The 121,896-nt window shown below is 51.6% G+C and overlaps 2 protein-coding genes across 2 annotated transcripts; both read left to right on the top strand.

Annotated features, from left to right (window-relative positions):
* The first annotated feature begins 6,025 nt into the window (after nt 1–6,025).
* Nucleotides 6,026–57,158, top strand: GALNT13 (polypeptide N-acetylgalactosaminyltransferase 13). Its single transcript, XM_059852448.1, is given in 14 exon segments — nt 6,026–6,352; nt 13,745–13,844; nt 14,554–14,795; nt 15,387–15,555; nt 20,762–20,928; nt 22,198–22,405; nt 24,012–24,126; nt 24,128–24,183; nt 29,719–29,836; nt 34,410–34,590; nt 39,766–39,905; nt 42,520–42,618; nt 45,460–45,594; nt 55,021–57,158. Coding segments are annotated over 12 exon segments (1,671 nt in total). The 5' UTR covers nt 6,026–6,352; nt 13,745–13,844; nt 14,554–14,653; the 3' UTR covers nt 55,162–57,158.
* A 3,916-nt stretch (nt 57,159–61,074) lies between these two features.
* KCNJ3 (potassium inwardly rectifying channel subfamily J member 3) lies at nt 61,075–92,089 on the top strand. Its single transcript, XM_059852447.1, has 3 exons — nt 61,075–61,823; nt 66,034–66,250; nt 91,462–92,089. Exons 1-3 carry the CDS (start codon nt 61,146–61,148, stop codon nt 92,046–92,048), a joined length of 1,482 nt encoding a protein of 493 aa, XP_059708430.1. The 5' UTR covers nt 61,075–61,145; the 3' UTR covers nt 92,049–92,089.
* The last annotated feature ends 29,807 nt before the right edge of the window (nt 92,090–121,896 follow it).

The raw sequence follows: 121,896 nt of genomic DNA, 5'->3' as shown, positions 1-121,896 counted from the left end.
GGATATAAAAATTCCCTGCTTGCTTCTGCTCCAGTTATAGAAGTGGGATAAGCAGGAATGAAAGGGTGGGAAACAATCCCATGGATGGGTGGGATGAGGAGCTGCTGAGTGACCCCAGAGGCCTTGGAGATATTCCAAGGGCTGGGAGAGCTGGGAATGTTCCCCTGGATGAGGGAAGGCTCCAGGCAGAGCTCAGAGCCCCTGGCAGGGCCTGGAGGGGCTCCAGAAGAGCTGGAGAGGGACTGGGGACAAGGATGGAGGGACAGGAGCCAGGGAATGGCTCCCAGTGCCAGAGGGCAGGGATGGGTGGGAGATTGGGAACTGGGAATTCCTGGCTGGGCTGGGATTGCCAGAGCAGCTCTGTGCCCTTTGCAGTTCCAGGCAAGATCCTTGGGAATGCAATCCTGGTCTGAAGCCAACGTTATCAGTTCGCTACCAACAAATTCCCATTCGTATCAGAAATCCAACCAATATGGATTTTTTAAACCTCCCAAAAATTTGGGATTATGGGATAATGCAGGAAACTCCAGTCACAATCCCAGAGCAGCAGTGACAGTGTTTTATACAAAGAACAGCTGCAATTCCAATTAAATTCCAATTAAACAACAATTAAATGAATATGCTGGAGCCATCCTAGCCTTTTCCCAGGGAATGAAGAGCTTTCCCAGGAATGGAACAGCTTTCCCAGGGAATGGTGCTCATCCACATTTGCCATGGATAAGGAATGGGGGAGTGGCTTTATTGGAATATTTGAAGAGGATGGAGTGGTCTCTTTCTTTGGGATTTGGGAATGAAATCCCAACTGCAGGTGCAGGCATCAGCCCTTCCCAGCCCTGGATATCAGATCCAGGTGTCCTGGGTTGGGAAGAGCCTTGGGAAAAGGGGAAAACGAGGCTGGGGGGTTGAGCCTGGCTTAGATAAAACAGAGCTCTGAGCAAGGCCTGGCTTTGCTGCCTGGCCCAGGAGATCCTGGAGCTGAATTCCTCCTCCTGGAAGTGTAACAGGGAAAGGAAAGGTGGGATCCATGGATTTTAAATGAATTTAATGGTGGAATGGGAAGGGAGAGGCTCCTCAGGAGGAGCTCCCAGGGCCTGATCCAGGCTCTTCTCCAGGAGGGAACTGGGATGAGCCCAAGGAGCTGCTGGTGCTTCCCAAATCCAGCAAAACCTCCTGGGGTTTTTTGGGAACAGCTGGATTTTCAGCTCTTTGAGCTGGGAATTCCACAAATCCTCTGGAGCGTGCTGGGGACTTTCCCCATCTCCTGCCTTTATTCCCATAGTTTCTTCCATTTCTTGGAAACTTGGAAAAAGGGAAATGGTGACTCCAGAGGGAAATCAGGGAATGCAGGAACCCCCTTGAGTGCAAACCTGGCTCTTTTCCACCTGTTTTCCTCTCACTTGCAGCATTTAAATGAAAGTTAATTTTATTTTTCCTGTAATTTTATTTTTCCTGTAATTTTATTTTTCCGGTAATTTTATTTTTCCGGTAATTTTATTTTTCCGGTAATTTTATTTTTCCTGTAAAATTTTTTTTCCCTGTAAAATTTTTTTTCCCTGTAAAATTTTTTTTTCCCCTGTAATTTTTTTCCCCTGTAATTTTTTTCCCCTGTAATTTTTTTCCCCTGTAATTTTTTTCCCCCTGTAATTTTTTTCCCCCTGTAATTTTTTTCCCCCTGTAATTTTTTTCCCCCTGTAATTTTTTTCCCCCTGTAATTTTTTTCCCCCTGTAATTTTTTTCCCCCTGTAATTTTTTTCCCCCTGTAATTTTTTTCCCCCTGTAATTTTTTTCCCCTGTAATTTTTTTCCCCTGTAATTTTTTTCCCCTGTAATTTTTTTCCCCTGTAAATTTTTTTCCTGTAAATTTTTTTCCTGTGATTTTTAAAATTTTTCCTATAATTATTTTTCCAATTTTCCCCCTTTGTTAAATTTTAATTTTTCCTTTTCTGTGTTTTCATTTTAAAAATTTTTCAGGCCTCCAGCTGGGATGGGAAGCTCTCTTTGGGAGAGAGGAGGAAAACTTCCAAGGGAATATGAGGGAAAGGGGAGGAATCTTTCCAGGGTTTGGGCATCTCCTTCCCTCTCCCGATTTTCTCCAGGTTTCCTCTGTTGTGGATTGGCCAGGGATTCACTGAGATCTGAAAATTGAATGAATCCTAAATCCTGGAATTATGCTGGAGCCTGGCACGAGGGAATCTGGAATGAGAGGAAAAGTTCTGGGACTGCCAGGCTTAAAATGCAGCATTTCTAATTAGCATTTTTAATTAGCATTTTCCAGCTAATTTCAGAGTTTGTTGTTCTCTCCTTGCTGCTTCCAAAGGCTCCGTGGAATTTTGTTGCACACAGTTTAAAGGGAGTTTTTTGGGGAATATTTAATTTTTTTGCTGTTTCCTGGAAGTTTTTAATTCCAGCAGAACTTGGATTTTTGGTTTCTGCACAAAACCCTTCCCCTGTCTCCAACGATCCAAGGCTTTTTTAGGAGGGAATTTCTTTTCCCAACTAAAAATTTTCTTTTTCCTTGCTGGACAACCCAGGAATTTCAAGATCCCTTTGTTTCCAGGCACAGGAGTGGTGTCCTGGTCCTCACCTCCCAAAATCCCGGAATGCTCTGGAAGGGCCCTCCCAGCTCAGCCATTCCAGGATTTTGCTGTGAGTAAAAGGGAAGGAATTTCCTGCAGGGTTTGGGATGAAATCCACCATCCCATCATGGAATTCTGCAGGGCAAAAACTCGGAGGAATTTTTCAGGATGTGCTGGGGAGAGAAAGAGGCCCCGAAATAATTTATTAAATATTTTAATTAGTGAAAAAAAATCCTTTATTGCTTATTTTATAAGGGAAAAAAGCTTTTATGAGTTACCTTATGAAGAAAAAAAAAGGATTTATTCCTTATTTTATTGAGGAAAAAATGCTTTTATTCCCTGTTTTATAAAGGAAAAATGCATTTATTGCTGACTTTGTAAAGGTAAAAATCCTTTATGACTAATTTTATAAGGAAAAAATCATTTTATGACTTGTTTTAGAAGGAGAAAAATCCTTTTATTACTTATTTTTTAAGGAAAAATGCTTTTATTGCTTACTTTATAAGGAAGAAAGGGTTTTCATTACTTAATCTTTAAGGGGAAAATGTTTTTATTGCTTATTTCTTATGGTGGAAATGTTTTAAATAATTTTTTTTTAAGGAGGGAAATTTTTTTTTATCGCTTCTGTTTTTGGACGAGGAACAAAATCCAAAGTGCCAGGGGGTTTTTGGTGTAAAAGCAGCTCTGCTTGTGTGTTTGATGTTCATTAAAAAAAATTAATTTCTTAATTATAAAATAATAATAATAATAATGTTATTATATATGTTATTATTTAATTCCCAACAACCAAACACAGGGAGTCCAGAGTTTGTGGCACTGCTGGACAGATGGGAGAGGGAGAGGAGGGCAGGGATCCCTGGAAAACCCCTCTGGAGCCAGGCTGGAGAGCTGGGAATGTTCCCCTGGATGAGGGAAGGCTCCAGGCAGAGCTCAGAGCCCCTGGCAGGGCCTGGAGGGGCTCCAGGAGAGCTGGAGAGGGACTGGGGACAAGGATGGAGGGACAGGAGCCAGGGAATGGCTCCCAGTGCCAGAGGGCAGGGATGGGTGGGAGATTGGGAACTGGGAACTCCTGGCTGGGCTGGGATTGCCAGAGCAGCTGGGGCTGCCCCTGGATCCCTGGCAGTGCCCAAGGTCAGGCTGGAGCAATCTGGGATGGGGAAGGTGTCCCTGCCTTGGGATGGGATGGGATTTAGGGTCCCTTCCAACCCAAGCCATTCCAGGATTCTGGGATTTATCCAGGAATCCCTGACAGAAACGCTCCAGTCTGGGCAGGCTTTGCCCCGCTCCTCCTGCTCAGAGGGATGAGCAGCTTTTACCCGTTGGTTTTCTTTCCCTGAGAGCGAATTTCCCTGCAGAAAAAGTCAGGAAATCCCACGCCGATGGCGGCACGAGAGCTGGAGGGGCTGGGCCTGAGGGGTGGGAGTCTGGAATGGCCCTCGGGATGGAAACCTGTCCTGGAATCGACCGATGGGCTCCAGAGCCTGTGCCTGCTCCCTCGGCATTCCCTGGGCTCCCTCGGCCCCTCCAGCCTTCCCCTGCTCCCTCAGCACCCCATCCCACATTCCCAATCCCCTCACCATCCCAGCCTTCCCCTGCTCCCTCAGCACCCCATCCCCCATTCCCAATCCCCTCACCATCCCAGCCTTTCCCTGACCTCATCCCCCATTCCCAATCCCCTCACCATCCCAGCCTTCTCCTGCTCCCTCAGCACCCCATCCCACATTCCCAAATCCCCTCACCATCCCAGCCTTTCCCTGACCTCATCCCACATTCCCAATCCCCTCACCATCCCAGCCTTCCCCTGCTCCCTCAGCACTCCATCCCACATTCCCAATCCCCTCACCATCCCAGCCTTTCCCTGACCTCATCCCCCATTTCCAATCCCCTCACCATCCCAGCCTTCCCCTGCTCCCTCAGCACTCCATCCCACATTCCCAATCCCCTCACCATCCCAACCTTCCCCTGACCTCATCCCCCATTCCCAAATCCCCTCACCATCCCAGCCTTCCCCATCTCTCCTCAGCACCCCATCCCCCATTCCCAAATCCCTCACCATCCCAGCCTTTCCCTGACCTCATCCCCCATTCCCAATCCCCTCACCATCCCAGCCTTCTCCTGCTCCCTCAGCACCCCATCCCACATTCCCAAATCCCCTCACCATCCCAGCCTTTCCCTGACCTCATCCCACATTCCCAATCCCCTCACCATCCCAGCCTTCCCCTGCTCCCTCAGCACTCCATCCCACATTCCCAATCCCCTCACCATCCCAGCCTTTCCCTGACCTCATCCCCCATTTCCAATCCCCTCACCATCCCAGCCTTCCCCTGCTCCCTCAGCACTCCATCCCACATTCCCAATCCCCTCACCATCCCAACCTTCCCCTGACCTCATCCCCCATTCCCAATCCCCTCACCATCCCAGCCTTCCCCATCTCTCCTCAGCACCCCACTCCACGTCCTCCCGTCCCCTGTTCTTCTCGCCTTTCCCTCCCGCATCCCTCTGCTCTCCTCCTCACCGGGTCCCACACTGTCCCACCCCCCTCAGCATCCCGGCCTTCCCCCGCTCCCCTCGGCCCCCATCCCAAACCCCGATCCCCTCTCCATCCCCGCTCCCTCCTCTCCCCATCCCCGCCTCTCCCTCCCGCGCCGCCTCCGCCCCTTCCCTCCGTGCGCGATTCGTGAGGCCGGAGCCGCCCCCGGCACCTGCCCGGCCCTCCCTCCCCATCCTCTCCCCTCGCTCCCTCCCCATCCTCCGCTCCCTCCCCATCCTCTCCCATCGCTCCCCGCTGCCCCCGGGCCCAGCCGCAGCATCGCGGGAGCCGCGGCCATTGCGGCCGAGGCGGGGCCGCTCCCGGGGCCGCTGCCGCTCTGCCCCGGCCATGAGGAGGAGGAGGAGGGCGGCGGCTCCGCGCTGAGCCCCCGCCAGAGGCCGAGACCCCCTGGATGCCGCTGAGACCCCCTGGATGCCGCTGAGCCCTCTCAGGACGGGCGGGGCTGAACCCCCGGACCCTGCTGAGCCCTCGGACTGACGGGGCTGAGCCCCCCCGGACCCTGCTGACCCCTCGGACTGACGGGGCTGAGCCCCCCCGGACCCTGCTGAGCCCCCGGACTGACGGGGCTGAGCCCCCCCGGACCCTGCTGAGCCCCCCCGGACCCTGCTGAGCCCTCGGACTGGAGCTGCTGAACGTCCCCGGCCACTGCTGAGACCCCGCGGACGCTGCTGAACGCCGGGACTGGAGGTGCTGGATCCCTCAGGACAGGGCTGAGACCCCTCGGACTGACGGGGCTGAGCCCCCCAGGATCCTGCTGAGCCCCCTCGGATCCTGCTGACCCCTCGGACTGACGGGCTGAGCCCCCCCGGGCCCTGCTGAGCCCCCCGGGCCGGTTCTGAGCTCGGGGCTCCGCCGCAGGTGAGGCCGGAGGGGTCCGTGCCGGGCTCCCCTCGCTCCTTCAGCCCCGGCTCCGTTATCCCGAGGGATCCCCCGGCTCCCGGCTCCGTTATCCCGAGGGATCCCCCGGCTCCCGGCTCCGTTATCCCGAGGGATCCTCTGGCTCCCGGCTCCGTTATCCCGAGGGATCTCCCGGCTCCGCTCCCCCCGCTGTCCCCGATCCCGCCTTTCCCGGGAGCTTTGGTTAATCCGGGCTCAGCCGGGCTGGGCCCGCGGTGTGTGACCGGCTCTGACCCAGCCCCGGCGCCGGGCTCTGCTCGGGAGCTCCCCAGGGAAGCTCCGCTGGGCCGCGAGGGAGCATCCCAATATCCCTGGAAAACCGCGCGGAGGTATGGAGCGGCGGGTTGTCCTTTTCATCCGCGGGTGTTCCTGGAACAGCGCTTAGGGATGTCAGGATTCCCTGCAATGACCTTTAGGGTTCCGGATTTCACCCCTAGGTTTTCCGGGAATTCTTCTTTGGGCTGCCAGGATTCCCTGGAATCGCGTTTGGGGCTGCCGGGATTCCGTGGAATAGCGCTCAGGGCTGTGGATTTCAGCTGTAGGTTTCCCTGGAATGATGTTTTGGACCGTCAGGTTTCCCTGGAATAGCAATTTGGGCTGTCGGTTTCAGCTGTCAGGATTCCCTGGAATCGCGTTGGGGGCTGCCAGGATTGCCTGGAATGATGTTTGGGGCTGCCAGGATTCCCTGGAATCGCGGCTGGGGCTCTTCCCAGCCGCAGGTTTCCCTGGAAGTGCCTCAGCTCGGCTGCTTCCCGGTTTTCCCGGTGCTTTCTCCCAGTGCTCGCACAGAGCGAGATGCACCGGGATGATTCCACTTAAATTCCACTTAAATTCCATTTAAATTCCACTTCAATTCCTCCCGCGTGGAAATAAGGATCGAAACAGCCCACACTGCTGGAAATGGGGTTTGGCTCGGCTGTTAAAAGCTGGGATTTTCCCAGAAAATCCTAAAGTTGGGATGCCAGCTGCTTTCCCAGGAATCGGGAAAAGCCCCTTCCGAGCTGACAGGAAATCGAGTTTATTTTCCCTTTTTTCGTTAGAAATTGTCTGGGTCTGAAAGGATCAAGAGAAAAGAACTGGTAAAAGATGTTGTGTGTTGGAAAATAAGGGCTGGAATTTACTTGGACGCTGGGAATAGGGGGAGGAAAGATTAACGGGAGATTAAGGCACGCTGGGAATGATGGAGGCAAAGATTATTTTAACTCTTGGTGGCTGCTGGGCTTTGAGGGGGACATGAGGCTGTAAAACTTGAGGTTTTAAGGTGTTTTTAGAAGTTTTAAGGTTATATTTAGGGGGGGTTTGTGTGGTTTTTGGTATTTTTAAAATTTTTCTCCTGTGCTGCACATTTGGTGTTTTGTGTTATCAATGAAACCATGCTTTAGGAAGATACCAGCATAAAAATCTGTTTCTCTTGTGTAAAAATCTAATTTTCTTGAGTAAAACCCTCCTTTTCTGGGTAAAAATCTGTTTTTCTTGTGTAAAACCTCATTTTTTAAAGTTAAAACCCTCCTTTTATTGTGTTTTTAAACTGCTTTTCTTGTGCAGAAAAAAAGAGAAGTGTTTTTCTTGTCTGAAAATCTGCTTTACTTGTGCAGAAAAAAGTGATATTATTGCTTAAAAATCTGGAGGGTTTTGGGTCAAAATCTGCTTTTCTTATGTAAAAAGCAGCTTTTTTGAAAGAAAAATCTGCCTTTTTTTTTTTTTCTTCCCCCAATTGAAGCCGGGAGGGGAGGGGCACGATCCCACACGGTTCTGGGGTTTTCTGGCTGTTCCCACCTTCTTCCCACCTGCTCCAGAAACAGCTCCTGGTTTTTAGGAACGAGAGGTGCCAGAGCTCTCCCCACCATCTGCACCCCCAACACCTCATTCCTTAGGAAAATTGGGCTGCTTTAAATGTGGGAATGTGTGGAATGGGATGGGGCTCCTTCCTCCTCGTGTTTAATGGGATTTTGGCTTTGCAGGGTGTGGGGATGCAGGAATCAAACCCCGCTGGTTTGGAAACTGACAGGGAAATCGTGGCTCATGGAGGAGAAGTGGAATTGCCTGGAAAGGAGGGATTGGGAATCTCTCCATTTTTTTTATGTTAGAAAATTCCAGAGGGTTTTGTCTGGCAGGGGAATTCCAGAGGGTTTTGTCTGTCAGGGGAATTCCAGAGGGTTTTGTCTGGCAGGTGAATCCAAGGAAAACTGCCTGGGAATGTGGGAGGATTGAGCTCCACGTGCCTGCACCTTTATGGACACGAGGAAATAGGTTTGGGGTTTTTTGTGCTTCATTTTGAAATCCCACAGAGTGAGAGCTGGTCAATCCCAACAAATCTGCTTCCCTCCAAGAGCGGGAGATGAGGCAGGGATAACCCAGGGATGGACAGAGGAGATTCCAGTCCTTCTGTGAGGAGGAGTTTGGAGTGGGAGCCAGCAGGATTTGGGCAGTTCCTTGGGTTGTCACGGGGGCTTTTGGTGCTCAGGGATTTGGCTTCTCTCCTGAGCTGTTGGATGGGAAGAAGGGAGGGAATTCTGCTTGGACACAGCTCCGTGGGGCCATCCTGTGCTCCATGGCTTCCTCAGATCCCAGAATGCTGGAATGTCAGGGCTGGAAGGGACCCCCAGGATCCCTGATCCACCACCACAGTCCCACCCTGGCCCTAACACTCCTGGAGCCTCAGGAATGGGCCATTCCCTGATTCCCTGCTCCTTGGGCCACTTGGGCTCTCTGCAGCGTTTCCTTGGGTTGGAGGAGCTGGAAAACTCCTGCAGGGGGGATGTGCCTGATGCAGAATTCCCAGCTTTCCCCTCTGATAAATTAAAGGATTATTTCTCACAGCTGTCCTGGGATTCACCACAAAAAAATGTGGGTTCCCAGTGGGGTGTGAATTCCTGGCAAACAGGAGATCCTTGTGTTGGAGGAGCTGGAAAACTCCTGCAGGGGGGATGTGCCGAGCTGTCAGTGCCACTCAGTGCTCTGCATTTCCCTGGAATGTGGGAGCTCTCCCAGCTCTGCAGTGGGAACAAACAGAGGCAGCTGATCAGCCTTGATCAGCTCCTGCAAGGGAGAAATCCTGGGAGAGGTGGAGGTTTGGGAGTGGGAGATGCCAGGACTGCCTGGGAACGAGGGATTTGGGAAGCTGCTGAGCAAAGTGCTGCAGTTTGCTTTTCTAGGTGGGCTGTGTTTGAGGGAAAAATCTGGAAACAGCAGTGGGAGCAGGATTTTGAGCTTTTAACATAGGAAAAGGGGTTGTCCTGCAATAATTGGGAGTTAATTCCCAAAATTTTGGTTGTTCCAGAGGATCTGTGGCTGCTCCATCCCTGCAAGGGTCCAGGGCTGGGTTGGATGGGGCTTGGAGCACCCAGGGATGGAGGAAGGTGTCCCTGCCCATGGATTAATATCCCTTCCCATCCAGACCATTCCATGGTTCTACAATATTCCATTAAGATTTAGGGGTTTTCAAATCTTCATTTGAATTATCTGCAGCTTTTCAGTGCTTTGCACCAGCACAGCCCCAGGACTTTAAAGGAGGCAATCAACCCAGGTCAGCTCTTCCCAAATTTCCCACATTTCCCAGGCTGAGTGGCTCTGGAGCTGCTGGGAGGATGGAACTGGGGGAGCCTGGAATTGTGTGGCTGTGCCTGAGCCAAGCCCCCCCAAACCCAGGGCACGTTTTCCTCCCGAGGTCTGGGATGAGAGGAATTAATGAGGCTTTTCCACTTCAATTCCTGAGTCACAGGAATTAATTCCCAAGGGAAGAATGGGGCTATTAATAAATTTCAGGAGAGGAGAGAGGCAGAAAAAACTGAATTCTTAAAACACAAAACACTGCGTGGCTCTGACTGAAGGTACCTGATTGCTTTTTTTCCCCTTTCCCCCCCCAGTTTTATTCCTTGCTAAATGTGCAAGAGCTTTCCTGGATTGATCTTGGAGTTTGACAGTTCTGGCATTCAAAGTTCTTCCTTATCCATGAATTAATGAACTGCTCGTGTAATTAAATGATTTTTGCAGGAAGTGTTTTACATTCAGGTTTGCTTAGATCAGTGTAGCCCTAAAATCCAATTTTAAATTGGAAAGGGGGAGTTTCAAACTTCCCTGGCCAAATTTTTTTTGTGGTGAATCCCAGGATGGCTGTGAGAAATATTCCTTTAATTTATCAGAGGGGAAAGCTGGGAATTCTTCATCAGGATTGTGCCTTTCTTAGGTGGAAAAATGTATTTGTGAGTGATTTAATTCCTGCTAGGGAATTTTTCCTGGTGAGCTTCCCGAGCCCTGTGTGCCTCTGCCTGACATGGGGAGTCCTGGAAGCCTCAAACCCTTCTTGCTGTGGGGTTTGGGGAGGTGTTCCCCCCAGATTTCCTAAAAATTCTGTGAAAATTCCAATTCTGCTGCTGTGGGCTGGGTGCTCAGGAGCAGGGGCGTCCCTGAGTGTCGGGCACTGCTTTAGATTTGCCAGCAGGGATTGGAGCCTGGGTCAGCTGCTCCCAAACCTCTGGAGTTCTGCTCTCTGGGATCCATGGCAGAGCAGTGTCTGAGGCCATCCCAGGGATCCAATTCCTGCTTCCAGCCCAGATCCTTTTGGTGGGAGAGGAGCTGTGGGTGAGGTGAGAGGTGCTGGGTTTGGGCTCTCAGTGGGGTGTGGAGGCCCCTCATGGCAAAGGAGATTCCCTGGAAAACTGGCAGTGGAAGGGCAGGAATTCACCTCTGCAGTGGGAGCAGGAGGTGGTTCCATCCATTCCCCATCCCTGGGATGTCTCTGAAGGCTCACAGGGAAAATAAAACTCAGCCAAGGCACCTTCCCACCCCCTCCTTGGGTGATTTCCCCCTGCACGCTTCCAGAGGGATGTCAGGAGAGGAGCAGGAGTTCTGCTCTCCAGGGGCATTGGGGATCATCCTGGTGTGCCTGCAGCTGAGGTTTGATTCTGTGTTTCACCAAAGCAGCAGCACAAACAGGAGCAGATTCCCAGGGATGTTTTGGATTCCATTTCCATGGCTGAGCTGCAGAGAGAGCCCTGCTGAGCTCTCATCCCCTGGGAGGGCCAGGCTGGACTTTGGGATCATTTTATTTCTCTTTCTCCATCCTTTTGCTGTGAGCAGGGGACAAGAGGTGTCCTTATAATTCTCCTGTGGGAATGGGTTCCTGGAAGAGCTGGGAGCCCCTTGGAGCAGGGAAACCAAATCCCTGAGAGTGATCCCAAAGCTCCTGCAGCCTGGGAAGCTGGGCTGGGCTCCCCAGCTGCCCATCCTGGATCTGCTTGGGCAGACCCTGGTACCCAGGGCAGCATCCTCTCTGTTGCCAGGCAACTGCTGGGATGTGCAGCTGGCTGGGGCTGCTGCAGATGTGGCCACATCTGGCAGGGGAGCAGGGAGATCCCTGTCCCATCCTGAGCCTGCTCCTGTCCCACACCTCAGGTTAAGCTGAGCTTTACCAGGCCCAGCTCATGGAATCCCTCCTTAGGGCTTAGGGTGGCATTAAAAGCAGTTTTGACTGGTAAAGTGTTCAGCTCTGGTTTGGGTTTCATTCCATGAAAATGGGAATATGCAGGTTGGGAACAACGCTGCCCTGGTAATCATTTGGGTTTTGTATCCTTCCTTACCCAAGCACAGCCATGTGGGCAGTCAGGTTTGGTTTTCCTGGGAATGCAGGTGGCCAAGAAAAGTTGGAGACTTGCAGGTTTGTGAGGTCACACTGGGGTCAGAGGAGTTCTGATATTAATTAGGAAGATTTAATCACGTGCCCGGGATGCAGCTGAACTCTGGAATTCCAACTCTGCTGAATCAGTCAAGGAGCTGGGTGAGAAGCTGGCCAGCTCCTCTGCCTTTCTTTGGGATTTTCTGTGGGAATTTCCATGCCCAGGTTATTCCTGTCCTGCTGAGGATTAGGACACTTCATCCGTGATGAGCCTGAGGAGTGCCAGAGGATTAAGGAGCAGCTCAGGGCTCAGCTGAGCCGGATTTACAGCAAGTGCCCATTTGGGAATGAAGGGCTTTGACCTCCTGGAATGAGGCCAGAAGGGCTGGGAGAGCTGGGAATGTTCCCCTGGATGAGGGAAGGCTCCAGGCAGAGTCAGAGCCCCTGGCAGGGCCTGAAGGGGCTCCAGGAGAGCTGGAGAGGGACTGGGGACAAGGATGGAGGGACAGGAGCCAGGGAATGGCTCCCAGTGCCAGAGGGCAGGGATGGGTGGGAGATTGGGAACTGGGAATTGCTGGCTGGGCTGGGATTGCCAGAGCAGCTGGGGCTGCCCCTGGATCCCTGGCAGTGCCCAAGGCCAGGCTGGAGCACCCTGGGATGGTGGGAGTGTCCCTGGGGGTGGAATGGGATAATCCTTAATGTCCCTTCCCAGCCAAACCAGTCTGGAATTCTGTGATTCCCCAAAATTCTGCTGAGTTCCTTCTGAACACCCTTTTATTTCCTAGCCCCACCCTGTGCTGCTGCAATTTCCACACTTTCAGCCCATGAAGGAGTCAGAAATTACCCCAAGTTTCACTATAGAATTAAATTCCCAGCACTGGTGGAAAAATACAGCTCAAGAATTGGGACTTTGCTGTATCCGTGTCTGTTTTACCTTCCAGGGGTGTTGGGAAAGGGAATGAAGAGGTTTTCAGGGAGCAGGGATGGATTCTGTGTCTCTGAGCCTCAAAAATTCCCTGTTGGTCATTCTGGGCATGGCCTGGCTGTGGGAATATCCAGGGCCTGGGGGGTTACAGGAGGAAATCCTGAACAATTGGTTTATATCCACAGAACACTGAGATTTTTAATCCAGGGAAAAGGCAAATCAAGGATTGGAGTCTGGAATTGTCATCCACTTGGATTTGCAGCCTCCCTAGTTCCCCCCAGCATTGTGTGGGGTCAGTCCCAGGAAATGTTGGCAGGTTCCTCAGTTTGCCTCCTGTTTCCTGCTTTTCCTGCTCCCAGCCCTGCAGGGGCAGGAATTTCCTCCTGCCTTGCTGCAGGATAATGGGGTAAAATTGGGTTTATTCCAGGAAGAGGCAGCTCAGAACTTTTGGATTTTTCCCTTCTTCCTCTTCCTGCAAACCTTGTTAGGCTGAATTTCAGTTAAAATAAATCTTATTTTGGGGAACATTCTTCCTTTTGGAGCTTTGGAGGAGGGCATTTTATGGAATCACAGAATCCTGGGATGTTTTTGGGTAGAAGTGACCTTAAAGTGACCTCATCCCATTCCATGGGCAGAGAATCCTTCCCCTATCCCAGATTGCTTCAGCCCCTTCCAGCCTTGGTCACTTCCAGGACGGAGCATCCACAATTTTCTTGGGAAATTTGGTTTTTTTCTTCCTCATTTTTTTTCCAGTGATGAAACTGTTCCCTGTGACCGCTGTGGAAATGGATTGTGTTACCCTGGAACAGCAATTCCTGGAACTTTAAATCAGTGTCCTGGGAATCCCTCAGCAGGAAGAGCCATTGGTTGATATTTAGGGCAGATGGAAATTGTTATTAATGAGGAGTTCATGCAGAAATGCTGCAAGAATAATTAAATAAATAATTTATTTAAATGATCTAAATCATTCCAGCTCTTCCATCCCTTTGGCTCAGATGAAAATGAATTACAATGGGATGGAAAATGGAAAGATCCCACTTGGGAATGAGGAGCTGAGGTGGGGAGGATAAGGAAGTTAAAACGTGCATAAAACTGTGGAGGGATTTTTAATTCTAAGGAATTTCTTTATGTTTTAGGAAATATGGAAAAGTCATGGGATTTTCTTCTCTTTTTCTATTCCAGGCACTTGGAGAATTATCCAGGGGGTCAGTGCTGAGGGAATTCTGTGGGAGCATGGCTGGAGCAGGACACGGAGTCTGGGCACAGAATGCAGGCAGTGATGGTGAGTGGGGGTCGTTAATTACAGAGCTCTAATTGCTGATGGCAGCCATGGGGGGGAGAGCATGGCATTCTGGAATGCTTTGGGTGGGAAGGGACCTTCAATCCCACTTATCCCATCCACCCAGGGACACTCCCACTGTCCCAGTGTCCAGCCTGGCCTGGGGCACTGCCAGGGATCCAGGGGCAGCCCCAGCTGCTCTGGCAATCCCAGCCCAGCCAGGAATTCCCAGTTCCCAATCTCCCACCCATCCCTGCCCTCTGGCACTGGGAGCCATTCCCTGGCTCCTGTCCCTCCATCCTTGTCCCCAGTCCCTCTCCAGCTCTCCTGGAGCCCCTTCAGGCCCTGCCAGGGGCTCTGAGCTCTGCCTGGAGCCTTCCCTCATCCAGGGGAACATTCCCAGCTCTCCCAGGCTGGCTCCACCCTTTGGAGACCTGGCTGTGGAGGCCTCACCTTTAGCTTTGTTTTCCAAAGTCCCAAATTCAGGCAGGAGCCCAAACCCTGCATCAGTGACTCTGGTGCCTTTTCCAAGGAATCTCTGGTACACACCAGGTGGAGTCCGAAATATTTTGGCGGGGTAAAAATTCAATGCTGAGAAACCTAAAATCATTACTTGAGGAAAATGAACATTTCAGTGTCAAGCAATGGTCAGTATAAGGAGGAATATCTATGAATCCATGAGAATCTCCTGCTGCTTTTCCTCTGCCTGCAGTGGGCTGCTGCTCCCAGCCTGCCTGGTGGCTCTGTGCCGTGGGACTGTGACCCCGTGGTGCTCCTGCTGTGGCCGGGCTCTGGAGCAGGTGCCAGGAGCCATGAGGAGGTTTGGCTACTGCCGGGTGGTGCTGGCCACCTCTCTGCTCTGGGTGCTGCTGGACGTGTTCCTGCTGCTCTACTTCAGCGAGTGCAACAAGTGTGATGACAGCAAGGAGCGGTCCCTGCTGCCCGCCCTGCGCGGTGAGTGCGGCTGCCAGCCCCTCCGGGCCATCCAGGCAGGCTTTGGGAGGCTTTGGCCTCCTCTTGGTGTCTCCAAATGGCTCTTCCCAGCAGAGGGAATCCCAGGAGCTGCAGGATTTAGCGTTGCTTTGGTGTTGTCTGAGTTGGTGTTGGTGTTTTATGGGATGGGTGGGGTTAAAACGGACCTTAAATCCCATTCCATGGGCAGGGACACCTCCCAGTAGCCCAGGCTGCTCCAGGCCTTGTCCAACCTGGTCTGGGACTTTGCAGGGATCCAGGGACAGCCACAGCTTCTTTGTGAAGGTGCCCAGAGGAGCTGAGGCTGCCCCTGGATCCGTGGAAGTGTCCCAGGCCAGGTTGGATGGGGCTTGGAGCAACTTGGGATAGTGGAAGGGAGCAAATCCAGGGGGTTCAATCATCTTGGAATATAAAACTGGATGTTCTTGGATGCAGAGAGGGATAAAAGCTCCCAGTGGAGCAGGGAGAATGGGGGTTGGATTTCCAGCATTCCTTGTGCAAAACCAGAAACTTCCCTAAGGATAAATCCAATTCCCAGGTGCTCAAAGCACCTTTTGCTGTTGGGTTTTCCAGCCGTGATTTCCCGGAACCAGGAGGGCCCGGGGGAGATGGGCAGGGCCGTGCTCATCCCCAAGGAGGAGCAGGAGAAGATGAAGGAGCTGTTCAAGATCAACCAGTTCAACCTGCTGGCCAGCGACCGCATCGCGCTGAACCGCAGCCTGCCCGACGTGCGGCTGGACGGGTGAGGGGCTGGGGGGAACAGGGGCTGGGAGCCCACCGTGGGGGGCAATGGGGGCTGGGAGCCCAGCCTGGGGGGGGACAGGGGGCTGGGAGCCCAGCCTGGGGGCAGTGGGGGCTGGGAGCCCAGCCTGGGGGGCAATGGGGGCTGGGAGCCCAGCCTGGGGGGGAACAGGGGGCTGGGAGCCCAGCCTGGGGGGCAATGGGGGCTGAGAGCCCAGCCTGGGGGGCAGTGGGGGCTGGGAGCCCAGCCTGGGGGGCAGTGGGGGCTGGGAGCCCAGCCTGGGGGGCAATGGGGGCTGGGAGCCCAGCCTGGGGGGGAATGGGGGCTGGGAGCCCAGCCTGGGGGGGAATGGGGGCTGGGAGCCCAGCCTGGGGGGGAATGGGGGCTGGGAGCCCAGCCTGGGGGGCAATGGGGGCTGGGAGCCCAGCCTGGGGGGGAACAGGGGGCTGGGAGCCCACCCTGGGGGGCAATGGGGGCTGGGAGCCCAGCCTGGGGGGGAATGGGGGCTGGGAGCCCAGCCTGGGGGGGAACAGGGGGCTGGGAGCCCAGCCTGGGGGGCAATGGGGCTGGGAGCCAAGCCTGGGAATGGGAGGGCTGGGGGCTGAAATCCCATCCAGGGAATGAGGGGACTGAGGTGGGCTGGGGGCTGAAATCCCATCCCTCCCAGCCCTGCCATGGCAGGGACACCTCTCACCATCCCAGGGTGCTCCAGCCTGGCCTGGGATACTTCCAGTGATCCAGGGGCAGCCCCAGCTGCTCTGGCAATCCCAGCCCAGCCAGGAATTCCCAGTTCCCAATCTCCCACCCATCCCTGCCCTCTGGCACTGGGAGCCATTCCCTGGCTCCTGTCCCTCCAGCCTTGTCCCCAGTCCCTCTCCAGCTCTCCTGGAGCCCCTCCAGGCCCTGCCAGGGGCTCTGAGCTCTCCCTGGAGCCTTCCCTTCTCCAGGGGAACATTCCTACCTCTCCCAGCCTGGCTCTAGGTTCGGTGGGATTCCTCATCAGGACCCCAGTAATTCCCTGTCCCAGTGCTGTATCCAAGCAGGACTGGCTCCCATTGCATGCCTGCCTGATGGTTTAATTCCAGCTGATCCCTGGGGTCTCTCCCACAGAGATTCATTTCATTCCTGTTCCATCCTGGGACTTCTGTCAGGGAATGTCCCTGGATTTCCAGGGTACTGTTGGAAATGGCCAAGCTGGAGATTTTAATCAGAGCCAGCTCTAATTAGGAGCTCTTGATAGACCTTAAACCCAGCTTAACTCACCAGGGAAATGCCTCATTTCATTCCCAAGGATTTTCTCCAGCGAGGGAAGAAATCCATCCTCAATCTTTTCTGGATGAGTGAGGCTGCAAGTGCCATTCCATGGATTGCTGGAGCATCCTAATGGGATTTTCTCCTGGAGGTTGCAGCTGGAATTGGCTCCTGGGTGTGTTCCAGTGCTTGGGAACATCCAGGGCTGAGCAGAAACATTGGGATTTCTGGAGCAGCTGCCAGGGTTAAACATGGAGCTGGAATTTTGTGGGGATTCTCCAAAGAAAAAAACATTGGGATGTGATCCTGGGTGGGGGATAGGGCTTGGGAAGGAGCAGTGCAGGGGTGGCAATGGATGTGTGGGAAAACTCCTTATAATTGGGAAAATCCTTCTCTCAGATCCATGTTTCAGGGCAGGAATTCTTGATTGGGTTTTGAGGTGAGACCAAAATTTGGTATTCCTGAAATTCATCCCTCAGGGGAGGGAACATTGGTTTGTTTTGGGATAGCCACCCCTGATGGATTTGTCCTTCACCAGGACCTGTTGGATTTGGTGTTTTTCCTGTTCTAAGTCTTGGTGGATAACAAATTCCTCTTTTAGAGGTTGGGAAGATGCTGGCACACATTCCCAGGGAAGCTGGGGCTGCCCCTGGATCCCTGGCAGTGCCCAAGGCCAGGCTGGAGCAGCCTGGGACAGAGGGAGGTGTCCCTGCCATCCCTGCAGGGCTGGGATGGGATTTCGGGTCCCTTCCATCCCAGCCCATCCCGGGATTCTCTGATCCCATGGATGAGTGGTGGCATTCCTGTCACTCCATGGAGTATCCCCAAGTACTGGAATGTTTTTCATGGGCATGGCCACCCTGGATTGTTGCAGTTCTCCTTTATTCTGAGAACATGTGAAAATTTCCCTTCCAGAAGCACAGTCCTTGCTCTCCCTTCCATGTTTTCCACGTGGGCTGCAGCTGCCTTTGGAGCAGCCGTTTGCAAGGGAGATATAATTGGAAAAGAGGAGCTGTCAGCTCCTTAATTAGTGTGAAAATCATGGAAAACAGATTTTCCTCCCTGGCAGCCTCGGAGGGGCCCCCAAGACATCCCTGGGTGGAGGAGAAAACAGATTTTATTTAAGGAAAATTGTTCCAAAGGGGATTTTTTATTTCCTTTATTCCTGGTTTCAAGGGGATTGGAATTGCAGGAAATGCTGGAGCAGTTTGGATAAAAGCCCAGATAAACTCGGGGTTATTTTGCAGGGATTTTTTTTTTTTCCCAAGGGTGAATTTTCAGGTTGCCTTGAAAGGGCCCTCACCTCCTTCCTGTGGTATCTTCTCCCAGAGAATCTGCAGGAAATCTGGGATCCCACATTTCCCACAGACCTCTGGAAATGGGGTTTGGGAGAGGGAGTTGAAGGCTTTGTTGTGCATGGATTAACTTTGAAAAATCCATGGCTATGTCCCATTTTTAAAGGATGTGCAGGTGCCCCACATTCCTGGTTTTCCCAGAAATTCCCTAAATAATGGAATGGTGCTTGGTTCAGCTGGCAGGGTTTGATCCTTGAGTGGGAGCTTTGGGAAAGCAGGCAGGATTTAAACATTCCTGGTGGATCAGTCCTGGCTCAGCTCTGCCTGTCCTTGGCAGCTCATCCCAGACCATTCCCCCTGGGAATGGCTGTACCTAGAATTCCTGATTAAACAGCTCAGGGCTGGAGTCTGATCCCTGGGGTTGAGCCAGGTCCTTGCTTGGACTGTCAGGAATGGGAGAGTGAGATCAGCTCAGCCCCTTCTCCAGCCTGTGTCATGCTCAGAGCAGCTGGAATTCCAGTCTCTGGGTCTCCAGTTTGTTCCTGAATTCATCCCACCAGCTTGAAATGTGGCAGGTTCCCCTTGGAGCAGGGCCATGGCTGCTTCCAGGCCCCTTTTCCATCCTGCCTCAGAGCCACTGGAATTCCAGTCTCTGGGTCTCCACTTTGCCCATTTAATTAATTTAATTCTTTTCTATAATTTTGAACCACATGAATGTGGAACCTCCCCCTTGGAGCAGGGCCATGGCTGCTTCCAGCCCCCTTTTCCATCCTGCCTCAGAGCCACTGGAATTCCAGGCTCTGGGTCTCCAGTTTGTTCCTGAATTCATCCCACCAGCTTAAAATGTGGCAGGTTCCCCTTGGAGCAGGGCCATGGCTGCTTCCAGCCCCCTTTTCCATCCTGCCTCAGAGCCATTGGAATTCCAGTCTCTGGGTCTCCACTTTGCCCATTTAATTAATTCCTGTAATTTTGAACCACGTGGATGTGGAAGCTCCCCCTTGGAGCAGGGCCATGGCTGCTTCCAGCCCCCTTTTCCATCCTGCCTCAGAGCCGCTGGAATTCCAGTCTCTGGGTCTCCACTTTGCCCATTTAATTAATTCTTGTAATTTTGAACCACATGGATGTGGAGCCTCCCCCTTGGAGCAGGGCCATGGCTGCTTCCAGGCCCCTTTTCCATCCTGCCTCAGGGCTGTTGGAATTCCAGTCTCTGGGTCTCCACTTTGCCCATTTAATTAATTTAATTAATTCTTGTAATTTTGAACCACGTGGATGTGGAAGCTCCCCATTGGAGCAGGGCCATGGCTGCTTCCAGGCCCCTTTTCCATCCTGCCTCAGAGCCACTGGAATTCCAAGCTCTGGGTCTCCACTTTGCCCATTTAATTAATTCCTGTAATTTTGAACCACGTGGATGTGGAAGCTCCCCCTTGGAGCAGGGCCATGGCTGCTTCCAGCCCCCTTTTCCATCCTGCCTCAGAGCCGCTGGAATTCCAGTCTCTGGATCTCCACTTTGCCCATTTAATTCATTTAATTCTTTTCTATAATTTTGAACCACATGGATGTGGAACCTCTCTCTTGGAGCAGAGCCATGGCTGCTTCCAGCCCCCTTTTCCATCCTGCCTCAGAGCAGCTGGAATTCCAGTCTCTGGGTCTCCAGTTTGTTCCTGAATTCATCCCACCAGCTTGAAATGTGGAACCTCCCCCTTGGAGCAGAGCCATGGCTGCTTCCAGCCCCCTTTTCCATCCTGCCTCAGAGCAGCTGGAATTCCAGTCTCTGGGTCTCCACTTTGCCCATTTAATTCATTCCTGTAATTTTGAACCACGTGGATGTGGAACCTCTCTCTTGGAGCAGAGCCATGGCTGCTTCCAGCCCCCTTTTCCATCCTGCCTCAGAGCTGTTGGAATTCCAGTCTCTGGGTCTCCACTTTGCCCATTTAATTCATTTAATTCTTTTCTATAATTTTGAACCACGTGGATGTGGAACCTCTCTCTTGGAGCAGGGCCATGGCTGCTTCCAGCCCCCTTTTCCATCCTGCCTCAGAGCTGTTGGAATTCCAGTCTCTGGGTCTCCACTTTGCCCATTTAATTAATTTAATTCTTTTCTATAATTTTGAACCACGTGGATGTGGAAGCTCCCCCTTGGAGCAGGGCCATGGCTGCTTCCAGCCCCCTTTTCCATCCTGCCTCAGAGCCACTGGAATTCCAAGCTCTGGGTCTCCACTTTGCCCATTTAATTAATTCCTGTAATTTTGAACCACATGGATGTGGAGCCTCCCCCTTGGAGCAGGGCCATGGCTGCTTCCAGGCCCCTTTTCCATCCTGCCTCAGCCTCAGAGCCACTGGAATTCCAGTCTCTGGGTCTCCACTTTGCCCATTTAATTCATTTAATTCTTTTCTATAATTTTGAACCACATGGATGTGGAACCTCTCTCTTGGAGCAGGGCCATGGCTGCTTCCAGCCCCCTTTTCCATCCTGCCTCAGAGCCACTGGGATTCCAGTCTCTGGGATTTTGCCTCCTGAATTCCTGCCCCATCCCTGGGAGCGGCAGCAGTGCCGTGGTGCCTCCCAAGCCCCTTTTCCGTGCTGAGGACACGGCTCTCCTCCGGGCTGTCCCTGCTGTGGCCTGAGCCCCTTTCCCTGTTGGCTGGCTGTTTCTGGGCAGGTGCAAGAGCAAGGTGTACCCGGAGGAGCTGCCCAACACCAGCGTGGTGATCGTGTTCCACAACGAGGCCTGGAGCACGCTGCTCAGGACCATCCACAGCGTGCTGGAGCGCTCCCCGCCGCGCCTGCTGGCCGAGATCCTCCTGGTGGACGATGCCAGCGAGAGAGGTGGGGCTGGAGCAGCAGCTCCCATCCCAGATCCCATCCCCTCCTCCTGCAGCTCAGGGAGGGCTGGCAGTGTGGTTCGCAGCCAGCTCATCCCGGCTGTGGTGGGATCCAGAGGGAGTGGGGAAAGGGGGGTGGAAAAAATTCATGGAATCCAGGATGGTTTGGCTTGGAGGAGACCTTTAAAGGGCTCCTATTCCAGCCCCTCACCATGGCAGGGACACCTCCCACCATCCCAGCTGTCCAGCCTGGCCTTGGGCACTGCCAGGGATCCAGGGGCAGCCCCAGCTGCTCTGGGAATTCCAGCCCGGCCAGCAATTCCCAGTTCCCAATCTCCCACCCATCCCTGCCCTCTGGCACTGGGAGCCATTCCCTGGCTCCTGTCCCTCCATCCTTGTCCCCAGTCCCTCTCCAGCTCTCCTGGAGCCCCTTCAGGCCCTGGATCTGATCCAGCTCAATAAATTTGACATTCCTGGAAAGGTCAATCCTTTCCTTCCTGTCTTTCCACCCTCCTCATTCCATGTTATTGCATTTCCTCAATATCCCCACCAAGTCATTTCCATGGAATTCTAGAATGGTTTGGCTTGGAAGGGACCATCTCATTTCAACTCTGCCTCTATTTCCCCTCTTTGTGCTTCATTTCCTTCATTCTTCACTTTTTTTTCTGCCTTTTCATTTCTGTTTTGACCCCAGACTTGAAAAAGCAAACTCTGCCTGTGGAACTGGGACTCCCTGAAAAAGGAATCCCATCAAGTTCCTTAAATGGAACCAATGGAATGAGAGAGGATCCTGGAGCAGCCCGAGGGGTACTGATGGCAGGCTCAACCCTGCAGCCACTCCATCCTTCAGTTCTGCCCCATGGAGCATTAATTGAACCCTAATTACTCCCTGGATTTCCTGCTCATTAAGTGGCTTAATGATTCCTTGTGCCAGAAGGTGGAGGAGGATTTGAGCCAAGTAATTCCCATTTTTCCTAGAAGCGTGCAGAGAGCTCCAATGGGGAAATCCATCAAAAAAAGCCATTTTTTTTTTTCTTAACTGAACCAGCAGCAGATTGCCCAAAGTGTCTTTGTTTTGTGGTTGCTCTTCATTCCAAGGAATCATTCCTGATTGTGCTTTATTTGAAATTCCCGAGATACCATCCTGGAATCAGGGAATGCTTTGGCTTGGAAGGGCCCTTAAAGCCCACCCCCACGAGATGCTCCAAGCAGGGAGGTTCTGTGACCACCTTGGAATAAAACCTCCCTAAAACTCCCGTGTTCCTTCTGGCAGAGTTTCTGAAGGCCTCCCTGGAGAACTACGTGAGGAAGCTGGAGGTGCCCGTCAGGATCCTGCGCATGGAGCAGAGGTCGGGGCTGATCCGGGCACGCCTCCGAGGGGCAGCAGCTGCCAAGGGCCAGGTCATCACCTTCCTGGATGCCCACTGCGAGTGCACCCTGGGCTGGCTGGAGCCTCTGCTGGCCAGGATCAAGGAGGACAGGTGAGGAGCTCCCAGCTCCAGAGGCAGGGAGCTGCTCCAGGCCCTTCCCTGGCTGCTGAACAATGGGCATTAAAAGGGTTCACTGAGCTGGAACGAGGACAGCATTGAATGTTTCTTGAATTCGCTGCTGTTTGTGTCAACATCTCATTCCTGAATAAATGTGGGAGCAGCTTTCCCAAGGTCTGGGTCTCTCCCATTCAAAGGAAGGTTTCTCCCTGTTTTTTACCAGGAGCAACTTCTCTCTCTGACCCCCTGAACTCATGGAAATTTGCACCCTTTTTATTCCTTCTCTTTTCTTGTTTTCCTTTTTTTTCACCCTTTTCCCCACCTTTTTTTCCTTTTTTCCTTCTTTTCCTCACCTTTTCCCTCCTTTTTTTCTTCTTCCCCTGCCTTCCCCCCTTTTTCCTCTTCCTTCTTTCCCTCCATTTCCCTCTTCCCTCTGATTTTCTGCATTATTCTCCTTTTCCTTTTTCCCCTTTCCTCCCTTTGCCTTCCTTCCCCTTTCCTCCCTTTCCCCCTTCTTCCTTTTCCTTCCTTTTTCTCCCTTTCCCCCCACTTTTCTCTCTCTTCCCCTTTACTCTGTTTTCCCTCTCCTTTCCCCCCTTTTCTTTCCCTTTCCCTCTTTTTCCCCTCCTGTTTCCCCCCTTTCTTCTCCCTCCTTCTTCCCCCTTTTTTCCCCTTCTCCCTCAGTTTATTCCCCCCTTTTTCTTCCCCTTTTTCTCCTTTTCTTCCCCCATCTTTTCCTCCCATTCTTCCCCCTTTCACACTTTTTTCCTTCTCTTTTCCCCTCCTATTTTCCCCCCTTTTTTTCCTCTTTTCCTCTTCTCCCTCATTTTATTCCCCCATTTTTCTCCCCCCTTTCCCCCCTCTTTTATTCCTATTCCTCCCCTTTTCCCACCTTTTTCCTTTTCTTTTTCCTCCTTTCTTCCCTGTCTTCCCTCCCTCTTTTCCCCTTTTCCCTCATTTCTTCCCCCCTTTTTCTCCCCCCTTTTCCCCCCATTTTCCTTCTTCTCTCCCCCTTTTCCTCCCATTCTTCCCCCTTTCACACTTTTTTCCTTCTCTTTTCCCCTCCTATTTTCCCCCTTTTTTTTCCCCTTTTCCTCTTCTCCCTCATTTTATTCCCCCATTTTTCTCCCCCCTTTCCCCCTCTTTTATTCCTATTCCTCCCCTTTTCCCACCTTTTTCCTTTTCTTTTTCTTCCTTTCTTCCCTGTCTTCCCTCCCTCTTTTCCCCTTTTCCCTCATTTCTTCCCCCCTTTTTCTCCCCTCTTTTCCCCCCATTTTCCTTCTTCTCTCCCCCTTTTCCTCCCATTCTTCCCCCTTTCACACTTCTTTCCTTCTCTTCTCCCCCTTTTTTTTCCTCTTTTCCCCTTCTCCCTCATTTTATTCCCCCCTTTTCCCCTCTCTTTTCTCTGTTTTTCCCTCTCTTTTCCTCCCATTCCTCCCCCTTTCCCACCTTATCCCTCCTCTTTTTCCTCCTTCCTTCCCCATCTTCCCTCCCTCTTTTCCCCTTCTCCCTCATTTTACTCCCCCTTCCCTCCCTCCCCTGCCCCTCCCACCGTGCCCAAACACCCCCATAACCCCCAGATTCCCATTTTTCCCCCCAGGAAAACCGTGGTGTGTCCCATCATCGACGTGATCAGCGACGACACCTTCGAGTACATGGCGGGCTCGGACATGACCTACGGGGGCTTCAACTGGAAGCTGAATTTCCGCTGGTACCCCCGTGCCCCAGAGGGAGATGGACCGCAGGAAAGGGGACAGGACCCTGCCCGTCAGGTCAGCGCCCCTCTTCTCCCAGAAATCCCCCCCCAGATCCCAAAATTCCACTGCAGGATCACCGCCAGAATGGCAGAGAGAGCCTGGCGTGTCCTCGGCGTGTCCTCGCTGCTGCAGCCTCGGGCCAGCCCCATCCCCTCCTCTTCCCAGTGAATTCCAAAGGATTTCAGAGATTTAGGAATTCCAAAGATTCCTGCCTGTTCAGTTCCCTCTGTTAATTCGATTTTTAGTCCCATTTTTTTGGGGATTTAAGGCAGATATTCCAAAGGATCTCGAGCATTTTTGAGCTTTGTCCCCCAGTGATTTGCACTTAACCCCATCCTGTCCTCTTCCCAGTGAATTCCAAAGGATTTCAGAGATTTAGGAATTCCAAAGATTCCTGCCTGTTCAGCTCCCTCTGTTAGTTAGATTTTTAGTCCCATTTTTTTGGAATTTAAGGCAGATATTCCAAAGGATCTCGAGCATTATCCAGCTTTGTCCCCCAGTGATTTGCACTTAACCCCATCCTGTCCTCTTCCCAGTGAATTCCAAAGGATGCTGAAGATTTAGGAATTCCAAAGATTCCTGCGTGTTCAGCTCCCTCTGTTAATTTGCTGCAAACAGATTTTTAGTCCCATTTTTTTGGAATTTAAGGCAGATATTCCAAAGGATTTCTGAGCTTTGTCCCCCAGTGATTTGCACTTAACCCCATCCCGTCCTCTTCCCAGTGAATTCCAAAGGATTCCGGAGATTCAGGAATTCCAAAGATTCCTGCCTGTTCAGCTCCCTCTGTTAATTAGATTTTTAGTCCCATTTTTTTTGGAATTTAAGGCAGATATTCCAAAGGATCTCGAGCATTATCCAGCTTTGTCCCCCAGTGATTTGCACTTAACCCCATCCTGTCCTCTTCCCAGTAAATTCCAAAGGATTCTGAAGATTTAGGAATTCCAAAGATTCCTGCCTGTTCAGCTCCCTCTGTTAATTTGCTGCAAACAGATTTTTAGTCCCATTTTTTTGGAATTTAAGGCAGATATTCCAAAGGATCTCGAGCATTATCCAGCTTTGTCCCCCAGTGATTTGCACTTAACCCCATCCCCTCCTCTTCCCAGTAAATTCCAAAGGATTCCGGAGATTTAGGAATTCCAAAGATTCCTGCCTGTTCAGCTCCCTCTGTTAATTAGATTTTTAGTCCCATTTTTTTGGAATTTATGGCAGATATTCCAAAGGATCTCGAGCATTATCCAGCTTTGTCCCCCAGTGATTTGCACTTAACCCCATCCTGTCCTCTTCCCAGTGAATTCCAAAGGATTCCGGAGATTTAGGAATTCCAAAGATTCCTGCCTGTTCAGCTCCCTCTGTTAATTCGATTTTTAGTCCCTTTTTTTTGGAATTTAAGGCAGATATTCCAAAGGATTTCTGAGCATTATGTCCCCCTGTGATTTGCACTTAACCCCATCCTGTCCTCTTCCAAGTATTCAGGAATTCCAAAGATTTCTGCCTGTTGATCTCCTTTTGTTAATTTGCTGTTAATGGATTTTTATTCCTTTTTTTGGGGGGATTTAAGGCAGATATTCCAAAGGATTTCTGAGCACTTTTGAGCTTTGAACCTCAGTGATCTGTGCTCAACCCCATCCCATCTTCTTCCACTTTGGAATTCCATCTTTGGGATTCCAAAGATTCCTGCCTGTTCAGCTCCCTCTGTTAATTTGCTGCAAGTGCATTTTATTCCTGGTTTTTTGGGATTTAAATTCCCATTTTTCAGAATTTAAGGCAGATATTCCAAAGGATTTCTGAGCATTTTTGAGCTTTGAACCCCAGTGATTTGCACTTAAATTCCTGGTTTATTGCTTGGAAAATGGGATTGATAACAGAGCCCCCTGAGGGAAAAATGATCCAAGAGCGTGTCCTGACCTCCTCCATTTAATTGCTGGAATCACAGAGTGGAACAAAACCTCTTCCAAAATTGCAAATGGAGCTGAAAAGGGAACAAATGGAATAAATTCCTGGCCATGGGATGTTTGCTCAGCTCCAAAGGCTGCTGGGGCTTCCTGCAAAATTCCAAAAGAGACCAAGAAAGGGTTCCTGAGTGGATGGAATGCATTTAGTTCTGGGAAGGGGGAGAATTCCAAGCCTGCAGGTGGAGGGAGGGACAGCTCAGGGATCAGTCCAGGCAAGGGAGGGGTGAAAGAGCAGGAAAAACCTTCCAAAATTGCTTTCAAAATTCCCATTTCTGTCCCTGATTGTCCTGGCAAGGCTGGAATTGGGGAAGGGCAGATTTGGGGTTTATTCCCAGGATTTGGGGTTTATTCCCAGGAAAACAAGCAGGCCCTGTCTGTCAGAGCCAAGGGAATTGTTTTCCACCTGATCCAACATTTCCTTTCCAGGCCAGCAGCTCTTGATTAAAGCTCAGGTGTGCATGGAAATTGGGAAAATGAATTATCCTGAGGAGCTGCAGGGCCTTGCTGAGCTCCATCCATCCATCCATCCATCCATCCTTATTTCCTTACCTTGAAATGGGGCTGGGCTCAAAATTAATCCCAGCTCAGACACTGAATTGCCTCTTTAAAATTGATAAAGCAAAATAAATGGAGTTTGTTGAATTCCTTTCTTTTTCCCATCAGTTTTTGGCTGGAATTTTGAGGGATTCTCTGGATAAAATGGGAGTTGGGAAGCAAAGGGGGCAGAGGGACAAATGTCACCTGTGCCACAGTTGTCACAAAGGGCTGAGAGTGAAGGGTTGGTGCTTTAGGTGGGATTAAAATCTCAGGTTTTAGTCCAAGAATTTCAGTCTTTGGTGTCAGAGAATCCCAAAATCCTGGGTGTTTCCAGGCTTGGCACAGCCCATTTTTGTGGATATTTCCATGCTTTTCCCTCAGTTTTTGAAGATGAAGGCACTCCAGGCTGGGATTAGAAATACTAAAAATATGGACTGTGGTCCAGGAAATGGTTTGTATAAATTAGGGATTGAGAGGGAAAATATGGGATCAAATCCTAGGAAAAAGGCAAGATGGAAAAATAGGGAAAAAGACAAGATTAAGTATCAGGAATGTCAGGATCATGGAGTTTCCTGGGCTGGAAGGCAGCCACAAGGACCATCAGTCCAACCCCTGGCCCTGCAAGACATCCCAAAAATCCCCCCCTGTGCCTGGGAACATTTTCCAAATGCTCCTGGAACTCTGGATATTATATTACTTATTATCTTGATACTATATTAATATCTTGATTAGGAATAATTGAACTTGGAGTTGATTGCAGTTAATTAACCCTGCCTGGGTGATGAACAGCAGGGACTGAGGTTGATCCTGGTGCCAGTCTTTTATCCCCAGGGGTCTGGTTTAGTGGGATTCCTTGGGAAGAGCAGGATGAGGTGATGCCATGGGGAGCCCCAGGGCTGGAATCCCTTTGCCAGTCCTCTTCCTCTCCCATCAGGAAACCCTGGCATGGGCTGGGGCTTGGCTGGGGTGCAGCAAAGCTGGGATTGCTCCCGTGTTGTCTGTGCAGGAATGGGAATGCTGAGTCAATCACAGCGATTCCAGGAGCTGCCAGGTGATTCCACAGGGAAGAGATGCAGAACTGAGGAAAAAATTTATTTTTACAATTAAAAACCACTTTAAAGCCTTTGATCTTCCTGATATTTTGGTGGAGGGGGTTTTGGTGGAGGGGATTTTCCAAGAAAAGCTCTGCAGGTCTGGTTGTGCCCCATGGAATTCCCATCCCAGGGAACAGTCCTGCCTGCTGCATTCCCCTGTCCCAGGAGCCAGGCTGGGGATCAGGGCACCAGTTACTGAATTTTCCAGAGTGGAGCTCAGCACTCCCAGGTTTGTTAGGGAGGCATTTGGGAAGTGTTGGGTTTCAGAAGGCAAAGGACACTTGGGGCCTTAGCCAGAACCCAGGGCTGTGTGCCCAGGTCAGGTTCATCCTTCTAAACTTGCTGAAGGCTCAGTCTTGGAAAAAATGGGGAATTTTCTATCAAGCAGAGAGTGTCTCCACCCAGGGGAAGGAAGAAGGAGGAATGAGAATGTTGGGATTGGGGAGGATCTTAAATCCCATCCCATTTCACCCAGGGACACTCCCACTGTCCCAGGCTGCTCCAGCCTGGCCTGGGACACTCCAGGGATCCAGGGGCAGCCCCAGCTGCTCTGGCAATCCCAGCCCAGCCAGGAATTCCCAGTTCCCAATCTCCCACCCATCCCTGCCCTCTGGCACTGGGAGCCATTCCCTGGCTCCTGTCCCTCCATCCTTGTCCCCAGTCCCTCTCCAGCTCTCCTGGAGCCCCTTCAGGCCCTGCCAGGGGCTCTGAGCTCTGCCTGGAGCCTTCCCTCTCCAGGGGAACATTCCCAGCTCTCTCAGCCTGGCTCCAGAGGGGCTCCAGCCCTGGAGCTGCTCCAGAGCCTCCTCCCAAGGGTCACTCCCCCAAATCCCACAGGTTTAGGGCTGCTGGGACCTCAGCAGAGGGGCTGGGATGAGCTGGGCCCCCAGACCCCTTTGGCTGTGCTGGGACATCTCAGAGGAAAGCTGGGATTGGGATTGGGTTGTTCCCTCCCAGCAGCTGGGCTGGCATTGCTGTGGCATTTCCATTTCCAGGGGAATTCAGCCATCCCCTGGGACTGCCTGTTTGCAAGGATTTCTAATCCTTTTAGCTGAGATTGTCCTGCTCCTTTGGTGCCGTTTTGGGCTCCCTCTGAGGCAAATCCCAGCCATGAAACTCCTCCCAAATCCATTCCCAATTGGATTTGAGCTGCTGCTCACTCGGGAGGCCCAAATCCCACCCAATTACCCTCAGAGTTCTCCTGAAATAATCCCTGGAAATGGGAGTGTGGCTGGGCCTGAGCTCCCTGGATTCTAGGGAAGAGCAGGAAAATCCAGTCAGAATTTTCTTTCTTTATTTCTCCCTGGAGTGTGACTGGGCCTGCACTCCATGAATTTTGGAAAAATCCAGCCAAAATTGTCTTTATTGTTCCTTGGAGTGTGGCTGAGCCCAAGGCTCTGTGGATTTTGGGGAAGAGCAGGGAAATCCAGTTAAAATTCTCTTTTCATAGCTCCTGTTTGTTTTCCATGGAATTGCTGTGTGGTGAAATGTGCTGTAAATTCCACAGTGTCCTTTAAAAAGCCTTTTTTTTCCCATTCAACTCCTCCCAAGCATTCCTGATTGGAGTTGAGCTGCTGCTCACTCAGGATGCCCAAATCCCACCCAATTTACCCTCAGAGTTCTCCTGAAATAATCCCTGGAAATGGGAGTGTGGCTGGGCCCAGCTCTGTGGATTTTGGGGAAGAGCAGAGAAATCCAGTTGAAATTGGCTTTATTTTTCCTTGGGGTGTGGCTGGGCCTGAGATCCATGGATTTTGGGGAAGAGCAGGGAAAATCCAGTTAAAAATCTCCTTTTCTAGTTGTTTTCCATAGAATTCCTGTGTGGTGAAATGTGCTGTAAATTCCAGAGTGTCCTTTAAAAGGTCTTTTTTTCTTTTTTCTTTTCTCTTTTCTTTCTCCCTTTTATTTTTTTTTTCCCCTTTTCTTTTCTGTTTTCCTGTGTTTTTTCCTGTTTGTTTCCCACCCAGGACCCCAACTATGGCTGGTGGCCTGTTTTCTATTGACAGGAACTACTTTGAAGAGATAGGAACTTACGATGCAGGAATGGATATCTGGGGTGGCGAGAATCTTGAAATGTCCTTTAGGGTAATTCCTGTTTTCCTTCCTTTTCTTCCCCCCCCCCCCCCCCACCAAAAAATATCCCCCTTTTTGTGCTGCCATTCCTTCAGGGAGCTCCTGCTTTAGCTGGCCTGCAAGTCATCTGTTAAATGGAATTTTTTGGAATTTGGGGGAGCCTCGTTGGGATTTTTTGCTACATGGAATATTTTGGTATTGAGGGGTTTATCCCTCCAGAATTCCATATATTTCAGTCATTCCTTCACGGAAGAAACAGGGTGCCCAGTGAAGGTTTGATAGGGATTTATGTTAAAAAATAAAAGGAAAAATCCGTTTTAAGACGTTTTGGGAATGGTGACATCGTGGGCTTGCAAGTTCCAGCTGGGATTCTGGGTCTGTGCCAGGGAAACTCCCATCCTGCAGAAAGTGCTGGTGTTCCTGCTGGGAGAGGGGTGAGCCACACCTCAGGGAGATGCATCCAGTCACTGCCCTTGGGGTAGAAAAGTGGGAAGTGGAGGCCTGGCTGAGGAGTGGTTGGAAGGGATGGTGGGAATGGCTTTGAACTCCTTGGCTGTGTCCCAGTTTCTGGGTTTAGTGATGGGAATAACCCCCAGGATCCCTCTGGTGCCCACAGCCCATCCTGGCAATGTCCTTTCCCCCCTTTTCCTGTCTTTTCCATTCAACCAGGACCATTTCCTTGCCAGGGACCCCTTGGAAGTTTTTTAGGGAACAGATTTTCCCAGGGAAGGTCAGCTGGGAATTTGAAAGCTTTTCCAGGCCGTTCCTCTGAACTTTAATTGTTCCCTTTGCAGGAAAAGCAAAGGGTTCAGTTCCCCTCCTGAGCCTGGATGCTTCCAGTGAGGAGATTCCCACATTTTTTTTTGCTGTTTAAATCCTAAAATTCCTCCTGGGGTGTGCCAAGGCCCCCGTGCAGGAATTCTTTTCTGTGGTTTTCCATGTTCCACAGGAGATGCCTGGAGCAGGGAGTGCCAGGCACTGTTAGAGCATTCCAAATGTGCCTTTCCACCCTGAACCAGAGAATGGATGGGGTCAGGGAGAGGAATAAACGCAGGTTCTGCCATGGGAGGGCCAGGGAATCACCTGGTGCTGATTATTGGGATTAATTGGAGCCTCTGGAAGGAAAACCAACTGGAAATCCGGGGATGTTTTGTGTGACTGTATCAGGGACACCAGAGGGTTCAAATCCCAGCTGAGGAAACAAATCCATGGGGAGCCAGGAAGCTGAGGGGTCAGGGAGGTTCCTCCAGCTCCAAAGCTGCCCTGTCCAGTGGGATTTGGGAATTTCTCCTGTCAGGAAAGCTCTGGGACAGGGCTGGGGTTGGAGTGAGGCACAGGGATGTTCCTGGAGCTGTCCTTATACCCAGGACTGGGTCACCAAAGGGAGGGAGGAGATTTGGGATTGGTTCAGAATAATCAAAATTAATCCCAAAAATGGAATAAACCCGGCCTGCCCCCCCATATTTTGTGAATTCCTGAATCCTCATAAATGTTATCCAGTGCTTTTGCTTTCCCTGGATCATGTCTGTCTCATCTGCATCCAGCTCCAGCATTATCCCAAAGAATAATTGAAAGGATTTCCAGCTTTTTTGCTCTCAGGGGCATTTCCAGGAGGAGCCTCCATGGGGTATAATTTGATTATTTTGGGAAAATCCATGTTTTTTCTTTTAGCTGCTTCTTGTTGCTGATGGGTCTTTAATGACTCCTTTTAGGAATGTCTTTTAATTGGGGGAAAATAATGACAATTCCTGGCAGGAATCTCTTACAGCTCCAAGGGTTTGCTTTAGTCAAGGAAAACCTTATTTATTCCTAAACTTTGTTTTTATTTATGGAATTACTATTTTTTTTTTTCTGTTAAATTCTCCAGGTGGTTTTATCCCACTTGGAGATTGCCCCAAAAACTTGATGCTCTGAAAGGATTTCCTATGGGAATCAAAAATGATCTGTCCATCAGAAAAAAAAATTCCTGCGAGATTATTCCTTGGGATAATCCAGGCAGGGCTGGGAAAGAGAACGTGGGCTCTGGGCGGGGTAGGATGGGGTTTATTTGGGATTTCTGGCACTGCTGGAAGTGCAGGAAGGACAGGGGAAAGGGGATTTCCTCAGGGATGTGACAGTGGAGTTGTTCTGATCTCTGGAATTCCTGCTGGGCTGTTGTGGGAATTTTGACAGGAAAAGGTGAGGAGCAGGAAGGGTTAATTCCTTTAGATCCCAGTCAGAATCCTGGCTCTGGAGCCAGCCTGGAGAGCTGGGAATGTTCCCCTGGAGAAGGGAAGGCTCCAGGCAGAGCTCAGAGCCCCTGGCAGGGCCTGGAGGGGCTCCAGGAGAGCTGGAGAGGGACTGGGGACAAGGATGGAGGGACAGGAGCCAGGGAATGGCTCCCAGTGCCAGAGGGCAGGGATGGGTGGGAGACTGGGAACTGGGAATTCCTGGCTGGGCTGGGATTCCCAGAGCAGCTGGGGCTGCCCCTGGATCCCTGGAGTGCCCAAGGCCAGGCTGGAGCAGCCTGGGACAGTGGGAGTGTCCCTGGGTGAAATGGGATGGGATTGAAGGTCCCTTCCCACCCAAAGCATTCCAGAATTCCCTGACTCCCTGGGGTCACCACAGCGAGGGATGAGTGCACCCCATAGGGTGTGAGGAGCAGATCCCTGAAACCCCACAATTCTTAGCCAGGATGGGAACTTTTGGGAAGCAGTCCCGTTCCCAGGGAGTGTCCCTGAAGGTTGGTTTGTTTGGGATTTTTTTTTAAATGCTGAAAAATTCCTTTTCCTAAGAAGAGGGTGCAGGTTCCCCCACATCCCATCCCAGCTGGCACGGGGAGCAGATTGCTCCAAGGAGAGCCAAAAATGGGCTGGAAAAGTGTCCAGGAGCAGAGCTTTTTAAAAATGGTGGTGTGGGAGGAATTCCCTGCCAGCTGGAATGGGAAACCAGCAGGGGAATGCTGGGATTTGGGATGGAGGGTGCCTCAAACTGGGTGTCCTCCTTCCAGGCATGTCCAGTTATTCCCAGATTGCTCCAGGAGCACATCCATGGTGAATATTTGGGATTTACTCCCTGGTGTGTATTGGGGTTATTCCCAGATTTCTCCATGAACACATCCTTGGTGTGTATTTGGGATTTATTCCACACTCACAGGTTGCTCTGGGAATGCATCCCTGGAGTTTATTTGGGGTTAGTCCGTGGAGTCATTTGGGGTTATTCCCTGGAGTCATTTGGGGTTATTCCCTGGAATCCTTTGGGGTTATTCCCTGGAATCCTTTGGGGTTATTCCCTGGAGTCATTTGGGGTTATTCCCTGGAATCATTTGGGGTTATTCCCTGGAATCATTTGAGGTTATTCCATGGAATTATTTGGGGTTATTCCCTAAAATTATTTGCAGTTATTCCCTGGAATCCTTTGGGGTTATTCCCTGGAGTCATTTGGGGTTATTCCCTGGAATTATTTGGGTTTATTCCCTGGAGTCATTTGGGGTTATTCCCTGGAATCTGGAATCCTTTGGGCTTATTCCCTGGAATCCTTTGGGCTTATTCCCTGGAATCCTTTGGGGTTATTCCATGGAATCATTTGGGGTTATTCCCTGGAATTATTTGGGGTTATTCCCTGGAATTATTTGGGGTTATTCCTTGGAATTATTTGGGGTTATTCCCTGGAGTCATTTGGGGTTATTCCCTGGAATTATTTGGGGTTATTCCTTGGAAGTATTTGGGGTTATTCCCTGGAGTCATTTGGGGTTATTCCCTGGAGTCATTTGGGGTTATTCCCTGGAGTCATTTGGGGTTATTCCCTGGAGTTATTTGGGGTTATTCCCTGGAATCATTTGGGGTTATTCCCTGGAATTATTTGGGGTTATTCCATGCTCCCAGGTTGCTCCATGAGCACACACCAGGTGAATATTTGGGATTTTTCCATGTTCCCTCTGGAATTCCTCGGCACCCCTGATCCCGAAGTTGCCCCTGAGTCCCTGAGCAGTTAACACAGAGATGTTTCCCTGCTGATCCCACAGATCCCATCCCTCCTCATTCTGATGGAATTCTGGAGATGCAGGGAGCCCTAATTAACTAAATCTGCCTTGGTTGCCATGGGAACTCAGGTCCGTGTCAAGGAGCTTTAATTCCAAGATTCCACCAGAGCTCCTGTTTAAAACTCCCCAAAAACTCAGAGCTTTAACACCGGGAGGAGCCTGGAAGTAAAAGAATTGTAATAAAATAATTGAAGTGAAAAGTTGAAATGATTAAAATATTTGAATTCGAAATAAATAATTGAAATAAAAAACGGAGCTAAAATAATTGAAATAGATAATTGAAATACTGAAGTTGAATAAAATATTTAAATTAATTAAAATCAATAATTAAAAAATTTTGATCCTTCTGGCTCCTTTGGAGGGAACTAAAGCCCAGGCCAGAGGTTGCTTGTAACTCCTCAGACAGAGCTGGGAATTGTTCCCATGGGCTAAACCAAAGGCACAGGTGTCTGTGACCCCGTGCCAGGGTCTCTGAGCCCCTGCCAGGGTCTGGAGCCCTCCAGGCAGCCAGAGGATGTGCTGGCTCCTGGCAGTGCCCTGCAGGCTGCCCCGTTCCCCCTGCAGATCTGGCAGTGCGGGGGCTCCCTGGAGATCGTCACCTGCTCCCACGTGGGACACGTGTTCCGCAAGGCCACCCCCTACACCTTCCCGGGGGGCACCGGCCACGTCATCAACAAGAACAACCGCAGGCTGGCCGAGGTCTGGATGGACGAGTTCAAGGATTTCTTCTACATCATCTCCCCGGGTACGGCCGGCTCTGGGCTCAGCTCCTGGCTTTGGGGTCAGCTTTGGGGTCAGCTCCCGGCTCTGGGGTCAGCTCCCGGCTTTGGGGTCAGCTTTGGGGTCAGCTCCTGGCTTTGGGGTCAGCTTTGGGGTCAGCTCCCGGCTTTGGGGTCAGCTCCTCCCGGCTTTGGGGTCAGCTTTGGGGTCAGCTCCCGGCTTTGGGGTCAGCTCCCGGCTTTGGGGTCAGCTCCCGGCTTTGGGGTCAGCTTTGGGGTCAGCTCCCGGCTTTGGGGTCAGCTTTGGGGTCAGCTCCCGGCTTTGGGGTCAGCTTTGGGGTCAGCTCCCGGCTTTGGGGTCAGCTTTGGGGTCGGCTCCTCCCGGCTTTGGGGTCGGCTCCTCCCGGCTTTGGGGTCGGCTCCTCCCGGCTTTGGGGTCGGCTCCTCCCGGCTTTGGGGTCGGCTCCTCCCGGCTTTGGGGTCAGCTCCTCCCGGCTTTGGGGTCAGCTTTGGGGTCAGCTTTGGGGTCAGCTTTGGGGTCAGCTCCTGGCTTTGGGGTCGGCTCCCGGCTTTGGGGTCAGCTTTGGGCTCAGCTCCCGGCTTTGGGGTCAGCTCCTCCCGGCTTTGGGGTCAGCTTTGGGGTCAGCTCCTGGCTTTGGGGTCAGCTCCCAGCTTTGGGGTCAGCTTTGGGGTCAGCTCCCGGCTTTGGGGTCAGCTTTGGGGTCGGCTCCCGGCTTTGGGGTCGGCTCCCGGCTTTGGGGTCGGCTCCCGGCTTTGGGGTCAGCTCCCGGCTTTGGGGTCAGCTCCTCCCGGCTTTGGAGTCAGCTTTGGGGTCAGCTCCTGGCTTTGGGGTCAGCTCCTCCCGGCTTTGGGCTCAGCTCCCAGGCTGCAGAGCTGCCTGCAAAAGGGGAGCTGGGAATGGGAGGTGTCCTGTAGTTAGGGTTGAGTTGGAAAAGTTCTCTGAGGTCTTTGAGTCCAGCCACTCCCTCAGCACTGCCCCATGTCCCCAGTGCCACATCCACAGGGCTGGGAAATCCCTGCAGGGATGGGGACCCCACCTGAGCACCTTTTCCTGAAGGAATTGCCCCAAAATCCACCCTGAGCTGCCCTGGGCCAGCCTGAGGCCGTTCCCTCTGCTCCTGTCCCTGTCCCTGGGAGCAGAGCCCGACCCCCCCGGCTGTCCCCTCCTGGCAGGGAATTCCAGAGAGGGAAAAGATCCCTGGGGATCCTCCTTTGCTCCAGGCTGAGCCCATCCCAGCCCCCTCAGGGATTCTCCAGCCCCTTCCCAGCTCCCTCAGGGATTCTCCAGCCCCTTCCCAGCTCCCTCAGGAATTCTCCAGCCCCTTCCCAGCTCCCTCAGGGATTCTCCAGCCCCTTCCCAGCCCCCTCAGGGATTCTCCAGCCCCTTCCCAGCCCCCTCAGGGATTCTCCAGCCCCTTCCCAGCTCCCTCAGGAATTCTCCAGCCCCTTCCCAGCCCCCTCAGGGATTCTCCAGCCCCTTCCCAGCCCCCTCAGGGATTCTCCAGCCCCTTCCCAGCTCCCTCAGGAATTCTCCAGCCCCATCCCAGCTCCCTCAGGGATTCTCCAGCCCCATCCCAGCTCCCTCAGGGATTCTCCAGCCCCTTCCCAGCCCCCTCAGGGATTCTCCAGCCCCTTCCCAGCCCCCTCAGGGATTCTCCAGCCCCTTCCCAGCTCCCTCAGGAATTCTCCAGCCCCATCCCAGCTCCCTCAGGAATTCTCCAGCCCCATCCCAGCTCCCTCAGGAATTCTCCAGCCCCTTCCCAGCTCCCTCAGGGATTCTCCAGCCCCATCCCAGCTCCCTCAGGAATTCTCCAGCCCCTTCCCAGCTCCCTCAGGGATTCTCCAGCCCCTTCCCAGCTCCCTCAGGGATTCTCCAGCCCCTTCCCAGCTCCCTCAGGAATTCTCCAGCCCCTTCCCAGCTCCCTCAGGAATTCTCCAGCCCCTTCCCAGCTCCCTCAAGGATTCTCCAGCCCCTTCCCAGATCCCTCAGGAATTCTCCAGCCCCTTCCCAGCTCCCTCAGGGATTCTCCAGCCCCTTCCCAGCTCCCTCAGGAATTCTCCAGCCCCATCCCAGCTCCCTCAGGGATTCTCCAGCCCCATCCCAGCTCCCTCAGGGATTCTCCAGCCCCTTCCCAGCCCCCTCAGGGATTCTCCAGCCCCTTCCCAGCCCCCTCAGGGATTCTCCAGCCCCTTCCCAGCTCCCTCAGGAATTCTCCAGCCCCATCCCAGCTCCCTCAGGAATTCTCCAGCCCCATCCCAGCTCCCTCAGGAATTCTCCAGCCCCTTCCCAGCTCCCTCAGGGATTCTCCAGCCCCATCCCAGCTCCCTCAGGAATTCTCCAGCCCCTTCCCAGCTCCCTCAGGGATTCTCCAGCCCCTTCCCAGCTCCCTCAGGGATTCTCCAGCCCCTTCCCAGCTCCCTCAGGAATTCTCCAGCCCCTTCCCAGCTCCCTCAGGAATTCTCCAGCCCCTTCCCAGCTCCCTCAAGGATTCTCCAGCCCCTTCCCAGCTCCCTCAGGAATTCTCCAGCCCCTTCCCAGCTCTGTTCCCTTCCCTGGACGTGCTCCAGCCCCTGATCTCTTCCCAAGTTATTTATTAATATCTGTATTAATTAATAGATAAAATATAATGAGGTTGTTCCCCAGCATTGAGAAGCAAATGGAGGAGAAGGGGGAAATAAAATGAACATTTTCATGGAAATTCTCCATAAAAAGAAGTGGAAAATCATAGATTTTTTTTAATAGGGCATTCCTAAATATAAAAAGGTATTTTAAAATATTTTTAATCTGCTTTTTGATCCTTTTTCCTTCCTATTAATGAGGGAAATGGGGATCTCTGGATAATTCTCTGGGAGAACAAAGGAATTTGCCTGTTGGTAATGAGGGCTCTGTTGTCTGGCACAGCCTCATCCCCCAGCTCCTCTGGGAGCTGATTCATCCCATTCCTGAGCTGAGATCCCAGGAGGGAGGAGCCAGGGGCTGCTCCCAGTGGGAAGTAGACTTCTCAGCATAATTAGGGGCACACCTCATAATTACATCCCAAATTAAAAGTCTGGAGAGATCTGGTTCCCTGGGAAAACAGAATTCTGCTGGAGGAAAGCTCAGCTCCAATTTTTGGGATATTGAGCATATTTTTAATTGGTGCCTTCTCCTGTTTTTGTGGGGATAACAGGAAAATCTTTATTTGTGCTGAGATGAGTCAGGAGCCAGAGTTTTTAATAAAGCCAAGCTGGATTTAAGAAAATCAGGAAAAAATCCCAAAGCAGTGAGGAAAACTTCCCTTTTGGGTTTAGTGTAGCCCTGCATGAACAAGGAATTGGGGTTTTCCTTGGGAAGAGCCTGGCTCAGGACCTGCAGCTCACGAGCCAGATACTTCAGGAGACTTCAGAAATCCTGGATGTGCTTCAGCTGGGATTAAGGAAGCCCCTTTCTTAGGAAAGAAGGGGAATGGATAAATCTGGAATCCAGGAGCTGCAGTGTCTGGGGCTGTCCCAGTGTGGGTCAGATGAGGTTCAAAGATCCTGGGAAACTGGGAGGGATTTTCCTCCTAAATCACAGCAAATCCTCACAATTGTCTGGCTGCAAAAAAGGTTCTTCCCTGCCTGTGTGGGGGGCAAAAAGTGGGATTGGGATCCTCTCCTGGAACAGAAGCTCTGTCCAAAATTTTCCTGCCATAGCCACTGGTTCCCAAACCTTCCCAAACCTTCCCAAACCTTCCCTTCCCTTCCCAAACCTTTCCTTCCCAAACCTTCCCTTTCCTTCCCAAACCTTCCCTTCCCTTCCCAAACCTTCCCTTTCCAAACCTTCCCTTCTCTTCCCAAACCTTCCCTTCCCTTCCCAAACCTTCCCTTTCCAAACCTTCCCTTCTCTTCCCAAACCTTCCCTTCCCTTTCCAAACCTTCCCTTTCCAAACCTTCCCTTCCCTTCCCTTCCCAAACCTTCCCTTCCCTTCCCAAACCTCCCCTTCCCTTCCCAAACCTCCCCTTCCCTTCCCAAACCTTCCCTTCCCAAACCTTCCCTTCCCAAACCTTCCCTTCCCAAACCTTCCCTTCCCAAACCTTTCCAAACCTTCCCCTCAGAGCTGGTGGTTCTGAGCTGGTTTGGAACTGGAACTTCAGGGTGTGTGGGCACAGCAGGAATTCCCCCATGGAAAGGGGGCTCAGGGATTGGCAGGGGCTGCCCAGGGAGGTTTGCAGTGCCCATCCCTGGAGGTGTGCCAGGAATTCCTGGAGGTGGCACTCAGGGCTCTGGGTGGGGACATCAGGCACAGCTGGGACTCCATGACCTTGGAGTGCTTTTCCAGCCTCCATGATTCCATGCAAACCTGTGTCTAGGTCCTGCTGATGCCCAGCCAGGTCTGGCTCTGTGTCTGCTCCTTGGGGACCCTTTGTGGTGGCTGGAGATGGACACAAGGAGCGGGAAGAGCCATGGGATGCTCCAAGGAAATCCAGCTCAGGTGCTGGCCTTGGGCACTTCCAGGGATCCAGGGGCAGCCACAGCTTCTCTGGGAATCTGTGCCAGGGCCTGCCCACCTTGTCTGAGTTATTCCTGTCAGGAGAGTGCAGGGAAAAGTGGTTTGTGAAAATGTCACCAGATTCCTTTATTATTTTGGGATATGAAGAAATCAGGGAATTCTGCGGTCCTGCCTTTCCAGATTGATAAAGAAAGAAAAAAAAATTTCCAAGCATTTCACTTGGCTCCATTAATTAATTAATTAATTACCTCCATGGAGAGGCAGCCACTCACCCCTCACACCCTGCTGCTCCCACTCCCAGCACAGGGATTGGAATCAAGAGGAGCTGGGGCAGCTCCGGGATTTTCCCCGAATGTTTGATGGGCTCTTGTGTCACCATTCCAGGGGTGGTGAAGGTGGGTTGTGGAGATGTTTCCATCAGGAAAGTCCTGCAGGAGAGTTGGGATTTTCCCCAAACAGGAATGTTTGATGGGTTCTTGTGTCACCATTCCAGGGGTGGTGAGGGTGGATTATGGAGATGTGTCTGTCAGGAGAGCCCTGCAGTGGAGCTGGGATGGCTCTGGGACTTTCCCCATGTTTGATGGGCTCTTGTGTCACCATTGCAGGGGTGGTGAGGGTGGATTATGGAGATGTTTCCATCAGGAAAGCCCTGCAGTGGAGCTGGGATTTTCCCTGAATGTTTGATGGGCTGTTCTCCCACCATTGCAGGGGTGGTGAAGGTGGATTATGGAGATGTGTCTGTCAGGAAGGCCCTGCGGGAGAGGCTGGGCTGCAAACCCTTCTCCTGGTACCTGGAGAACGTGTACCCCGACTCGCAGATCCCGCGGCGCTACTACTCCCTGGGAGAGGTACGGGCTGCCCCGGGGGATGGGCTGGGAATGGAGGGCCACGGGGAGGGCAGGGAAAAAAAGAAAGAAGAGAAACCAGGAATTGCAGGAAAGAGGAGTGGAGGACACCAGGAATTAAAGGAAATCAATCCGTGCAGGAAACCAGTAGGACAAACCAGTAAGTAAAGCAAGAACTGGAAACCAGTAAGGGAAGGAAACCAGTAACTTACAGCAAAGCAGGAAGTCTAGGAAAGCAGGAAAACCAAGAAATAAAGGAAACCAGTAAGAACTGGAAACCAGTAAGCAAGGAAAGCAACCTTACAGGTAACCAGTAACTACAACAAACCAACAGGTAAAGAAAACCAGTAAATGCAGGACACCAAGAGGTGCAGCAAACCAGTACTGGGAACTGGTAAGGAAAGGAAACCAGTAACTACAGCAAACCAGAACTGGAAACTGGTGAGGAAAGGAAAGCAGTAACTACAGCAAACCAGTGGTACTGGGAACTGGTGAGGAAAGGAAACCAGTAACTACAGCAAACCAGTGGTACTGGGAACTGGTGAGGAAAGGAAACCAGTAACTACAGCAAACCAGAACTGGAAACTGGTAAGGAAAGGAAAGCAGTAACTACAGCAAACCAGTGGTACTGGGAACTGGTGAGGAAAGGAAACCAGTAACTACAGCAAACCAGTGGTACTGGGAACTGGTGAGGAAAGGAAACCAGTAACTACAGCAAACCAGTGGTACTGGGAACTGGTGAGGAAAGGAAACCAGTAACTACAGCAAACCAGAACTGGGAACTGGTAAGGAAAGGAAACCAGTAACTACAGCAAACCAGTGGTACTGGGAACTGGTGAGGAAAGGAAACCAGTAACTACAGCAAACCAGAACTGGGAACTGGTAAGGAAAGGAAACCAGTAACTACAGCAAACCAGTGGTACTGGAAACTGGTGAGTAAAAGAAACCAGCAATGCAGGAAACCAGTAAATAAAGGAAACCAGTGAGTAAAGGAAAAAACAGTACAGGGAAACCAGTAAGAAGTGGAAACCTGTTAGTAAGGAATAACCAGTAGGTACCAAAAACCAGCAAGTGCAGGAAAGGACCACAAAGCAGCAAGTAAAGAAACCAGTAAGTGCAGGGAGCCAAGAGGTGTCCAGAGCCAGTGGATCCATTCCCAAGGGGAAGAGGTGGCTTTGGAGCCACAACTCAGGGCCTGGAGTTCCCTCCTTGTCTCTTATTCCTTTGGATTTCTTATTTCTCTCTAGTTCTGTTTTTTTAAGTCCTTTTCAAGAAGAAGTTGCAGTTCCAAACATACTCCCTCTCCTTTAAAATCTCCCTTTAAATCAAGTGTCTATTCCAAATGTTCACCAGGCAAATTTATCTCCCAAGTGGAGCAGGAGATTGGGAAAGTGAAGTTTGGGATTAATATTTTGACACAATGAATATGCAGCCCTTGAGGGGAACCTTCCATCATCATTAATTGCTTAGAAAGAGACTAGAAATGGCTTTTTTGGGATTTTTTTCAGGGAAATGTTTGTTCAGTGAATGTTTTCCAGCCTGGAGCTGAGGGTCAAGGACATTGCTGGTTATCACCAGGTTCTGGGACCACCAGGAGCTGGAATTCCTTTCAAATTCAACAAATTCACAGTTAAAAATACTATATTGAGTCGTTCCTATGCTGCCTTGTAAAAGCTGTGGGATGGGTTGATTTGAGATGATGGAATAACAATCAAAGGATTTGGTGATGGAATAACAATCCTGGAATAACACTCTGAGGAGAAAATGGCTTTTTTTTGACATCCAGGGAAGTGATTTCCCACTGAAATTTGCCATTGTAGGCAGGAATAAAAAGCACTGGAGGATTCCAGGTTTAATCCTGCCAAAATAAAGGGAGATGGGGGTTTCCAGCAAGGAGAGGACTTGTCTAGGGAATGTCAAATAAAGTGGGATTGTGCCACGTTGTCAGGCTGGAAAATGGGATGAGAAAGGCAGAAAGAAGTGATAGGAGCACCTGATGTGTGCAGCGTGGCCTCAGTTCCCATGGAAACAGCAGCTCAGGCAGGAGCTGGGAATTAAAGCCCTGCTTGGCTCTTCAGTGGAGCAGGAAAAGGGAATTGCAGCCTTAAAGCCCAGGGAGCAGCAGAGAAAGGGGGGATTTTTAAGGCATTGGAAGTGCATTTTTTGGACATTTTCCTGCCTTTTAGAAGAGATTTGGGCAGGATTTGATCCATCCAAGCTGGAGCAGCATCATTAGCCCATAAATGATCCATGTCCTGCCCTGGATGGCACCTCCTGGGCTCAAATCCAAGGAAACATGGTGTAAGTCAAAGGGGAGCAGCACCAGGCCTCCAAGTGCATTTCCCAGGTGGATGTTTTGTTGTTTTCTGGGACAAACAGGGAGAGAAAGAAAGGAGATTTAGACAGATTTGGGATGATCATCCAGAATTCCCTCATGGCTTGACATGGAGCAGTGAGAGGTGTCCCTGGCCATGGATGAGCTTTGGGGCCACTTCCAGCCCGGACCATTCCCTGACAGATTGGGAATGTGATCTGTTCACAGACTGCAATTTTCTGCACAGATCTGGCAGGTCCAGGAAATATTGGAAGGAATATTTCACCTCTTTCCTTTCTCCAGATCAGGAATGTTGAAACCAACCAGTGCTTGGACAACATGGGCCGCAAGGAGAACGAAAAAGTGGGATTTTTCAACTGCCATGGCATGGGAGGGAACCAGGTAAACAAAACCAGGGAAAAGTGGCTCATTTGTCCAAGAATTCCTTTGGAATATTTTTAATACCTGTTTCAGTTCTATTTTAGATTTTGTGTGAAAGAAGTATCAAAATAATCAATGGAAATTCCAAAATACTTTCCATTTCCAGCTGAAGGATTTTAAGAGGACTCAGCCTTTTTTTTTTTTTTTCCAATTTCAGCTCCAGATTTTGGGGGAATATTGGTGCACATCCATGGGAAGTGCCCCAGTGAATATATTGAATAGAATCCTGCTGTCATTTAATGATAAATTTAGCATTCCAGACACGGACTTTAGGAAAAGTGATCAGGAATTTGAATTTATTTTTGTAAAAATGAAATGGGCAGGAACCTCCATAACCGTGGCTGGATCCATCTGTTCTGAGTGTGTGTAGGGAAGATAAATATCCAGGATATTCATGGAAGTTCTTTGGTGGAATTCCAGTCGTGGGGGCCTGGGGTGTTTCATTTGGAGGGGCTGGAAAGGGAGTAGAAAAGTGGATGGAATTCATGGTCTTGTGACCAACTACTCCGTGTTAATTAGAACAAAATTTGCATATTCCAGTGGATATTCAAATTAGCATGGCTGCTCCAGATGGGGTTTGGGATGTAAATTGTAATTAAGGGACTTCTAAGCATATTTTAAATTAACTTTATTTTAATTAACTAGAATTTATTATTTATGTGTAGAGTTTTCCAGGGGTGGTGCCAGCCTGGCACGGTCACAATTCCCTGGTAGCTCTGGTGTTCCTGACACCTGCTCCTGGCCACATTCCTGCTGGGAAAGGCTGGGATGCTCCATGTTCCCATCCCTGATTTGTCCTGGAGGTTCATCCCAGCTCCTGCCATCTCCTCCTGTCACTTCCTCCATCCTCACTGGAGCTTGGCTTCTTTTTGCTGCCTTTTGGCTGGGAAACCTTTCCCTTGCCCTGAATTCCCGTGGATTTCTCCAATGGAAAACCTTTCCCTTCCCCTGAATTCCAGTGGATTTCTCCAACCTTTCCCTTCCCCTGAATTCCCATGGATTTCTCCAATGGAAAACCTTTCCCTTCCCCTGAATTCCCATGGATTTCTCCAGTGGAAAACATTTCCCTTCCCCTGAATTCTCATGGATTCCTCCAGTCAGAAACCTTTCCCTTCCCCTGAATTCCCATGGATTTCTCCAATGGAAAACCTTTCCCTTCCTCTGAATTCCCATGGATTTCTCCAAACTTTCCCTTCCCTTGAATTCCCATGGATTCCTCCAGTGGAAAACCTTTCCCTTCCTCTGAATTCCCGTGGATTTCTCCAATGGAAAACCTTTCCCTTTCCCTGAATTCCCATGGATTCCTCCAGTGGAAAACCTTTCCCTTTCCCTGAATTCCCATGGATTTCTCCAGTGGAAAACCTTTCCCTTGCCCTGAATTCCAGTGGATTTCTCCAATGGAAAACCTTTCCCTTCCCCTGAATTCCCATGGATTTCTCCAGGGGAAAACCTTTCCCTTCCCCTGAATTCCCATGGATTTCTCCAGGGGAAAACCTTTCCCTTCCCCTGAATTCCCGTGGATTTCTCCAACCTTTCCCTTGCCCTGAATTCCCATGGATTTCTCCAATGTAAAACCTTTCCCTTCCCCTGAATTCCAGTGGATTTCTCCAACCTTTCCCTTTCCCTGAATTCCCATGGATTTCTCCAGTAGAAAACCTTTCCCTTCCCCTGAATTCCCATGGATTTCTCCAGGGGAAAACCTTTCCCTTCCCCTGAATTCCCATTAATTTCTCCAATGGAAAACCTTTCTCTTCCTCTGAATTCCCATGGATTTCTCCAAACTTTCCCTTCCCTTGAATTCCCATGGATTCCTCCAGGGGAAAACCTTTCCCTTCCTCTGAATTCCCATGGATTTCTCCAATGGAAAACCTTTCCCTTCCTCTGAATTCCAGTGGATTTCTCCAACCTTTCTCTTTCCCTGAATTCCCATGGATTTCTCCAATGTAAAACCTTTCCCTTCCCCTGAATTCCCATGGATTTCTCCAATGTAAAACCTTTCCATTCCCCTGAATTCCAGTGGATTTCTCCAACCTTTCCCTTCCCCTGAATTCCCATGGATTTCTCCAGTCAGAAACCTTTCCCTTCCCCTGAATTCCCATGGATTTCTCCAACCTTTCCCTTCCCCTGAATTCCCATGGATTTCTCCAGGGGAAAACCTTTCCCTTCCCCTGAATTCCTGAGGATTCCTCCAATGGAAAACCTTTCCCTTCCCCTGAATTCCCATGGATTTCTCCAATGTAAAACCTTTCCCTTGCCCTGAATTCCCATGGATTTCTCCAATGGAAAACCTTTCCCTTCCCCTGAATTCCCATGGATTTCTCCAACCTTTCCCTTCCCCTGAATTCCCATGGATTTCTCCAATGGAAAACCTTTCCCTTCCCCTGAATTCCCATGGATTTCTCCAACCTTTCCTTCCCCTGAATTCCCATGGATTTCTCCAATGTAAAACCTTTCCCTTCCCCTGAATTCCCATGGATTCCTCCAGGGGAAAACCTTTCCCTTCCCCTGAATTCCCGTGGATTTCTCCAACCTTTCCCTTGCCCTGAATTCCCATGGATTTCTCCAATGTAAAACCTTTCCCTTCCCCTGAATTCCCATGGATTTCTCCAATGTAAAACCTTTCCCTTGCCCTGAATTCCCATGGATTTCTCCAATGTAAAACCTTTCCCTTTCCCTGAATTCCCATGGATTTCTCCAATGTAAAACCTTTCTCTTGCCCTGAATTCCCGTGGATTTCTCCGAGGAAGGGCTCCAGCTCTCCAGCCCGGGTTCCCAGCCCTTTGGCAGCCCCCTCTGTTCCAGGTGTTCTCCTACACGGCGGACAAGGAGATCCGCACGGACGACCTGTGCCTGGACGTGTCGCGGCTCAACGGCCCCGTCCTCATGCTCAAGTGCCACCACCTGAGGGGCAACCAGCTCTGGGAGTATGATGCTGAGGTATCCTGGGCCTGGGGGGTTGGTTCTGGCACAATCCCAGCATCCCTGGGGTGGAAAAGAATTCCAGGCTCATGGAGTCCCAGCTGCGCCCACCTTGTCGCCAGCCCAGAGCCCTGAGTGCCACCTCCAGAATTCCTGGCACACCTCCAGGGATGGGCACTGCAAACCTCCCTGGGCAGTGCCACTCCCTGAGCCCCCTTTCCATGGGGAAATTCCTGCTGCTGTCCACACACACCGAGGTTCCAGTTCCAAACCAGCTCCTGGGGAAATCCTCCTGAGATTTGCCCGATTCCGTGTTTCCATCTCACTTTGAACAATTCCCACAGGGATTTCTGTTCACACTGAGTGCCACCTCCAGGGATGGGCACTCCAGACCTCCCTGGGCAGCCCCTGCCATGACCTGAGCCCCTTTCTGTGGTATTTGTGAGGTTCCCCAGGAGGAGGAAGGAATGACTCTGACTCCATGTTCGCAGCAGGCTAATTTATTATTTTCTGTTACTATATTCTGTTAAAGAATGCTGCACTAAACTGCACTAAAGAATACAGCAAGGATACAGACAGAAGGCTAAAAGATAATAATGGAACTCGTGACTGTCTCCAGAGCCCTGGCACAGCTGGGCCAAAATTGGCCAAAGAGTAAAAACAATTCACATGGAACCAGTGAAACAATCTCCAAACACATTCCAGAGCAGCAGACACAGGAGAAGCAATCAGAGATTTATTGTTTTCCTTTTTCTCTGAGGCTTCTCAGCTTCCCAGGAGCAAAGTCCTGGGCAAAGGGATTTTTCCAGAAAATACGATGGTGAAAAATATTTCCCCCTTTCCCTGGGGAAATTCCTGCTGCTGTCCACCCTGAGGCTGGAAAAGCCTTCCCAGGTCATCAAGTCCAAGCTGTGCCCCATCCCCACCTTGTCTCCAGCCCAGCCACATCCAGGAATTCCTTGGGCACCTCCACCCTTCCTGCCTGGAAGGCTGGAATTCTTCCAATAAAAAACACACAGGGAATGTGCTGGTTTTTCCCTTAAATTCAGCAGAATTTCCCAGGAATTGTGTAAAACCCAACTCAGCCATGAGATGGAGCTCCTAAAACAGGAATACTCCATGTTTTTATGGCATCTCCAAGGATTGGCTGCTTGTTCTCCTGGAAAACATCCCATTGCATTCCCTGTCCCTGGATTTATTGAGCAAAGCTCTTTGTTACCAATTTTCCTTGGAATGTTCAGATTTCAGCTGTCCGTTTTCCCTTTCATTTCATTATTGCCATTATTATATATTTGTTAGTGTATTATTAACCTCCAGACATTCCTAATATCCAGGACTTTTTTCCCAAGAAAACAACCAGTTGTGATATTCCATTTTTTTTTCCCAAGAGAAACAATTACAGGCTATTTCCTGAATCCCTTATATTCATTAATTTGATTTTCCAGTGGAACTACACTGATTTTTCCTTACCTTGCTTATTCAGGCATTGAATGGAGAGATTTGGGGTGCTTTTTAGGAATTTTTAGGAATTCTGGCTTGGCAATGGACAGCAGGGCCACAACTGGACATGAAATAATGCTAAAAAGGAGTTTCTCTGAGGGATTTTCATGGAATTTTCTACCATTTCCTGCTAGTATTATTTTTTTATGATTTCCTAATTTAATTTGTGGTATTTCAATACTGAAGAGATTCCAGGCTCCCACAGCTGGTGATTCCCATTGTGACCTCTGGGGAAACCTCTGGATGTGGAGAGGGATGAGATCCTGGGACGTGACACGCTCAAAGGGATCCAGGGAAAAATGAAGTTGGAAATGTGTCACAGCTGACAGGAAGGAGCTTAATTCCTTGTGGATGGATGGTGGTGTCAGGGTTTATTCCTGACAGATCCCTCAGGGTTTATTCCTGACAGATCCCTCAGGGTTATTCCTGACAGATCCCTCAGGTTTATTCCTGACAGATCCCTCAGGTTTATTCCTGACAGATCCCTCAGGTTTATTCCTGACAGATCCCTCAGGTTTATTCCTGACATATCCCTCAGGGTTTATTCCTGATAGATCCCCTAGGGTTTTTTCCTGACAGATCCCTCAGGGTTTATTCCTGACAGATCCCTCAGGGTTTATTCCTGACAGATCCCTCAGGTTTATTCCAAGGCTGCCAGAGCTCCAGGAGTGTTTGGAGAATGCTCTCAGGGATAGGATGGGATTGTTGGGATATCCTGGCAGGGCCAGGGCTTGGATCAGTGATCCCTGTGGATCCCTCCCTGCTTAGAATTCCATTATTTTTTCCTGGATGGTTGCCACTGTTTGTCCCCAGTCACGGTGTCCCTGCAAAGCTGTGGAATTTCCATCCAGGGAGAGCTGAGGGGCTGCACAAAAAATGTTCCTTGGATCACTGACTCCTCTTTCCTTCTGTCTTCCCCTCCCTCAGTATTTTGGGAAATGGGAGTATAGCTTTGAGGTAAGTCTGGTGCAATCCCTGAGCCAAATCCCAATCCCTGGAATAGCTCCTGTAGCAGTGCCCTCACTCAGTGCTTCTCCATAGCTGCTGCTCCAACATTCCAGAGCTTCCTGCTCCCTGAGCCAGCCTGGGAGAGCTGGGAATGTTCACCTGGAGAGGGGAAGGATGCAGGAGAACCTCAGAGTCCCTGGCAGGGCCTGGAGGGGCTCCAGGAGAGCTGGAGAGGGACTGGGGGCAAGGATGGAGGGACAGGAGCCAGGGAATGGCTCCCAGTGCCAGAGGGCAGGGATGGGTGGGAGATTGGGAACTGGGAATTCCTGGCTGGAATGGAATTCCAGAGCAGCTGGGGCTGCCCCTGGATCCCTGGCAGTGCCCAAGGCCAGGCTGGACACTGGGGCTGGAGCAGCCTGGGAGGTGTCCCTGCCATGGCAGGGGTGGATTGGGATGGGATTTAAGCCTTGCCACCCCAAACCATTCCATGAATCCAGATACTGGGAAAAACCTGCTCAGATGCCCATGTGAGGGTATTTCATACCCTGTGGACACCAGAGAGAGAGAATTCCAAGTCCTGTACTGATGGAGCTCTCCTTTCCCTGGCAGGATTCACGGACAGGAGGGAGCAGGGAGTGCTGATCCAGAGGGATCCAGCACTGCTGTCCCTGCCTGTGACTCCAGGTGACATTTTAGGGACACTGGGCTCTGGTAGTTTCAGTTTCTTCTTTATCTTCACGTCACTTTTTCCATTCCCAAGCCAAAAACATGGAAAAAGAGCATGTGAGGGATGTGGGAAGAGCATTCCACCTCAGTGATGGGGTGAGAGTGGGGAGACTTTAGGGAAGGGGAAGCTCCCCTTCATCTCACCCACCTGGAACTGGCAGGGGAAAGGAACAGCTGGAATTGTGGAAAAAAAAAAAAACCCTCAAATGTTTAATGAGTTCTGGTTTTAACTGGGTAATTCCCAAATGGGTTCAGGGTGGTTTGTGCAGGAAAAACCCCATCTGTGCCCAGATCTTTCCAGGGGGGAATCACAGCCATCCAAAGGGTTGGAGAGGCAGGACTGGGAGCTGTGCCCCAACATGGATCTTGGGAATGGGCTCAAGAGCAGGGAGGAAATTTTGGGATTTTTGTGCAGAACAAAACCCATCCCTGCCTGGATATTGCCAGCAGGGAATAGCAGCAATCCAGGGGGTTGGAGGGGCAGGACCATGCTCTGTGCTGGATCATGGGAATGCTCTCAAGAGCAGGGAGGAAGTTTTGGGATATTTCTGCTAGGAAAACCTCATCTCTGCCTGGATCTTCCCAGCAGGGAATAGCAGCAATCCAAGGGTAGGGAGAGCAGGATTGGGAGCCACAATCTGGATCGTGGGAATGATCTCAAGAGCAAGGTGGAAGTTTTGGGATATTTCTAGGAAAACCCCATCTCTGCCTGGGTCTCCCAGCAGGGAATAGCAGCAATCCAAGGGTAGGGAGAGCAGGATTTGGAGCCACAGTTGGGATCATGGGAATGCTCTCAAGAGCAAGGTGGAAGTTTTGGGATAGTTCTAGGAAAACTCCATCTATGGATCTTCCCAATGGGGAATTGCAGCAATCCAGGGGTAGGGAGAGCAGGATTTGGAGCCACATTCGGGATTATGGGAACAATCTCAAGAGCAAGGCAGAAGTTTTGGGATATTTCTAGGAAAAGCCCATCTGTGGATCTTCCCAGCAGGGAATAGCAGCAATCCAGGGGTAGGGAGAGCAGGATTTGGAGCCACATTCGGGATTATGGGAACGATCTGAAGAGCAAGGCAGAAGTTTTGGGATAGTTCTAGGAAAACTCCATCTGTGGATCTTCCCAATGGGGAATTGCAGCAATCCAAGGGTAGGGAGAGCAGGACTGGCACCCACATTCGGGATTATGGGAACGATCTGAAGAGCAAGGTGGAAGTTTGGGATATTTCTAGGAAAACCCCATCTGTGGATCTTCCCAATGGGGAATAGCAGCAATCCAAGGGTAGGGAGAGCAGGACTGGGAGCCACAGTTGGGATTATGGGAACGATCTCAAGAGCAAGGTGGAAGTTTTGGGATATTTCTAGGAAAAGCCCATTTCTAGGATCTTCCTAATGGGAAATTGCAGCAATCCAAGGGTAGGGGGAGCAGGATTTGGAGCCACATTCGGGATTATGGGAACGATCTGAAGAGCAAGGCAGAAGTTTTGGGATAGTTCTAGGAAAAGCCCATCTGTGGATCTTCCCAGCAGGGAATAGCAGCAATCCAAGGGTAGGGAGAGCAGGACTGGGAGCCACAATCCACTCTGGATCATGGGAACGATCTCAAGAGCAAGGCAGAAGTTTTGGGATATTTCTAGGAAAACCCCATTTCTAGGATCTTCCTAATGGGAAATTGCAGCAATCCAAGGGTAGGGAGAGCAGGACTGGCACCCACAATCGGGACCATGGGAACGCTCTCCAGAGCAGGGAGGAGATTTTGGGTGTGACTCAGGCCCAGCCCACGCATCCCCTCCGCGCGTTCCCAGCCCGTTCTCCGCCGGCCGTTCCCGGTTTCCCCGCTGAGCGTTCCCGCTTTTCCAGAGGCGCACGTTCCTGCACATCATCACGCAGTCCTGCCTGACGCTGGGCAGGGTGGAGGACGGCTCCCAGGGCCCCACGGTGCAGGCCTGCGACGGGAGCCCCCTGCAGACCTGGAGCCTCAGGAATTACTCCCGCCTGGAAGTCTTTAGGAAGGTTTACTCCAGCCCCACTGATTACTTCCTCTAGGGCCTCGGGACTGGGAGGAGATCTAGGATGGGGTAAGGAATTGCCAGGGAATCTTCCTGCTCTGGGCTCTGCCAGAGGAGCTTCTGTCTTGTTTTAGTTTGGGGGGGATTTTTGTGGTTTTTACTTTATTTTTGACGGTTTCGCAACTGTTCGTTTTTCATGGAATTATTAGATCTTCATGGAATGTTTCAGGGAATTTTACAAGGATTTTTGAAATGGTTTTTCACACAGTTTTCATTGTTCCATGCGATTTTTTCCATGCGATTTTTTCCATGCGATTTTTTCCATGCAATTTTCCCATGCAATTTTTTCCCATGCAATTTTTTTCCCATGCAATTTTTTTCCCATGCAATTTTTTCCCACGCAATTTTTCCCCATGCAATTTTCCCATGGAATTTCCCATGCAATTTTTCCCATGCAATTTTTCCCATGCAATTTTTCCCATGCAATTTTTCCCATGCAATTTTTCCCATGCAATTTTCCCCATGCAATTTTCCCCATGCAATTTTCCATGCAATTTTCCCTTGCAATTTTTTCCATGCGATTTTTCCATGCGATTTTTCCATGCGATTTTCCCATGCGATTTTTCCCATGCAATTTTCCCATGCAATTTCCCCATGCAATTTTTTCCCCATGCAATTTTTTCCCCATGCAATTTTTTCCCCATGCAATTTTTTCCCCATGCAATTTTCCCCATGCAATTTTTTCCCCATGCAATTTTTTCCCATGCAATTTTTCCATGGAATTTTTCCATGGAATTTTTCCCATGCAGTTTTTTTCCATGCAGTTTTTTTCCATGCAGTTTTTCCATGCGATTTTTCCATGCGATTTTTTTCCATGCGATTTTTCCATGCAATTTTCATTGAATTTTCATTGAATTTTCATTGAATTTTCATTGAATTTTCATTGAATTTTCATGGATCTTTTTGTAGAATTTTCATAGAATTTTCTTAGAATTTTTCATACATTTATTCCATAGAATTTTTCATGGAATTTTCACAGAATGTTCATAGAATTTTTTGTAGCATTTTAATAGAATTTTCATAAAATCTGATATTTTTTCATAGAATTTTCAAAGAATTTAATTGAACTTTTCATATCAGTTTTTTCTATAAAACAAGACAGAAGGTGATTTTATAGCTGTAGGATAGAACAGATGTTTAATGTTAGTTCTTAGTAATTATTAGTTACTAGTAACTATTAGTCTTAATTTTTGTTAGTTTTAATTAATTTTAGATGAATTAAACTCCCTTGATTTCTTGCTGTCACCGTGATTGTTCCAGTCTGCAGGAGCTGAAGATTTGGTTCCTATTCCAGGACATAAAAATAATTCCAGTTGCAAAATATTTTCTCAAATAGGTTCCACTTTTCCTAGGATTTTCCACAGATTTTTTCCTAGAATTCTCCTAGAATTTGGTTTTTTTATAGATTTTTTTTTTCTGTGTTTTTCATGGAATTCTTCCTATTCAGTGGAATACACAAGGAGATGGGTGGTAGGAAAACCAAATTCCTTGTTGGAATTTCCCACCAGTTTAGTTGGAACACTAGAAAATTTTCAAGTCTTTCTTCATATCTATATCTATTTAATTTTTATCTATATGTGTATTTATTTTGTATTTTTTAAATTTCTATATAAAATTAAAATATATGGAACTATAATAGATAGAAATTTACACTCATAAACACCATGTATGTTTATAATGTAATATATAAACATACTGCTGTATTTTTCAGTAAATATGATATAGAAATATTATAAATCATGAACATAAATGGAGTTTATGAGCCCTGAGAGCATCAAACTCTTGAGAAAATAATTCCTCATTTTCCTTCAGTTAGGATTGTTACTATATTATTTTATTTTAATTTGTATTTTATATTATTTGCGTATTATTTTATTTGTCTAATATTTTCTAGTATTCTAGATTATATTATTTATTCTATTTTTAGTCTGTTAAATTTTGTGTTCTATATTATTTTTATTTGTTTATATTGTGTATAATAATCTTATAGTAATTTTAATTATATTAATTTATTATTTTAATATTACCTATAATATTATATTTCATATTAATTTATAGTATTTTTCTACAATTTATTTATTTTATATATTTTAATAATATATCACATTATTTAATATTATATCACTATATTTTTAATATTAGATCATTATATATATATTTAATATTATATCACTGTTATATAATATTTTTTAATATTATATCCTCCTGGGTGAGCCCAAGACCTCAGGCAGCTCCCACCATTGCAGCCCCTCTATCCCTGCGGAGATCCCAAGGTTTGCCATCAGCCTGGGCTGTTTGGGCTGAGGTGTGGGATTAATTCCTCCTTTCTCCCCTCTCCTGAGGGCTCCAGGCTTTTCCTGCCATCCTGGCTTTCCCTGCTTTTTCCCTTGCCATGAAATCAGGCTCTGCTCCGGTGGATGACCTGCAGAGAGGATTTCCACCCTGAAATTCCCCATTCCCAGGGTTCTTGGGAGAGCTGGGAATGTTCCCCTGGATGAGGGAAGGCTCCAGGCAGAGCTCAGAGCCCCTGGCAGGGCCTGAAGGGGCTCCAGGAGAGCTGGAGAGGGACAAGGACAGAGGGACAGGAGCCAGGGAATGGCTCCCACTGCCAGAGGGCAGGGATGGGTGGGAGATTGGGAACTGGGAATTGCTGGCTGGGAGGGTGGGGAGGCCCTTTGCAGTCCCAGGGAATGGTGATGGGAATGCTCCGGGCTCAGCTGGGACTGAACCCCTCTGGTGTTGCTTAAGGACAGAATTTCCTGTTTGACTTCCTGGGATTTCCCTGGGAATTTGTTCTCCCCGTGGGACAGGTGGTGTTTTATTCCTTCCAATACATTTTGTGTCCTCCTCCCATCCCTCAGAAATGTGGTGGGATCAGAGGGGGTGTCCCGAGAAGGAAAAATGCCCTGGGAACAGCAGCATTTCCATGGACTACTGAGCAAATCATTCCATCACTAACAATTCCTGCTCTGGTCCCAAACATTCCACGTGTCCATGGCCATGGAGAGCCAGCTCCTCCATCCAGCAGCTGTGCCTTGGAAAGACAAGATTTCCTTGGAGTTGTTTTCCCTGAGCCGAGGGGTGTGCTGGTTCAGCAGAGGGAGGAGCAGCCTCGCGTGGGGCTGTCCTGGAGCTCCAGCAGGTTGCTCCACCCAGAGACCAAACCAGGCCTGGAATGGCAGGAAATCACATTCCCTGGGTGGAATTCTGGGGTGGTGTCACAGGGGTCCCAGCACGGGGGCAGAGACGAGAGCCTTGACTCCATGTGTCAGAAGGCTGATGGATTATTTTATGATATCTGTTATATTAGAGCTGTACTGAAAGAATAGAAGGAAGGATTTCATCAGAAGGCTGGAAAGGAAAGGAGAAAGGAAAGGAGAAAGAAGGAAAGGAGAAAGAAGGAAAGGAGAAAGAAGGAAAGGAAAGGAGAAAGAAGGAAAGGAAAGGAGAAAGAAGGAAAGGAAAGGAGAAAAGGGGAAAGGAAAGGAGAAAGGAAAGGAGAAAGAAGGAAAGGAAAGGGGAAAGGAGAAAAAGGAGGAAAGGAAAGGAGAAAGGAGGAAAGGAAAGGAGAAAGGAGGAAAGGAAAGGAGAAAGGGGGAAAGGGGAAAGGAAAGGAGGAAAGGAAAGGAGAAAGGGGGAAAGGGGAAAGGAAAGGAGAAAGGAGGAAGGAAAGGAGAAAGAAGGAAAGGAAAGGAGAAAGGAGGAAAAGAGAAAGGAGGAAAGGGGAAAGGAAAGGAGAAAGGAGGAAAAGAGAAAGAAGGAAAGGAAAGGAGAAAGAAGGAAAGGGGAAAGGAAAGGAGAAAGAAGGAAAGGAAAGGAGAAAGGAGGAAAAGAGAAAGAAGGAAAGGAAAGGAGAAAGGAGGAAAAGAGAAAGAAGGAAAGGAAAGGAGAAAGGAAAAAGAAAGAAAGGAAAGGGGAAAGGAGAAAGGGAAGGAAAGGAAAAAGGAAATCTTGTGAGTGACCAGAGAGTCCAAGACAGCTGGGCTGGGATGGGCCATTGACTAGAAACAGCCTGATGGACCAACCACAGCCGCCCCTGGTGCATCCCACAGCCGCAGAGAATCCTTGTTCCCATTTCCTTTCTGAGGCCTCTCAGCTTCTCAGGAGAGAAACCCCGGCAGAGGGATTTTTCAGGAAACATCACGGCTACAGAATTCCTCTGGAATGCTGTGTTTTCAGCAGGAATTCTCTGTCCCCCCCCTTGCAGAAGCTCACCCTGAGGCACCTGAACAGCAACCAGTGCCTGGCGGAGCCGTCGGACGAGGACCGGCTGGTGCCCACGGTGCGCGAGTGCGGCGGCGGCCGCGCCCAGCAGTGGCTGCTGCGCAACATGACCCTGGCGGCCTGATCCCGCTCCCATCCCGCTCCCATCCCGCTCCCATCCCGCTCCTCCCGCTCCTCCTGCCGCCCCCGGCAGTGCCGGCCCTCTCCCGACCCCTGCGGAGTCACCGGCGGGCTCCTCCTGCCGCCGCGCCCTCGGACTCCCCCGCGCCTCCAGGTGATCCAGGACCTGCTGGTACCCACGGCAGCGGGCTCCCGATGCCAGAGGCAGCAGCTGACCTTGGAGGAGCTGGGATATGGAGGGATTGCTGTCACTCCCAAGATTCCAGAGGCATCATCTCACCTTGGAGAAGCTGGGATATGGAGGGATTGCTGTCACTCCCAAGATTCCAGAGGCATCATCTGACCTTGGAGAAGCTGGGGTATGGAGGGATTGCTGTCACTCCCAAGATTCCAGAGGCAGCAGCTGACCTTGGAGAAGCTGGGATATGGAGGGATTGCTGTCACTCCCAAGATTCCAGAGGCAGCAGCTGACCTTGGAGAAGCTGGGATATGGAGGGATTGCTGTCACTCCCAAGATTCCAGAGGCAGCAGCTGACCTTGGAGAAGCTGGGATATGGAGGGATTGCTGTCACTCCCAAGATTCCAGAGGCATCATCTGACCTTGGAGAGGTTGGGATATTGGAGGGATTGCTGTCACTCCTGAGATTCCAGAGGCATCATCTCACCTTGGAGAGGTTGGGATATGGAGGGATTGCTGTCTCTCCCAAGATTCCAGAGGCATCATCTCACCTTGGAGAAGCTGGGATTTGGAGGGATTGCTCTCACTCCCAAGATTCCAGAGGCATCATCTCACCTTGGAGAAGCTGGGATATGGAGGGATTGCTGTCACTCCTGAGATTCCAGAGGTATCATCTGACCTTGGAGGAGCTGGGATATGGAGGTGCTGCTGTCTCTCCCAAGATTCCAGAGGCACCAGTTGACCTTGGAGAAGCTGGGATATGGAGGTGCTGCTGTCACTCCTGAGATTCCAGAGGCACCAGTTGACCTTGGAGAAGCTGGGATATGGAGGGATTGCTGTCACTCCACAGATTCCAGAGGCACCAGTTGACCTTGGAGAAGCTGGGATATGGAGGTGCTGCTGTCACTCCCAAGATTCCAGAGGCACCATCTGACCTTGGAGAGGTTGGGATATGGAGGTGCTGCTGTCACACGTCACCACGGAGAGGTGGCCCGGTCTAAAGGCCCCGTGGCACCAGCTGGCACTGGGAGCCATCCTGGGAGGTGTGGCCCGAGCTGATGGGATGTGCTGGGCTCTCCTGGAGAAGATCCTGGAGAATATCCTGGGCAGTCTTGGGTGGTCTCTCGTGCCCAGTGGGATTTGAGGGCCCCAAAGCTTCCTGGGTTGTGCTGGGAAAAAGCAGGATCCCATGTTGGGAAAACCAGGCCAAGGCTGCACTTGACCAGGAATTCCAACAGATGAGGCCACTGGAGACATGGGAATGCTGAGGGGAAGGAGTGGCACTCGTGGGACCTTGGGGTGGCATGGAGGGAGCTGTCCCCTCCTTCCATGGGAATGGAGCTGGGGCTGGGGCTCAGGGGACGCCTGGAAGGACCAAAACTGAGACCTGGAGCTTGGGGGGTCTCCATCCCTGCATCCCAACACATCCATGGATCCCTGCATCCCAGCTCTGCCTCCAGGTGTTCCTGGAATCTCAGGGGCTCCTTCCTGGTTTCAGGAATTTGGGGGCTTAGTCCTTGTGTGGGTGTGGCCGTTCCCAAAGCGCTGCTGGCCCTCAGGAGCTGCTCCCCGCTGGGATGTGGGGACAGGGACACTGGAATGTGCTGGGGACATTCCTTTGGGAGCCACCCCAAATGCAGCTGGGGCCCTCTGGGCTGGGATTTTGGGAATTCTCACTGCCCAGAGAGTTCAGGAGACTGAAATCCCAGGGCAGCAGGACCCCAGCACGGGTAAGTGGGGAAATATTTCCCAGGATTTCCCTCACAATTCCCAACAATCTCTGTAAATGCACTGGGTCATTAAAAATGCTGGTATTTTCTGTATCTGCTGGTCCTGGATTCATCCTGGGGTTTGTGGATGGGGAACATCACAGAGGGTATTTGCTGGATACTGAGCATTAAATGGGAGTTCAGCTGGGAAAGGGATTGCTGGTGTCCATGGAGCTGGAATATCCTGGATTTACTCAGATTGGGGATCATCTCCAGCCTCCTGCCCCAACATTCCTGCTCCTCATCCTCCAGTCACCCTGAAAATACAAAATGTGGTGTAAAGATCCCCCAGAACAGGGGGAGGTTTGGTTCTGCTTGGTAAAAAGAGCAGGAAAACGTCAGGATCAAATTCAAACAGGGATTTCCATGCAGGAAAAGAGGAATCTGGTATTTATTTCATCTCCTTCCCGAGGGTTTTGGCCCCAGCACAGCCCTGGGTGGGTCCTGGGGTGGGAATTGGGGTTGGGGTGGGAAGGAGGAGATGGGGAATGTCCTGGGGACGGTGGGACAGGGCGGTGTCACCTCCCTGTGCAGCACCCCTGGCTCCAGAGGGGGACAGCTCCACATTCCCAACACTGCCCTGTCCCATCCCAAGGTTCTGTGACATCAGAGCTGGAGCTGTTTACAGAACTGGGATTTTATAAATAGAATTTCTACATCAATACATAATTCTGTAATTCATCCTACACTGCTGCAGTGCCCTTCAATCAAGCCAATCACAAAAGGACTAATTAACAACTCATTTAATGAGATTCCCCACATCCAGAGTTGCTTCCTTGTCCAAAAACCATGGAAAAACCCCAACTAAAATCCCTTTTCTCAGTAATTCCCTGTTCCAGGTTGTCCCTGCAGGTGTCTGGGGGGTTGGAGCTGCAGGTGACACCAAGCCCTGGTGAGGCCCAGCCTCCCCTGCTGGTAATTAAAGCCTGTAGAGGTAATTAACTGCTCCTGTTAATGATGGGCTGGGAATGAATCACCCAGTGATCCCTTTGGGAGGGATGAATGCAGGCACAGAGGCATTTCCCCTTTTTTTTTAATTTCTCAGAAATGTTAATAATTAGGATTGACAGAAAATTACAGAGAGGGAACCAGCCTCCATCTCATTTCCCTGGAAATCTGATTCATTTAAGGGATTTAGGGATTCATCCAGAGGGATATTAGGATATTTTGGAGGTTGGGAATATCCTGGTGCTGGTGCCATGACTGCCTGCTCCAACTCCCATTTCAAACTGGAAGTTATTTTTCTGAGGGAAAAGAGCAGATCTGCCCTCAAATCCAAATCCAGGCAGAGGGATTGGCAGAGACAGGTTTGGGAATGTCTCTGTTAATGCAGGGAATACATAATTAATGTCATCGTTGTACCTGTCACCATCCCCACCTCAGCTAAAGGCTGGGAAAGCCTCCAGGTGCTGAAATCAGGGAATTGGAGGTAAAAAAATGGAATTGCAGGGAAAGGAGCTCTGGGGGGGAACTCCTGCCCAGGTGAGTTTAAATTGATTGAAACACCTCGGACCTGGGATGGGAAACCTCACCTGGAACGTTCAGCTGGGATGGCAGCAGGCAGGGAAGGTTGGATTTGTGGGATAATCTGCACGAGGAGGATGTGGAGCAGCTGGAGAGTCCAGAGGAGGCCATGGAGCCAGGCTGGGAGAGCTGGGAATGTTCCCCTGGATGAGGGAAGGCTCCAGGCAGAGCTCAGAGCCCCTGGCAGGGCCTGGAGGGGCTCCAGGAGAGCTGGAGAGGGACTGGGGACAAGGATGGAGGGACAGGAGCCAGGGAATGGCTCCCAGTGCCAGAGGGCAGGGATGGGTGGGAGATTGGGAACTGGGAATTCCTGGCTGGGCTGGGATTGCCAGAGCAGCTGGGGCTGCCCCTGGATCCCTGGCAGTGCCCAAGGCCAGGCTGGAGCAGCCTGGGACAGTGGGAGTGTCCCTGCCATGGCAGGATCAGCTGGGAATTCCATCATTCCTGGAGAACAGCTCTGCCAGGGTTTCCCAGAGCAGCTTCTTGTCACCAGGACCCTTTGGGTGACAGTTTTCCATGTCCACCACTCCCTTCCCACCCCCACTATTCCCTCCTGCCACCCTGGCTGGCAGAGCAAGCTGGGAATGCTGGGAATCTTCTCCTGCCCCTAGCAGCAATGATGATTTTAGTTGGAGTAATTACAGGGAATGGCTCCCCTCGGATTGTCACTGTCACACTGGGATGGAGCACAGGGACTCTGCCCAATTCCAGCCCAGGGAGTGGCCTCTGGGAAAACAGGAGCGATGGAGGAAGGAGAAATAGAGGGGAAGCTGGCAAGGCTGCTGGATCTCTGAGCCAGGAGGGTTCTGGCAGTATTCCTGAGTTTGGGATGAATTCCATGCAAAATTTCCTTTAATTGGGTGGGAAAATTAACAGGCATTGTGTCAACCACTGGAAAAAAGGGTGGGGAATGGGAGAAATTGGGAATAGAAAACAGTAAAGTGAGAAACTAAAGCAATTTTCTGGCAAAAAAAAGCTGGAATAGAAATGCAGAAATGGGAATCAGTTCTGAGGAGGGTGATGGTTGAAAAACGAGGTGTGGCTGGGCTTTATCCCAAGGTTAAAGGTGCCAACCCAAGTTTTTTCTGGAGCTGATGGCAGCAGTCCTGGAGCAGGAGTGGGTGAGGAGGGCCCGTGGATACAGCCTGGCCCTTCAGAGCATCACCAGCCCCCTTCCCACCCGGACTGCTCCATGATTCCCGGGGCATTTATCCACATTTTGGGCTGGTTTCCTGCTTCCCACCAGTCCTGGATCAGGGCTGAGCTCTGTGGCTTCTCTTAGGGAATTTCTTCCCGGCTGGAAGGGGCTGTGTCCCCTCTGTGTGCTGGTGGTGCTGTGTGGCTGCTGTGGGGAGCTGAACATCTTAAAATCTTCAAATCCAATGCAATGAAGATAAAAACGGAAGGGAAGGGAAGGGAAGGGAAGGGAAGGGAAGGGAAGGGAAGGGAAGGGAAGGGAAGGGAAGGGAAGGGAAGGGAAGGGAAGGGAAGGGAAGGGAAGGGAAGGGAAGGGAAGGGAAGGGAAGGGAAGAGAAGGGAAGAGAAGGGAAGAGAAGGGAAGAGAAGGGAAGAGAAGGGAAGAGAAGGGAAGAGAAGAGAAGAGAAGTGCTCGACCTCCCCTCGGCCCCTCGCGGTTGGTTCTGTGGCAGCTGGAGCCCCTCCGAGGGTGGAGGAGGAGGAGGGATGGAGCCCCGGGGGAGGATGCTGGGGGGGAGGAAGATGAGGAGGAGGAGGATGATGCCAGGGAGGAGGATGATGCCAGGGAGGAGGAAGATGAGCGAAGGATGCTGGGGGGAGGATGAAGGGGAGGATGAAGATGCGGAGCGCACCGAGGCTGCGGAGGGCGGGGTGTGCGCAGGCTCGCTGCGCGCTGAGACGCGCAGGGTCACGGGGGGCGGGCGCAGGTGCGGTGCGGGGTCCAGGGACGGGCCAGGGGCGGTGCGGAGGGAGTGTCGCTGTGCGGGGCGGTGCGGAGGGAGTGTCGCTGCGCGGGGCGGTGCGGGGGGAGTGTCGCTGCTCGGGGCGGTGCGGAGGGAGTGTCGCTGCGCGGGGCGGTGCGGAGGGAGTGTCGCTGCGCGGGGCGGTGCTGCCCTGCCCGGGGCCGCTGCCGGCGGCTCCGCGTGGGAGGCGGCGGCGCCGGGCGGAGGCTCCGCGGCCGCGGCGCGGCGGGGCCGGGCGGGCTGCGCGGGGGATGCGGAGCTGAGCGGGGCTGCGCGGAGTGCGTGGGGCTGAGAGGGGTGTTGTGGCTGCGCGGATTTTGCCGGCTGCGCGGGGTGCTGTGGCTGTGCGGGTGTTGTGGCTGCGCGGATTTTGCCTCCTGCGCGGGCTGTTGTGGCTGCGCGGATTTTGCCTCCTGCGCGGGTGTCGGTGGCTGCGCGGATTTTGCCTCCTGCGCGGGTGTCGGTGGCTGCGCGGACCGTGCCGGCTGCGCGGGTGTTGTGGCTGCGCGGACCGTGCCGGCTGCGCGGGTGTCGGTGGCTGCGCGGACCGTGCCGGCTGCGCGGCGCTGCGCGGAGCATGTCGGCGCTGCGGCGCAAGCTGGGCGATGAGTACCAGGTGGTGAGCACCTCGGCCAGCGGCGGAGGCCTCCCGCCCCCGCGCAGCGCCCCGCGCGGGAAGCGCCAGCGCTTCGTGGACAAGAACGGGCGCTGCAACGTGCAGCACGGCAACCTGGGCGGCGAGACCAGCCGCTACCTGTCCGACCTCTTCACCACGCTGGTGGACCTCAAGTGGCGCTGGAACCTGTTCATCTTCATCCTCACCTACACCGTGGCCTGGCTCTTCATGGCCTCCATGTGGTGGGTGATCGCCTACATGCGCGGGGACCTCAACAAGGCGCACGACGACAGCTACACCCCGTGCGTGGCCAACGTGTACAACTTCCCCTCCGCCTTCCTCTTCTTCATCGAGACCGAGGCCACCATCGGCTACGGCTACCGCTACATCACCGACAAGTGCCCCGAGGGCATCATCCTCTTCCTCTTCCAGTCCATCCTGGGCTCCATCGTGGACGCCTTCCTGATCGGCTGCATGTTCATCAAGATGTCCCAGCCCAAGAAGAGGGCCGAGACGCTGATGTTCAGCGAGCACGCCGCCATCTCCATGCGCGACGGCAAGCTCACGCTCATGTTCCGCGTGGGCAACCTCCGCAACAGCCACATGGTGTCCGCCCAGATCCGCTGCAAGCTGCTCAAGGTGGGTGCTCCGGGGGGCACCGCGGGGAAATTCCTTCCTGGAAAGCTGCCCAGGGCAGTGGGGGAGTCCCCATCCCACGTGGAGGTGGCACTTGGGGACGGGGGGGTCTTGGCAGTGCTGGGCGAGGTTGGGATGGTTGGACTCCGTGCTCTTGGGGGCTTTTCCAACCTCAGTAATTCCATGGGGGCCCTGGCAGCGCTGGGAATGGTTGGATTCCATGGTCTTGGGGGGCTTTTCCAATCTCAGTAATTCCATGGGGGCCCTGGCAGTGCTGGGAATGGTTGGGATGGTTGGACTCGATGGTGCAGTGCTGGGAATGGTTGGATTCCATGGTCCTGGGGGGGCTTTTCCAACCTCAGTAATTCCATGGGGGCCCTGGCAGTGTTGGGAATGGTTGGGGTGGTTGGACTCGATGGTGCAGTGCTGGGAATGGTTGGATTCCATGGTCCTGGGGGGGCTTTTCCAATCTCAGTAATTCCATGGGGGCCCTGGCAGTGCTGGGAATGGTTGGGATGGTTGGACTCCGTGGTCCTGGGGGGCTTTTCAACCTGAACAATTCCATGGTTCTGTGACAGAACCGTGGCCCCACTGCTGCTCCCCTGGGGACATCCCACCCTCTCCATGTCCCTTGGACGTCCCTCACTCCTGCCCGTGGCTGTCCCCATGTCCCTGGGGCTTGGAGCAGCCCGGTCCATGGAAGGTGGCCGTGCCCACGGCCAGGGGTCGGACTGGATGATCCCAGATCGTGTTTTGGGTCCTGCCTCTGTCCCAGCATCCCTGCCCTGTGTTCCTGGCAGGGAACATCTCCCGGAGCCTCGGGCTGCGGGCTCAGCCATCAGAGGCTCATTCCCAACCTCCTTGGAGATAATTCCTACATTCGGCGCAGGAATGGGATGGATATTTATAGATTCCTATAAAATGCTCCAATTCCCTGACGAGGAAATCAAATCCTTTGTAGCTCCGAGCCTTCCTGAGCCGGGAAGGAGAAAGCTCCGGGCACAATGCGGAGCTTTGTGGGCAGCCCTGAGCGCAGGCAGGCTGAACTTTATTGATGCGAGCTCCAGGGAAAGCGGAGTGCCAGGGTCAGACCGGGAGCATCCCTGTCCCTGGAGCATCCCTGTCCCGGGAGCATCCCTGCCCCGGGAGCATCCCTGCCCCGGGAGCATCCCTGCCCCTGGAACATCCCTGCCCCGGGAGCATCCCTGCCCCTGGAGCATCCCTGCCCCTGGAGCATCCCTGCCCCGGGAGCATCCCTGCCCCGGGAGCATCCCTGCCCCGGGAGCATCCCTGCCCCGGAGGGCTGCGAAGATCCGGCGCTGCTCTGGGGCTCGCCCGGCGGCTGCGGATCCAGAGGAGATCGGGAATGGGAATGGGAATGGGGATGGGGATGGGGATGGGGATGGGGATGGGGATGGGGATGGGGATGGGGATGGGGATGGGGATGGGGATGGAGTGGGGGGCAGGAAGGAGCTGGCTCGGTGGGACCATCCCGCAGGGACCCCCGGGAATCGGGATACCTGCAGGGGAGGGCTGGCCAGGGAATGGGATGTCCTGTCCTTGGGATGGGTGCCCTGTCCTTGGGATGGGTGTCCTGCAGGGAATGGGGTGTCCTGTCCTTGGGGGGGAGTGTCCTGCAAGGAATGGGGTGTCCTGTCCTTGGGATGGGTGTCCTGCTGGGATTGGGGGTGTCCTGCAGGGAATGGGGGTGCCCTTCCCTCGGGATGTGGGTGCCGTGCAGGGCAGGGCAGGGTCCCCATTCCCAGGACAATCCCCTTGGGAATCTGCCCTGTTTTCCTCCCTGTGACCCCACAGCCCCAGCGACAGAGCTCAGCCCACGGGAGGCTCCTGAGGTTGTCCTGTTGTCCCAAATCCCTGTGTCCTGTTCTCCCAAATCCCTGTGTCCTGTTCTCCCAAATCCCTGTGTCCTGTGGGATTTCGGGATCAGGACTGGCCCAGTGTTGGGGTTCCCTAAACCTTGAGGGAGTCTGTGCCTTAAAGAGGGAAAGAATTCCTAAAAATCTCCCAAAATAACCCTTTAATAGCTTTAAAATGATGGAATATAATTTATAAATATTATAATTTTATTTATAACTATTATTTATAAGGATAAATATATAAAATAGCATTAAATCATAATGCCATAGATTTATGTAACATGCAATCATAAATATTTTATTCAACAATATATAATTTATACAATTTGTTTAAAATATTTAATAATGTATAAATATATATTTGCATACTATATCAATATATTTAAATAATTTAATATATTTCAAGCTATAAAAGATCAAAAGTGAGTAATTTCAGTACAGCATTTGAAAATTGTTCTTTTTTTTTGGCTCTGGAAGTCCCAGAGGAGGAATTTTAAAAGATGGAGCTTCAAACTTAGTGTGGCTCCAAAAGAATTCCCTGGATTTGAATTGTGGGAAAAGAAAGGATTGTGCTTGGAAGAAAAGCAGTGCCAGGCCAGGCCACCTGGGGGAAAAAAAGGGAAGGGGGAAAAAAGTGGAAAAAAGGGTAATTAGGAGGGGGAAAGGGAAAAAAAGGAAAAATGGGGAAGAGCAAAATAAGAGGGAAAAGTAAAACTAAAAAAGCAGGGGAAGGGAAAATGGAAGGGAAAATAAGAGGAAAAATAGAAGGAAGAAAGGGGAAAAGGAAAATAAAAGGAAAAATAAAAGAAAAAAGGAAGATAAAAGGAAAGGGAAAATGAAAGGAGAAAAGGGTAAAAAAAGACCAAAAAAGGAATAAAATAAAAAAGGAAGAAGAGGAGAAAGGGGGGGAAAAAAAGGAAAAGAGAAAATGAAAGAAGGAAAAAAGATGAAAGGAAGGAGGGGAAATAAAAGGGACCCACAGGGGGGAGAATAAGAGGAAAACTGAAAGAAAATGAGGAAAAGGGAAAATAAAAGGAGAAGTTAAGGGAAAAGGAAAACAAAAAGAGAGGGAAGGGGGAAAAGATAAAAGGGGGAGAAAGAAACCAATAAATGGGAAAATAAGGCGGAAAAAGGAGGAACAAAGAGGAAGCAGGGACTGCAGCAGGGAGAGCCATCCCTGTTCCCAGGGCACTGCCAGCCTGGCTGGGGTTAACCAGCTTGGGGGCCCGGGATGTGCAGCAGGAATTCAGGAATTCAGGAATTCCTGCCCAGAGCTCCTGCCCGGCTGGCTCACACCTGTGCCAGGTGAGCTGCAGCCCCGGGGGCTCCGGTTTCCTTCGGGATGGTTTTTGTTCTGGAAAAGGCTCCTTTCCTGCAGAGCTGGGTGGAACTGGCAGTCCCAGTCCATGGGGGAAATATTCCTTTATTTTTCCTGCTGAGCTCAGGCCAGGAGCAAAACCACCCCCAAAGCCTTAAAGTGGGAAATCTGTGCAAAGCCTCTTTGGCTGTAATGGGAATTTTGGGGTGGGATTTTGGGATTGGAAGGAGCTTGGATGTCGCTCAGAATTCCTGAGTTTTTCCCCCCTCATCACTTGGAGCAAAGGAGTCACTCAGGGTTTGTTCCTTGGCAAAATGTTCCCTCTGGCATTGCCTGGCGGGGTTGGATTCCTCCTGGGACTCGGGGAGGTGTAAAATTAAATTTGGCTTTCTCTGGATTTGAGCTCTGGAATTCCATCTAAATTCCCTGGGAGCAGCTGGGAGTGTGTGTCATCCCGGCTGGGTCTGGGAACACCTGAACCCCTGCAGCTGCCCCACAGCAGGGCTGGGAGGGATGTGCTGGATCCCCTGGGAATTCCAGGGACAGGGAGGGCAGCGATGGTGCTCTGGGAATTCACCCTGGGGCTAGGCTGGACGTTAGGAAAGGTTTTTCCATGGGAAGGGAAAGGGAGGTCAGGCACTGGCACGGCTGGCGTCCCATTCCTGCAGGGATTGCAGAGCCTGGGATGGAGCCACATTCCTGGAGGGATTGCAAGGCTGTGGATGTGGCACTTGGGGACCTGGGCAATGCTGGGGATGGCTGGGAATCGATCTTGGAAGGCTTTGCCAACCCAAACTTTCTGGGATTCCACGATTTCCTTCCCTCCTCCTGCAGCTCACCCACTTTTGTTGGCCGTATCCCCAAACTCCCGATTCCACCTGGTGAAATCCCAGAATCCTGGAATGTTGGGGCAGGAAGGGCTCTCAGTCCCATCCCTTGAGCAGGAATTCTATCCCAGGCTGGCCCTGGGCACTCCCAGGGCCGAGGAGCTCCAATGTCCCCTCCTTGTCCCCCGCAGTCCCGGCAGACCCCGGAGGGAGAATTCCTGCCCCTGGACCAGCTGGAGCTGGACGTGGGCTTCAGCACGGGGGCTGACCAGCTCTTCCTGGTGTCCCCCCTGACCATCTGCCACGTCATCGACTCCAAGAGCCCCTTCTACGACCTGTCCCAGCGCAGCATGCACACGGAGCAGTTCGAGATCGTCGTCATCCTCGAGGGCATCGTCGAGACCACCGGTGAGTGCGCCCGCCTGCAATTCCCGGCTGCAATTCCCAGCTGCAATTCCCAGCTGCAATTCCCAGCTGGCCCAGCTGCAATTCCCAGCTGCAATTCCCAGCTGCAATTCCCACCTGGCCCGGCTGCAATTCCCAGCTGCAATTCCCAGCTGCAATTTCCGGCTGGCCCGGCTGCAATTCCCACCTGGCCCAGCTGCAATTCCCAGCCAGCCCGGCTGCAATTCCTGGCTGCAATTCCTGGCTGCAATTCCCGGCTGGCCCAGCTGCAATTCCCAGCTGGCCCAGCTGCAATTCCCAGCTGCAATTCCCAGCTGCAATTCCCACCTGGCCCAGCTGCAATTCCCAGCTGCAATTCCCACCTGGCCCAGCTGCAATTCCCACCTGGCCCAGCTGCAATTCCCGGCTGGCCCGCCTGCAATTCCTGGCTGCAATTCCCGGCTGCAATTCCCAGCTGGCCCAGCTGCAATTCCCACTTGGCCTGGCTGCAATTCCCAGCTGGCCTGGCTGCAATTCCTGGCTGCAATTCCCAGCTGGCCCAGCTGCAATTCCCAGCTGGCCCAGCTGCAATTCCTGGCTGCAATTCCCACCTGGCCCAGCTGCAATTCCCACCTGGCCTGGCTGCAATTCCCGGCTGCAATTCCCACCTGGCCCAGCTGCAATTCCCACCTGGCCCAGCTGCAATTCCTGGCTGCAATTCCCACCTGGCCCGGCTGCAATTCCCGGCTGCAATTCCCACCTGGCCCGGCTGCAATTCCCACCTGGCCCAGCTGCAATTCCCGGCTGCAATTCCCACCTGGCCCGGCTGCAATTCCTGGCTGGCCCTGCAGAACTTGGGGCTCCCGTGGCTCTTGGCATGGCTGGAGAGCTGGGAGGCAGCTGGAGCTGGGGTTTGCTGCAGGGGGGTTTTGGGGCTGGGCTCTCTCCAGGGCTTGGAATTTTGTGCTTTTTCCAAGGGGATGGATTTTGGGGCTGGGCTCTCTCCAGGGGGATGGATGTTGGCACTGGGCTCTCTTTAAGGAGATGGATTTTGGCACTGGAGTTCTCTCCAGGGGATGGATTTTGGGGCTCTTTCCAGGGGGATGGATTTTGGGGCTCTCTCCAGGGGGATGGATTTTGGGGCTCTCTCCAGGGGGATGGATGTTGGCACTGGAGTTCTCTCCAGGGGATGGATGTTGGCACTGAGCTCTCTTTAAGGAGATGGATTTTGGCACTGGAGTTCTCTCCAGGGGATGGATTTTGGGGCTCTTTCCAGGGGGATGGATTTTGGGGCTCTCTCCAGGGGGATGGATTTTGGGGCTCTCTCCAGGGGGATGGATGTTGGCACTGGAGTTCTCTCCAGGGGATGGATGTTGGCACTGAGCTCTCTTTAAGGAGATGGATTTTGGCACTGAGGCTCTCTCCAGGGGATGGATTTTGGGGCTGGGCTCTCTCCAGGGGGATGGATGTTGGCACTGGGCTCTCTTTAAGGAGATGGATTTTGGCACTGGAGTTCTCTCCAGGGGGATGGATTTTGGGGCTCTCTCCAGGGGGATGGATGTTGGCACTGGGCTCTCTTTAAGGAGATGGATTTTGGCACTGAGGCTCTCTCCAGGGGATGGATTTTGGGGCTCCCAGGACATGGGGCTGTGGATGTGGAGCTCCTGCATTTCCCAGCTGCTGCCAGGCACAGGGAATGTTCAGGGTGCCTTTGATCTGTCTTGGGGCCGTGTTGTGGAGTCCCAGCATTCCCACCCTGCTTCCCCAGGCAGGAGAGCACAGCCCAGAGAGAGGAAGGTGAATTCTGTATTCTTCCCTAAAAACTCCCTGGTATTTCCATAAAACCCCACAGATACTTCCCTAAAACCCCTGATACTTACCTACCAACTCCTGATAGTTCCCTAAAATCTCCTTGATATTCCTCTAAAAACTCCTTGGTATTGTCATAAAGACTCCCTGATGTCTCCATAAAAAACTCCTGATATTTCCCTAAAGAATTCCTGATATTTCTCTAAAAAATTCCTGATATTTCTGTAAAACCCCCCTGAAACTTCCCTAAAAACTCCCTGGTATTTCCCCTGAACCTCCCTGATATTTCCCTAAAAATTTCCTGATGCTTCCTTAAAAACCTCCTGGTGTTTCCCTAAAAACTCCTTGATAGTTCCCTAAAAAAACCCTGGTATTTTCATAAAGACTTCCTGATATTTCCCCAGAATTCCTGGATACTTCCCTAAAAGCTCCCTGATGTTTCCATATAAATTCCCTGACATTTCCCTAAATCCCCCTTGCACTCCCCTAAAATCTCCTTGATATTTCCCTAAAAAATTTGTGATATTGCCATAAAAATTCCCTGGAAAAGCTCATGGGAAACTTCCAGGCCTGACTGCAGATCAAACCTTGCAGTTTTCTTGTTTTAATTCCTCAAAAAAATAATTCCAAACAAAATGAGGGAAGAAAAGCTCTTTTGTAAACAACTCTTGGAATTTTAAACCCTGGCTTTGTTTTGGGAAATATTATTAACCTGGAAATTATACAGGGAATGGGCAAAAAAAAAAAAAAAAAACCAGGGAATGTCTGGGTCTTTAAAGCCTAACTAGGATAAGGTTCCAAATGTTGTGACCTATTTTTGGGAGCTGAGCTGAAAATTGGGCAAAACAGAGCAAAATGTGCTGGATCTGGATAACACAGGAGGGAATGAAAGGGTTGGGAAATCTTCCAGTGGGAGCAGAGGGAGGAGCAGGAGAGGGCAGGGCTGGATTTGAGGGAAGGGAGAGCTCATTCAGGGATGGAGGGAGAGCTCATCCAGGGATGCTGAGGGTTTTAGGGAAGAGGAGGCACCTCTGTGGGTTTAAACCCTGCAGGAATTCCAGATTCTCCTCTCAGTTCCAGGGATTTCCCAGCAAATGCTGCATTTCCCCTCCCATCCTTCCCCTGGCAGCCCAAAGCTCTGGAAAAGCAGAGGTTTTTCCTGTGGGAATGTGCAGTGATCCGTGAGCAAACACTGGCATCCCTGGATATAAATGGGAATAATATTGGGAATAATGGGATGGATTTCCTGTGGAAAAATGGGATTCGGTGAGGGGTTTGGAGAGGTTGAGTGTGGTACTGGGAATGTGACCCTGGGACTGGGATGAAGGCCTGGAAGGATCAGCCTCAGCTTTGACAGGGCCTGTACAAGTTTGAAAATGTACAAATCCCAGTTTATTTTCTCTTTGTGGAATAGTTTGGAGGGAATTCAGCTGGAGCACCTTGTCCAGACCCTGCTGTGGGCAGGAAAGGTGGGAGCAGATGATCCATGGGGTCAGCCTGGCCTTGGGCACCTCAGGGATGGGACAAGAGAGGGGAGGGAATTTAGGGCACTGGCAGGATCAGGATTCAGGGATGTGCTTCTCCCTCTCCATTTTACATGATTTATAATAACCAAGGATTTGGGAATCCAAATTTCCATGGTTTGAGCTGGCTTTGCTGGGGATTTGGAGCCTCCAGGTGGGCTCCAGCAGGTCCTTGTAAGGAATTTTTTCCTGTTAACTTTCCTTCCTTTAATCATGGAAGGATCCTGGTTGCCTCTCACTTCCCAGGTTGTTCCCATTCCATTCCTCCCCCTTCTCCCCGTGCTGCAAATCCCTCCCAGATTCCAACCAGGATCAGAAGTGTTGGTGTTCCTCCCTCCAACATTTACCACAAACAGGGATTCAGGGATGTGAATATCCATGGTTTGAGGCACCTCTCTCTTTCCCTGTGGATTTGCAGCCTCCTGGTTGGCTCCAGCTCGGGAGGAATGGTTTCCTTTCCCTGCTGCCATCCTTTCCTTGGATCAGCCCCAGCACTGGGGCCTTGGCTGATGAGGAGCTGTTCCCAACCCCCCTGGCTGTGCCTGGCTGCCCTGGAGGGCCTTGGGGAGATTCCTGAGGAGGGAGGTGGGATCCTCCTGCTGCTCAGTCCCACCTGGCTGACGGGAATTCCCATTCCTGACACAGGACCCAGACGGTTTCATCCTGCCTGGATGGAGCTCGTGTGCTGCTCCCCAGTGCTGCTGGAATTTTGGGGAACATCCCCATCCCTTCCTGCTGCCCTCACCCTCCCCAGGCCCAGCTTTGGGCTGCCTGGAGGAAAAGGTGTGGGAAGTGGATCCAGCCAATTCCTGCAGGGAGGAGGGAAGCTGGCAGCTCCAGATCCTTCCTGGAACTCCCTGAGAGCTCCTGATTCTTCCTGGAGTTCCCTGAGGGCTCCTGATCCTTCCTGAATTCCATGGGAACTCCTGATCCTTCCTGGAATTCCATGGGAGCTCCTGATCCTTCCTGAATTCCATGGGAGCTCCTGATCCTTCCTGAATTCCCTGGGAGCTCCTGATCCTTCCTGGAGTGCCTTGGGAGCTCCTGATCCTTCCTGAATTCCCTGAGAGCTCCTGATCCTTCCTGAATTCCATGGGAGCTCCTGATCCTTCCTGAATTCTGTGGGAGCTCCTGATCCTTCCTGGAGTGCCTTGGGAGATCCTGATCCTTCCTGGAACTCCATGGGAGCTCCTGATCCTTCCTGGAGTTCCCTGGGAGCTCCTGATCCTTCCTGGAACTCCCTGAGAGCTCCTGATCCTTCCTGAATTCCGTGGGAGCTCCTGATCCTTCCTGGAGTTCCCTGGGAGCTCCTGATCCTTCCTGGAATCCCGTGGGCAGAGCAGCAGGGCTGAGCTGAGCTCTCCTTCCCTGCCCAGATTCCAGCCAGGAATGTGTTTAGGGAAGTGTCTCCTCTGAGGGGTTTTTTAGGAGTCACGGGAGGGGTCCCAGCCCGGGGTGGTGGAGGTGATTCCTTGGCATGGTTTAACTAGAAGAGGGAATAGTTGGATGGATGTTGGGAGGGGATTCCTGGCTGGGAGGGCTGGGTTGGAATTCCCAGAGCAGCTGTGGCTGCCCCTGGAGGTGTCCAAGGCCAGGCTGGAGCACTGGGATGGGATTTAAGGTCCCTTCCAAGCCCAACCATTCCATGGTTCCATGAGCTAAAATTCCTGCCTGGGGAGTGCTCTGAGTGCCTCCAGTCCCAGCCCACTCTGGCACTGGGATTGCTCCCAGTTTCTGGAGCCTTTCCCAGTGCAGATGCTGCAGTGGGCACGGGGCTGGTGGGGATTCCTGGGGGTCAGTGCTGATCATTCCGGGTTATTTGGGATATCTCTTCCACCCCCCCATTACTAGGATAACCTGGAATTGGGAAGGACATTCCAAGGGTTTATTTTCCAGGCCTTTTGTCCCCGTTTCCCATTGTTGGGATGCAGAGTTGGTTGTCAGCAGAGCTTCCTGGTGCCCTTCCTGTGCAGAATTTGACTTTCAGCCTGGATTTTCCTGCTGGGATTTGCCTCTGGGTGTGTTTGGGATTATGTAACCCTTAACAATTTTGTGTTATCCTGCAATTTATTGATAAGCTGCTAAAATTCCTGAAAAAATGAGCCCTTAGTAGGAATCAGAGGCAGACAAAACCCTGCAGGAAGGGTTTGTGCATCCGTTTTCCAAACTCATTAAATTTATTTTGGAAACCTCGTCCCGTGATTTGCTGATTAAAGAGCTCCAGAGCCTGCCAGGCTTTTTAGTTGAAGGAATAGGGATGGCTTCAAAGGCATTTTCCTCTGGTTTTGCTTTTAAAAACAAGAAAAAGCTGGAATTCTGGAGCCACAGGAAGGGTCCTCTGAGATCCGTGGGGGTGAGCTCGGAATGCAGCAGCCTGAGGGAACAAAGAGCTGGGACAGACCTGAAAATTACCAGGATTCTGGTAATTCCATTTAATTGGGATTTTCCTGGATCTTTGTTCTCAGGGTCAGTGAGAAACCTCAATACAGATTCAGCAACTTCAAAGGTGGAACATAAAATATGGGAATGCTGGAATGGTTTGGGTTGGAATTGACCTTTAAAGGTCAAATTATTTGTGGGGTTTTTTCCTATCTTTCCATTCAGATTTTGGGATTTTTTTGTGTGTTGGATGGGAGGGAGACAGGAAAAAAGGGCTCAGCACTTCACATACTGACAGTGGCTTTGAAATTGCATTTATTTTATTTAAAACATTTTTAAGCCCAGCCTGAGCACGGTAAAATATTCCTTTAAAACTCTCAGGGCCAAACATCCCCCAGATCTTTTCCCAGTGCTGCTGTTATAGGAAATCTGTCAGTGGAAAATCCAATATTTTTTGGTCATGTGGACAAACACGTTTGGCCTGGCAGAGCTGAGGTTTCCTGGGATTGGCACCTTCAGCTCCAGCTTCCTTCTGCCCCCCTGGAGCTGCTGGGCTGGGAAAGGGGGAAAAGGGATTTTTAAAGCTGAGGAAAAGGTGGAATGTGCTGGGGAAATGCAGGGAAGTGTCTGGTGGGAGAGGAGACTTGGGTAACAACAAATCCCTGGAGGTGTCCCGGGCCAGGCTGGAGCCCTGGGACAGTGGGAGGTGGGACATGGCAGGGCTGGGATGGGGTGGGATTTAGGGTCTCTCCCAAGCCAGAGCAGCCTGGGATCATGGGATCCATCCCTTACATAACTTTATCTTGGATAATGCTCCCTCCTCCTGCCAGAGGCAGCAATTCCCCAAATCCCCCATTTCCCTGCATCAGCCCTTCCTGCCCCCTCCTCTTCTCCCTGAGATCTCTTTGGAGGCCCAGGAGAGAGAGCTGGGAGGGATTTTGACCTGGAGCTGGGCAGGAGTTCCTTCTCCTCCTTCTCCTTCTCCTTCTCCTTCTCCTTCTCCTTCTCCTTCTCCTTCTCCTTCTCCTTCTCCTTCTCCTTCTCCTTCTCCTTCTCCTTCTCCTTCTCCTTCTCCTTCTCCTTCTCCTTCTCCTTCTCCTTCTCCTTCTCCTCCTCCTCCTCCTCCTCCTCCTCCTCCTCCTCCTCCTCCTCCTCCTTCTCCTTCTCCTTCTCCTTCTCCTTCTCCTTCTCCTTCTCCTTCTCCTTCTCCTTCTCCTTCTCCTTCTCCTTCTCCTTCTCCTTCTCCTTCTCCTTCTCCTTCTCCTTCTCCTTCTCCTTCTCCTTCTCCTTCTCCTTCTCCTTCTCCTTCTCCTTCTCCTTCTCCTCCCTTTCCCTTTTTTCCCTTTCCCTTTTTTCCCTTCCCCTTTTTTCCCTTTCCCTTTTTTCCCTTGTCCTTTTTTCCCCTCTCCCTTTTTCCCTCTCCCTTTTTTCCCTCTCCCTTTTTCCCTTTTCCCTTTTTTCCCTCTCCCTTTTTTCCCTTTCCCTTTTTTCCCTCTCCCTTTTTTCCCTTTCCTTTTTTTCCCTTGTCCTTTTTTCCCTCTCCCTTTTTTCCCTTTCCCTTTTTTCCCTCTCCCTTTTTTCCCTTCCCCTTTTTTCCCTTTCCCTTTTTCCCCTCTCCCTTTTTTCCCTCTCCCTTTTTTCCCTTCCCCTTTTTTCCTTTTCCCTTTTTTCCTTTTTCCCTTTCCCTCTCCCTCTCCCCGTGGATGATCCCAGCGAGCAGGCACTGAGCTGCAGTCCCTGCCCAAATTCCCTGCTCACGCCTGATCAAGCAGGATTCCTTCTGCTCGAGCAGCTCCTCGTGCAGCTCCCACAGCCTCTGGAGCAGCAGGCTCCCCGTGGAGCCCCATTTTTCCAGGGATTGCTGTGGGAGGCTGAGCTGGAACAATGATTTTGGGAGCACCAAAGCTCCATCTCTGCTGTGGCTCTGCACCTGCTGCCAGGAGCTGGGGGGTGGAGCAGGGAAAAGGGGAATATTCCTGCTGCAGCTGGAGGGGGGTTTGGGAATGGGGGGGTGGGAATGGGGAAGGCAGAGGGCTGGAATTTTTCCTGGAGTGCTGTGATGTGGGGATGCTGCTGGCTAAATAGAGCCCCAGAGTGCTCCTCCTGGAGAAATTCATGGACAGATAAAACCCTCACTGCTCGAGTGGTGCTGATTCACAGGAGCCTGGAATGGTTTGGGATGGAAGGGACCTTAGATCCCATCCCATTCCATGGCCAAGGACACCTCCCACTATTCCAGGTCATCCAGCCTGGCCTTGGGCACTGCCAGGGATCCAGGGGCAGCCCCAGCTGCTCTGGGAATTCCATGCCAGCCCCTCCCACGCTCCCAGCCAGGAATTCCTTCCCAATATCCCACCTAAATCAACCTAAATCCTTCCATTTGAAGCCATTCCCTCTGTCCTTGTCAGGCAGGACTCCTTGAATCCTTCATTCCAGTGAAATCTGAGCCATTTTTTCTCTGTAGCAGCTCCTTCCCACCCCTGAGGTACCTGCTGGACCCTCTGGCAGAGCAGCTTTCCCTGGATATTTGCCCTCAGGGAGCTGTGGATGCTGCTGTCGAGGTTTTGGTCAGATCCCTCCTCAGTGTTCTTTATTTCTTGTTCCAATAATCTGCAGCAGGCTCCGTGCCTGGGGCAGATGTGCTGCTCCAGGAATGCCCAGCTGGCTTTTCCATGGATACCTGTTCCTTGGCCTGGATATTCTGGTCTTTGTTATTCCTTTCTTCCAGCTCTGCACAAGCAGGGGCTGTTGAATATTCCAGCTCTCTCCCAGGTGTTTCCTCGCAGGCTTGCTCTCCTGAGGGATCCTGGCTTGGGAATGGCCTTAGGCTGCACCAGGGGAGGTTTGGGTTGGATATTTGGGAACATTTCTTCATGGATAGGGCTGTCCAGGCCTGGCAGAGTCCCCATCCCTGCAGGGGTTTCACAGCCCTGTGGATGTGGCACTGGGGACATGGGGCAGGGTGTCCTGGGCAGTGCTGGGCATGGTTGGACTCCATGCTCTGAGAGGCTTTTCCAGCCTAAACCCCTCTGGAATTCCACAATTCCAGCTGAACTGCCCTTCCCAGAGCAGTTGCAATCCTGGAGCAGCCATGCTCAAGGTCTCCTTTTGGAAAGGCACAAACTCCTGAGCTCTCCTCGAGGTTAGCTCTGGGTTTCCTCTGCCTTCTGGGGGCTTTGAACCCCTGGAATTCTCTGGGGATTGGGATGTGCTGTGGGGTGAGGAGCACAAAAAATCCCTGCAGGGATGGGGACTCCACCTGAGCACCTTTTCCTGAAGGAATTGCCCCAAAATCCACCCTGAGCTGCCCTGGGCCAGCCTGAGGCCGTTCCCTCTGCTCCTGTCCCTGCTCCCTGGAATGATCCCAAATCCCCCTGGCTGTCCCCTCCTGGCAGGGAATTCCAGAGAGGGAAAAGATCCCTGGGGATCCTCCTTTGCTCCAGGCTGAGCCCCTTCCCAGCCCCCTCAGGGATTCTCCAGCCCCTTCCCAGCTCCCTCAGGGATTCTCCAGCCCCTTCCCAGCTCCCTCAGGGATTCTCCAGCCCCTTCCCAGCCCCCTCAGGGATTCTCCAGCCCCTTCCCAGCTCCCTCAGGGATTCTCCAGCCCCTTCCCAGCTCCCTCAGGGATTCTCCAGCCCCTTCCCAGTTCCCTCAGGAATTCTCCAGCCCCTTCCCAGCTCCCTCAGGGATTCCCCAGCCCATTTCCCTCCCAGCCCCTCTCTCCCATCCCACTCCAGCCCTTCCCAAGCATCCACACCTCCTGGGGCTCATCCTAAGGGAAGAACCCGAGCCTGGCCTCCTTGTTTTCCCCGTGTGACACTTTGCAGCCAGGTTTGTCCCAGCTGGGCACTCCCAGTTTATGGGTGACAGAAACCAGTTGTGGTCCAGGCCTTGCTTTGTGCCTGCTGCTGGTTCTGGGGGTGATTTGAAGGTGAGGTTTAAGAGAAAAGTGCTGGTTTAGCTGCTGGTGTGTTACACAATCAGGCTGCACCGAGGCTGCTGTGAGCTCAGTGATGATAAAAGTGGTTGGCAGGAGAGGGGGGAGAGGCCTGGCGTGGGTAAAACGCTGGGACATTCCAGGAGAGTCATCAAAAACGTCAGGAGGAATTGGGAATTCATGGAGGGGAAGGCTGTGCTCGGGCTGGAGAGAGCCTGGAGGGCTGGGGGCTGCTCCTGCCTCCCTTCCCTGTGCTCTGGGCTGGGTTTGAGGGGGTTTGAGGGGTTTGTGGGGGTTTGAGGGGTTTGTGGGGTTTGTGGGGGTTTGAGGAGTTTGTGGGGCAGGGGCAGGAGGAAGGGGTGAGGGGCTGCAGCCCTGCCCACTCCTGGCTGATCCCAGCTCCCTTCCTGGGGAATGGAGGCAGAGGCTGGCCCTTTTACTGGGCCCTGAGCTGCCCTTGGAGGCAGCCAGGGGAGATGATCATGTGCAGTGCTCTGAGGGAACCTGGGAGCCCAAACCAAGCCCATCAGTGACCGTGGCAGGGCTCCAAAGGTTTGGAGCTGTCTGTGCCATTCCAGCACCGGGAGAGCTCTGGGGATGCTGGGAACAGCTCCCTCCTCTAATTGCAATATTCATTTCAGCCTCCTTGTCCTTGTTCTCCAGCCTCAGTGACTCTCTGCAGCTCTGGACACACTGAGCAGGGGATGAGCAAATCCCAGAGCTCCCAGCAGAGCAGGCTCAGCCCTGTGCTGGGGATGAGCCCCAGGATTTCACACCAAACCTGGGATGGGCTCCAGGAGCAGGGCACTGGGTCAGCGTGTCCAGGTGCCTCTGGAGTCTGGGACCTGCAGGAAAGGGGGGATTCTGCCCTGTGCCCCTGTGCTCAGGTGAGAGCCCACCTGCAGAGCTGCCCCAGCCCTGGGCTCCCACAGCAGAGGGACCTGGAGCTGCTGGATAGAGCCAGAGGAGCCTGGAGATGTTCCAGGGCTGGAGCCCCTCTGGAGCCAGGCTGGGAGAGCTGGGAATGCTCCCCTGGATGAGGGAAGGCTCCAGGCAGAGCTCAGAGCCCCTGGCAGGGCCTGAAGGGGCTCCAGGAGAGCTGGAGAGGGGCTGGGGACAAGGATGGAGGGACAGGAGCCAGGGAATGGCTCCCAGTGCCAGAGGGCAGGGATGGGTGGGAGATTGGGAATTGGGAATTCCTGGCTGGGAGGGTGGGCAGGCCCTGGCACAGGGTGCCCAGAGCAGCTGGGGCTGCCCCTGCATTCAGCTCTGGCAGGATTGAAAACAAACAACAAGGAGACAAACAGTTGTGCCCCCAGACAGGAAAATGCTCCATGGAGTCAGTTTATCCAGAGGTTTATTGGCTGTGGAGCAGAGCTGGGTCAGCCCTTACCTGTGTGGGGCTGTGATTGATTCCAGCCCAGGCAGGATGCAGCCTGGGCTGGAATCAGTCACCCTGTGCTAACCCAGCTCCTGGATCTGCTCTGAGCCTCTGCCCTGCCCCTCCTGCTGGAATTCCTGCTCCTGTTTGGGATTTATTCCATGTATTGCCTGCAAGGATTCGTTCTGCTCAGGCTTTGTCAGAAGGGATAATGATTCAAGGAGCCACTGTGTGAGCCACTGTGTGCCAAGGACAAGAGGGAATGGCTTTTAACTGAAGGATTGGGGGGGATTTAGATGGGATATTGGGAAGGAATTGCTGGCTGGGAGGGTGGGGATGCCCTGGCACACATTCCCAGAGAAGCTGTGGCTGCCCCTGGAAGTGCCCAAGGCCAGGTTGGAGCACCCTGGGACAATGGGAGGTGTCCAAAGGTGGGTGGGATGGGATTTAGGCTCCCTTCCCAACCCCTCCCATGTTCTGGGCTTCCTGGCAGTGATGACTTTGGGATGCTTAGAGGTCCCACGGCTGCTCTGGGGTGAGCCAGGCACCCCAGCCCCCTCAGGAATCACCTCCTGCTCCACTGGGACAGGTCTGGGGGGAGATAAGGCCGAGGTGCAGAGATGAATGGAGCTGGAGCCTCTCGGAGCAGCAATGTTCCTGCTGAGATTTCCTCTGCTCGTTAAGATATTGATCTGTGGCTGCAGGCCATCCCCAGACAAATCACCCGGGACAGGCAGCGCTGATTGTGATTTAGGAGCTGGGCTGGCTCCATCTTCCTGCTCTCTGTGCCCGGGTTTGGCCCCCCCAGGGCTGGAGGTGGGCATGAGTGGGGCTGGCTCTGGCTCCTGGGGTGGTTTTGGGGTCGCTGTAACCAAGAACTGGAATATTTTAAACTGAAAATATGCTGTGAGTGCAAGGGCAGTAAAGATCAGGGAATCACAGGGTCATGGAATGGGTTGGGCTGGAAGGGACATTAAAGCCCACCCAGTGCCACCCCTGCCATGGCAGGGACACCTCCCACTGTGCCAGGCTGCTCCAACCCCAATGTCCAGCCTGGCCTTGGGCATGTCCAGGGATCCAGCCCCAGCTGCTCTGGGAATTCCAGCCCATGATCCCTGTGAATGATCCATCCCTTTTCCCTTTTTATTCCATAGCATTACTCTTCCCCTCTTTTTTCCCGTGCTGCTGAGCACATTCACGGTGTCCCTCTGGAGCCTTTCCTGCTCCTCCTTGTGCTGCAGACCCTTTAAATTCCCGGGGCAGGGAGCTGGGGCTGGGATTTCCCCCGGTGGGGCATTGCTGACTCTGTTCAGAGCTCTGTGTGATGCAGAGGCTGGGATTTATATTTAATATTGCCCACGATTTCCCTGCCCGTGCCTGCTCCTCCCAGGGCTGCTCAGCAGCCAGACCCGGGCAGGGCTGGGAAACTCAGAAAAATTCATGGGAAACTCAGAAAAATTCATGGGAAACTCAGAAAAATTCATGGGAAACTCAGAAAAATTCATGGGAAACTCAGAAAAATTCATGGAGTGCTTTGTGCCAATGTCCTCAGCCAGAACAAAAAAAGAGATTTTTTTTTTGGTGTGTTTTTTTGTTTGGTTGGTGTTTTTTTTTTTTTTGTTTGTTTGTTTTTTTACCTGGAAGAGGTCAAGAATTTAAAAGCTGCATGAAAAACATGCCTGGAGTTGTAGCCTGGTCCATGATGCCTGTGAAAGCATCCCAGATTTCCACTGTAGGTGGGATGTTGGGACGGAATTCCTGGCTCTGAGGATGCTGAAGCCCTGGAATAGAATTCCCAGGGAAGCTGTGGCTGCCCCTGGATCCCTGGAAATGTCCAGGGCTGGGCTGGAGCAGCCTGGGGTGGTGGGAGGTGTCCCTGCCATGGCAGGGGTGGCACTGGATGGATTTGGGATCCCTCACGCTGGGATTGCTGTCGGTGTGTCTGTGCTCCCTCAGGAACGTGTCTCCAGGAGCAGAGTTTGGGGAATGCCATTCCCTGGCTGCTGGGGCTCTGAGGCAGCAGCTGAGCTCACCTGGTAATTAATTCATCAGCAGGACTGCCTGGAATTAGAGCTGCGCTCCGAGAGAGGCTCCTAATTGGGAGTTAATGGCTCATTAGTGCTGAGCAGATCAGCCTGAGAAGCCGGGCAACACAAACAAAGCAATTAATGATTTTCAGGGAGTGGGCTCCACGTTCCAGCGCTGCTGCTGGCCCCGGAGCACCGAGGTGGGGCTGGGCCAGGTGTGCTCTGGGGGGCTCTGGGGGGCTGCTGCTGCAAAGGCAATTCCCTCTGGAATGCCCTTTGGGGGTGTGGAGGGGCTGGGATGGTGGGGTGGGGTGGCTGTGGCTTCCTGCTCTGGGGCCTCCTCCCTGTTCATCCCCAGCTGGGAATGATGGGGTTGGAGAAAGAAGGGGAAATGAGCAGCAGTGGCTCCTACCCAGAGAGCTTTAAGAATGTAAATCGCAGAATTTCAGGCCGGCTTGGGTGGGAAGGGATCTTAGAGGCCACCCCAGCCCACCCCTGACCCTTTCCACTATCCCAGGGTGCTCCAGCCTGGCCTGGGACACTTCCAGAGATGAGAAGGGCTCCAGGAGAGCTGGAGAGGGAGCTGGGGTAAGAAGTGACAGGACCCAGGGAATGGCTTCCACTGCCAGAGGGCAGGGATGGATGGAGATTGGGAGTTGGGAATTCCTGGCTGGGAGGGTGGGCAGGCCCTGGCACAGGTTATTCCACGGATGGCCCTGGATCCCTGGGAGTGTCCAGTGCCAGGCTGCAGCAGCCTGGGACAGTGGGAGGTGTCCCTGCCATGGCAGGGCTGGAATGGGATGGGATTTAAGGTCCCTTCCCACCCAAACCAGGCTGGGACCCTGTGAAGGTGTGGCAGCACCTCTGCAGCCCACCAGGGTTTTTCCTGGAAGCAGAGCAGCTCCCTGACATTTGGGATGGGAAAGGCAAAGAGCCCTGGCCAGAACTGCCAGTGTCATAAATCCCAAACGCTTCTGAAACCTGCAGGAAATAAAAGGCATCGTTTTCCCTAAAATGGCAAAACTGCTCCAGACTCGGAGGCTTTTAAGCCAGCCTGGGGAGAGCTAAATCAGCACGATGGGGATGGCAGGCAAGGCTTGGATGTAAAATTAGAAACCCCTGGCAGGCATGTGGGTATTTGTGCAGCTCGGGATGTGGCAGATTGATCCTCCTGGGAATAAGGAGCCTGCTGGATGACATCACATCCCCAGGGATAGGGGCCCTAATTAACCTCCCTGGCTGCGGGCTGGGGTCAGGACTGCCTCCCTCCCTCCCTCCCTCCTGCAGGAAACCATCTCCCTGTGCCACCCTGGGATCTGAGCCACGGGGAGGGAGCAGCATCCAGCAGCTCTGAGCCTCCTCTGCCTCTGCTGCAGGAGGTGTGGGGCCTGTGGGATGTGGGATCCTCGTCCCAGGTGTTCTGGGGTGTGGGGCCTCCTCATCCCAGGTGTTCTGGGATGTGGGATCCTCGTCCCATGTGTTCTGGGGTGTGGGGCCTCCTCATCCCAGGTGTTCTGGGATGTGGGATCCTCGTCCCAGGTGTTCTGGGGTGTGGGGCCTCCTCATCCCAGGTGTTCTGGGGTGTGGGATCCTTGTCCTGGGTGTTCTGGAATGTGGGATCCTCGTCCCAGGTGTTCTGGGATGTGGGATCCTCGTCCCAGGTGTTCTGGGATGTGGGATCCTCGTCCCAGGTGTTCTGGGATGTGGGATCCTCGTCCCAGGTGTTCTGGAATGTGGGATCCTCGTCCCAGGTGTTCTGGGATGTGGGATCCTCGTCCCAGGTGTTCTGGGGTGTGGGATCCTTGTCCCAGGTGTGCTGGGATGTGGGATCCTCGTCCCAGGTGTTCTGGGATGTGGGATCCTCGTCCCAGGTGTGCTGGGATGTGGGATCCTCGTCCCAGGTGTTCTGGGGTGTGGGATCCTCGTCCCAGGTGTTCTGGGATGTGGGATCCTCGTCCCAGGTGTTCTGGGATGTGGGCTCTCCTTGTCCCAGGTGTTCTGGGGTGTGGGATCCTCGTCCCAGGTGTTCTGGGGTGTGGGATTCTTGTCCTGGGTGTTCTGGGATGTGGGCTCTCCTCGGGACAGGTGTGAGGGTGCTGTGGAGGGATGGTGAGCACCTCGTGCTGCACCTGGGTCACCTGGGGCTCAGGAAAATGTGTCACCAAGGGGGAGAATCCAACATGGAATTGCTGAGGGCGTGGAGGTGCTGTTTGGGAAATTTTTCCTAGGGAAAAGGGTTTTCCAAGTCGGGGAGTCCCAGTGAGATCTCTGCTCACTGCAGGGAAAGGGGGAACTGCCCCATCCCTGGGAGTGCTCCAGGCCAGGCTGGTGCAACCTGGGATAGTGGGAGGTGTCCCTGCCCGTGGCAGGGGGTGGGATGGGGTGGGATTTACTGTCCTTCCCAACCCAAACCGCGCTGGGAGTCTGTCATTCCGTGATATTTGCATATATTTGTATATCTATGGCCCAGCAAGGAGTGTGTGGATTCCTGAAGAGCCTCTTGCAGCCCCAACCACCGGGCTGGCAGTGATCCTCCCTTTGCAGGGAGTGTTTGGCAGCCCCTCCTGCCAGCTGTGTGCCACAATCCGTGTTTAGTGCACAGATGTGGTGTTCCAGCTGTGCAGGGCTCTGAGGTGCAGGACAGGAGCTGTTCTGGGCTGGGAGGTGCTGGGAAGGGCAGCTGGGATGTTCCCAGTGCCAGACAGATGGATGCAGGTGAGGAGCTGGGAAAGCTGCTCAAGCACAGCCTCAGCAGCTGTCTGGGCACGGAGGAGCAGGAGGATCCCTCAGAAGAGGAGTTTGGGGTTGGCAGGGCTGCTGGTCCCCTTTGGCAGGCTCTGGGCTCATCCCCTGGATCCAGCCCTGGGATAGCCTGGGAACACGGGAGTGCAGCCCGTGTTCTCCAGGAGTTTTAAATATTGGGGGGTCTTGATTTATAAATATTGGTTTTAAATCTGAGGGGTTGTTGAGTGAGGTTTGCAGAGAATTGTGGAGTATCAGGGCTGGAAGGGACCCACAGGATCATGGATCCAGCCCCTGGCCCTGCACAGACACCCCAAATTCCCACCCTGGGCACCCCTGGCAGTGCTGTCCAGACCCTCCTGGAGCTCTTGGGAATGTGCCCACTCCCTGCACAGCTCTGGCTGTTTTCCCTCTCCCAGGATGGATCTGGGGTTCTCCCCTTGAATTCCTTGGCCAAGCTGAGGCTGCAGGAGAGGGGCAGGAATCACAGAGCAGCTGTGTTGGAAGCAGTTCTGGGCATGAATTGATGACCTCAAAAATGTTCCATGTTTTAAGAGACTCAGCAAATCAGTCCCTGTGTTAAACCAGCAGCACTAAATCCTGAGAGGTTATTCCCAAACACAGCTCCCTGCTGCCTTCTGTGAACCATGGAATCCCAGACTGGTTTGGGTGGAGAGGGACCCTAAAGCTCACCCTGCAGGGACACCTTCCCCTGTCCCAGGGTGCTCCAAGCCCCATCCAACCTTGGACACTGCCAGGGATGGGGATTCCACAACTTCTCTGGATGGTCAGAGGCAGGTGATCCCTCTCTGCACCACCCCTGACGTTGATCCAGGTTATTTTCAGCTCAGAAGGTGGCTGCTGACTCCCTGTTCTATTTCAATCAGTCTCCCAGCCATCCCTTTTCCATGGGGTGGCTGCAGGCTGGGATGCTGCTGTGGAGCAGGTCTCCCTCTGGCAGCACTCAGGGATCATCCCCAGATCCTGGAGCCCAGGAATGCTCTGCCTGCGTGGCCCTGTGTCCACCCCAGTAAACTGTCCCTTTCCATGTGAGGAGAGCTGGATTTTCCATCCGGGAAGGCGTCTCTGGCTCCCCCAGGGTGTTTTTGGGGCTGCAGAGGGAAGCTCTATTTTGGTGCTGAGCCCATATGGCCGGGTGGGTGTTTGGAGGAGGGGCTGTGAGAGGGGAGGGGAGGGCTGGGCTCAGCCTCACAATGCAAATGTTCTGGTCTGGAGAGCAGGAATTATTGTAAATATCTTTTTTTTTTTCCCCCTTTTCTCACTGTCCCCAGACTTCCCTCAGGTGTTTGCTCTGACCTCCCAGTCTCCTGGGATTTAACAGAACATTCCTTTCTCCCTGTGGCTCTTCCCCACCATTCCCAAAATCGAGCTACAAATGAATCCCCTCACTTCCAGCTGCACTTTGAAGCCCAAATTCCATGAAAAGCAGAACCAGCTCTTTTTTTTAGGAAAATCCCTGTGAGGCCATGGAGTCCAACCATTCCCAGACTGCCCAGGCCACCACAGCCCCATGTCCCCACATCCACAGGGCTCTGGAATTCCTCCTGGGATGGGGACTGCCAGGCTGGACAGCCCTTTCCATGGAGGAGTTTTTGCCTGGCACAGATTCCCAGAGAAGCTGTGGCTGCCCTGGATCCCTGGCAGGGTCCTGACCAGGTTGGACAGTTCTTGGAGCAGCCTGGGACAGTGGAAGTTGTTCCCTGCCCCTGGCAGGGGTGGATTGGGATGATCCTTAATTTCTCTTCCAACCCAAAGCGCTCTGGAATTCTCTGTTCAGCATAAGGATTGTTTCCATAGGGCTGTGCAGTCAGGAAAAATCTGGGAATACTGGGGGCTGATGGGAGCTCTGGAGAGCACCTGCTGCGTTTTTCCAGGGCATGGATGGGCAATGCCAGTTTTTATCCACACCCCACTTTACCCATGTCCCCAGCTGCCTGGGAATGTCCCCACCCAAGGAGAGGGGATCCGTTCCCACTCCCATTCCCATCCCTTTCCCCTGCCCTTCCCGGTGCTCCCCAGCAGGAGCTGCGTGGGGCAGGAGTGCAGTGCTGCCCTTCTGGCGCTGCTGAGTCAGTCCCAGGCGGGTGGGAGGCAGTGATGCAAACCTGGGGAGGTGGCAGATGGCTCTGGGAAAGGAGCCTGCTCCGAGGAAGGAGCTGCAGGGGCTGGGATGGGCCCTGACGCATTCCGGCTGCGGGGAAGGGGAGCGGAGCCTGGGGCTGGGATTAAAAAAAAAAATCAGGAGAGGATAAAAATAGCAGGGCAGATTTCTCAGCCAGGATTAATTATTGCGTGGAATGTGTGTTATTGCAGGGAATGTCTGATCCAGATAACTGCTCCTGCCTCTGCTTTTCCAAAAGGGTGGACAGCCCAGCTCCAGGCCAGGAAGGGCAGCCCTGGAGGCTGCCAAACTTTCATTTTCCCCTTTTTTTTTTGGTACAAAATAAAGGGAGGTTCCTGGCCTGCCAGCAGCCCATTGCAGCCCTGGATATGGGAGCAGGAGCAGGACATGCTTTCCTGGGCTGCTCCCATGGGATTTTGAGAACCTGCCGTGATTTGGGCTAAGGATGGTCCTGGCAAACACCAGGATGGACTGCTGAGGGTGCCAGGGAAATCTGGGGGTGTGAGGATTAAAAAGTGCCCCTGGAAGAGGCCTGGCTGATAAGGAGAATACCTTTGGTGTCATGGCTCTGTTTAAATGTCAGGAGTGCTCCGGGAGGACAGTGGGAATAACGCAGGAGGTATTTATGGAATGGAGATAAACAACGTGGCTGAACTGAGGAGCAGGGCAGGAGCCTGGATTGCTCCCCAGGGTGAGGAGAAATAAAGTGTTTGGGATAAAACCATGTCTGACTGACAGGAGTGTGGTCTGGAGCCACGGGAGCATGGGATCATGGAATGGTTTGGGTTGGAAGGGATCTTGGAGATCATCTTGGCTCCCTTCTGCACACAGACCTTCGTGTGTTAAATCTGTGTGTGTTGGAATTCCCAGGGATTCAAATTCCCAGAGCAGCTGTGGCTGCCCCTGGATCCCTGCGAGTGTCCAAGGCCAGGCTGGACAGGGCTTGGGATAATGCAAGGTGTCCCTGCCCACGGGTTGGAATTAGATGGTCTTTCATCATCTTCCCACCCAGATAATCCTGGGATTCTGTGGTATTTTCATGGATTCATCAAGGGGTTTTGTGCTTGGTACCTTTAGGACATGTTTTGTGTCTTCCATTTCAGGAAATGATGGGGTTTTTTCTCTTTAACCAAAGTGTGTTTTTATGAAAAAATTGGCTCAGCATCCTCTCAGGGAGCAATTCCCAATCTCCCACCCATCCCTGCCCTCTGGCACTGGGAGCCATTCCCTGGCTCCTGTCCCTCCATCCTTGTCCCCAGTCCCTCTCCAGCTCTCCTGGAGCCCCTTCAGGCCCTGCCAGGGGCTCTGAGCTCTCCCTGGACCTTTCCCCTCTCCAGGAGAACATTCCCAGCTCCCTGGCCACGACTGCCAGAACATTCTGGAGCACTCCAAGCCATCATCACTTTAATCAGGGACCAGCCTTGTGCTGGTGCTGGGGAAATGTTAATGCCAGAAATAGCTGCTGCTGCTGTTCCCAGGGAGGTGGAGGTGCTGGAGCTGCAGCCCCACGCTGTCTGTGCTGCTCAGGAGCCCTTCCCAGCCTGCCAGCTGAACTGCCATGGAGAATGCAGGGGGACAGGGAGAGCCTGGGAGCTGAAACCCCCCTGGGCTGGGGGCTGAGCCCTGTTGGTGTCCCCATTTTCTGGCTGACTGCAGATCTCAGCCATCTGTTGTGGTGTTGTGAGAGGGTCCCCAGGATGAGGTGAGAGGTGAGAATGTGACTCCATGTTCTTAGAAGGCTGATTTATTATTTTATGATATTATATTAATAGAAATGCTATACTAAAGCTATACTAAAGAAAGATAAAGGCAACAGAAAGCTAGAAAAGAGTGAATAGTAAAAACCCGTGACTGAGCAGAGAGTCTGACACAGCTGGCTGGAATTGGTCATTAATTAAAAACAATCCACATGGAACCAATTAAAGATGCACCTATTAGTGAGCAACCTCCAGACCACATTTCAGAGCCATCAGATAAATATTGTTTACATTTCTTTTCTGGGGCTTCTCAGGAGAAAACTCCTGGGCAAAGAAGATTTTTTTAGAAAATAACATGGTAACAATCTGTCACCGCTGCAGATGTGAACATCAGGATATCCCATTTATCAGTTATCCAATTTATCAGCTTTCCTCAGGTAAATGGGATGAACCAGCTGCTGTCCCTGTGTTTGGGGTGAAGCTGTGGCTGCCCCTGCATCCCTGGAATCATCCCAGGCCAGGCTGGATGGGGCTTGGAGCAGCCTGGGGTGGTGTCCCTGCCCATGGCAGGGGTGGGATGAATCCTGATTTCTGATCCTTGATTTCCCCTCTGACCCAAACCATCCCAAGGTCCCGTCATTTCTCCTGCACTCCTGGAAGAGGAGAGGTTGCTGTGGGAATCCTTTTCCCTGCAGCAGCCAATCCTCCCTCAGTCCTACAAGAGCAGAGGCTGTGTTGTATGTTCTTATATCAAATCCTAATCAGGTTTTCCTCTTCCCTTCATGGGCCTTAAATTACAGCTCTGAATTAGCTCAGTTGGCAGAAATCCATCAGACTTTGCTGTGTGATTAATTTTTCACTGGTATTTTGGAGGTTTTACAGGTAAGCTGCAGGTTTAAGGCAAATCATCCCCCCAAGAGTGCACAGGGAGGAGCCCCTGGCTCAGCTCCGGGGGTTTTAACCTGCAGGGCAGGAGCTCTTCCTGAGGAAAAAGGTAAAAACCTGACAAAATAAAGATATTTGTGTCTTTTGGCCAGGAATTCCTGCTGGGGTGCCTCTCCCTGCCAATGCCAGGACACAGAGATGCCCTGTTTGTGGCCGTTGGGACCCCGTGCTGTGAGTTGCTGTAATTCCCAATTCATTCCCTCTTTCCCCGCTGATGGGGATGAACTTTTCCCCATTGGGAAGGACACCCGGTGTGTCCCTGTGTCCAGCTAACTGCATTCCAACGGCTGAAGGTGACATTTCTGGCATTCCTTTGGAGAGGGAAAGAGCCAGGGAACCTTTGGGTGCCAGAATTGCTTCTGAAGCCTCTCCCAGGGCAGGGGGGAGCTGTTAAAAGCTGATTAATGATCCGTGATTTCCCAGGCAGCGGCCAACCTCGGGATCAAATGGGATAAATAACAGGGCTGGGATTCTTTTCAAGGCAATTTATGATGAGCTCTAGAAAACAGCCAGCTCCATCTGGGCCCTTTGGAAATTTGGAAGTAATTGGAGGATTATTAGAGGGTGGAATTAGTCGAAGCATTTATTTACGGCTTTTTTTTTTTTGGCCTCCATCTGCCCCCTCATTAATCTGGGAATGCAGCAATGAGCTGGGCTGACAGCGAGTCACAGAGTTGTGGAATGGCTTGGAATGGAAGGGAAATTGAGGATGATCCTTAATTGGATGGTTGGACACCTTCCACCATCCCAGGTTACCCCAAGTGGCCTTGGACACTTTTAGGGATGGGGCAGCCACAGCTCCTCTGGGCTCCCCACGTGCACAAAAAGCACTCCCTGGTTTTGAGGCGATGGAGAAGGGGCTTATTGGATGTTTTGGGGTATTTCTACTGGAATTGTCGTACCTGCTCAGGTGGGATTGGTGCGCAGGCAGAGCTTTGCTGGTTCCCTGAGGCCTCGGTGAGGGGGGCTGAGCTGGGAGCAGGGAACAAAACGCTCCAAAGCCTTTTCCTTTGACAAACGGCTGCTTAATTCCATAATAAATAATTCCACTGCAGGCAGCCTGTGTGCTCCCGAGCTGGACTGGGAATTTATCCTGCGAGTGGTTATTAATTGTGGGGAGAAGTTGGGAAGATGGGAGCAGGCCCGTGGCCGGGTGCAGGCCTCAGAGCAGCGCAGGCCGCGGGCCCTGCTGAGGGGGAACTCCTGAGGGGAAAAAGCTCAAAAAATGAAAACCCTTCCATGCCAACAGCAGGAACGGAACACTGGGAGCCAGGAGGGAGGGATATCCATGAGGAAAATTCATGGAAAATAATCCTGGGGTGGTTATCAGAAGGGCTGGTGGAGGTGGGGAGCATGTGACTGATCCTGCTCTGTCTGTGGGAAAACATGGAAATGCTCATGGATTTGGGGTTGGATGGAGCCCCTCTGCTCTGGAGCCAGCCTGGGAGAGCTGGGAATGTTCCCCTGGATGAGGGAAGGCTCCAGGCAGAGCTCAGAGCCCCTGGCAGGGCCTGAAGGGGCTCCAGGAGAGCTGGAGAGGGACTGGGGACAAGGATGGAGGGACAGGAGCCAGGGAATGGCTCCCAGTGCCAGAGGGCAGGGATGGGTGGGAGACTGGGAACTGGGAATTGCTGGCTGGGCTGGGATTGCCAGAGCAGCTGGGGGTGCCCCTGGATCCCTGGCAGTGCCCAAGGCCAGGCTGGAACACTGGGGCTGGAGCAGCCTGGGATGGTGAGAGGTGTCCCTGCCATGGAAAGGGTGGGATGGGATGGGATGGTTTTGTTTTTAAGATTCCTTCCCACACAAACCATTGTGGGGTTCTGTTGTTGCTGGAATACAAGTGTGGAACAGCAGAGCAACACTGAGAGCTCAGAGCTGGGGCTGAGGCGTTGCTGAGAGAACAGAACACAAAGGAAAAGCTGGAAAACACAGCAGAGCTGGAAGAAAAGCTGGGAATTGATTTCTCGTCCTGGCCATGGTAGCACCTCTCAGCACTGTCAGCTGGCTGATGTGTGTTCCCAAGAGCGTTGGGAATATTGGCTGCTGCTCTTCACCCTGAGAGGCTCTTAAATAATTTGTGCCCTTGGGTTTGTTGGGAGGGAGATAAACAGATCTGAAAGACAAATGATATTCCTGCAGATATTTTCCCCTCCAGTGAGCTGATGTGGGAATGAGACAGAATCTGCAGCTGGTTTTCCTGAGATTCTGCTGATGAATTTTCCCATGGTAATAGTGGGTAGAGAATTCCTCCTTGGAAAGCCTGCTGGGAGAGGCAGGACTGTGGGGCAGGAGGTGGAAATAGCCCTTGGGACATTGCCATGGGATTGCCTGGGATGGGAATGGGGATGGACGTGGGACAGGGGATGGGAATGCTGGTGCAGATGAGGATGGAGATTGGGATTTGAATTTGAGTGGGAATTTGGATGGGAATGGGAACGGGAATGCAGGTGGATCTGTGTCTGGAGATGGGGATGCAGAAGGGCATGAGGATGTGGATGCAGATGCAGAAGGGGACAGAAATGCAGATGTGGATATGGATGCAGATGTGGATGGGGATACAGATGTGCATATGGATGAAGACGTGGAATCCCACTTTCAGTCCCTAAGGAAGTCCCAGCTGGGGTCAGGGCTGAGGCTCAGAGGGGAGGCTCTGGGATCTGCTGATGAAGCTGCTCCTGAGCAGCTGCAGAGCGAGGGGCACAGCTGCAAGAGGAACTCACTCAAATTGCCATTGCTCTCAGAACTGCAGGTTTTTCCTAAGCCCTTTGGGAACAGGATTGCTTCCACTCCACTCCATAAGCAGGAGCACCTGGGCTCTGGTTGGAAATTCACTGGGAAGTACAGAATATGTCCTGGGTGAGGCTGTGGGGTGGCTCCAGGTGTGCTCCTGCAGATGTGAGGCCTCCCTGGCAGTGGGAGCAGCATCCAGTGCTAAAAACCCCAGATTCACATTTTCCTCCCAAGGGATAAAGTGGGAAACAGAGTTTTGTCTTGTGATCAGCAGCGAAGCCAGCACTGATTCCATCAGCAGTAGCACCAAGTGGGATGAACTGGAATTTTCCTGGCCATGTGTCACGTTCCATCCCACTCCCCACCGCTGCAGCCCCGCTGTTGTTTTTCCTGTGCCTTCCCAAGTTCCTTTCCTTTTCTCCTGGCTCCTGGTGAGCCAGGCAGGGGATGTGTTTGCAGAGGTGGATGGAGCTTCCTGAAATCCAAATGTCACATTTCCACTTGGCTGCGTGAGGAGCAAGTGGCAGCATAGTTCTATTTGCAGATTTCTACAGAGAGTGGTTAAAAATAATAATAATAATGATAATAATAATAATAATAATAATGAAAAAAACCAGGATTTCTTCTGGAAGCTTCCAGCAATCCATGAACATCATCTCCCTCTGATTCCCAGTAATAATAATAATAATAATAGTAATAATAATGAAAAAAAGCAGGATTTCTTCTGGAAGCTTCCAGCAATCCATGAACATCATCTCCCTCTGATTCCCAGTAATAACAATAATAATAATAATAATAATAATGAAAAAAAGCAGGATTTCTTCTGGAAGCCTCCAGCAATCCATGAACATCATCTCCCTCTGATTCCCAGTAATAATAATAATAATAATAATAATAATAATGAAAAAAAGCAGGATTTCTTCTGGAAGCCTCCAGCAATCCATGAACATCATCTCCCTCTGATTCCCAGTAATAATAATAATAATAATAATAATAATAATGAAAAAAAGCAGGATTTCTTCTGGAAGCCTCCAGCAATCCATGAACATCATCTCCCTCTGATTCCCAGGGGTCACCAGGGTGGCCAGGTCTGGTGCTTGAGGGGACTTTTCTCCACAGTGGGAGGAAGAGGAAGGGCAATGTTGTGCCTCTTAGTCATGGATTTTATTGCCTGTTAATCTTTCGGAGCTGGATCCCAGCCTGGCAGTGATGGATGTGGGAGCAGATTGCTGGTGAGGCCTTTGAGGAGGAATAAATGTATTTTGTAGGACTTGCTGATGGGTTGGAGTGTGCTGATGAGGGGCTGGTTTTGTGTGCGTTCGTGGATATGAGGGAAACATGGAATGACTTAGGACTATGGAATAACTGAGGAATACTTTAGGATCTGACAAGTCCCATTTGCCCTTTCAGCTCCTGCTGCCTCAGTGCCAGGGTTCTCAGGTAGCCCTGGTGCCCCTTTGGCAGCAGCACCTTCAGAAAGGCTCTGTAAATGTAGGCAGGAATTCCTCAGTTCTGCCCCTTCCGCTGGTGTTGGCTCCTTTCCCCTCGGAAGCGATGATTTAACAGCTGTAGTATCCAAAATCACAGAATCCTTAGGGTTGGAAAAGACCTTTGAAGCCATCAAGTCCAACCATCAGGCCACTGGCCCACGTGCCCAGGTGCCACATCCACAGGGCTTTGAAATCCCTCCAGGGATGGGGACTCCACTACTGCCTTAGGCAGCCCTTTCCATGAAGGAATTTTCCCTAATATCCAACCAAACCTCCCCTGGTGCATCATTTCCTCCAAAAAAGGGCAGGCCAATGCTTTTTTTTTAAATACATTTAAACCCATAAAATCCATTTCATGGAAGTGCTGAAGGATTTCTGTGCATCCCCAATTTCCCGGGACTGCTGGAAGCTTTTCCTCCCTTCTCCTTGCAGGGATGACGTGCCAAGCCAGGACATCCTACACGGAGGACGAGGTGCTCTGGGGCCATCGCTTCTTCCCGGTGATCTCCTTGGAGGAAGGGTTCTTCAAGGTGGATTATTCCCAGTTCCACGCCACGTTCGAGGTGCCCACCCCGCCCTACAGCGTGAAGGAGCAGGAGGAGATGCTCCTCATGTCCTCGCCCCTGATCCCGCCCGCCGTCAGCAACAGCAAGGAGAGGAACAACTCCGTGGAGTGCCTGGATGGGCTCGACGAGGTGGGCACAAAGCTGCCCTCAAAACTGCAGAAAATCACCGGGAGGGATGACTTCCCAAAAAAACTGCTCAGGATGAGCTCCACCACCTCGGAGAAGGCCTACAGCATGGGCGATCTGCCCATGAAACTCCAGCGCATCAGCTCGGTGCCCGGCAACTCCGAGGAGAAACTGGGCTCTAAGACCACCAAGATGATGTCGGATCCCATGAGCCAGTCGGTGGCAGAGCTGCCCCCCAAGCTGCAGAAGCTCTCGGGGGGCGGCGGCAGGATGGAGGGGAACCTCCCGCCCAAACTGCGCAAAATGAATTCCGACCGCTTCACATAACACGGCTGGGACTGCCAGGAGGGCAGCGGGGGCTGCCGGGGGCTCGGGGCCGCCCAGGGGCCGGGGTGGGCTCGGGGGAGCCGGGTGGGCTCGGGGGAGCCGGGGTGGGCTCGGCGCTCCAGGAGTCGGGAGCGTCCCGCGGGGCTCCGAGCGAGGGCCGCGTCCTCGGCACGTCCGATCCCAGCGCATGCAATAACCGTGTGCAATCTCTGCATCTCGTCCGTGGCATGACTCCTCCTGTATTTATACTCTGTACCCCGAAAAACACGCGGAGGGGCCTCCCTGGCCCTGCCTTCCCGAGGGAATAGGGACAACACGGAGTGGGGAACTTGCAGGGGAAGCTGAGCTTGAGCTGAAAGCGTTTGGGGTTTGTTTTTTTCCTGCCGTGGGTCGTGATTTGCTCACCCGAGTTGTTTGCTGCATGTGGGTTTTTTTTTTTCCTCCAAGGAGGTGTTTTAGTTCACCCCTCACATCGAATCTGCTCGCCCTAAATCCACTGCTGGTCTCTAGTTTGCTTTCAGGTTTTTTTTTTTGGGGGTGGGGGGGTTGTTCCCTGTGTCAAAGCCACCAGGAAAAATACCGGGGGAAAAAATAAAAATCTGTATTTCATCAGGCTTTGTTTAGAAAAGAAACTTGTATTCTTTAGCCTGGGGCAAAGTGATAAATAAATGACTCGCCTTCACACTTTAGGTACTATTAGTAACATTTTTATAAAATCTTTGTGATTTATATGTGGAAGAAAATCAGCAGGATGTGCTTGATTTCTCTGGATGCTGAAACAGCCAACCATGAAAAAAGCTGAATGTGCCCATGGTGCCAAGCAGGCTCTTCTCTTGGAAGAACTGCACCCCAAAAGCAGAGCCCTGATTCCCCCATCCCTCTGGGCCTGGATTTCCCTGCCAGGCAGGGCAGGGTGCTCACGAGCCTCATTCCTCGCTGCTTTTTGTGGTGAAAGCGCTGTTTGGCCTTGTTCTGAGCTGCAGGTCACCCCGGGGGCTCCAGGGTGAGCCACACCTTGGAGGAATGTGGAAGTGCTGGGATTGATTCCTCTGTGGCTGTGTTTGGGTTTCCTGGGATTCCTCTGTGGCTGTGTTTGGGTTTCCTGGGATTCCTCTGTGAGTGTGTTTGGGTTTCCTGGGATTCTTCTGTGGCTGTGTTTGGGTTTCCTGTGTTTGGGTTTCCTCTGCCCACCTGGATCAAGGCAGGGTGGGCTCTGTGATGAGGCCTGCAGGTGGGGGAGCACCTCCCCAAAATCCAGAGGGTTGAGGTGCCTGTGGACCCCCTGGGCTGTGTTTGGGGCCTTCCCAGAGGCTGCTCAGAGGAGGTTTGGGATAGATGGAGCAATGGGTGGCACCATCAGGGGTTGGGTGGCACAGGCCCCCCAGCAGGAGCAGGGCTCCGGGTGCCATCCCGTGGGTGAAACCCTTGGGATCACATCCAGGTGCTCCTGGGCAGAGGAGCATCCCTGGATGGGCACCTCTGGCTCCCCTTGCAGCCATGCCAGCATTGCTGGATAATTAACGACAGAGCTGATGGGTTTTGAGGAAAAAATTGGGATTTTACAGATGCTGGCATGGAATAAGGACTTGGAAGCCCAGGACTGCTGGAGCTGGCTCAGCCAGTGTCCCTGGAAGTGTCAGTGTGTGACTGTCACTTGTACCCTGAGGACACTGGACAATTCCCAGAGTTCCTTCCCATGGTGTATCCTGATCTTACTCTTATTCTTTTCTTATTAGATTCTAATTCTATTGGTTTTCCTTATTCTAGTTTGTTTCTTAACTTATTCTTATTCTTAATTCTATTCTATTCTATTCTATTCTATTCTATTCTATTCTATTCTATTCTATTCTTTTTTATTTTCTAATCTATTCGAATGATTTTTCTTATTCTTATTAATTCTATTCTATTCTATTTTCTTATTTTCTAATATATTCTAATTATTTCCTTATTCTTATTAATTCTATTCTATTCTATTCTATTCTATTCTATTCTATTCTATTCTATTCTATTCATTCTTATTTTCTATTCTAATTATTTGTCTTATTCTTATTCATTCTATTCTATTCTATTCTATTCTATTCTATTCTATTCTATTCTATTTTATTCTATTCTTTCTTATTTTCTAATATATCATAATTATTCTTCTTATTCTATTCTATTCTATTCTATTCTATTCTATTCTATTCTATTCTATTCTTTCTTGGTTTTTATTCTTATTTTTATTCTTCCTCTTATTCTATTCTAATTCTATTCTAGTTCTTATTTTATTTTCTATTCTAATTCTTTTTCTTTATTCTTTTATTATTCTTAACCCATTACTATTCTATCCTTTATTCTGTTCTTTACTCTATTTTTATTCCTATTCCATTCTAATTTTGTTCTATTTTATTCTATTTTCTATCCTACTTTATTTTATGCTAATCTCTTACTCTATTCTATTTCCTATTCTTATTCTTGATCTATTTTTATTCTCATTCTCTTCTTAATATATTCTATTTCCTATTCTTATTCTTAAGCTAGTCTTGTTCTAGTCTGTATTAACTCTATTCCAACTTTAATTCTATTTTAACTTCTAATTAAAATTATGTTCTATTTTCTCTATTCTATTCTATTCTATTCTATTCTATTCTATTCTATTCTATTCTATTCTATTCTATTCTATTCTTTCTTATTTTCTAATATATCATAATTATTCTTCTTATTCTATTCTATTCTATTCTATTCTATTCTATTCTATTCTATTCTATTCTATTCTTTCTTGGTTTTTATTCTTATTTTTATTCTTCCTCTTATTCTATTCTAATTCTATTCTAGTTCTTATTTTATTTTCTATTCTAATTCTTTTTCTTTATTCTTTTATTATTCTTAACCCATTACTATTCTATCCTTTATTCTGTTCTTTACTCTATTTTTATTCCTATTCCATTCTAATTTTGTTCTATTTTATTCTATTTTCTATCCTACTTTATTTTATGCTAATCTCTTACTCTATTCTATTTCCTATTCTTATTCTTGATCTATTTTTATTCTCATTCTCTTCTTAATATATTCTATTTCCTATTCTTATTCTTAAGCTAGTCTTGTTCTAGTCTGTATTAACTCTATTCCAACTTTAATTCTATTTTAACTTCTAATTAAAATTATGTTCTATTTTCTCTATTCTATTCTATTCTATTCTATTCTATTCTATTCTATTCTATTCTATATTTTATGTTCAATTAATCCTATTCTATTCTATATTCTATTCTATTCTATTCTATTCTATTCTATTCTATTCTATTCTATTCTATATTCTATTAATCATATTCTATTCTATTCTATATATTCTATTCTATTCTATTCTATTCTATTCTATTCTATTCATCCTATTCTATTAATCCTATTCTATTTTATATTTTATATTCAGTTAATCCTATTCTATTCTATATTCTATATTCTATTCTATTCTAAATTCTATTAATCCTATTCTATTCTATATTTTATATTCTATTCTATTCTATATTCTATATTCTATTCTATTATCTATATTCTATATTCTGTGAATAATTTTCTAATTCTATTCTATTTTCTCTTTTCCATATCCTGTCCTATCCCATCCTATCCCATTTCATTCCATTGTATTTCCTGACTCTGGCACAGCAATTTGGGGTCCCCCAGGGGTTTCTCCACAAACTGAATGGAGAACATTCCAGGGAGAAGAGCTGGAGGTGGGAAAAACCCTCCAAAGCCCCCCTGGAAGTGGGGCAAAAACTGGAAAAGGAGCCTCACTTAATGCAATAAAAACATCAAGTTGGGATCAACTGGAAAATTCTGATTTTTAAATGAAAACGTGCCAAAAAAGCAAATGTTAAGGGAATTATTGCAGTGGCAAAACCCAGTCTGGGGGCTGGGGGGCCCGGGCTTGTTGGATTTTCAATCCATCCCTGCTGGATGCAGCATTCCCGAGGTTTGTGGCCGGGATTGAGGTACAAGCACAGCCACCTGTCCATATTTATTTATTTTAGGGACTTGCTCGTGCTCATATTTCATTTTCATGGTGTGCTCGCTTTATTTTAATTAATTTATCAACATCTGAACCCAGCCTTGCTTCTGCTCATTAAAGAGAACTGTAATTAACAATGATTGATTGATTGATGGATTGATTGATTGATTGCACAGCCGGTCTGTGTTCTCTCCTGCTGAATTCCCGCTTGGATTCTCCTGGAAATTGTAAATATTTCAATTAAAATTAAAGAAATAAAAGAAATAAAAGCGTTTTTGGGCATGCAGTGTCTCCCTGGATAAATGTTCAAGTCTGGTTTGAGTTCTAGAGTAAAACCAAATCTTGGATTGAGGCTGCAAAGCTCGGCTTTACCACCAGCTTTGTTAAACTGGCCCAGACTGGGGTGGTTTTTAGGCATTTGTCACTTGTCCCCCCTTTTGTCACTTTAATAAAATTACCAATAACAAACTCCCCAACTTCCTCCTCTCACCTTTGGGGTGGGGTAAAAATCAAAGGCCCAGGGCAGCTCAGGGTGGATTTTGGGGCAATTCCTTCAGGAAAAGGTGCTGAGGTGGAGTCCCCATCGCAGCAGGGGTTTCAGAGCCCTGTGGATGTGGCACTGGGGACAGGGCAGTACTGGGAATGTGGGACTCTGTGCTCTTGGAAGGCTTTTCCAGCCTCAGCCTGTGGGATTCTCTCCCTGGGAGCTCCTCAGGGATTTTCCTTGTCCTTGATTTATTAAAAATACGGATATTGATCTGGTACCGATATCCAACTGTGATGGACAAAAATTCTCTGACAGTTTAGAGTTAGAAAGTGTGTGTTTATTATGGGATAGCTCCCAAATACACACCCAATTTCCAGGTGATTGCAGAGCCCTGTTATCTATCCAAATATTGAATACCCAAAATACAAATGCACATTGATAACTTGGGTACATCCCATTCCCAGTATGGATATTGATCTGGTACTGATATCCAAAAACTCTCTGACAGTTTAGAGTTACAAAGTGTGTGTTTATTATGGGATAGCTCCCAAACACACACCCCAATATACAGGTGATTGCACAGCCCTGTTATCTATCCAGGTATTGAATACCCAAAATATAAATATTGATAACTTTGGTACATCCCATTCCCAATGTGGATATTGATCTGGTACTGATATCCAAAAACTCTCTGCCAGTTTAGAGTTAGAAAGGGTGTGTTTATTATGGGATAGCTCCCAAATACACACTGCCATTTACAGGTGATTGCAGAGCCCTGTTATCTGTGCAGGTATTGAATACCCAAAATACAAATATTGATACTTTGGTACATCCCATTCCCAATATGGATATTGATCTGGTACTGATATCCAAAAACTCTCTGACAGTTTAGAGATAGAAAGTGTGTGTTTATTATGGGATAGCTCCTAAATACACACCCAATTTACAGGTGATTCCAGAGCCCTGTTATCTATCCAGGTATTGAATACCCAAAATACAAATATTGATATCTTTGGTACATCCCATTCCCAATATGGATATTGATCTGGTACTGATATCCAAAAGCTCTCTGACAGTTTAGAGTTAGAAAGTGTGTGTTTATTATGGGATAGCTCCCAAACACACACTGCCATTTACAGGTGATTGCAGAGCCCTGTTATCTATCCAGGTATTGAATACCCAAAATACAAATGCACATTGATAACTTGGGTACATCCCATTCCCAACATGGATATTGATCTGGTACTGATATCCAAAAATTCTCTGACAGTTTAGAGTTACAAAGTGTGTGTTTATTATGGGATAGCTCCCAAATACACACCCAATTTACAGGTGATTGCAGAGCCCTGTTATCTATCCAGGTATTGAATACCCAAAATATAAATATTGATACTTTGGTACATCCCATTCCCAGTGTGGATATTGATCTGGTACTGATATCCAAAAACTCTCTGCCAGTTTAGAGTTACAAAGTGTGTGTTTATTATGGGATAGCTCCTAAATACACACCCAATTTACAGGTGATTCCAGAGCCCTTTTATCTGAGCATTGAATACCCAAAATAGAAATATTGATACTTTGGTACATCCCATTCCCAATATGGATATTGATCTGGTACAGACATCCAAAAACTCTCCGACAGTTTAGAGTTACAAAGTGTGTGTTTATTATGGGATAGCTCCCAAATACACACCCAATTTACAGGTGATTGCAGAGCCCTGTTATCTATCCAAGTATTGAATACTCAAAATACAAATATTGATACCTTTGGTAGATCCCATTCCCAATGTGGATATTGATCTGGTACTGATATCCAAAAACTCTCTGACAGTTTAGAGTTACAAAGGGTGTGTTTATTATGGGATAGCTCCCAAATACACACTGCCATTTACAGGTGATTGCAGAGCCCTGTTATCTGTACAGGTATTGAATACCCAAAATACAAATATTGATAACTTGGGTACATCCCATTCCCAAAATGGATATTGATCTGGTACTGATATCCAACTGTGACAGACAAAAACTCTCTGACAGTTTAGAGTTATAAAGTGTGTGTTTATTATGGGATAGCTCCCAAACACACACCCAATTTACAGGTGATTGCAGAGCCCTGTTATCTATCCAGGTATTGAATACCCAAAATACAAATATTGATACTTTGGTACATCCCATTCCCAAGATGGATATTGATCTGGTACTGATATCCAAAAACTCTCTGACAGTTTAGAGTTACAAAGTGTGTGTTTATTGTGAGATAACTCCCAAATACACACTGCCATTTACAGGTGATTGCAGAGCCCTTTTATCTGTACAGGTATTGAATACCCAAAATACAAATGCACATTGATAACTTGGGTACATCCCATTCCCAATATGGATATTGATCTGGTACTGATATCCAACTGTGATGGACAAAAGTTCTCTGCCAGTTTAGAGTTACAAAGTGTGTGTTTATTATGGGATAGCTCCCAAATACACACCCAATTTACAGGTGATTGCAGAGCCCTGTTATCTGTACAGGTATTGAATACCCAAAATACAAATATTGATAACTTGGGTACATCCCATTCCCAGTATGGATATTGATCTGGTACTGATATCCAACTGTGACAGACAAAAACTCTCTGACAGTTTAGAGTTAGAAAGTGTGTGTTTATTATGGGATAGCTCCCAAACACACACCCAATTTACAGGTGATTGCAGAGCCCTGTTATCTATCCAGGTATTGAATACCCAAAATACAAATATTGATACTTTGGTACATCCCATTCCCAAGATGGATATTGATCTGGTACTGATATCCAAAAACTCTCTGACAGTTTAGAGTTACAAAGTGTGTGTTTATTGTGAGATAACTCCCAAATACACACTGCCATTTACAGGTGATTGCAGAGCCCTTTTATCTGTACAGGTATTGAATACCCAAAATACAAATGCACATTGATAACTTGGGTACATCCCATTCCCAATATGGATATTGATCTGGTACTGATATCCAACTGTGATGGACAAAAGTTCTCTGCCAGTTTAGAGTTACAAAGTGTGTGTTTATTATGGGATAGCTCCCAAATACACACCCAATTTACAGGTGATTGCAGAGCCCTGTTATCTGTACAGGTATTGAATACCCAAAATACAAATATTGATAACTTGGGTACATCCCATTCCCAGTATGGATATTGATCTGGTACTGATATCCAACTGTGACAGACAAAAACTCTCTGACAGTTTAGAGTTAGAAAGTGTGTGTTTATTATGGGATAGCTCCCAAATACACACCCAATTTACAGGTGATTGCAGAGCCCTGTTATCTGTACAGGTATTGAATACCCAAAATACAAATATTGATACTTTGGTACATCCCATTCCCAAGATGGATATTGATCTGGTACTGATATCCAAAAACTCTCTGACAGTTTAGAGTTACAAAGTGTGTGTTTATTGTGAGATAACTCCCAAATACACACCCAATTTACAGGTGATTGCAGAGCCCTTTTATCTGTACAGGTATTGAATACCCAAAATACAAATGCACATTGATAACTTGGGTACATCCCATTCCCAATATGGATATTGATCTGGTACTGATATCCAACTGTGATGGACAAAAGTTCTCTGCCAGTTTAGAGTTAGAAAGTGTGTGTTTATTATGGGATAGCTCCCAAATACACACTGCCATTTACAGGTGATTGCAGAGCCCTGTTATCTATCCAGGTATTGAATACCCAAAATACAAATATTGATAACTTGGGTACATCCCATTCCCAATATGGATATTGATCTGGTACCGATACCCAACTGTGATGGACAAAAACTCTCTGCCAGTTTAGAGTTACAAAGTGTGTGTTTATTATGGGATAGCTCCCAAATACACACCCAATTTACAGGTGATTGCAGAGCCCTGTTATCTATCCAGGTATTGAATACTCAAAATACAAATATTGATACTTTGGTACATCCCATTCCCCATTTTGTATGGTAATTAATTCAAAAGCTGTTCAAAAGCATGCATAGCTTGTTCCTCGAAATGGGTCAGTGGTCCCTTTCATGGGGAGGGGTCCCAAAATGAGGAAGTAAATGAATGAAGGAATGAAAGGAAGGAAGGAAATGAAGGAAGGAAGGAAATGAGGGAAGGAAGGAAATGAGGGAAGGAAGGAAATGAAGGAAGGAAGGAATGAAATGAAGGAAGGAAGGAAATGAGGGAAGGAAGGAAATGAAGGAAGGAAGGAAATGAAGGAAGGAAGGAAATGAAGTCTTCCTCATTCTGACCTTTTTACCTTTTCAATGCAGATGTGACAAATGAACCCTTGGTAGAACTCCCACTCCCTGTCTTCAGTTGGTTTCAGAACAGAGGAGCCCCACAATTGTCTGATGTTCCCAAAAGGCTTTTATCAGTTTCTGTATTCTTCATTAAAAACCCAGCTCATCAAACATTGTGTTGACAAGCAATCAATTATTAGTTAACTAACTCTTAACTTCATTAAGAGCCTAGCCATTTATTTTAATTAACTCCAATCAAGCTTATCTCTAACTAAAATCTTAGCTCCTCTAAAATCTCTAAATAAATCCTTCGAGTTTTTGTCTCATCCTTGCCCTCCCCACTGGACGATAAAATGCTCCTGCTCCATCCCACAGCTCAGCTGGGGATCACCCACCAGGAGTGCTGGGATGGGCTGCAGATGGAAACACCTTTCCCCGCTTTTCCCAGCTCTCCCCTCCAGATCCCCGCTGCAATCCGCTCCCCAGGGCCCTGCGGATCTCTGTTTCCATGGCGATGGAGCCCAGGAGCTGCTCGGGTCCCGGCGCCTCCAGCGGCTGCTTTCCCCAGCTCTCCCTCACTAAAAATCCAGCTCCCAATTCCCCACGGGTCACTGCAGGGCACGAGGCAGCACCATGTGCCCTCGCTGCTCTAAGGTAAAAAGGCCTTTTCTTTTTTGACTCCAACATTTACAGATTTCCAAAAGTGGCAGTGGGTTGGAGGGTGACAGTGCCACCTCTCCAGTGACACTGGACAAACCAACAGCCCATCCGATTTCTCCTCCTCCATAAAAGAATGCAAAACAATCAGTTATTTACAGACAGTGTGTGAGAAAGTTTGATACAAGAATGGAAACATCAGAAGGCTCAGAAAATCCTAAAAAACCAGAGTGACACCCATGGATCACCTGAGGTGATCCACGGAGGAAACCATGGGATGCATCCCTGAAAAATCCCTCTGGCAGCACCTCATGAGGAAGCTCCAGGCTGTGCCAGCACAGAGAACAATTCCCCAGTCCTGGTGGCAGGAATTCCTGTGAGGAAAAGGGAACAAAGGAAATCCGAGGTGTTCTCCAATGTTAGTCCTGTGGAACAAGAATGATCCCATTGCCACGGACACACTGGGGGCTGGAAAATCCAGAGGTGCCCTACACAGCCAGGGAAGGAGGCCCCAGAGGCAGGAGGCTCCAAAGCTGGAATATTATTTGGGAAGGAATTTAATTTTAAAAAGGGCGTATTCCCAAAATATTACCCTCTTGTCCTTAGCTCCGGAATCCCCCAGTTCTGGTTTGGCTCCCACATCCATGGGAGAGCCCAGTGGGAGCTCTGCACCCACCAGGAGATGGTGAAATGGGAATATTATCAAAACCTTCCACCTGGAAACACTGCTGGGAGCTGAAGTCATTCCCAGCTTCCAAAATCCTGGAATAGAAATTTTTCTAGAACAAAATCCAAATTATCGTCCTCTTACCCTGCCATGATTCACATCCCAGCTCACAGGGCCTCATCACCCCTCTCCTGAACCTTTACCATCCCAAACTCCTGTTTGGATGCCTCTTTCCCCATGGGGGTTTTGGGATCAGTCCCTTCCAGGGGCTGGGAATTGTGAGGGATGAGGGGATCCCACCCCGGGGCTGCCCACGGCTCCTCCCAGCTCTGTTTGCTTCTAAAAGTCTTCAAGCAGCAGCACCTGCTCCCCATGGAGCTGGGAGGGACAAACTGCTCTCTCCCAGGAATCCTGAAATGTTCCTGCTCCCTTGGGATATTCTGGATGGGACCTGCCCCGTCCTGAAGATTCCAGAGCATCATTCCAGGTAAAACAGACCACAAGGAATGACCTCGGGTTGGGATTCCTTCCCAGAGCAACCTTTAGCTGAACATCTGAAATATTTATCCTGCTTCTCTTGAGACATTCTTGCCAAATCCTGAAACTCTGATGGAAAATCCTGCTTCCAGCAGGAGACAGTGCTTCAGAAAGGTGGATTTTGGTTTTTTTGGTTTTTTTTAATTAGTCATTTCCAGCAGTACAAACCTCCTGGGTTTTATTCCTCTTTTCCACCCCACTCAGGAGAGGCTCTGTTCCTGTACAAGGCTTCCCACACAGCCCTGCTCCTGGCAGAGCTGGGACGCTGCATTCCAGGCTTTTTCCAGGATATTTTGGAAGTAGAGGCTGCACGAGCACGGAGGAGAATTTCCAGCACTTGCTAAATGACACACTAAAAAGAGATGAATCCAGCCCAAAGTGTAGGCAAGCCACCCTTGGGAATGAGATCCTTGGAATTGCAACCAGAGGAATGTGCATTCACATGGAATCTGCTCCCAGAGGAGGAAGAAATGAGGGAGCAGTGGTTACCCTGGGAGCTCCAATTCCCCATGGAATTGTGACCCAATTCCCTATGGAATGCAGCCCTTGCTGGGAGTGGGGCAGGGATTCTATCATGGATGGTTCTCCAAACAACCCACGGGATAATAAACATTAAATAATAACAAATACATCAAAAATCCAGGATTTCACCACAGAAACCTTTGGGTTTGTCTTCAGAGAGGGGAAATCTCCCACAGCAGGGAGGTCAATCTGTCTGATACTCCTAAATAAATAAACTTGTGTTTATTTTCCACCCAGCTCTGGTTATTTGATCCATTTTGGGGTCAAAATCAATTTAAATACCCCCATTCTTCCACGAATATTAAACATCAATTCAATCTACAGAACCCATCCTATTTCTCTTCCTTTCCCCTCCCTATCAGGGCAAAACAGCCCCTAATTTGTGCACCTCAGCTCTTCCCAACTGCTCCTTCCTTAGCCCTCATCTTCTCCTCCTCCTGCCGTTAATTTTCCCAGCGTTCCTGCAGCCAAGCCCTGGAGAAGGGACTGCAGCAGAGCCCGGGTCCCGTTTCTATAGAGACCGAGCTGCCCGCATCCCGGAAACCTCGGGAAAGCAGGGAGAGGAGCAGGACCGCGGCAGCGCCACCGAAAGGTCCTCCAGGGCCCCTCCCGCCCACGGCTCCATTGTTCCATCATTAAATCCGCTGGATAATTGGAATCCGCGGCGAGCTGGGGCTTAGCGCCGGCTCTGATTAGGGAATGAGGCTTTGGAAAGGGGATTTGCGGCTGGACTCCCACTTCTCCCAGCACAGGGCACAGTGTCCCGGCTTTCCCTTCCTCCTGCTTCCCATCCCCTATCCCAGATTTTCTCCCTGCTGTTCCCTCCATCCCCTATCCCAGGTTTCCCCCCTGCTGTTCCCTCCATCCCCTATCCCAGGTTTTCTGTTGTGCTGTTCCCTCCATCCCCTATCCCAGGTTTTCTCCCTGCTGTTCCCTCCATCCCCTATCCCAGATTTTCTGTCCTGCTGTTCCCTCCATCCCCTATCCCAGGTTTCCCCCCTGCTGTCCCCTCCATCCCCTATCCCAGGTTTTCTGTGCTGCTGTTCCCTCCATCCCCTATCCCAGGTTTTCTGTCCTGCTGTCCCCTCCATCCCCTATCCCAGGTTTCCCCCCTGCTGTTCCCTCCATCCCCTATCCCAGGTTTTCTGTCCTGCTGTTCCCTCCATCCCCTATCCCAGGTTTTCTCCCTGCTGTTCCCTCCATCCCCTATCCCAGGTTTTTCCCCTGCTGCCCCTCCATCCCCTATCCCAGGTTTTCCCCCTGCTGTCCCCTCCATCCCCTATCCCACGTTCTCCTCCTGCTGTTCCCTCCATCCCCTATCCCAGGTTTTCCTCCTGCTGTCCCCTCCATCCCCTATCCCGCGTTCTCCCCCTGCTGTTCCCTCCATCCCCTATCCCAGGTTTCCCTCCTGCTGTTCCCTCCATCCCCTATCCCAGGTTTTCTGTCCTGCTGTCCCCTCCATCCCCTATCCCAGGTTTTCTCCCTGCTGTTCCCTCTATTCCCTATCCCAGGTTTTCCCCCTGCTGCCCCTCTGTCCCACAGGGCAGGGATTGCTGGGTTTGGGCTCAGCAGGATCCCAAATCCAGGCTGGCTCTGGCATCCCAAACCAGGGTTTCCATCCACAGTTTCATGTGCACGCCAGGACAAAGGAATTCCCAGGGATGGTTCAGCAGCACAGCCTAAGGAAAGGGAACATGGGATGCAGCTGGAACAGGAGACTCCCCTGGGACCCACTGGAATTAGAACCCAGGGGTGGAGAGTAGCACTGGCTGTGACCACCACCCAAAATGCCTTTACCCAAAAAATCCCAAAGTATCACCAAAAAGCCGTGTGTGGAATCCCAGACTGGTTTGGGTTGAAAAGGGCCTTAAGCCTCAACCCACTCCAACCCCAGCACCTCCCACTGTCCCAGGCTGCTCCAGCCTGGCCTTGGGCACTGCCAGGGATCCAGGGGCTGCCCCAGCTGCTCTGGGAATTCCATTCCAGCCAGGAATTATTCCCAATCTCCCACCCAACCCCACCTGGCAGTCCAAAGCCATTGTGTCTGGAACGGGAGGGGAAAACCAGCCCAAGGCAAACTCACCTTTGCCACCTGCAATTCCCACAAACCATCCGAGCCCGGGCTGGCCCAGAACGGGGCTGGATGAGGAGCCTTGAACCGCGGGAGCTCCCGGCTCCTGGAGACACCTAAATCCTGCTCCTGGGGAAAGATTTACTGCCCGAGGCGCTGCCAGGGATTTGCAGGTGATTCTCCTCCTTTTCACGGCCATAAAGTCTCTTTCCCCTGGGGATGCGGTCCCACCCCGCGCAGCTCCCCTGCAGAGCAGCCGTGGGTCAGGGAACGGCTCCAGACCCCCGATTCCCTGGCAGGGATGGGATGGGATGGGATGGGATGAGCTTTATAGGCAGCGCTTCAGCAATCCCGGTTTAAGCACGTTTCAAAAGCCACGGGCAGGAGGGAAGTGGTTTTTTCCGCGGCCAGGGTTTGGGAGCTGGGAGTTGTTGTGGCCATAATTCGGATTATTGTTAAAAAAAGAACTGAGGAGGCAGCGTCGGGGTCACTGTGGCACTGCCACACCCCCGAAACATCACTGAAATCCTCCTGTAAGGGACAATAAATGCCAGAGTTTTGTGCGGGCTGCCCACGCAGATACAGCCCCCACTAATTAGCTGCGACCAATCAGCAGGATGCGCCCTTTAATGAGCGCCTGCCCTTCCCTGCACATCCAGCGCCCACCTGCAGCCAGCAGAGCTTCGCCACCTGCTTGGGGCCCATCTGGGGAACAAAACCCCAAAACGACCCCACAAGGAGGTGGGAATTGGCAGGGGTGGTGCAGGAATGCCCAGGGATGCTGCAGGAATTGCCAGGGGTGGTGCAGGAATTGCCAGGGGTTTCCAGGAATTGCCAGGGATGCTGCAGGAGCTCGGTGCAGCTCTGGTTAAATGACCCCGGGGTGTTCTGAGGGCTGGAATGGGCAGGGACAACCACGGGGGTTGGGATTTGCAGCTGGAGGGAGCAGGGATTTCTGGCACTGGGAAAATGGATGAATCCATAAATGGTTTGGGTTGGGAGGGACCCTACATCCCATCCCACACCTCCCACTGCCCCAGGCTGCTCCAGCCTGGTCTCAGGCACTGCCAGGGATCCAGGGGCATCCACGGAATGATCTCTGCCAGGTCCTCCCAGCCAGCAATTCCCAGTTCCCAATCTCCCACCCATCCCTGCCCTCTGGCAGTGGGAGCCATTCCCTGGCTCCTGTCCCTCCATCCTTGTCCCCAGTCCCTCTCCAGCTCTCCTGGAGCCCCTTCAGGCCCTGCTAGGGGCTCTGAGCTCTGCCTGGAGCCTTCCCTCATCCAGGGGAACATTCCCAGCTCTCCCAGGCTATTCCACAGCAATCCCATGGCAAGGTGCAGCAGACACTCCCAGCCCTGCCTGCCCGGGATGGGGCCGCAGCTTTCCCATCCAAAATTCCTGCAATTCTCTCCCAGGCCAGAGTCCAGGGCACGTGGGAGGGAAGTTCTGGAGCTCCAGGGTTATTCCCAGCCCTGGCCCCGCTCTGCTGTTCTGGGGGAAAGGAGCAGGGCAGAATTCCCGGCGCTGGCAGCGGAGCCATTCCCGGTCCCGGAGATCCCTCCGGTTGCCATGGCAACAACCTTGCCTGGAAAGGGCATCTCCGCATTCCCTGAGCGGCTGCAGCTCCCGGAGCCATTGCAGAGGGCTTGGGAAGCCCTGCTCCCACCCCCAGCCCAGCCCAGCCAGGCACAGCAGCATTCCCAACCCCTTCCCCAAAAACCTCCCTCTAAAGCCTCTGCTGTCACCCCTCGTGCCTCTGTCCCTTCCCAGGTGCCCAGATCCCAAAAATCCCCACCAGAGCAGGGCTGGCAGTGCCTCTGTCCATTCCCATAATCCCAAATCCCTCCCAGAGCAGGGCTGGCAGTGCCTCTGTCCATTCCCACATTCCCAAATCCCTCCCAGAGCAGGGCTGGCAGTGCCTCTGTCCATTCCCACATTCCCAAATCCCTCCCAGAGCAGGGCTGGCAGTGCCTCTGTCCATTCCCACATTCCCAAATCCCCACCAGAGCAGGGCTGGCAGTGCCTCTGTCCATTCCCAAATCCCCACCAGAGCAGGGCTGGCAGTGCCTCTGTCCATTCCCAAATCCCCACCAGAGCAGGGCTGGCAGTGCCTCTGTCCATTCCCAGGTGCCCAAATCCCAAAAATCCCCACCAGAGCAGGGCTGGCAGTGCCTCTGTCCATTCCCAGGTGCCCAAATCCCAAAAATCCCCACCAGAGCAGGGCTGGCAGTGCCTCTGTCCATTCCCAGGCTCCCAAATCCCCACCAGAGCAGGGCTGGCAGTGCCTCTGTCCATTCCCACAATCCCAAATCCCTCCCAGAGCAGGGCTGGCAGTGCCTCTGTCCCTTCCCAGGCTCCTAAATCCCAAAAATCCCCACCAGAGCAGGGCTGGCAGTGCCTCTGTCCCTTCCCAGGTGCCCAAATCCCAAAAATCCCCACCAGAGCAGGGCTGGCAGTGCCTCTGTCCATTCCCACAATCCCAAATCCCCACCAGAGCAGGGCTGGCAGTGCCTCTGTCCATTCCCACATTCCCAAATCCCCACCAGAGCAGGGCTGGCAGTGCCTCTGTCCATTCCCACATTCCCAAATCCCTCCCAGAGCAGGGCTGGCAGTGCCTCTGTCCATTCCCACATTCCCAAACCCCCACCAGAGCAGGGCTGGCAGTGCCTCTGTCCCTTCCCACATTCCCAAATCCCTCCCAGAGCAGGGCTGGCAGTGCCTCTGTCCATTCCCATAATCCCAAATCCCTCCCAGAGCAGGGCTGGCAGTGCCTCTGTCCATTCCCACATTCCCAAATCCCTCCCAGAGCAGGGCTGGCAGTGCCTCTGTCCATTCCCACATTCCCAAATCCCCACCAGAGCAGGGCTGGCAGTGCCTCTGTCCATTCCCACATTCCCAAATCCCCACCAGAGCAGGGCTGGCAGTGCCTCTGTCCCTTCCCAGGCTCCCAAATCCCTCCCAGCCCCGGGAAGCCCGGCTCCATCTGGCACAGGTGGGAATGTTTAATTCAGGAGCTTTTTTTGGCCGATCCACGCACCTTGGAGCAGGTGGGCAGGGAAGGGGCTCTGGCAGGACGGGCTGGATGCCATGGACACCTTCTGGAAAAGGGCAGGAAGGGTTTGCACTCAGCATTCCCAGGCTCCTCGGGAGCCAGGCGTAAATCCCACCAGCAGCAAAGTGGGAATTTGCTGGGATGGACAAGAAATGTTCCCAAAATCCCATCTCCTATATCCCAAAATCCACCCTGAGCTCCCCTGGGCCAGCCTGAGGCCATTCCCTCTGCTCCTGTCCCTGGGAGCAGATCCCAAATCCCCCCTGATCCTCCTCTGCTCCAGGCTGAGCCCATCCCAGCTCCCTCAGGGATTCTCCAGCCCCTTCCCAGCTCCCTCAGGGATTCTCCAGCCCCTTCCCAGCTCCCTCAGGAATTCTCCAGCCTCTTCCCAGCTCCCTCAGGGATTCTCCAGCCCTTCCCAGCTCCCTCAGGGATTCTCCAGCCCCTTCCCAGTTCCCTCAGGAATTCTCCAGCCCCTTCCCAGCTCCCTCAGGGATTCTCCAGCCCCTTCCCAGCCCCCTCAGGGATTCTCCAGCCCCTTCCCAGTTCCCTCAGGAATTCTCCAGCCCCTTCCCAGCTCCCTCAGGGATTCTCCAGCCCCTTCCCAGCCCCCTCAGGGATTCTCCAGCCCCTTCCCAGCTCCCTCAGCTGATCCAGGTATTTCTGTTTGGGAGGGCAGAAAATCCTTAGATTTGGTAACTCCTAAAACCACATTTCCCTAAAAGTTTTGACAGCTGGAAATAGAAAACCATCAAAAAACATTTCCTGAGCTGAGTCACTTTGGAGAGAGAGTGCCCAGCACCCCCGGGCTGGGGAGGGATGTTTTGGGGGTTCCAAAGGTGCAATTGGAGCTCCCCAAAGGGGCCGGGGATCCCAAACAAGTCCCCAATCACCGGCCTTTGTCAGGCAAATCGTCAGGGCTTGCATCAGCACAGGAGGTGGGATCAGCTGCTCCCACCTCTGGGACAGGTCGGGGCCATTCTGGGAGCCCTGAATTCCTCACATGAAGCTTGGTTTGTGGTGGGAGGGACCTTAAATCCCACCTGATTCCAACCCAAACACCTTTCACTGTCCCAGGGTGCTCCAGCCTGGCCCTGGGCACTGCCAGGGACCCAGGGCCTGCCCACCCTCATCATAAAAACCCTCCTTAAATCCAGCTCCAATCCCTTTTTCCCCCTTTTCCTGTCCCCACAGGCACCTCCTGGCTCCGGCAGGGAGACCATCACACCCCAAAAGCTTGGGCTGCCATTCCCTGAAGGAATCACCACCGTGCACCTGCTCCTCTTCCAGCCACAGAAACAGCTGCTGCCTGGCAGGTTATTCCCAAACATCCCCACTTATTTATATTGCTAGGAAAATTCATCCACCAGCACCACAGGTTTGTGTCCAGGAAGGAGACAGAGCAGTCCTGGAACTTTGCTTGAATAAAGGGAGAGGTCATGGGGCATCCCCAATTTTTGGAGGATGCAACCTCCTTTTTATCCCAATTTCCCTCTCTCTTTCCCCATTTCTGAGGTGCTTGAGAGGTTCAGCCTTCCCAAAACACCTGATCCCAAAGATCCCTCTCTAATGTAGAACCTTCCCTTTTAATTTTTAGTTTTTATGGAATTTAGGGGTTTTTCTTCCCCATTGTTTCTTTCACCTCTCAATGCCCAATTTCATTTACCAGCCAACCCAAAGTTTATTTGTAAAATCAAATCTCTTTTCCCATCCAGCACTCAGTGGAATCCTCCCCATGGTTTCTTTTCTCTCCAGAGCTGGTTTTACCTCCCAGCAGCCCCAGGGCTGGTTTGGAAAGACAAACCCCCCATTCCTCTCCAAGTGAACTCCTGCCATTGCTCCCTGGCTGTTTAAGCAGAGATGTATGAAAATGTCACCTCAGAGTTCTGTCTGTTCCTGAGGCCGGTGCATTTTTAAGAGAAGGTTTTAAAGGGAGTGACATTAACTAAGGTGGGAAGGGCTCTCAGAGGCAGCAGGCAGAGCTCCAGCCTTGCTCTGCTCCCGTGGCTCAGCCTGGCCCTTCCCTGGCTGGATCCATTTGTTCCTTTGCAGGACATTCCCTGGGCACATCTGGAAGTCATTGCTGGAAGAGCCCTGGGTCACACCTGACTGCCACCACTCCTGGTCCCCACAGAGCCCCTGACTTGCCCAGGAGAGTTCCTCCTCCCCAGGGCCATCCCTCAAACGCCAGGATCATTAAGGCAAGGTGTTAAAAAACAAACCAGGAAGCAGAAAAACACTCAGCAGTCCTTAAATTAAAGTGCCTTAATTAAGCAAAGAAAGAGATTATTATTAGAACCTCGTTTCTTATTTATAAGCAGCAGCAAATGTTAATGAGGGGAAAGTCAGCAGTTGCTAATGAAACCCAAAGCAGCTGGGTCAAAGCACAGAGTGCAAGGGAAAATAAAACTCCAGCAGCTCCTGAGCAGCAGGGATTTCAAATTTGGCTTGGAACGAGGAGGAGGCAAAGCTGCAGAGCTCAGAAGGGTGAGATGTCCACCCCAGGAAGGGCTGGGATCTGCTGGGAGAGCCAGGCTGGAGCCACTGCTGGGCTCACACCCAGCAGCCCTGACACCACCAAATTCCAGAATCCCTGAGGCTGGAAAAGCCCTGCAGGATCATCACACCCAGCCTGTGCCCCCTCCAGGACATCAAACCCATCCTGTGCCCTCTCCATTATCATCAAACCCACCCTGTGCCCCCTCCAGGACATCAAACCCACCCTGTGCCCCCTCCAGGATCATCACACCCATCCTGTGCCCCCTCCAGGACATCAAACCCAGCCTGTGCCCCCTCCAGGATCATCAAACCCAGCCATTGACTCCTCCAGGGACATCAAACCCAGCCTGTGACTCCTCCAGGATATCAAGCCCATCCTGTGCCCCCTCCAGGGCCATCACACCCATCCTGTGCCCCCTCCCCAGCCCAGAGCACCAAGTGACTCCATTCTCAGACTCCACTCTCAGTTTTTTGCTGGTTTTCTATTTCCAGTTGTTGAAACTTTTAGGGAAATGTGTTTTTAGGAGTTACCAAACCTAAGGATTTTTTTCCCCCTCCCCCAAACCAGAAATACCTGGATCAGCTGAGGGGGCTGGGGAAGGGGCTGGAGAATCCCTGAGGGAGCTGGGAAGGGGCTGGAGAATCCCTGAGGGAGCTGGGAAGGGGCTGGAGAATTCCTGAGGGAGCTGGGAAGGGGCTGGAGAATCCCTGAGGGGGCTGGGAAGGGGCTGGAGAATTCCTGAGGGAGCTGGGAAGGGGCTGGAGAATCCCTGAGGGGGCTGGGAAGGGGCTGGAGAATCCCTGAAGGGGCTGGAGAATTCCTGAGGGGGCTGGGAAGGGGCTCAGCCTGGAGCCAGCCCTGAGGGTCACCCCCAGAGCCCTCCAGGGCAGCCAGGCTGGGGCAGGGATGGGGAGAGGCTGCTGCCCTCGGAGCTGGGGGCCAGAGCTGGTTTCCACCAAGGCAGATTTTCCCTCCTTTGTGCAGGGCTGGCCATTATCTGCTTGACCACGAAATTACAGGCTGTTAGCAATCATTTTATTCATCTGATAATTACAAGATTAACCAAAGCTCTCTATCTAGCGAGAGTTCATCTTGCACATGGGGTGGGCTGGAGCTCATTAGCTGGAACTGGCTGGTTTTAATTGAAAGGATAACAGCCCTGCACACCCAGAAAAAACCCCAATTTCCTCTCCAGCAGCCCTTACCTGCGTTTCCCAATGGCAAAGTGGCTGTGCCCAGGGTAAATGCCAGTTCAGGGGTCGAGCTGAGCTCTGTGCAGCCCCTGCAGGCTGTTGGGAGCCTCAAAACACAAACCCTACAGGGGAAGGGCACAGAAACCCTACAGGGGAAGGGCACAGAAACCCCACAGGGGAAGGGCACAGAAACCCTACAGGGGAAGGGCACAGAAACCCCACAGGGGAAGGGCACACACAAACCCCACAGGGGAAGGGCACACACAGAACCTACAGGGGAAGGGCACACACAGACCCTAAAGGGGAAGGGCACAGAAACCCTACAGGGGATGGGCACACACAAACCCCACAGGGGATGGGCACACACAAACCCTAAAGGGGGAAGGGCACACACAAACCCCACAGGGGAAGGGCACACACAAACCCTACAGGGGAAGGGCACACACAGACCCTACAGGGGAAGGGCACAGAAACCCTACAGGGGAAGGGCACACACAGACCCCACAGAGAGAAGGGCACACACAGACCCTACAGGGGAAGGGCACACACAAACCCTACAGGGGAAGGGCACACACAAACCCTACAGGGGAAGGGCACACACAGACCCTACAGGGGAAGGGCACAGAAACCCCACAGGGGAAGGGCACACACAGACCCCACAGGGGATGAGCACACACAAACCCCACAGGGGAAGGGCACACACAGACCCTACAGGGAAGGGCACACACAAACCCTACAGGGGATGGGCACAGAAACCCTACAGGGGAAGGGCACACACAGACCCTACAGGGGAAGGGCACAGAAACCCTACAGGGGAAGGGCACACACAGACCCTACAGGGAAGGGCACACACAAACCCTACAGGGGGAAGGGCACACACAGACCCCACAGGGGAAGGGCACACACAGACCCCACAGGGGATGGGCACACACAGACTCTAAAGGGGAAGGGCACACACAGACCCCACAGGGGAAGGGCACAGAAACCCTACAGGGGAAGGGCACAGAAACCCCACAGGGGAAGGGCACAGAAACCCTACAGGGGAAGGGCACACACAGACCCTACAGGGGAAGGGCACACACAGACCCCACAGGGGAAGGGCACAGCGTGGAAAGCTGCAGATTTCCATGGCAATGGAGGAGGAGGAGGAGGAGGAGGAGGGGGAGGAGGAGGAGGAGGAGGAGGGCTCAGCTCTTTGTTTCCCAAGCCTGCAGTGCCCAGAGCAGTTCTGCTCCCCCTGGCTGGCCCTGCAGCTCCATGGAGATGCTGCTCCAGCAGGGCCTGCTCCCCCTCCCCCTCGTTCAGGTGAAGCCAAGGTGAGCAGGACCGGGCTCAGCAGGGCAGGGAGCACCTGGGGACACCGGCAGAGCCCCAGGAGCTCTGGGAGGCTGCTCTGGAGGATCCCTGCAGGCCAGGACGGGGTCATGGTGGGCAGGAGGATCCAAACGAGTCCCAGAGGCAGCCCCCAGCTGGGGATGCAGCTGCAGCTGCAGTGCAGGAGCTCGGAGCATCCCGTGGGGTCACATCTCCAGCAGGCTGAGTCCCCTCAGCCCGGGGGGTGTGTGGGCTCTCACCCCAGCCTGCTGACTGTGCCTCCCACCTGCACCTGGGCCTGGCAGCAGACATTCCAGGGAATCTGCTCGGGCTTGGGACGGTTCCATGTGCTACAAAACAATGAGGTTGGGCCATTTTTTGGGAGCTGTGCATGTGCAGATCGAGCCATTTGTCACCACAGGTCGGGGCATTATCAGGGACAGGCACATTTATCTGGTCCCAGAGGCTGGGAACGCTCAAGGGTTTGAATTATCCCCTTCTCCCCCTTTCCCTGGCTCTCCCTCCCTCTCCAGAGCTGCAGGAAGCCCTGTCCCAAGGTGGGGAGGGTCAGAGCTGAGCTCAGGCTGCCCAAACCCCAGGCAGGCGGGAGGGGAGAGCCCGGCCCAGAGCCCAGGGGGTTCCTGTGGGTGCAGCCCTGGCAGAGCTGAACCAGACCGGGAGCACGAACCCTCCCCGGGCACCCCTGCCCGGCCCTGCCGGGGCTGCGCGGCGGGCGGGGACATCCCCGGGAGCTGCGGCTGCACGGGGACCGCCCTGAGCCACCTCACCCCAGCTCCAGCCCCACCCTGGGCACACAAAGCCCTTCCCAAAACCCCAGTGCCACATCCCTGCATCCCACAGGGACCCCTCAGGCACCCCGTGGATAGCCCACACATCCCTGCATCCCACAGGGACCCCTCAGGCACCCCCTGGATACCCCACACATCCCTGTATCCCACTGGGACCCCTCAGGCACCCCACGGATACCCCACACATCCCTGCATCCCACAGGGACCCCACACATCCTGCAGGGACCCCATGGATACCCCACACATCCCTGTATCCCACTGGGACCCCTCAGGCACCCCACGGATACCCCACACATCCTGCAGGGACCCCATGGATACCCCACACATCCCTGCATCCCACAGGGACCCCCTGGATACCCCACACATCCCTGTATCCCACAGGGACCCCTCAGGCACCCCACGGATACCCCACACATCCCTGCATCCCACAGGGACCCCATGGATACCCCACACATCCTGCAGGGACCCCATGGATACCCCACACATCCCTGCATCCCACAGGGACCCCCTGGATACCCCACACATCCCTGCAGGGACCCCCTGGATACCCCACACATCCTGCAGGGACCCCGTGGATACCCCACACATCCCTGCATCCCACAGATCCCAGCACCCCACACCCACCTCCATCCCAGGCCAGCAGCAGGGACCATTCCCAGAGGGAGCCAGGGCCATCCCAAACTTCCCTTCCAGGGCAGCTCCACCTGGGCCTCTACTGAGGAGCAGGGTGCCCCTAATTAGCACTTCAGCTAATTAGCACATGAGCTGTAACCCTTTCCTGGCCTCGCAGGAGGAGTTTGGATATTGGGTACACAAAAGAGAGAGTGCTTGGAGACCGGGGGAGATTTGATAAACAAATTGGAGGGTTAAATCAAGATTGCAAGAAGATTAAATCAGAAGGATTTACCTGAAAAAGAAAATTACATCAGACTCTGCAAGGAAGAGGTGTGTAAAATGCACAAGTTTGTGCGTGTGACTTTTAACCCAACCACTGTATTAAGCATTACTGGCCTTCCTAAAATGCCACAGAAGCATTTGTACCCCACAATAAACTCGGATTCTGTGACCATCTCAGCCAGTCCTGCTCTCTCTCTCCCTCACCGACACTTGGGGTGGTGCTCTTGCTGCAGCCCTGCCCCTCTTCCCCCGGGCAGGTTTTGCACTATCCCAAATGGTTTCCCTGGCCCTGCTCTCCTGCTGTCCCCAGAGCAGCTGGATGTGCCAGCCCAGCCCCGGGGAATGGTGCCAGGAGCCTGGCACACACACACAGCCCACCCCAGGGCATGGAAACAGCTCAGAGTGAGGGGGTGAGGAGGGAGAGATGGCAGGAGAGGGAGAGGGAAGGAGGTGGGAGAGGGAAGGAGGTGGAAGGAGGAGGGAGATGGAAGAGGGAAGGAGATGGAAGGAGAAAGGAGGAGGGAGAGGGAAGGAGGTGGAAGGAGATGGAAGGAGATAGGAGCTGGAAGGAGGTGGAAGAAGGAAGAGATGGAAGGAGGTGGAAGGAGGAGGGAGATGGAAGGAGGAGGGAGATGGAGGTCGAAGGAGGAGGGAGACGGAAGGAGATGGAAGGAGGAGGAGGTGGGAGATGGAAGGAGGAGGGAGATGGAAGGAGATGGAGGGAGATGGAAGGAGATGGAAGGAGGAGGGAGATGGAGGTGGAAGGAAGAAGGAGCTGGAAGGAGGTGGAAGAAGGAAGAGATGGAAGGAGGAAGGAGGAGGGAGATGGAAGGAGGTGGAAGGAGGAGGGAGATGGAAGGAGGAAGGAGATGGAAGGAGGTGGAAGGAGGAGGGAGATGGAATTAGGTGGAAGGAGGAGGGAGATGGAAGGAGATGGAAGGAGATGGAAGGAGATGGAAGGAGATGGAAGGAGATGGAAGGAGATGGAAGGAGATGGAAGGAGATAGAAGGAGGAGGGAGATGGAAGGAGATGGAAGGAGGAGGGAGATGGAAGGAGGAGGGAGATGGAAGGAGGAAGGAGATGGAAGGAGATGGAAGGAGATGGAAGGAGATGGAAGGAGATAGAAGGAGGAGGGAGATGGAAGGAGATGGAAGGAGGAGGGAGATGGAAGGAGGAGGGAGATGGAAGGAGGAAGGAGATGGAAGGAGGAAGGAGATGGAAGGAGGAGGGAGATGGAAGGAGGAGGGAGATGGAAGGAGGAGGGAGATGGAAGGAGATGGAAGGAGGAGGGAGATGGAAGGAGGAGGGAGATGGAAGGAGATGGAAGGAGGAAGGAGATGGAAGGAGGAGGGAGATGGAAGGAGGAGGGAGATGGAAGGAGGAGGGAGATGCTCGGTGTTTTCTGGCTGATGGTGGGCAGGGCCAGACCTGTCCCTGGTGACCTCCCTGGTGACAGGCACTGTGCCCACCCTGCAGGGCCTCCTGAGCCACACACGTGTGGCACATGGAGCGCAGGGATGCGTGGAGAGCTGGGCACACCTCTGCACTCAGAGTGTTCTGGAACAATCCAGCCCCCCTGGAATCCATCACTGCTGCCCAGCCTGGCAGGCACAGCGTGGCTGGGGTTGGGAACAAGCCGAAGGGTGCCATCCCTGCTTTCTTCTCTCCACTTCCTGCTGTGGGCAGCTGATTGATGAATTGCACCCCGGAGCTCAGGCAGGGGAGGGGTTTGCAGTTTTCCTGATGTCCTTTTCCTGCCGGGCCATGCCTTCATTCTGCTCCATGAAGATTGCTGAGTGACTCAGCTGTTCAGCTCTGCTGCCAGCCCCTCCGTGTGCCTACACCAACTAAACAGCCTTCTGAGCACTCCTCTAGAGCTGACAAGTCATTAATGAAACACTTTCCTGTCTCCAAGGGCTCTCTCCAGGGAGAGCAGGCTGGGATAGGGCTGGCAGGAGAAAATCCAAGCCCTGAGAAGAGCTAACCCACGAACTTGTGAAAGATCTAAACACCATCAGGTATTTATAACTCTGTCCCTCATTATCTGTGGATGAGCATAAAAGGTTTTTACCTCCAGAGAGGGGCTTTGCATATGGATGAAGCATGGAGAAAGGAGCCAAGCCCTGTTCCCTCAGGAGAGCAGCACTGAGAGTGCTTTTCTGTGTTAGGGCTGCTGTGACGTGTGCCCTCATCCATAATGCACATTATTCCCACTCCAAATTTATCCCTGCTCCTCGGGAGCTGCCGAGCTCAGCCCGGAGCCCAGCGGGGTCAGGGCAGGAGCTGCCACGGGATTGGGATCCAGGGGCTGCCAGGGGGGGTCTCCTGGAGCTGCAGCCCCCCTGAGCTGGGCTGGGGGTCCTGGGGATTGGGATGTGGAGCTGCAGCCCCCCTGGCTGGGGGTCCTGGGGACTGGGATGTGGAGCTGCAGCCCCCCTGAGCTGGGCTGGGGGTCCTGGGGATTGGGATGTGGAGCTGCAGCCCCCCCTGGCTGGGCTGGGGGTCCTGGGATGTGGAGCTGCAGCCCCCCTGAGCTGGGCTGGGGGTCCTGGGGATTGGGATGTGGAGCTGCAGCCCCCCTAGCTGGGGGTCCTGGGGACTGGGATGTGGAGCTGCAGCCCCCCTGAGCTGGGGCTGGGGGTCCTGGGGATTGGGATGTGGAGCTGCAGCCCCCCTGGCTGGGCTGGGGGTCCTGGGGACTGGGATGTGGAGCTGCAGCCCCCCTGGCTGGGGGTCCTGGGGATTGGGATGTGGAGCTGCAGCCCCCCTAGCTGGGGGTCCTGGGGACTGGGATGTGGAGCTGCAGCCCCCCTGGCTGGGCTGGGAGTCCTGGGGATTGGGATGTGGAGCTGCAGCCCCCCTGGCTGGGGGTCCTGGGGATTGGGATGTGGAGCTGCAGCCCCCCTGGCTGGGCTGGGGGTCCTGGGGATTGGGATGTGGAGCTGCAGCCCCCCTGAGCTGGGCTGGGGGTCCTGGGGATTGGGATGTGGAGCTGCAGCCCCCCTGGCTGGGCTGGGGGTCCTGGGGACTGGGATGTGGAGCTGCAGCCCCCCTGGAGCATCCCTGCCTGGGGTGGAGATCCCAGAGCTGCAGGGGCTGGCTGGGACACTGGGGGTCCCACTGGGCACCCTTCACTCGAGGCACAGGTGGGAAGGAGCTGAGGGAGAACCTGGGGGTCCCAGCCCAGCCCAGCCCACCCCTGCCCCACCAGGGAGGCAGCTGCAGGGTTTAAGGATCATTTTTGCCCTCTGTCCCAGACTGGATTGGGTTGGAAGAGGAATTAAACCCATCTCCTTCCACCCCCTCCATGGGCAGGGCAGGGAACCTTCCAGCCGTGCTTGAAGGCACCTTAAATTGGGCTTTTTGCACCCCTTAAATTGGGCTTTTTGCACCCCTTAAATTGGGCTTTCTCTGCTCCTCAAATTTGGCTTTTTGTGCCCCTTAAATTGGGCTTTCTCTGCTCCTTAAATTTGGCTTTTTGTGCCCCTTAAATTGGGCTTTCTCTGCTCCTTAAATTTGGCTTTTTGTGCCCCTTAAATTGGGCTTTCTCTGCTCCTTAAATTGGGCTTTTTGTGCCCCTTAAATTGGGCTTTCTCTGCTCCTTAAATTGGGCTTTTTGTACCCCTTAAATTCGGCTTTCTCTGCTCCTTAAATTTGGCTTTTTGCACCCCTTAAATTGAGCTTTCTCTGCCCCCTAAATTGGCCTTTTTTGCACCCCTTTAATTGGGCTTTCTGTGCCTCTTAAATTTGGCTTTTTGCACCCCTTTAACTGGGCTTTCTGTGCCTCTTAAATTTGGCTTTTTGCGCCCCTTAAATTGGGCTTTTTGCGCCCCTTAAATTGGGCTTTTTGTGCCCCTTAACTGGGCTTTCTGTGCCTCTTAAATTTGGCTTTTTGCACCCCTTTAACTGGGCTTTCTGTGCCTTTTAAATTTGGCTTTTTGCACCCCTTAAATTGGGCTTTTTGTGCCCCTTTAATTGGGCTTTCTCTGCTCCTTAAATTTGGCTTTTTGTGCCCCTAAATTTGGCTTTGTCTGCCCCTTTAATTGGGCTTTTTCTGCCCCTTTAATTGGGCTTTTTCTGCCCCTTTAATTGGGTTTTTGCGCCCCAAGATGGGAGGCAGGGACCCGGAGCAGAGCTGTCTGCTGAGAGCTGCCAGCCCAGGGAGCTGTGCCCTGCTGGGGCACCCCGGGCTCTGCCCTGCCCACCCTCCAGGTGCTCTTTGGCAGGAGCAGCAGCCGTGCTGGGCCCCACTTCCCTCTCCAGCAGCTTCCCGAGGATCCCAGCCCAGCTGCTGGAGACTGATCAGCCCCAGGGAGGGTCAGCCTGGCCGAGCCCCCAGCTCTGAGCCCTGCACAGCAGGGACACAGAGCCCAGGGAAGCCTCAGTGAGATGCTGCATTTTCAGCTGTGCTGTGGGAGGGTTTGTTCTTCCCCTCTGTGCTGGGAGGAGGTTATTTAATTATTTAAATATTTTAGTATTTCAATGAAATTAAATTAATTATCCAATTAATGAAATTTCATTATTAATGATTTAATATGTTAAAATCTTTCTGCTTTGGGGTTGGTTTGGGAACAGCTGAGAAGATCCCAGTCCCATTTCACCCGGAGAACTCCTTGCTCCTGTTTATCACCAGCCCTGGCACTAACCAGGTGATGGATGAGCACACTCTGCTTTTCCTTGGGAATATGTGCAGGGCATGCTTGGATAATCACCTGTGAGGAGAGAAGAGCCTCCTGAGCTGTGCTCTGAGCCGAGGGATGGGAATCGTTCTCTCTTTAATTAACTCCTGACACCTCCCATATTTCACCTCTCTGCTAGCCTTGGCCCTCTCCAAGCTTGTCAGGAGCCCTGATTCCAAGGGCAGAGGCTGAGGAACATCCACAGCACCTGCTGGCCTTGGGACACTCTGTGACCTCCCTCCCCCAACCTGGGAGCTGCAGAGCCCAGCTTCCCCTGCCAGCCTGGATCCATCCCAGCAGGGAAATGATTCCCCAGTTCCAGAGGGCCAGGGATCACTGGTTTTCCCAGGGAAGGGATCCCCAGGGCACTGGGATTCCCTTCACTCTGTTTGCTCCAGCCTCTTCCAGGGGAAGGAAACCTCCTGCTGATGGTTTGCTCCTCCTCCTCCTGAAAGGTTTCCTGAGGTTCCCGGATATTTAGGAGACAGCATGGCTAAAGATGGAAGTGAGATTGTTCCAGGTGTTGCTCCCAGGCCCAGCTGGACTTAGAGGTCAGTCCCACCAAAATCTGAAAGAAGCAGAGGAAAATGTATCCACACACATTCCATAAAATCCTAAAACCTCAGGATGTTTGGGGTGGAAAGGACCTCAAAGCCCACCCAGTGCCACCCCTGCCATGGCAGGGACACCTCCCACTGCCCCAGGCTGCTCCAAGCCCTGTCCAGCCTGGCCTGGGACACTTCCAGGGATGGTGAACCGTCCCAAAGCTCTCCAAAATCCTATCAAAAGGGATTTTCCATAATTTAAATATTACAGGGATTTCCCATAATTTAAATATTAAAGAGATTTCCCATAATTTAAATATTAAAGAGATTTCCCATAATTTAAATATTACAGTGATTTCCCATAATTTAAATATTAAAGGGATTTCCCATAATTTAAACATTAAAGGGATTTCCCATAAATATTAAAGGGATTTCCCATAATTTAAATATTGAAGGTATTTCCCATAATTTAAATATTAAAGGTATTTCCCATAATTTAAATATTACAGTGATTTCCCATAATTTAAATATTAAAGGGATTTCCCATAATTCAAGTATTAAAGGTATTTCCCATAATTTAAATGTTAAAGGGATTTCCCATAATTTAAATATTACAGTGATTTCCCATAATTTAAATATTAAAGGGATGTCCCATAATTTAAATATTAAAGGGATTTCCCATAATTTAAACATTAAGGGATTTCCCATAAATATTAAAGGGATTTCCCATAATTTAAATATTACAGTGATTTTCCCATAATTTAAATATTGAAGGTATTTCCCATAATTTAAATATTACAGTGATTTCCCATAATTTAAATATTAAAGGGATTTCCCATAATTTAAACATTAAAGGGATTTCCCATAATTTAAATATTAAAGGGATTTCCCATCATTTAAATATTAAAGGGATTTCCCATCATTTAAATATTACAGTGATGTCCCATAATTTAAATATTAAAGGGATTTCCCATAATTTAAATATTACAGGGATTTCCCATAATTTAAATATTACAGGGATTTCCCATAATTTGAATATTAAAGGGATTTCCCATAATTTAATTACTCAAGTGTCCTCCTCAGCCTCATGGTGGCTGCACCATGAACACCAGCAGCTCTGGCCTTGGCTGCCTTTGCAGAGCAGCAGGGTGATGGACAGCACAGCAAACCCGTTTCCTTGGCTGGGAGAACCCCTGCATTCCCTGCATTCCCTGGGATCTGTCCCGGGAGCAGGACCATCCCTGAAGACCCTCTCAGCCTGCATGGGTGTCGTCAGTGGCAGAGCCAGAGAGCCAAGGCCAGACCTAGCCCAGCTAAACCCAGCTCAGCCCGTGCTGGGCAGAGCACCCCGAGCCTCGTTTTTCTGGGGACAAACCAGCTCCAGGTTTTTCTGCTTCCAGGCAAGCAGACCAGCCCGGGCTGGAGCCGTGCCAGGCAGAGGGACCCGTGCCAGCAGGGACAGGGTGGGGCTGTGCCTCCCAGCCCGGAGAGCACACCAATTAGCGCTCCAAGCACGCTAATGAGCAATAATCAATCAACCCCCAATCAGAGAGGTTGATCTGCTGCATATCCAGGTGGAAAACCTGGGTGCCCTTGCTGGCTGGAGCAGCTCCCAAAGGGAACGGGGCTGGGAGAGCTGGGAATGTTCCCCTGGAGAAGGGGAGGCTCCAGA

This window comes from Haemorhous mexicanus, chromosome 8 (genome assembly GCF_027477595.1).
Source record: "Haemorhous mexicanus isolate bHaeMex1 chromosome 8, bHaeMex1.pri, whole genome shotgun sequence".
Lineage (NCBI taxonomy): Eukaryota > Metazoa > Chordata > Aves > Passeriformes > Fringillidae > Haemorhous > Haemorhous mexicanus.
The sequence above is the reverse complement of the archived record's forward strand: the minus strand, read 5'-3'. Positions and strand labels throughout refer to the sequence as shown.

Excerpts from the sequence above, each read along its gene's own strand:
- KCNJ3 (XM_059852447.1), top strand. The coding sequence starts at position 61,146 with ATGTCGGCGCTGCGGCGCAAGCTGGGCGATGAGTACCAGGTGGTGAGC. Across the intron at positions 61,824-66,033 it reads TCCGCTGCAAGCTGCTCAAG|TCCCGGCAGACCCCGGAGGG; the intron begins GTGGGTGCTCCG and ends TGTCCCCCGCAG. Across the intron at positions 66,251-91,461 it reads GGGCATCGTCGAGACCACCG|GGATGACGTGCCAAGCCAGG; the intron begins GTGAGTGCGCCC and ends TTCTCCTTGCAG.